Raw genomic sequence first — 118,167 nt, forward strand, 5'->3', positions numbered from 1 at the left:
GAAAGGAGAGGTAGAGAGGGAGGAGAGGTAGAGAGGGAGAAGGGGAAAGGAGAGGTAGAGAGGGAGAAGGGGAAAGGAGAGGTAGAGAGGGAGGAGAGGTAGAGAGGGAGAAGGGGAAAGGAGAGGTAGAGAGGGAGAAGGGGAAAGGAGAGGTAGAGAGGGAGAAGGGGAAAGGAGAGGTGGAGAGAGAGAAGGGGAGAGAAGGGGAGGGAGGAGAGGTGGAGAGAGAGAGGTGGAGAGAGAGAAGGGGAGAGAAGGGGAGGGGAGAGAGGGGAGAGGGAGAAGGGGAGACGAGAGGTGGGGAGAGGGAGAAGGGGAGACGAGAGGTAGAGAGAGAGAGAAGGGGAGACGAGAGGTAGAGAGAGAAGGGGAGACGAGAGGTAGAGAGAGAGAGAAGGGGAGACGAGAGGTAGAGAGAGAGAAGGGGAGGGAGGAGAGGTGGAGAGAGAGAGGTGGAGAGAGAGAAGGGGAGAGAAGGGGAGGGAGGAGAGGTGGAGAGAGAGAGAAGGGGAGAGAAGGGGAGGGAGGAGAGGTGGAGAGAGAGAGGTGGAGAGAGAGAAGGGGAGAGAAGGGGAGGGGAGATAGGGGAGAGGGAGAAGGGGAGAGAGGGGAGAGAGGGAGAAGGGGAGAGGGAGAAGGGGAGACGAGAGGTGGGGAGAGGGAGAAGGGGAGACGAGAGGTAGAGAGAGAGAGAAGGGGAGACGAGAGGTAGAGAGAGAGAGAAGGGGAGACGAGAGGTAGAGAGAGAAGGGGAGACGAGAGGTAGAGAGAGAAGGGGAGACGAGAGGTAGAGAGAGAGAAGGGGAGACGAGAGGGAGAGAGAGAGAGAGAGAGAGAGAGAGAGAGAGAGAGAGAGAGAGAGAGAGAGAGAGAGAGAGAGAGAGAGAGAGAGGAGAGGGAGAGGGAGAGAGAGAGAAGGGGGAAAGGAGAGGTAGAGAGGGAGGAGAGGTAGAGAGGGAGAAGGGGAAAGGAGATGTAGAGAGGGAGAAGGGGAAAGGAGAGGTAGAGAGGGAGAAGGGGAGGGGAGAGGGGAGAGAGGGGAGAGGGGAGGGGAGAGGGAGAAGGGGAGAGGGAGAAGGGGAGAGGGAGAAGGGGAGAGGGAGAGGGAGAGAGAGAGAAGGGGGAAAGGAGAGGTAGAGAGGGAGGAGAGGTAGAGAGGGAGAAGGGGAAAGGAGAGGTAGAGAGGGAGAAGGGGAAAGGAGAGGTAGAGAGGGAGAAGGGGAGGGGAGAGGGGAGAGAGGGGAGAGAGGGGAGAGAGGGGAGAGGGAGAAGGGGAGAGGGAGAAGGGGAGAGAAGAGGTAGAGAAGAGGAGAGGTAGAGAGAGAAGGGGGAAAGGAGAGGTAGAGGGGGAGGAGAGGTAGAGATGGAGAAGGGGAAAGGAGAGGTAGAGATGGAGAAGGGGAAAGGAGAGGTGGAGAGGTAGAGAGGGAGAAGGGGAGAGGAGAGGTAGAGGGGGAGAAGGGGAGAGGAGAGGTAGAGGGGGAGAAGGGGAGAGGAGAGGTAGAGAGGGAGAAGGGGAAAGGAGAGGTAGAGAGGGAGAAGGGGAAAGGAGAGGTAGAGAGGGAGAAGGGGAAAGGAGAGGTAGAGAGAGAGAGGGGAAAGGAGAGGTGGAGAGAGAGAAGGGGAGGGGAGAGAGAGAAGGGGAGGGGAGAGAAGGGGAGGGGAGAGAAGGGGAGGGAGGAGAGGTGGAGAGAGAGAGGTGGAGAGAGAGAAGGGGAGAGAAGGGGAGGGGAGAGAGGGGAGAGGGAGAAGGGGAGAGAGGGAGAAGGGGAGAGGAGAGGTAGAGAAGAGGTAGAGAAGAGGAGAGGTAGAGAGAGAAGGGGGAAAGGAGAGGTAGAGGGGGAGGAGAGGTAGAGATGGAGAAGGGGAAAGGAGAGGTAGAGAGGGAGAAGGGGAGAGGAGAGGTAGAGAGGGAGAAGGGGAGAGGAGAGGTAGAGGGGGAGAAGGGGAGAGGAGAGGTAGAGGGGGAGAAGGGGAAAGGAGAGGTAGAGGTAGAGAGAGAGAGAGAGAGAGAGAGAGAGAGAGAGAGAGAGAGAGAGAGAGAAGGGGGGGGGAGAGAGGAGAGGGAGGGGAGAGGAGAGGTAGAGAAGGGGAGAGGAGAGGTAGAGAGAGAAGGGGAAAGGAGAGGTAGAGAGAGAAGGGGAAAGGAGAGGTAGAGAGGGAGAAGGGGAAAGGAGAGGTAGAGAGGGAGAAGGGGAAAGGAGAGGTAGAGAGGGAGAAGGGGAAAGGAGAGGTAGAGAGAGAGAGGGGAAAGGAGAGGTGGAGAGAGAGAAGGGGAGAGAAGGGGAGGGAGGAGAGGTGGGGAGAGGAGAGGTGGGGAGAGAGAGGGGAAAGGAGAGGTGGAGAGAGAGAAGGGGAGAGAAGGGGAGGGAGGAGAGGTGGAGAGAGAGAGGTGGAGAGAGAGAAGGGGAGAGAAGGGGAGGGGAGATAGGGGAGAGGGAGAAGGGGAGAGAGGGGAGAGGGAGAAGGGGAGAGAGGGGAGAGGGAGAAGGGGAGAGGGGGGAGAGGGAGAAGGGGAGAGGGAGAAGGGGAGAGGGAGAAGGGGAGAGGGGGGAGAGGGAGAAGGGGAGAGGGAGAAGGGGAGAGGGAGAAGGGGAGACGAGAGGTGGGGAGAGGGAGAAGGGGAGACGAGAGAGAGAGAGAGAGAGAGAGAGAGAGAGAGAGAGAGAGAGAGAGAGAGAGAGAGAGAGAGAGAGAGAGAGAGAGAGAAGGGGAAAAGAGAGGGAGGATTTGAAATAAATGTGTCATTAAAATAATAGATGATCACAATTAAGAATTTGATTTATTATTTTTTCCCATATAAAACACTTAGAACAAACCCGTTGGATTCTGAAGTGCATGTCCAAATCAGCCCCTCGGTTAATCTGTTCACCGAACACACCTGAGCAGACGCTCCTCCACCCTCATCAGGATCATCTGACGCAGCACATCAGTCCACAGAGGCCGCACAGCTGAATCAGACGTTACCGTGGTTACTGCCCTCCTCCTCAGGCTGGACCCCAGGCCCCTCAGGCAGGCGAAGGTCAGGTCGGCAGGCCCAGCAGGCAGGGGGCGCCGTTCAGCGTGGGGTGCAAGCTGACCTGCAGTGTTTCTGGGGTGGAGTACTTTACGAACGTTGCACGACTTTCCCGGCTGGACGCTCGAGCAGCAGCCGCGGCCATGATCTGCATTATACTGCACAGAGTCGCCTCACTGCACCAACAAACAAACAAACAAACCTCATTACTATTCATCTGTGTCACATGACCATTTCTTGCAGCTGCCACATTAAAGAAGAAATCCAGCAATATTTCAACCCCTCATTATCAAGTGGTTGAGATGTAAACAAAACCCCAATTAGCCCTCTTTTTAAAGGGGAACTCCATAGATTTTTTTAAAATTCCAGACAGGAGGTGGTGGAGATGAAAATGCTGAGATTTTCGTTGGGAGTGACAAGAATGGACAAGTTTAGAAATGAGCAAATCAGAGGGACAGTGAATGTGGTGCAGTTTGGAGATAAAGCCAGAGAGGCCAGGTTGAGATGGTTTGGTCAAAGAATGTTGGAGCAGCCAGGTAGAAGGAGAAGAGGTAGACCTCAGAAGGTTTATGGATGTAGTGAAGGTGGACATGGAGATGGTTGGTGTGAAGGTGGAGGAGGCAGTGGATAGGGCAAGGAGGAGGCAGATGATCCGCTGTGGCGACCCCTAAAGGGAGCAGCCGAAACCAGAAGAAGAAGAAGAAGATAATTAAGTGGTTAAGTTGTAATCAGAGTGGCTCAGAGTCGTTTGGTGTGAAATGCTCCATTCTGGAGAAACTTACCGAGTCAGAACTGTTCACAGTGGTGGTAATAGGAACCAGATGTCCCCCTCTAAAAGCTCCTCACAGAAAGTTCCTACATGAAATGGTTCTGAGTTCACTGCCTGATGACTGAGACGCTTGCTTATGATAGTTTAGAGAACTTAAACTCCATTCATGGTGGAGGGAGACATGCAGGGTGCTGTGCGGCAAAATCCCCAAAGAAAATTTATTATTCCAGATTTTCCACCATTTTCCATCATCAACATTCCATATAAACTCAGAAGACTCGGGTTTAGAAAGTTAGTTTAGAAAGTGAAATGTTTTCTGTTCTTGTTTGATACAGGATTTCAGCTCATCTTCAGTTCAGGTGGAGAATGTGGTTTTACATCGTCTTGCTGAAATAATCAAGGCCTTCCCTGAAAAAGACGTCTGGACGGCAGCAGATGTTGCTAAAACATGTAAATATTCAGCATTATGGTGCCTTCACAGATGAACACGTCACCCATGCCATGTGCACTAATGCCCCCCTAAACCATCATAAGTGATACTTTTTTTTTCTTTTATCATGAATACTGGCTTTAGAACTTGGAACTTGGTGGAACTTTTAGAATTTGTCATCTTTGTACTATTTTCAATAAAATACAGGATTTAAATTTTTTGCACGTCACTGCATCTCCTTTGGTTTTATTTAAATTTTGCACAGTGGCCCAACCTTTTTGGAAATGGGGTTGTAAATACAGTCTGTGTTGTCATCATGGCGACCCCTGGTTCCCATCACCACCACTGTAAAGACATCTGAACCGTTTCATACCAGACATCCGAAACACTGTTCACTGTGGGGATATACTTTGTGGGGATAAAGGACTCCAACTCAGGTCCTTCTATGGACACGACATCGACTACAGAATGAGATTGTGACTTTTCTCCTGTGACTGCTCTTCGAGACTGACCTGCCTACGTGGATGGTGGAGGCGATGCACCAGGCCGTCTCAGTCTCAGGTGTGGGCGTGTCCTGCAGCAGCCTGCGGGCGAGGCGGAGCGCAGCACCAGCCAGCTGAGCAGGCAAATACACCACACACTGACCCTCCAACAGGGAGAGCTCCAGCAGATACCGCGCCATACACACCACCTGCAAAGACACAGGAACCAGAATCACCGCACACACACACCCACCCACCCACCAACCCAGCTGTGAACTGTAATATGATGTAATATAACATATGAGGCCACAAAGAACGGGTTTGCATTCAAACGTTTTGCAAATGCGCATAAGGAATTCCGCACTTCCACCTACTACAGTTAGACAAAGAATCTTTGGATGATGTAGGCGGCCAAGATCAGGGGCACTAAAAACAACAAGATGGAGAGACTTTATGCTTTTTTACCCTTTATGCTTTAAGAAGAACCATCTTAACAGCCGTTTGCTGACTTATAACTGCAGATCAGAGACGCTGAGCAGGACGAGCAGTGGCCGCCTAATGAAGCTGAAGTCTGTAGTTCATAGTTAGCTAATATAATCTTCAGACACAAAATGTCTTGATTTACTCAAAAAGGGAGGACACCGGGCGCGTGATTTACTCAAAAAGGGAGGACACCGGGCGCGTGATTTACTCAAAAAGGGAGGACACCGGGCGCGTGATTTACTCAAAAAGGGAGGACACCGGGCGCGTGATTTACTCAAAAAGGGAGGACACCGGGCGCGTGATTTACTCAAAAAGGGAGGACACCGGGCGCGTGATTTACTCAAAAAGGGAGGACACCGGGCGCGTGGTGTTCTGAATGCAGCAGTACCTTGTCGCTGCAGTGTGCGATGTAAGCAGACAGCAGCAGGAAGTGAATCGGTGGGCAGTGAAACAGCTCAAACTGAAGACCACCCAGGACCCGCCGCTCCATCCGCAGGAACTGCTTCTTGCTGTACGCGTTTGCCATCAGATAACACAGCTCAGACACCTGCCCACACACAAAGCCCAACACAGCTCAGACACCTGCCCACACGCAAAGCCCAACACAGCCCAGTCAACCACCCGCAAAACGCCAACACGGCTCAGACAACCACCCGCACGCAAACACCAACTTGGCTCAGTTACCCGCACGCAAACCCCAACAGTTGTGTCACCCTCACGCAAACCCCAACACAGCCCAGTGACTCACGCAAACTCGGCTCAGACGCACACCCGCACAGCCCAGTGACTCACGCAAACTCGGCTCAGACGCACACCCGCACAGCCCGACTCGGCTCAGACGCACACCCGCACAGCCCGACTCGGCTCAGACGCCCGCCCGCACGCAAACCCTAAAACGGCTCAGATGCCCGCCCACAAGCTAACCCCAACATGGCTCAGCTGCCCGCACGCAAACTCCAAAACAGCCCAGTCAACCTCACAAAAACGCCAACACAGCTCAGACACCTACCGGCACGCAAACCCCAACCAAGCTCAGACACCTACCCGCACACAAAGCCCAACACAGCCCAGTCACTTGCCCGCACACACGCAAACCCCAACACAGCTCAGACACCCTCATGCAAACACCAACGCAGCTCAGTCACCTACCAGCAAACACAGCTCAGTCACCCTCCTGCACACAAACATCAACTCAGCTTAGTCACCCTCACGCAAACCCCAACACGGCTCAGTGACTCACGCAAACCCCAACACGGCTCAGACACGCCCGCATGCATAGCCCAACTAGGGTCAGAGACCCGCATGCATAGCCCAACTAGGGTCAGAGACCCGCATGCATAGCCCAACTAGGGCCAGAGGCGCGCCCGCCCGCATGCATAACCCTCGTAACCCGCACGCAAAACCCAACACGGCTCAGATGCCCGCACGCAAACCCCAGCACGGCTCAGAGGCGCGCCCGCCCGCATGCATAACCCTCGTAACCCTCATGCAAAACGACCGCCCGCCCGCGCATGTACCCAAACACGGCTCAGACGCCCGCCCGACCGCACCAACACGGCTCAGACGCCCGCCCGTCCGCACGTATAGCCCAACTCTGCACAGACGCCCGTCCGCACGTATAGCCCAACTCTGCACAAACGCCCGCCCACCACAACACACCCACGGATGTACCCCAACACGGCTCAGTAACCCTCACACAAACCCCAACACAACCAAGTCGCCCGCACGGAAACCCCAACACAGCTCAGGCGCCCACCCGCCCGCCCGCACGCGTACCTCACGCGGCTCAGTCGCCCGCACGCGTACCTCACGCGGCTCAGTCGCCCGCACGCGTACCTCACGCGGCTCAGTCGCCCGCACGCGTACCTCACGCGGCTCAGTCGCCCGCACGCGTACCCCAACGCGCCTCGGACGCCCGCCAGCACGCGCCTCGGAAGCCCGCCAGCACGCGCCTCGGAAGCCCGCCAGCACGCGCACCCCAACGCGCCTCGAACGCCCACCAGCACGCGCACCCCACCGCGCCTCGGACGCCCGCCAGCACGCGTACCTCAACGCGCCTCGGACGCCCTCCAGCACGCGTACCCCAACGCGCCTCGGACGCCCGCCAGCACGCGTACCCCAACGCGCCTCGGACGCCCGCCCGCAAACCCCAACGCGCCTCAGACGCCCGCCCTGCACCAATACCAAAACTCGGCTCAGCCACCCTCACACAAACCCAACCACAGCTCAGACACCCGCCCGAACACAAACCCCAACACAGCTCAGTCACACTCACGCAAATCCCCAAAACGGCTCAGTAACCGTCGCCAAACCCCAACACGCCTCAGACGCCTGCCCGCACGCAAACCCCAACACGTCCAAGTCGCCCGCACGGAAACCCCAACTCAGCCACCCACCCGCCCGCCCGCGTACTCTGTGTGTGTGTGTATATGAAAAATAATCACCACCAACACAGCTCAGACAAGACCCAGTGTTTGTTTTAGAGACAGATTTGTAACTTTCACCTCTGGCAGTAAACACTCCTCCTTCTTGGCGGCGATGAAGAGGCAGGTGACGCCCAGCAGCTGCAGGCTGGACACCGAGACTTTAACACACCTGAGAGCTCGGTTCAGCAGGTGAATGGCCAGGTACAGAGTCTCCTCCGAGAAATTAAACACCTCCTGCACAACAAAAACAATTATCTTCAAGCTCCGCAGATCAGCTCTATTAGATTTTATAGCTGCTATGAAGTTTGGAGGTTTCTATTAAAAAGGTCATCTGGAGGTTTCAAATTATATAAATAAGTGAAAAGTGACCCTCAAAACCAAATTTATGTCTCTCCTTGCACACTGTAGAGGGTGATGTAAAAAGATTAATCTGATTTTTTTTAATGATTTATCTTATAAATCATTACAGATCAGTGCAGTCAACTGCACATGGTGTAAATGAGCATAAAAGTTTATGTGGGTGTACAAGGTCTCAGTCTGAACCTCCTCCAGCTGTACGGACGACATCACCACCACAGGCAAACTCATCCCATACTGGATTGAGCATGTCGGGCCTCACTGCACTCATGGGTCTTTCAGGGCCATTTCGGACATCATCCAGTGCTGCGGAACCAACAACGAATGCTCTGAGCTGTTGGAGCTTCACTTCCCATGAAAATCATGTTGCACAGTTATGACGGACTCACTCTTATTGATGTGGAGAACGCAGAATGCATTCTGCTGAGGGGTCACATCTCTCAGACTGAAGGAGATAAGATGCGTTTGTCATTGCACAGTGTACAACGAAATTGAGCAGCAATCCAACGGCACTTCCTACATACAAAAACTATGACCCTCTCTTACAATTGGACTGTGATTGGTTCCTCAGTGCCTCATGCTTGTAAAAATATGAAATCAGATTAATCTTTTTGGAATCACCCTGTAATATATACACCTATAGGTGCATAGAGCACTTTCATCCAATAACAACTGACCCCAAAAACTTGGTTTCAGGGGCAATAAATCCCAGTACTGCAGTGGCCCAGTGGGATTTCAGAATGAATTAGACCAGATATTCAGTAAACATGTCAAGACTAGATTTTGCCCAATCAAAAAGGGGCACCACGCTCAGTGCAGCTCTATTAGAGAGACAGTGAATTATCAGGAGGTGTGTAGTTGAGAGACTCTGCAGTGCCTACATGAACCTGAATGAGCCAGTCCACCAGGATTGCGCGCGTGTTCTCAGAGAATGGCCATGGCAGCTCGGCGCTCGGCAGCGCGCAACGCAGTTGACTCCTCTGAAACAAAACGCACAGATGCATGAGATTTTGGCCCATTCATGCTCTGCTAATAAAACAATTCATTTACACAGGTAAAGCATCCGCCCCAAAAACATCCAATGCTGATGTAATGAATGAATGTAAGCGAAGCATATACCCCACTAATTAGCATGGTGCCAATTCCATAGATGAGAACAGGCATACGACACTTCCCTGTCGTCTGAATGGTCCCTCTTTTGGGTGAAAAAGCTGGTCAGGGTGCTGGTGCCAAACTGGAAATTAGTGGCACCAGGCCTTTTAAAAAAATAAAAATAAAAAAAATATATTTAAAAAAAAAAAAAAAAAAAAAAAAAAACACAACAGTACAAATTTTGCACATCCAACAATAAGACAACCCAGTTTACGGCTTTTTCACCCCAAAGAGCGAAGGAATGCTAAAGGAGAGATGTGAGGCTTCAGGTCACCTGCAGAGCGAAAAAAACCTGGCCAGGTAATATACACATGTAACGAATACTTCACCAGGGGCATTTCTAGATTACTTGCTGAAGTGGGACACAAACAGAACCAATCAATTTCTGCATACAACATGAACATTCAAAAGAACTACACCATATTGCCAAAGGTATTCAATCACCCACCCAAATCATTGAATTCAGGTGTTCCAATCACTTCCATGGTCACAGGTGTATAAAGCCAAGTCCCTAGGCCTGCAGACTGCTTCTACAAACATTAGTGAAAGAATGGATTGCTCTCAGGAGCTCATTGAATTCCAGCATGGTACCATGATTGGATACCACCTGTGCAACAAGTCCAGTCATGAAATTCTCACTACTAAATATTCCACAGTCAACTGTCAGTGGGATTATAAAGTGGAAGCGATTGGGAACGACAGCAACTCTGCCACAAAGTGGTTGGCCGTAAAATGACAGAGCAGGGTCAGCGGATGCTGAGGCGCAGAGTGCGCATGGGTCACCAACTTTCTGCTGAGTCAATCGCTATAGACCTCAAACTTCATGTGGCCTTCAGATAAGCTCAAGAACAGCGTAGAGAGCTTCATGGAATGGGTTTCCATGGCCAAGCAGCTGCATCCAAGCCTTACATCACCAATCGCAATGCAAAGCGTGGAATGCAGTGGTGTAAAGCGCCGCAACTGGACTCTAGAGCAGTGGAGATGTGTTCTTTGGAGTGACCAATCATGCTTCTCAGTCTGGCAATGCAATGGACATGTCTGGGTATGGCGGCTGCCAGGAGAACAGTACTTATCTGACTGCACTGTGTGGAGTGTAAAGTGTGGTGGAGAGGGGGATTATAGCATGGGATTGTTTTTCAGGAGTTGGGCTTGGCCCTTTAGTTTCAGTGAAAAGAGCTCTTAATGCTTCAGCACCAAGAGATTTTGGACAATTTCATGCTCCCAACTTTGTGGGAACAGTTTGGGGATGGCCCCTAACTGCTCCAACATGACAGCGCACCAGTGCACAAAGCAGGTCCATAAAGACATGGATGCACTGAATGCAGCATAAGATCTTGTGGTGCCCCAAGATCTCCCTGTGAACCCACTGATAACCTGAGACCATTTGCTCTAAAGACCTTGGATTTATTGCAAACTCATTCTCAAGCTTCACCAAAAATATCCAACCTGAAACAGAGTTCACTCCTCAGATCAGACAGGTACCTCCACACTCCTGAAGATGGTTCTTCAGGGGTTCTTTAAAGAAAATTGATCTACAGTACACAGCACCAACAAGAATCCTTCTACTGTAACGAAGTCAAGCTTGTTCACAATAACAGAACCCTTTTTGGTATGCATAGAACCATATACATCCTACATCAATCTGAGGATCAATTTCACATTGTAGGAGAACCATTTATTCATCGAAACGGTGAGCGTTTGTCTTGTTAAAGAATGACTGAAGAACCATCTTTAAGAATGTCTAAAACACCAAAAACACCTGCCAAGTTTACACGATGCTTTTTGGATCATCATGTCGGCCTGATCATCCAGACTATTGTGGTGTGAAGATATGAAGTAAAATGGTTTTAAAATGTTCACATATTAAAGTAATTGAAAATCATTGTTTTTTGGAATAACCTGTGGGTACCCCTGCATGGTCACCCATGTCACCCCTGTGGCCGACCCCCAACTGATTCCATCTTCAGCTCGTTCAGGACCTCATAATTCAGAGGAACCAGTGACACGATGGGGAACGTTCCAATACAAATCAGGTTTGGAACATCTACCACAGTGTGAGAAACGTGGTTTCTGTAAACATCACTCGTTCCTCCATCACGGAGACAGGTCTGAAAGCTGGACTGCAGCAGCAGCTCTGGGCTGTTGAGTTACCATCATGTCTGAGAAGACATCCCAGGCGTAGGTCCGATCATAGAGGAGGCCCAGGTTATCCATAGCCACCTCCACCTCTCTGTGCAGTAGGCCAGGCAGCAGCTCCCTGAGAGATGGTGCCACATGCAGGCTGTGAAGGTGGTTTAGCACAGCCTCCTGCTCAAAACTTTCCACTACAGAGGAACAGAGCACAGGGGGTCAGAGGAACAACAGATGCAGAAAACAGAGGAACACAGACACAAAAATGTAGCAAACATGAAAAAACAGCAAAACATGAGTGGAATGGCCCAGAAACAGAGGAAAACTAAAATGTCAGTGAACACAAAAGCATCAGATGGATGCAGTGAAACGAAAGGTTTGCATAACTCTAGGGAAAACTGTGAATCTGATTTTTCAGATTCGGATTGAGATGAGAAACAAGCTGCAAAACGAACCACAAACAGACATGTTTCAGAATCACACCTGCACACCAACACTTCACAGGTGCAGAGGGAGTTCAGTCCTACCTGGACTGACTGAGCTGTTCTGGGAATAATCCAGGAGGACCCCATCATCCTCACATAGCAGCGGCCTCCACACCTGCAGCAGAGACAACTACTGTCACAGCAAGCAAGCAAGCAAGCAAGCAAACAAACCATCACACACCAGAGCAAAGAGAGATACAGAAAATATCAGAAAAGACTAGAAGTAACGTCAAATGAGCAAAATGGATAGGGAATACGGGGAAATAGAGCGATGGAGTTTGGTGTGAAACTGTTCTACATAAACGTACTGAGTCAGAACTGTTCACAGTGGTGGTAATGGGAACCAGACATTCCCCTCTAAAAGCTCCTCACAGAAAGTTCCTACATGAAATGGTTCTGAATTCACTGCCTGATGACAGACGCTGTTTTATGATAGTTTAGAGAACTTGCATTCCATTCATGGTGGAGGGAGACATGCAGGGCTTCTTCTTTCGGCTGCTCCCTTTAGGGGTCACCACAGCGGATCATCTGCCTCCATCTTGCCCTATCCATTGCCTCCTCTACTTTCACACCAACCATCTCCATGTACACCTTCACTACATCCATAAACCTTCTCTGAGGTCTACCTCTTCTCCTTCTACCCGGCAGCTCCATCTCCAACATTCTTTGACCAATATATCCACCATACATCATAGAAGGACGCACTACTGTCTTGTAAACCTTCCCTTTCACTCTTGCTGCTATCCTTCTGTCACACATCAGGTCTGACACCCGTCTACACCCACTCCATCCTGCCAACACCCTCTTCACCTCTTCTCTACACTGTCCATTGCTCTGGATGGTTGACCCAAGATATTTGAAGTCATCCACCTTTACCACCTCTACTCCTTGCATCTTCACCTTTCCACCTGCCTCCCTCTCATTCACACACATGAATTCTGTCTTATCTCTACTGACCTTCATTCCTCTCCTCTCCAGTGCAAACCTCCACCTCTCCAGATTCTCTTCCACCTGCTCTCTACTCTCACCACAGATTACAAGGTCATCTGGAAACATGGTCCATGGAGCCTCCTGCCTGACCTCATCTGCCAACCTGTCCATCACCATTGCAAACAAGAAGGGGCTCAAAGCTGATCCCTGATGTAACCTTACCTTCACTTTGAAACCATTTGTCACTCCAACTGCACACCTCACCACTGTCTCACTATCCTCATACATGTCCTGCACCACCCTAACATACTTTTCAGCTACACCTGACTTCCTCATACACTACCACGGTTCCTCTCTTGGCACCCCATCATATGCCTTCTCTAGATCCACAAAGACACAATGTAGCTCCTTCTGACCTTCTCTGTACTTCTCTACCAACACAACACAAAAATTGCATCTGTGGTACTCTTTCTAGGCATGAAACCAAACTGCTGCTCACTAATCTGAACCTCTCGCCTTAGCCTTGCTTCAACAACTCTTTCCCATACCTTCATGGTGTGGCTCATCAACTTTATACCTCTGTAGTTACAGCAGCTCTGCACATCACCCTTGTTCTTAAAATGGGGACCAATACACGGCTTCTCCACTCATCAGGCATCCCCTCACTCTCCAGGATTTTGTTAAACATGGTTAAAAAGTCCACTGCTTTCTCTCCTAAACATCTCCATACCTCCACAGGTATGTCATCTGGACCAACTGCCTTTCAATTCTTCATCCTTTTTAAAGCTGCCGTCACTTCCACTTTACTAATTCTCTGCACTTCCTGATCCACTCTCTCTCCCCCATTGTACTCCTCTCTCTCGTTTTCCTCATTCATTAGTTCTTCAAATACTCCTTCCATCTACTCAACACTCTCTGTTCACTCACTAGTACATTTCCCTCTCCATCCGTTATCAGCCTAACCTGCTGTACATCCTTTCCAGCTCTATCTCTCTGTTTAGCCAAACGATACAAGTCCTTTACTCCTTCTTTACTGTCCAGCCTCTCATACAGCTCATCATAGGCCTGAGCCTTTGCCTTTGCCACCATTCTTTTTCGCTATGCGACTAGCCTCACAGTACTCCGGCCTACTTCCTTCATCTCTCTGGTTATCCCACCTTTTCTTAGCTGCCTTCTTCTGAATACTCTCCTTGACTTCCTCATTCCACCACCAACTTTCCTTGTCTTCTTTCCTCTGACCAGACGAAACACCCAACACATTTTTGCCAGTTTCTCTCACCACCTTAGCTGTAGTTTCCCAGTCCTCAGGTAGCTCCTCACTGCCCCCAAGGGCCTGCTGCAATTTTTCTCTGAACTGCCTGCAACCATCCTCCTCCTTCAGCTTCCACCATCTAATCTTTGGCTCTGTCTTCACTCTCTTCCTCTTTGTTTCTAACCTCATTCTGCAGACAACCACCCTATGCTGCCTTGCTACACTTTCCCCTGGTACCACTTTACAATCTCCAATCTCCTTTAGGTGGCATCTCCTGCTAAGGATATAATCCACCTGTGTGCACCTCCCTCCACTCTTGTATGTCACCCTGTGTTCTTCCCTCTTCTGAAAATACGTGTTCACCACAGCCATTTCCATTCTCTTTGCAAAATCTACAACCATCTGACCTTCCGCATTTCTGTCTTTCACACCATACATACCCAGCACCTCTTCATCCCCTCTGTTCCCTTCACCAACATGTCTGCAAGCTCTCTGCCTTTACCAGTCATTGTCCCCATGTTCAGAGTCCCTACTCTAACCTCCACACTCCTGCCTTTCTTTCTCTCTTGCTGCCTTCTAACCCACCTTCCTCCTCTTCTCTTTGATGGTCTTCGACCTACAGTAGTCCAATTTCCACCAGCACCCTGCTGGTCAACAGCACCGGAGGCGGTCGTTGTTAACCCGGGCCTCGACTGATCCGGTATGGCAATAATATTTGTGATCCGCATGAGAATGGTGACCCTCACCATTTATCCAGGCTTGGGACCGGCGCCAGAAGTATACAAAGTACACCCCTAATGGCTGGTTTAGGGAGACATGCAGGGCACTGTGCGGCAAAATAGTCCCCAAAGAAAATGTATTATTCCAGATTTTCCACTATTTTCCATCATCAACATTCCATATAAACTCAGAAGACTTGTGTAGGTTCTCTGGTGGTTCTTGGTTGTCATGGCGATGCCTGGTTCCCATCACCACCACTGTAAAGATGTCTGAACCGTTTCACACCAAACCACTCTGAATCACTGTTTACATCTCACACACTGAGTTATGGGGGAACTTTGAATCTGAAAAGGTGTGCAGCATACATTGTCATGGTGATTTGTCACAGTAGAAAGGGTTCAGCAGGCCACTTCCTGGTTTCCCCACCATCAAAAACAGGCCTGCTGAACAGCAGAGGGCGCTTGCTCACGAGTCCTCAATGAATGGGAGTGAATGGAACCCAACGGCTAAAAACGAGAAGTTAAAATAGTTTCTAATCACAGAAATTTCCTTTAGTTTTAGACATAAGGAGGACAAGCTTTACTAAAACAGCAGAGAAAACTCACTTGCGTGTTTATTCTACAGTAAACGGGTTTGGGCAGCAGGAGGCGGGGCTTTACTGCTAGAGTGGGATGATGGGCAAGCAGAGCAGCTCATTGGCTGTTGGCACTCACTGACGTCATGCACGTACATGAGGCACCGTTTTAAAATTCCTGTAACTCTAGTTTAAAAATCTCTTCAATATAACAGTGTTAAAATGTTTTATGCTGTTCAGGACATGTAGGAATTCTTTTACATTATAATATTCCAGTATTTATAAACTATGATTTTGCTCAAAAGGCTCCATATCAACCCATTCATTTTGGACTCACTGGGGAGCCCCCACCCCATAGAGTTTGAGAAAACCAGAAGAGCGACAGTTCTCTCTACAAGAACTCTGAATGACGAGATCCAGCTTCACAAGACCAAACACACACAGATTCTCACCCATCTGCAGTCACTGCTCTGTCGTCTGCGGTCAGTCTGTCTGTCTCTGTGCTGTTGTCTCCACTCATCTCCATCGGGGCAGCTCCGCCGCTCTCTCGCCCCGCAAATGTTCGCCCACATCCTCAGTGGGGGGCGCTCTTCAGCCTGTGTGTAGCAGTTTGGTTACAGGTGTTTAAACAGTAATGAAATGATAGAAGTTTTACTCAAACATTTTTATTGTTTGCAAATTAAAGATCATTTTTCACAGATTCATATAAACAGAAGTTTACAGTAATTTCTACCGAGACTATCATAAAGTGAGTGCCCTAGAATGTGTGTCAGGCTTCAGTCCTCATGGGCCAAACTTCTGCAGACTTCAGCTCACAGCCTCACTAAACACACCTGATTCAGCTCATTAGACCTTCATGAACTGCAATCACAGCGTCATAAATTTAAATAAACTATAAACATATACACGTGTGTAACGTTTGTGTGTGCACACGAGAGTGAGGGCATCTGAGAGTGAGTGTGCGAGCTAACCAAATTCAATTGGCTCCTGGGTTTGGTTTCATTTATGACCCCAGACCTGCTGAATCTGAACATTGCTTAAACAGAACTCTTCTGACAGTGTGAAGCAGTTAGAACCTCTCAAAAAGCAGCACATGATGCCGTGTTCTAAAGAGATTCAAATGCAGAACAAAGTCACTGAAATTTACAAAAGTCTTGAAAGGGTTATAAAGCCATGGCTGAGGCTGTGAGACACCAGAGACCCATAGTGAGAACAGTTATCCACAAATGGAGGAAACTTGGGACAGCGGTGAACCTTCCCTACCAAAATTTCACCAAGAGCACATCAATGACTCATCCAGGAGGTCACAGAATAACCCATATGAACATTTAAAGAGCTGCAGGCCTCAGTAAAGCTCAACGTACATGATTCCACAATAAGAAAGACGCCAGATGAGTATGGCATTAATGAGAAAGCTGCAAGGCACAAACCACCGCTGACCAAAAAGAAAGGCTTTTTGGGACAATATTCCGTGGACTGACAGGTCAAAGATAGAACGTTTTGGAAGAAAAGGGTCACGTGACACCTACTGTAAAGTCAACACTGCCTTCCACCATAAGAACATCGCACCAACAGTGAAACATGGTGGTGGTAGTGTGATTGTCTGGGGCTGCTTGTCATAATCGATGGAACCTGGAGGAGTTTGTCTGCCTATCAGTTTGTGAACTACAGCTCAAGAGCAGTGGGGTTATGGAGCAGGACAATAATCTGAAGTTCACAAGCAAGTCCAGCTCCGAGTGACTCAAAAGGAACAAAATGAAGGTTTTGGAGTGGCCAAAACAAAGTCCTCACCTGAGCCCCATCTCCATAAACATTCATGGTCAAAAACTCTAATGTAGCTGAATTAAAACAATTCTGTAAAGAAGGTTGGTCTGAAATTCCACACACCACCACCACCACCACCACATCAGCGTTACTGCAGTGCTGAAAATGACCCACCACCCAAATAGTACCTGCTCTGTGAGGGTCCATGAGGGTCCTGACCACTGAAGAACAGGGTAAAAGGGGGTAACAAAGTATCAGAGAAACAGATGGACTACAGTGTGTAACTGTAGAACTACAAAGTGCACCTATACAGTAAGTGGAGCTGATAAAATGGACAATGAGCATAGAAACAAGGAGGTGGTCATAAAGTGGAGGCTCAGTGTGGACGAATTTGTCAGGAGACCTGCTGTAAATACCAGCTGTAAAGCATCTCTAACTTGCATTATGCTTTACATTATACTTTAGTTTGCAGCCCTCGCATCACATTTGCACCACTAATTACATTTATTGCTTTAATTGTTTACAAAGCAAAAATCACTAGAATTTGAAGATTTGGAGCACGTTCTGTGAATGGAGCTCATTTTAGACCTCTAACTTCTGATATTAATACTTTGTGTAGATGTTTGAAAAGATTTATCTTCAGACTGTCCAGAATCCATGACACGTTTTCACCATAAAGGACTGAAAATAAGGTCAGGCACAGGTCATGTTCCTCATTAATGTGGCAGAAATACATGAAGTAACCGTTTTAATCGAAATGTTTTCAATAAAGAATTTTAAATAAAAATAACTGAAGGTATACAAAGGGCTTGACCGGCACACGTAGCCTATTAATAAACAGGTATCCTATAAAATATAAACAGGTTCGGTTAAGAGAGCTTCACATCAAATGTGGGACACTTGTTAAAATCACTTCTCATTAAATAAATGAAACGACCATTAAACTCATCAGAAGTGAAGCGAGTAAAGAAATTAAATCCCTAGAAGATTTCAATTAATGTATTTACACAGACAAGTTCAACGTCCGTGTAGAATTTCAGGAACTGCACAAAATCAGCATGACGATCAAATTCCAGTCATTTTATGTGGGACATAATTTTGGCGCTAAAACGTCCTCAGAACTAAACGGAAGTCTGACTGCAGTTCATACTGCTCACCGCCAGGGCTCACACTGGGTTTCTGCGCCTCCACCGGTGGAACTTTTCCTCACAGTCGGTCTAGGAAAGTTTAATGTTGGGAGTTCTGAGGGTTAAACGGCACCGCAGTCGCAGAACCGTCCAACACCAGCACATGAGCTCAATAAAATCCTCACAGCAATGTTCAACATCTATTGCAAAGCCTGCCCAGAAGAGCAGAGGCTGTTACTGCCGCAAAGACTCATTATTAATCCCACCATTCCAGCAGAAACGCTGTGGGACCCTCAAACTGACCTTTCTGGGGTCCAGCAGCGTCCTGGAGTCACATAGTCCGGTTCGGGCCATGATGTACCCGGATCTGCAGCTACCTCAGCGCGAAAACCACAGCGCGGACTTTTAGAAGACCGCACCTGCACGCAGGTTAATTAGGCACGACTAATCAACAGAGATCTGGTGCGCACCGCCACCTGCTGTTCGGGGGTAGAAGTACAGCAGCATGGATGCAATGCGCTCGATTTGAAGGGGAATTCCAGGAGGTACAGCATGCAAACAACATCGGTCCAGGACATGTCAGAGTGGCCCTGATTGGCCCTTAGTCTGCTCCTGATTAAAGTTATTATCCTCACATAAAGTTTCTACATGAAATGGTTCTGAATTCACTGCCTGATGACTGAGACGCTGTTTTATGATAGTTTAGAGAACTTAAACTCCATTCATGGTGGAGGGAGACATGCAGGGAGCTATGCGGCAAAATAGTCCCCAAAGAAAACGTATTATTCCAGATTTTCCACTATTTTCCATCATCAACATTCCATATAAACTCAGAAGATTTGTGTAGGTTCTCTGGTGGTTCTGGATGGTAAAAAAAATGTCTTGTGTTTTAGCCATGGCGACGCCTGGTTCCCATCACCACCACTGTAAAGACGTCTGAACCGCTCCATGGAATTCCCCTTTAACCGGCTAACGGGGCAATAAAAGAGGAAGCGCGTTATTTTAGATAAAGATTTATTACTCGCATAAACAGCAAAAACGCTCTGTAACAATACAAATCAGGCGACTGCAAACAGGCGTTCTGCCCCCCCACCCCAACTTAGCAAAGCCTCCTTTAGTACATCTCAATAGCGCTGTTTGCGATTGTTCATCACATTCAGAGAAAAACAGAACAGAAACCAGTTCCGCAGTCTTTGTGTCTTATTGCATGTTTATGTTTATAAATCCAAACTGCTGTTCATGTTTGATGCAGTTCCTCCGGCAGCCAGAGGAACTGGGGCCTGGCGGATAAACATAAGGGGGGGAGCAAAAAAGGGCAGGGGAGGGGTGGGTTGTTGGAGCCTCACCTTCCTCTTACACACACGCTTGAACACACAGAGCAGAAAAGAAAGGAAAGATGTTCACTATTGTGTGTGTGTGTATGTATATATATATATATATATATATATATATATATATATATATATATATATATATATATGTCTCATCAACACAATTTCAGGGAGTGGGTGAACAAAGGGCGAGCGCACTGATCCAAAAGAGGAGAAGCAAAACAAAAAACTAAATCAGATGCCCGTATAACGAAGCATCTCAAAAAAGGCAAGACAAAAAAAAAGGCAGGTGGACACAGACGCACCATTACACACCCCTGCATCACCATCACCCCAAATCATCATTATTTACTAGAGAGAGAGAGAGAGAGAGAGAGAGAGAGAGAGAGAGAGAGAGAGAGAGAGAGAGAGAGAGAGAGAGAGAGAGAGAGAGTGAGAGAGTGAGACCAGACAGTCTTAAATAAGGGGACATTCAAAATCATCATACTTAAAAAAAATCTTTGTACATCAACACCTCCGATGCTGTACAGATTGACAGGTGAGTGACAGTCGAACACACTGCTGTTTCTGGAGTAGAGAGATTCCTGATAAAGAGCTTCTGATGTTCCTGATGGAAAAGTATCTGATGCACCTCAAAGGTTCTGCTGCAAGACACTCCACCTTCTTCGTGGTGAAGAAGGTTCAAACGGAGAAGTTTTTGTGTTTATGTAAAAATGTATGACATTTATTTTGAAGGTTCTGATGGAGAACTTCCAGGGAGTTTCCCAGACCCAGATTAAGCCTAATCCAAGACTAAAAGGAACTTCCAGAGGTGATTCTCCAACCGCACTTCCATTTAGGCCAAGAATAGAGTTACAACGTGTGGGAAAGTGGTCCCTAATTTCTGAAGGAGATGTCTCCGATGGTTCTAGTGAAGAATGTTATGAGTTCACTAATGAGAAATTCCTGCTGGAGAAGTTCTACAGTTTCAGATGGAGAAGGTGCTCATGGAGACATTCTAAAGTTTCTGATGGAGGTTCTGGTTGAAACGTTCTAGTTTCTGGTGAAGACATTTCCAGGCTGGTGATGAAGGAACTGCAGGTTCGGTTTCTTCCCTTTACACGACTACAGCACCTCCCAAAAACCCTCATTATGCCCATTTTACAAAACCAACACACACTTTAAGATGAAGTTTCAGACAGACACACACACACACACACACACACACACACACAGAGTCAGACTGATGAGGACGTTCCGCGGGCTGAGAACCCGTTTACACCTGCTTGTTTCTTGTGACTTGTATCTGGACTGTAATGTCCATATTACAGCGCCTGCGTCACTTTCAGCTCGTTCTTGCGACCGAATCGCAGCTGCGCAGTTATTCCCTCCAGTGTTCTACCGCCTCACAACAGCTCTGCAAAATTCCGAAAAATAAAACCCTGAACACCGTATCTAACGAACTGTAACATCAGCAAGACTTTCCGCCAAAACAGTACACCCCCTCTGCATTAAACTGTTTGAATATCAGGTTGAACTCAGTTTTTAAGTTTCCAGATGAAACTGTGTGAGTATCAGGTTGAGCTCAGTTTTTAAATGTCCAGAATAAACTGTGTGAATATATGGTTGAGCTCAGTTTTTAAATGTCCAGATTAAACTGTGTGAATATCAAATTGAGCTCAGTTATTAAGTGTTCCCAGATGAAATTGTGTGAATATCAGGTTGAGATCAAATTTTAAGTGTTTCCAGGTGAAACTGTGAATATCAGGTTGAGCTCCATTCTTAAGTGTTTCCAGTTAAAATTGTGCGAATATGAGGTTGATCTCAGTTTTAAGTGTTTCCAGATGAAACGGAATATCAGGTTGAGCTCAGTTTTTAAGTGTTCCCAGAGGAAACCGAATGTGGTTTAGATTCAGTCTGTAAAGTGTTTCACAGCCCATCTTGTTGTGCAGTTTAGTTGTTCGCTTACAGTTGGGAATTTGGAGCAGCACTGCGTTCACTCTCTATCAGACTTTATCCATTTCAGTTTTTATAGTAGCGCTTAGCTGCAGCATAAAGCTAGTCGTGACTCAGCAGATCGATACACATAGTGATAAAAACGTTCTCATATCAATACATTTCAGACTGTGCCATATGACCCGTCATATAAATGGTAGTCAAAAGCGTTGACTGCTTCATGGTGTGTGATATGCAAATCAGCTCATGTACAACAGCCAATTAAATGTGGTGCTGTTTATTTTTCCTGTTCTATTAAAAAGATGGCAAACTTTGCAACTCATTATTATTGCACATCATTAACATCCACAGTGGCTTCATAAGACAATAGCTTTTTAGAATAATTACCCCTCTATATTAGTAATGCTGCACCACAACAAGCATTAAAATGTGACGCATTATAGTGAGGAGGTGAATAAAGACGCGGTGAACTTCAACCGAACTGGACCTTTATTTTAACGAGCTTGGGCTGAATTGGAGGCGGTTCAGTGGGCAGAGTCTTAAACAACTGCAGAACAGCTGGGGGAGGAGTCACAGCACTGGGAGGAGTTTTGGTTGTTGGATGCAGCTCAGAGAGACTTTCATAACATTTGTGTCTCGAAGTGCTTTAAATCTATTTTGGGATCTTTTTAGGGGATTTTAGTCAAATCTGGTTTCTGATCATCTGAAGTCTGAGATAAACAGATTCTCATCGTCTGTCAACAAGACCAACCTCGTCACATCATATTCCACCTTGTACCAGTAAACCAAGTTAGCTCACTGATACTAAACCTGACAAATTCACTGAACAAGGCTAAAAGTTTGATTTCGTTGAATCCTGTTTGCCTTAGATGGCTGCAGTAGTCTTACTGTGCACTCATTAGACAAGGTGGGACACAGGCTCTGCACTGCCTTCTGGTGGAGAAGAGGGTTCACGGTTCTTATAAGAATGTGTAACACTAGAGAAAAGTAGGGCTGAAAGACTACTCATTTTCATATCTACTGCAATTTTCAAATCGCAAGAGCTGCAATTTTTATTAGTCTTTAAAGTGTTATCAAAAACTTTGATAATAAGAACTTGTGAACTGCGTTAAGATGATTTCGACTAATAAGAAGCAAACAAACATCCAAGTGCTGTGACATCACAACCATAAATAACTGGCAGATTGTATTAAGAGTTCAACTCTAAAGCCAGAAAAAGTATACATTGGTCATCTAAGCCAAAAAATCTAAGAAAATTTCCAAGAAAATCAGCCACAGAGAAAAGCTAATTTCAAATGTAAAAATTCCAAATTAAAAATGGCATTTTTAAACTTATGTCTATTTGAAAAGTAGAGACTCTTCCCTACAGCATTTACGCCCGCACTGCTATGCGGCTCTCTATCCAGATACGATACCGACACTGAGGCCTGAATGAAGCGAGCAGGCGTAACAAAGGCTCTCCTCCATCAGCAGCAGGCGTGATGTTCCTGCCCCACCTCCCAGTTCTCTCTCTCCTGTTTCAGAGACAGTTCTGAACACTGCCGGTAACAGCTTGATCCAGAAAGAGCACTTGTAAAAGTCGCAGAGATATGGCTTTGTGTTCTTTTCTCTTTTCCTTTTTTTTTTGAAAAAGAAAACTAACAATCAGAAGTTTAACATTTTCTCTCTCAAAGAGAGGAAAAGAAAGTGGTGCATGTCCACCAGAGGGGTTTCACTCCACGTGTGCTGCTGGTTCTGTTACCATAGCAACGCCTGACAGTAATGATTACAGCAGAGCAGGTGTAGTGTGACTGCAGGCTGGAGGATCAATCAGAAACAGTGCGTGTGTGTTTGGTCGCCAGTAAAACTCCCAAAATAATCAGGCTGGTCTGCTGGTCCGAGTGTGTGTGTGTACGTGTGTGTGATGGGGGGGGTGGGGGTCCAGTTTGCTGGTAGGGTATGTGTGTGCGCGTGTGTGTGTGGGGGGGGTGTCCATCACTCCCGAACGCTGGCAGAGTAAGAGAACTGGGGGAAGTGCGTGCGCGTGTCTGGATCTTCAGCGTCCAAACTGTCATCTGCAGAACAGAGATAAAAATAAAAAAAAAATTTAATCATTCCACCAATCAGAACACAGCAGCATCTGGACAAAATATAGGAAACACTGGAGGGTCCCATTATAGCAAAAACATGACTCCAAAACCCCAGATGGCGCCACAGACTGTCCTAAACGAAATGAGTGAATGGAGCAAAGCAGATAAAAACAAAAAAAAAAAAAGTTTGTGATCATAAACATGGAAACTTCCTTTCAATTTCTGTAGATCATTCAGCGCAGACAGAGCTTTGCAACTAAAAGCTGCCTCGCCATATTCAGACTGTACTGCTGGAACGTCCAGCTGAATACATCAAGAATTATGTTGATTTGAACGCAGACAATTATAAAGGAAGGCAAAAAATAATCGCTTTACAGACAAAAATGATCCAGTGAATTTGTCTTCGTACTGAAAATGAAGACCAACCAACCATTTCATAGAGTTCACAGTGATGAGCCGAGAATCTAGCGCCTGTTTTAAATCCTAATACAGAACGATAAACGATCAGCTTCACAGCTGCGCTGGGCTGATGTACTCACACTGGTCTGGAGGTGTGACAGTGATGGTCTGCAGAGTGAACTCTTCATCAAAGTAACGCGTGTCAGTTTCTGAAGTCACCTGAGGCTTGAACGGTGGGATGAGCTGAAAACAAGTTAAAGACAAATATCTGCTCAGTGCTGAACAAAAAAAAAAAAAAACCAAAAGCTTCTTTTGCTAATTTCTCGTTACACCTAAAACTGCTCATGCAGTGGAGGGTGTGGAACAGGGACTATACCATTCACTCCTCAGGACTCCAACACAATATTATTAAAAAAAGAAATCTTTCAGTAGTGGCTAAACACTCATAACCAAGTACTCATAACCAAGTCTACGTTTTCAAAAGAGGTCACAAAGGAAGTCCTCAACCGTTGAGCTGTGTAAAAGGAAAGGGTTCTTCTTTTTTTCAGCTTTCAGACGGCAGGCAGGTCTCCGGAGATCGACTGCACGAATAGTGCTCGGTCAGCTTATAGACAATTATTTGTGGTGCTATGATGTCACCTCAGGACTTGAGGTTCTATCAGACCCTACTGAAAACCTCCCCCATCACTCGGCTTCTGTTCGTTCACTGTGGACGGTTCTTTTTATTTATTTAAAAAAAAAAAAAAAAAGTTCAGGGTTCTTCGAAGGCTGCTTAGACCCGTGAAGGCTGAACTGAAATGAGAGTGCCCTACGGCATATTTCCTGTTTGAGTCACAGCACCGCTGCACCCACCCTCACCACTGCGCCATGAAATGCTGCTCCTGTCGAGTTCTTTAAAGGTGGTGTCAGAAAGTTTTTTTTTTTCATTTTTAGAGCTGGAGATTTACCGCCGGTTAATGATGAGATTGTTTATTTTAAACATTTGTATCATTAGCTATTCGCTTCAGTTTAAACCCAATACTTATATTTATACATATTTAATTTATATTTAAAAGTGTCACTTCAGCTGCCGTTCTCTTCTCTGTTGAATCCTCTCCGGCACACAATGAACCTCAGGAAATGCTGGCTGGCGAAGGATCGACCTGTTGGCACCTTCGTTGCCATGAAAGAGGACATTTATCAAGCCGCATATGAAGGAGCCTTCGAAATGGGACAGATTAGTAGCGTTGCTGTGACGCAGTCGGCCTTCAGATGCAGCCTCCAAAGGACACAGCCCCTAAATCAGGACAGACTGATAAGGACTCTTATGTGTTCCCTGAGAGTGCACCTGTAAGGTCATCTGCTTTGGAAAGCCCCAGAACAGGCAGAATATGGCCTTATGCATTCTTAGTATATTTGATTACATGTCTAAGCTACTCATTAATTAAGGGTGTATTTATTCAAATTTCCCCATCAGGTGGGCAAAATGACCATGTTGTATAATTACAGTGATAAATTCTATCATGATACTGTTCTGAGTTTATGGTGGGTTTTAATAAGCATTTAAAATGAACAGAATGGGAGAGACATGATTTTACAAACTTCTTGAACTCGCATCAACAACAACAATCATTATACTAATTACAGTATAGTGTAGTATAGGACAGTGTAGGATAGTATAGGATACTATATGATAGTATAGTATTAGGTAGTGTAGCATAGTATAGTATAATGCAGTATAGGATAGTGTAGTAGAGTAGAGGATAGTGTAGTATAGGACAGTGTAATATAATATAGTATAGGATAGTGTAGAATACTATAGTGTAGGATAGTGTAGCATAGTATAAGACAGTGTAGTATAGGATAGGATAGTGTAGGATAATACAGGATAGTGTAGTATAGGATAGTATAGTATAGTGTAGTATAGGATAGTACAGTGTAGGATAGTGTAGTACAGTAGAGGATAGTATAGTATAGGACAGTGTAGTATAGTGTAGGAAAGTATAGTATAGTGTAGTATAGTATGGTATAGGATATTGTAGTATAGAATAGGATAGTGTAGCATAGTATAGTGTAGTATAGGATAATACATTATAGGATAGTGTAGTACAGTAAAGGATAGTGTAGTACAGTAAAGGACAGTATAGTATAGGATAGTGTAGTATAGTGTAGGATATTGTAGTATAGTGTAGGACAGTATAGTGTAGTATAGGATAGTATAGTGTAGTATAGTATAGTGTAGCATAGTATAGTATGGTATAGTGTAGAACAGTAGAGGACAGTGTAGTATGGTATAGGACAGTGTAATATAACAGTATAGGATAGTATAGAATAAGTGTAGTATAGTATAGTGTAGGATAGTACAGTATAGTGTAGGATAGTATAGGATAGCGTAGTATGGTATGGTGTAGTGTAATATACGATAGTGTAGTACAGTAGAGGATAGTGTAGTATACGATAGTGTAGTATAATGTAAGATAGTGTAGTATAGTGTAGGACAGTATAGTGTAGTATAGGATAGTATAGTGTAGTATAGTATAGTGAAGCGTAGTATAGTATGGTATAGTGTAGAACAGTAGAGGACAGTGTAGTATGGTATAGGACAGTGTAATATAACAGTATAGGATAGTATAGAATAAGTGTAGTATAGTATAGTGTAGGATAGTACAGTATAGTGTAGGATAGTATAGGATAGTGTATAGTCTAATATAGGACAGTGTAGTATAGTATAGTGTGGGACAGTAGTATAGTACAGGACGGTGTAGTATACAATAGTGAAGTATAGTATAGGACAGTGTAGTATAGTTATAGTATAGGATAGTGTAGTATAGCATAGGACAGTGTAGTATAGTATAGTATGGTGTAACTTTTTTTTTATACTGAATATTGCAATATTGCTCACCCCTAGTGGAGATTAAACACATTATATCTAAGGTTACATATCTCCATTTCAAAGACTCCCTCTCTCACCTTTTTCTGCAACACGTCTTGCCAGGTGATCGAGACAAAAAACTTGTGGCCCATCACTTCTTTGGCATCATCAGAACTTCCTCCCAGCCTGTCAACAAGAAAACGCCACAATACATATTCAAACTCTTCAATCTAAACAGCCCTTTCAGAAAATTTCAAGCAGAATTTTGTGGGCTACAGTGGGTTCAGATGGAATTTTGTGGGCTAATCAGTTCAGACAGAATTTTGTGGGCTACGGTCGGTTCAAACAGAATGTTGTGGGCTACAGTCGGTTCAGACAGAATGTTGTGGGCTACAGTCGGTTCAGACAGAATGTTGTGGGCTACAGTCGGTTCAGACATAATATTGTAGGTTACAGTCGGTTCAGACAATTCTTTGGGGCTACAGTCGGTTCAGACAGAATTCTTTGGGGCTACAGTCAGTTCAGACAGAATTTTGTGGGGCTACAGTCAGTTCAGATAGAATTCTATGGGGCTACAATCAGTTCAGACAGAATTTTGTGAAACTACAGTCAGATTCCAATTGAATTTTGTGGGGCTACAGTCGGTTCAGACAGAATTCTGTGGGCTACAGTCAGTTCAGACAGAATTCTGTGGGCTACAGTCGAATTCAGAGAGAATTTTGTGGGGCTACAGTCGAATTCAGACAGAATTTTTTGTGGGCTACTTGGGGCTGTGGGTTTGGCCTAGGACAGTAAATGTCCTCCAACTATGTTTGGGTTTGGATGAAATTTCATGCCCGATTAAAGCTGCAGCAGACCCAGCCCTGTTAGCCTCCTCACCTCTGTTTGGGGTCTTTCTTGAGCAAGCCAGCCAGCAGAGACTTGGCATCAGGCGAGAGGCTTCGGGGGAAGCGAATCTCCTCCATCAGGATGAGCTCAAACAGACGCTCATGGTCCTGGTTGTAAAAGGGCAGCCGACCACACATCATCTCATACATCACTACACCCAAACCCCACCAATCCACCGCACGACCATAATCGTTATCCTCCAGCACCTGAGAAAGAGAAAGGAGATAGGGAGGAAAAAACAAACAAACAAAAACAAACATCAGAACCAAGTACAGAAAAATGTCTGCTTGATGCTCCTTTCACTTGTAAACCCTCTGCGTATGGTTATTATTGCAAAAGGCCAGTTTTTAGATGAGAGTGCAGCATTCCTATCCATGTTGAAATGTCAACAGTGATTTATTTGTAGTTTGTCCGACTCTTCACCCTATTAGCAGCAGCTGAAGGTCCACGGTTCAGCAGAAAACATGGTCTGCTCTTCTAAACCAGGTTACGGTAAAGATGACTATGTTAAACATTCAGTTCAAGTACATTTCTGACACCTCCAAAAAGTAAAACTACAGATTACTTTTCCTTCTCATCACTACCTAGCAGTGAAGGGCTATGAGCATTTTCTTATTAAAATTTCTTAGAAATCTCAGACAGCACTGTATCCCCACCTCCGGTGCCAAGTACTCTGGGGTGCCACAAAACGTCTTCATCGTGGCTTCGTTGGTGATGCCCTCCTTACAGAGTCCGAAGTCTGTGATTTTAATATGACCGTCTTTGTCCAGCATTAGATTTTCCAGCTGACGAAATAAAAACAACACAAATGCTATTAATTAAAGTCAAACATGAGATCAATTAAGAGAATCGGGAGCTATGAGGTTGACAAGCACCTAAGAGTATGATTAAAGATACAGCACATTTGTTGCAATTATTTCTACTGTGCTTTACAACATTTAAGAGTAACTCAAACGCTAAAGCTTACACAGATAACAAGTCTACCTTAAGGTCCCTGTATACGACGTCTCTGGAGTGCAGGTATTCCAGCGCGGAAACGATCTCAGCACCGTAAAACCGCGCTCTGTCCTCTGTGAACACGCGCTCTCGTGACAAGTGAAAGAACAGCTGAAGAAAGGAAGAAGGAAAAGGACAAACACTAGGTTAGGATTAGGGGTGCCCAAACGTTTTGCCTTGGTGGGTCAAGCTAACATTATATATTTTGTTTTTGACACTTGGTTCACAAAGAAAGAAATCAGACACACTTGTTACTAAATTACATATAAAACACGTTTTCAGAAGAAATAAGAATTTACTAAGTTTGTTACTCCCTTTACCCTGTTCTTCCGTGATCAAGGTACTTTTCGGGTGGTGGATCATTCTGCGGCACTGCGGCGACACTGACGTGGTGGTGGTGTGTTTGTGTTGCACTGGTACGAGTGGATCAGACACATCAGTGCTGCTGGAGTTTTCAAACACTTGTCCACTCACTGTCCACTCTATTAGACACTCCTACCTTGTCTGTCCACCTTGTAGATGTAAAATCAGAGACGATAGCTCATTTGCTGCTGCACAGTTTGTGTTGGTCATCCTCTAGTCCTTCATCAGTGGTCACAGGACGCTGCCCACAGGATGCTGCCCACAGGACGCTGCCCACAGGACGCTGTTGGCTGGATGTTTCTGGTTGGTGGACTATTCTCAGTCCAGTAATGACACTGAGGTGTTTAAAAACCCCAGCAGCACTGCCGTGTCTGATCCACTCGTACCAGCGCAACACACACAAACACACCACCAGATGAGAGGAGAATGATACACCACCCAAATAGTACCTGCTCTGTGGGGGTCCATGGAGGTCCTGACCACTGAAGAATGGAGTAAACGAGGGTAACAAAGTATCAGGAAAACAGATGGACTCTATAGTGGAGCTTATAAAACTGATGAGGAGCATAGAAACAAGGAGGTGGTTTACTATGCTCAGGGCAGCCCATGGTTTGGTAAAGTTTTACAGTGATGGTTTAATGTACACAATTTCATACACTATATGATATACTGTCGAGTTTCAATCTTACATTACTTGCAACATCAGCCTTTAAAAAAAAAAAAGAAGCAAACCTTAGTCACTAAACATGTCTCAGCAGACTGATTACATTTGGGGTGAAGAGGGAACTAAACTATCGCTATAAGCTTGCATACTGTGTACTGAAGAGAGGGTGAGAAGTTAATACCTCGCCACCATTTGCATACTCCATCACAAAACAAAGGCGGTCGTGTGTCTGGAAGGCATACTTTAGTGTCTGTGGTCAGAAAGAGACTCAAGGTTAAAGTGTGAAATAATTCAGTGCAGTTTAAACACAATAAGACAAATCGGAGGAGCTGAGCGCACCGTGAGGAAGGGATGCCGCGTGTTCTGCAGAACTCTGCTCTCTGTCACTGTATGCGCCACCTCGTCCTGAAACACACATTAAACACACAAAAATATAACACTACAATTCACAGTGACCGATCGAGTCAGTGAGAGGACCGCGTCTCCATGTTGGTGGGTGAGCTGTAGCTCTGAGCTCTGATGGAGCTCATCCCATAATTGTTACTGCAGATACAACCCTGCAGGACGACAAACACCAAAAACACTGACGAGAATGACCACAAACACATGGATAGATATGTGGACGCTTTATTCTAACCATACACTACAAGACTTTGAAAAGACTTTTGAAAGACTGACACCCTCTTGCATTTGAAGACAGTGTCATCCATATATATTGAAGACATTGTGATCCATACAGCGCTGTAGAAGTGCTGACTGTACCCATCCTATTCTCAGAAAAGAGTACCATGACAGAAATCATCGCAATAATTATAGCTTATATCTAAACAAAGAGTTGCCATCACATCCTCACAGCCTGTTAATGCGCACGTTGAGTTACCTTGGCGATGATGACCTCCTTGCGTAGGATCTTCATGGCGTAATGCATGCCGGTGGCTTTTTCTCTCACCAGAATTACCTTCCCAAATGTGCCTTTTCCCAACAGCTTCAGGTAGTCAAAGTCACTCATCGTCTAAAGAGAGAACACAGACACAATCCAATAGTGTCCATAAGAAAATTACTTGAGGGTTTGGATTTGTAAATAACCACATCAAAGCAATCTAAATTCAAACTCGAATCACAACATGAGAAAACAGTGCTGGTCTCTCCTTTTTGTCGTACATCACATTTAGTGGGAGATCTACTCGGACCACGTTTTGGCCACATGGCAGAAAGATCATCAGGAAACTGTAGAACAGATTCTGTTTACAGTCTACAGTTTCTCATTAGGCTGAATGAATAACCGACTGTAAATGTCCGTTCCTGGATCAGGGCCTTGTCGTGGTGGAAGGGCTTGTGTGGTCTAGGGATCTTCAGAGCTAAGTCATCGGGAGTAATATGCTCCTGGTAGGGTCTCCCAGGATGAAGAGGTCTGGAGTGAAGACCCAGACTAACACGATCCAAAAAAAAACCACCATGAAAACCAGACAAACACAATCGTATACCCTGCCCAGGAGAGGGTCACTGGGACCTACCCCTGGAGGCAGGCCTGGGGGTAGTGTCCTCCAGCGAACACCTGGTGGCCGGGCAGCGCATGTAACCTGGCCAGGCTCAGCCTGAAGAGGCAATGTGGGGAGACCACAACCCACAAGGTCCAGCATGGAGGAGCGGTGCAGTGCTGCACAGGCAGTGGGAAATTGCAGGGGGGCCCTTGGTGGCCTAGGCCCCTGCGGCAGAAACTTGCTCTTGGTACGTGGAATGAAACCTCGCTGGGGGGGAAGGAGCCAGAGATTGTATGGGAGGTTGAGAGATACCAACTACATATAGTTGGGATCACTTCCACCCACAGTGTCGGCTCTGGAACCAAACTCCTGGATAGGAGTTGGTCCCTCTCCTACTCATGGGTTGCACAGGGTGAGAGGAGCCAGGCGGGAGTGGGGATAGTCCCCGGCTGGCGGCCATGCAGTTGGAGTTTGTCCCAGTGGATGAGAGGGTCACCTCAATGTGAATTAAAATTGCAGAGAGGAAAACAGTGGAGGTCACTGAGGTAAATTGGCAAGCTCTTCAGTGGCAAGGCACCGGGGGAGGATGAGATTTGTCTGGAGATGCTTAAGGCACTGGATATTGTGGCACTGGATATTAACCTCAGGAAGAGCACCCTTGGACTGGCAGACCAGGACGATGGTCCCCATTTTTAAAAAAAGGGGACTGGAGGGTGTGTGCCAACTATCGGGGTATAACACTGCTCAGCCTCCCTCGGAAAGTCTATGCCAAGGTGCTAGAAAGGAAACTTTGACCGATAGTTGAACCTCAGACTGAGGAGGAACAATATGGATTTCATCCTGGCTGTGGAACAACAGATCAGTTTTTCACCCCCTCGTGGATTGTTGAGGGGGCATGGGAGTTTGCCAACCCAGTCTATATGTGTTTTATGGATTTGTAGAAGGCTCATGACTGTGTTCCCCGAGATATCATGTGGGAGGTCCTCCGGGAGTATGGGATACTACTCCGGGCCATTCGATCTCTGTACTCCCGGAGTGAGGGCTGTGTTCGTATACTCAGCATTAATTCGGACCCTTTCAGGGTTAGTGTTGGGCTCCGGCAGGTTTGTGCCCTGTCTCCACTCCTGTTTGTGATATTCATGGACAGGGTGTCATGGTATAGCCGAGATCAGGAGGGCATTATGTGTGGAGGCTGGAGGCTGGAGGGTGGCGTCCCTGCTATTTGCAGATGATGATGTTCTTTTGGCTGAATCACATGGATGCCTCCAGCACAGAGAGTGAAGCGGTTGGTATGCAGATCAGCCAGATCAGAGTCCATGGTCTTAGTCCAGAAAAGGATGGCATGACCACTCCAGGGAAGGGGAAAGGGCTTGCCCCAGGTGGAGGAGTTTAAGTATCTTGGGGTCTTGTTCACGAGTGATGGGAAGAGGGATCCGGATGCCCCGGGTGACATGGGGGTGTACCAGGCACGGCCTACCGGGATAAGACCTTGGGGTCGTCCTAGGACCCACTGGAGGGATTACATTTTCAAGTTGGCCTGGGAGCAGCTTGGGGTCTCTGGGAATGAGCTGGAGGAAGTTGTGGGGGACATAGCCATTTGGGATTCTCTGCTTACCCCAACTAAATGTAGGTATTGTGATATAAACTGAGTCTATTCTACAGTTTCTCATTAGGCTGAATGAATAACCAACTCTAAATGTAGGTACTGTGATATAAACTACTTTCCTCTCAGAGCCTCATAATCAGGACACTGACCACTTTGGTGCGGGATTTGGTTATAGCCATCTCCATGCCCTCCAGGCTGTTGTCTCCTGGGGAACCAAAGTTGATGTCCATTGGCTCCTCTTCTTCACGAGTCTTCAGCCCATTGGCCACAGCCTGAATTGCCCTAATCCACTCTTCCCTGGAGAGAGAGAGAAGACCAGAGCATCTATTAGAATACATTCATAACAGCAGAATAACACTCCTACCTTTAAACAGACCCCCCACCTCTCTGCATTGGTATCCACGTGGAAGGTGCGTTCAATGACCGTCGTCCACTGAAGGCAGCGAATGACGAAGGTGTTTGGCCGCGGTCTCTCGGTCTTCATCAGCTGGCATTCTGAATGAGAGGAACACCACAAACACGCATGTTCGCTTTAAGCAACAATAACAAAAATTAATAATAATGACGACAAAGATTCACAAGGACACTTTACAGAAAGACAGACACAATCAAACTAAAGCATAAAAGGAATAATTTGTAATAATAAGTCTGATTTTCAGAAACTCTTACATTTGTTAGTCACTACTGTTACCATTAACATCCCATCACCAGCAGAGCACTTTCACCAAACACCTGGTACAAACACCTCAACACCACACTAACGGACCTGCTACAGAGAAGTTGTTAAGCGGAGGCAGGCTGGGGTCGGACATCTCAGGCTTTTCCTTATAGCCGATAAACGAGCCATCGCTCTTCAGGATAAAATAACGAGGCCTCCACGTCTTTATGTATTCACCTGGAGAGAGATTTAAACACAAACAAGAGAAAATAAAGTTATAAACAACGATTTAACCCTTAATCCCAAAACCTTCACCTCTAACTTTAAGCCCCGAAACCTTCACTTCTAACTTTAACCTCCGAAACCTTCACCTCTAACTTTAACCCCTGAAACCTTCACCTCTAACTTTAACCCCCGAAACCTTCACCTCTAACTTTAACCCCTGAAACCTTCACCTCTAACTTTAACCCCTGAAACCTTCACCTCTAACTTTAACCACCGAAACCTTCACCTCTAACTTTAACCCCCGAAACCTTCACCTCTAACGTTAACCTCTGAAACATTCACCTCTAATTTTAACCCCTTAAACCTAAGTTCCTAGCTTTAACCCTTTAAACTTAGACCAAAACCCCTAACTCTAACCCCATGATTTAAGCCCTAAGCCAGACCCAGATAGACCTAAGCCTACACACAGAACTTTACATGATGAAAGACCTTTGTCATTGGAGTTTAATTCCATCTAATTACATTAATTACATTAGCTTCAGATTAGTTATTGAATAATAAGCCTTCAGATGAAAAATCAGATAATAGCCCAACATCATCAGTCTATGACAAACTGAAAATGTCACTGTGACTTAGTTCTAAACAAACTTTGATCTGTGTCTCAGATCCACCAGCTGCAGTGGGGCTCACCTCTCTTATGGAGCCAGCCCTCTCTCACCACGCTAACCTCGTTCATGCTGGGCAGGGTGTGTGTGTGTGTGTGTTTGTGTGTGAGTGTGTAAGGGTGTGTGGGTTTGTGTGGGGCGCAGGGTGGGGTCAGGGAGGCCGGGGAGGGGAGAGCCGGGTCACAGGGTCAGACGATTGTTCACAAACACACAGCTGCACAGCCCCTGGAGTAAACACAGTGAACACATACCAACAGTTGATCACAGCAAAAACAATCAGAAATTAAAGTACAGAATTTCATGAGATCGTTAGCAGCAGGTCCCTGTAAACAACCTCATGTTAAGACACGTGTTCTGCAACATCAGATGTAAAAATACATTTTTCAGCTAAGCACGAGTTGCTGAGTAGTGACTGCCTTTACATTGTAGCTAACCATAACTATTACTGACATTGCATTCACACGGTGGCGGTAAACCAGATACTGGTTTCAGTGGAGCAGTGACGGAAAATTCTGCCACTGCCAACAGTGACGTTCCTCAGACTGCAGCGGTGAGCGGAACAATCTGTGACCTCCTGCGTTTCTCTACCTTCATTAAACCCACACCAATTGGGGCAGTTGTGGCCTGGAGGTTAGAGAACTGGCCCTGTGACCGAAGGTCGCCTGTTCGATCACCAGAGCAGACAGTACATGCTGCGGATAGGGCTGCCCACCGCTCAGGGCAAGTGTGCTCACTGACACCTAGTGTGTATGTGGCATTTCACTGCATGGACGTGTTAAATGTGGAGGTGAAATTTCCCTGTTGTGGGACATATAAGGTTCTCTTAATCTTAATAGCATAGCTAATGGTCAGGCAAACTTGTGCTGTGAGGTGCTGTAACTCAAGTTATCTAGAGCAACACTGGTCCAGTACGCTGCTGTTTGCAAGAAATGTTTATGTTGGACTGTTTTAAGTTCATTTGTACAAGGACTTTTATGTTGAAGAGCCTGAATGCGGGGGGAGCGGTGGGTTTCCGGAGTAGAGCAGAAGGCTGTGTTTTTAGCCGTTGCCGCTGAAGAGGTCGTTTCTTCTGGGGGTTTTTCTGCATTATGGATTATGCATTATACGTTTAGCCAAATATCCGAATCCCAAAGTTAAAAACCAAATACCTACCCAATATATCGGAATAGTTGAATATTCGGTCCAGTATTTTCAGGTCCAGTCCTAATAGAGAATAGGGAGCTATTCGAGATTCACCACAGGCTTCTAATTTAACACAAACAGAAAATGGACGTTAGAGAACATCTATACGATAACATCACAAACAAGCTTTCTAGAACAACTAAAACTAGAACCAGAAACCAACGCTTTACAGACTGACTAGATCTAAACCATATTCAGCTTCATCTGGAAACTCTGAAAAACTGAGCTCAACCTGATATTCACACAGGTAATGGTTCTGTAAATGGAACAGGTGGTTCTACTTTTTTGGGTGGTAGGATCTGCTGACATTAAAGCACTTGACATTTGCTCTTTACTTTGCACAACTGTTGTTTAAGTACAACTGTCCCCGCCTCACCTCGTACCTGTGACAGAGTCACAGCAGGGATGATAGTACGTTATTGCAGATTTCTCTCGTGTCCTATTTCTTTGAAAGAACACTAAGAGAAAGCATAAGTAGTATCGCATCACACCACCTTCAGGAAACCTCAAGTCAAAACAAACAGACCAATCAGCTAACAGCTTGAGACTTGCTGAATGTGTGGCTAGCATTGTCTTCTACAAAAATCTTCTTTTATAGATTAATATATAGATATAGTAAACAGCTAGACATTTAACATCTGAGAAACGTCTTCGCTGGATCTGTTTATGTATGAAGCCTGTACTTCTCTCTACACGGCAGAGGACTCATCCTACTCTGCAGACCAGTGTCAGACTGTCCCCTCCGACGGTGATCATCCCTCTGCACAAATAAAACCAAATTTTCATCAATTGATCAAATCAATCAATCAATGTGCATTTTCTGCTCCCTGAGAAACTGATCTAACAATAATACACAACATTTTATTTTAGGCCAAAAGGAACCAAAAAGAGACAAACAGAACCTAAAACTTCTGTCCCTGAGCTGCTTCTTATTCAAACACTCCAATAGTCAAATACTCCGTACCACCTTAAATGGTGTCACTCTCTGACATGGAACACTCGGAATAAGAAACCAATTATCTTGTACTTCCTTTGCTGACTGATATGGGATGATGGAAGAAATTGAAGTTTTTTTTTTGTTACCACCAGGAGCTCCTGGCAGTGTTTTTGAAACAATGCTCAGCCAATAGGGGCAAACTCAGGACTGTCCAATCAGAGCACACCTTTCTAGCACCCTCACACACACACAAAGAGAGTGAGGTCCAAAGGAGGAAAAACAAACAGGAGTTCAGTCCATTTCAACAACTTAATGATTACTCTCTGTCTGTACTGAGCGCTGAAACTCACCTGGACCTTGTCCTGACGCCCGAAAAACAAAACCTGCACTACGTCCACATGGCTGGGGGTTTAATACAGTACAGGACTATTACATTAATGTATCTAAATACTTTCAAGCCTTTAAACCCTAAAGTAACTCTTTAAACCCCAACGTTTAAATTTAGGCCCTTAACCTCTAATCTTTAACATTAACTTTTTAAAACGATTCTTTCATTTTACCCTTAGATTCCACCCCTTAACTTTAACCTCTTTCAGTCCTAAACACTAACTCTTAAAACCCTAAATCCTATCTTTAACCATCTAAACCTCAAACTCAACCCAGTAAACCTTAACTCATTATCTTTGTGTCAAAACTGCTAAAGAATAGAAGCTGATAATAATAATTAATTAATAATTAATAATTAAGAATAATTAAGCCCCACGATAATCATGAGATTAGATGTGCCGATATCTCATTTCTGATACAATATCCAATATGCAACACCTTAATAACTGATCGTTTTACTTTCTCATGTTTTTAAACAAGTCTTCACTGCAATCAATTCAGATTTCCTCATAAATTAGGCCGCACAGACAAATTTTGTTTATTTGCGAAGTTAAAAGTTGCTGTGATTGTAGCTCAGTTAATGTATACCCAACTGAAAAAAACAGAAAAATAAAAATAGCAGCCGTGGCGCGGGGAGAAATTTGGACACCCATCCTGCTGTAAAATCTCAGAACTTAATTAACCCATTAGGCCTTAATCCACTCCTTAGGACTGGTTAGGCAGGTCAAGAACCGTTAGCTGATGAGAATTCCAGAGTGTAACGAAGTTTAGCCAACACTCAACGACCACGGGCTCCTCAGACCAGCTGGGTGGGATCTGAAAATGGAGGGGAACAGTGGGGGAAAATCGAGGAAAGATCTAGAACACCAAGAACACTCTCAGATAGAACTGCTGGTATGCTGACCGGAAAGGCAAGCAAAATCCCCCATATGACAGCAAAGGTCCTTCAGGAAGGTTTAGCAGACACAGGATCTGCATGGAAGGGCCAACAGAAGGAAACCTCACCTGTAACGTCATAATAAAAGACAATGTTTGGGTAGGAAAACCATCCAGATCAGCCAGAGGCCTTTCGGAAACAAGTGCTGCAGACCGATGAAGCAAAATCGAACTCACAATCACTAAAATGTTTGGAGAAAGAAAGAAGCAACATTTGATGAAAGGAACGGTGCGCTGACTGTTGAGCTGAGGGTGGAGGATCTGTTACACTTCAGAGTCATGTGGCAGCGGCTCAGGAAACACTGCACAGATAGACGGAAAAACGGATTTCACTAAATATCAAGAAGAAAATGTGAGGCAGAAACCGAAACTGAAAACCTGCAGGACATTGGATGTGTTTACATGCAAAGATTTTTGCCAATCCGATTGAATACAATCGAATTACAGATTCAGACTGAAGTGACTGATTTTATATGAAAATCTTTGTTTACATTCTCGCTACAAGCAATCCGATGCAAAATAGAGTAGCGCTTAGAATAAACGTTATCATAACGGCAAACATCACGTGAGTCCAGTCAGAGTGAGATCAGCAGCAGTGAGCAGTGCTTGTGGTTTTAATTACTTTAAAATGACATCAGACTCAGGAAAACGTCCTTCACATGTCCTTATTAAAGAAGGCCAAGAGGAAGACGTCGTGTTCTGAGACACATAAGCTGGACGTCCGTCCCACCACCGTCAGATCAGAGCATAAACTTTGTCTCCTCTGCAGACCAGTTTCTGCTCTGCCGTGTTGAACGGTATAAACTTTCACTATGACGCGACGCACATGCAGAGCAGACTTAAACTTTCTGATAGGGAATGTAATCAGATACAGGCATTTACATGGATATTATTCTTCTATTTAACGGATTATTTACAGGACTACACACCTTGAACAGTCGGATAGAATTGTATTCCGAATGGCCTCAATCGGACTAGACTCTTCCGACTGAGGTGTTTACATGGACGTATTCTAATCCGATTGAGCTATTAGTTGGATTACTAACAGATTATCAGGCTGCATGTAAACGTAGGTAATGATCCAAAACACATCTCAAAACCCAACACTATGTCAAGAAACTCAAGCTTCTCCTGATTTGAACATGATTATATTTACCATCTCTTGGTAGATATTAAACATGCTGTACATGCAAAATTAATCAAGAACATTACTGAATTGGTAGGGTGTCTAAACTGTTGCACATGCCACAAGTCCTATTTTTTAAGTTAATATATATAAATGTAACTGTGCATTAACAATTTGGCTCGGGGTGCCCAAACTTTTGCAGACAACTGCATATGAAGCTACATCGGTGTATAGCTTTAATGTAAATATGTACCTTTTGTTATGTTATTTAATGTAAGTGTTGACATTATTTGATAGGAACTGCCAAAGTCATTTACAACTGCCTGTAAACTAATAATAAAAGTCCTGTTACAGAGCATTTTCTTTTCCATACAGTAGTACCCAAAAAATAGGGCACCAAATTACCAGCTATAATGATCATAAATGTAATTCCAATATTGGACCAATTACAATACTTACATTTCTCTCATGTAAAGAAAAATATCTGTGACCAATTTACAATAAAGTAGAGGAGTCTAAAAAACCATGAGAGCAGTGAATATTCTCACAGAACAGGCACGGGCGATATGATGAATTATGTCCTAATACGCTTTTCTGAGGATACTGTGGATACTGTCAGTGCTTAGACACTCTCCAACTACACGGCTCATTAGAGAGAGAGAATCAGCCTAATCTGTTTGGATTTTGCACAGCACAGAGTTTGAAACACTGAATAAAAATAACTTTTTATTTCTGACAGCTTCTGACACATGGCCACATCAAACAGGATGCAAATTTATTATGTTGGACACTGAAATAGACCAACAGTGATCAACTCGACAGTCCGTGACTGCAGCTCTCATTTGTTTGCACAACAAATTGTTTGCGTGGCTGGTGCAGTGTGGCGGGTAACACCTCTGCCTTCTACGCTGCAGACTGGAGAAACATCTGCAGATGCATAACACAAATACAAAACGTATGGCGCTTATTCACAAGCACACTATAGATAAGGGTGGGCGATATGGGAAAAATACAATATCACAATATCTCAAGAGCTTTCCCCGACATGTGAAAAGCAACTATATTTCGTTTTTCTGGGATCTGGTAAGCTGAAAAACACAAATAAGTGTTTCCAGAAGTGCCACATTTTAAGAAGTTCTATCAAAAACTCACATTGTGCCCTGCACAGAATCTAATGTAGGGAAGATACACTCAGAGTAGCATACTGTGACTTTCTGATGTGGAACCGTTCATGACATTAATGGACCAGAACACAGAGGGGGTGTGTTATCCTGAAATAACATCACAGCTGTGATTTGGTGGCCATTGATCATCACAGCCGTGGTGTTATTAGTGATAACACACTCTTTGAGTGCTCTGCTGTTTTAATACAGCAGTTAAATAAATACAATAAGAAATGAATAAATTGGGCCGTGAATGCGGCGCTTAACGTTTAAATGTTCAGTTCCTTTCTCCACATTATAGTTCCTTAATGAGCAGCTTGTTGCTACGTCAGAGTAACAAGCTCTGTCCACTCGCTGCACAGCAGGCAGTTCGTTCTCCAGCTCCTTACACTAAATTCCCAAACTGTCGTCACCACTGACCGGCTTTTCGGTCGGCAGCTGTGACAGGAGAACAGCTAAACAACCTGGAACAACCCCCGTGTTCTGTGTTTGTCCTGATGGACTGACATCGCTGTGTAAAGGCCTATAATAGTTTAACAGAACTGATTCTGGGTACATGTGATAGTTTCCTAATGGGATCTAAAGTGTCGTACAGTAAGTGAGTGGTCTCTAATGGTAACCATTAAACCAATTCCCATTAGAAAGCAAAACCTTCAGGCTTTGATCCTAATGGGTATAATAGTGTTTCTTCAGCACAGTAATCCAAACCTGAACGTGAACTTGGATGGAGAGGCACTACAGGAGACCTTCAGAGGCCTTAAAGGGCAGTTCCACCAATTTTTCAAAATGCCTGTATTATTAAATGATTAAGATGTAAACGGTACGGTTCTGAGCGGTTTGGTGTTTTTCATGAGAAACTCAGCGAGTCACAACCGTTCACAGTGGTGGTGACGGGAACCAGACTGCCCCCTCTAAAAGCTCCTCATTGAAAGTTCCTACATGAAATGATTCTGAATTCACTGCCTGATGACTGAGACGCTGTTTTATGATAGTTTAGAGAACTTAAACTCCATTCATGGAGGGAGACATGCAGGGCGCTGTGCGGCAAAATAGTCCCCAAAGAAAACTGATTATTCCAGATTTTCCACTATTTTCCATCATCAACATTCCATATAAACTCAGAAGACTCGTGTAAGTTCTCTGGTGGTTCTGGATGGTAAATAAAATGTCTATATCTGTGTTGTAGTCATGGCGACGCCTGGTTCCTATCACCACCACTGTAAAGACGCCTGAACCCCTCGGAATCTCTGTTTACACCTCAAACGTCCAAAAGCGGGTTGATCAGCCCTTCAGCCGGAGCGCGACTCCGTGAAGCGCCGCTGCTCCGCGGAGGAAAACTCGGCGTTAGCGCGGAGCCTCGGCGAGCTAAGGCTAAGGCTAGCGAGCTAACGAGCTACCTAGCTACAGCCCCCGGCTCAGCCGCGACTCCAGCTGAGCTCACCGTCCATTTAACGCACAGTGTGCACAAATTAAGCGTCTAACCGCGACAGATAACCGCGACCAGCCGCTCCGGGCGGCGCGGCGCTGCTAGCTTAGGGGGGCGCTAGGCTAGCGCTGCTTAACGCGCTGAGCGCAGGGGACGCTCATGCTAATGCTAACGCCAGCGCTTCGCTTCGCTCGGCCCGCGGCTCCAAGCGCTGAGAGCCGGCGGCCGCGGACCGGCGACGGACTTGCGCGGAGTAAACATCTCCCCGACGGCGTCACAATACAGCACTAATAATTATTATTAATAATAATATTCCCGCTCATAGACCGCGCGCTGCTCCACTTACCGAGCGGCTCTTCACACGGCCACAAACAGGAAGTGACGTCTGCCCGGGCCCCGGACAAAACAATAATAAAAACATGGGGTTCGCTCGAGCCGCGAGGACGACCGGCACCGGCACCGACACCGGGCTCGCGTCTGCGGAGATTATTATACTCAGATTAATATACTGAGGCCACGAAATAATATATTAAGGCCACGAGTAAAGTATCTCTAAAGGTCCTTAGTTTTAGTGATTAACCGCCTCAGGATAGAGACTTATGTCCTTAATATATTCATTTCTATGCACATTTGTACCCTCGATATAACAGTTTGTGGCCTCATTAATGGCCTCGTGTGTATTAATTTTTGGCCTCAGTATAGTAACTTGTGGCCTTGATATATTAATTTGTGGCACCAGAATATTATTTTGTGGCCTTAATATTATAATTCACGTCCTCAATGTAGTAACTTGCAGCCTCAATAATGGCCTCGATGTATTAATTTGTGGCTTTACTATAGTAATATGTGGACTCAGTATAGTAGCTTGTGGCCTTGATATATTATTTTGTGGCCTTAATATTATAATTCATGGTCTCAGTGTAATACATATACTGAGGCTGCAAATTATTTTTGTCCTCAATATGGCAAATTGTGGCCTTAATATTGCAATCTGTGGCTGTGATTTTTAATCTGTGGCCTAATGAGCACGTGACCTGAAGGACTTTGTACTTCTCTGGTCTCAGGTTTAAAGCTCGTTTTTGTCTTTCTTGCATGAAAATTAATAAACTAAGTTCTATAACAGAAAATTCCACACCTGCTCCCAGAACGTTCTCCTTAAAAGACGGATAAGGTTTTCTAAAAGCATCATGGTGTATCAGTATCTGCGGCGCTGACAGCATCTGCACAACATCTGGATCTTACAGGTAAAACGTTTAACCTCATAGGAACAATATTTAAAGCAAAGAACAGACTCTGAACTGGCCTCAAATATTAGATTAAAATATTTCTTTTAGCCAAAGTGGTGAGACGTTCCTTGCTATCTGGGGTACAACTGGCTTTATTTGGGATATGTACAAAATATATATGCTGTAGAAATTCATCATCATCATCATCATAATCATCGGTGTACCAGGCACGGCCTACCAGGACAAGACCCCAGGATCAGATGCCCGAACCACCTCAGCTGGCTCCTCTCAGTGTGGAGGAGTAGTGGTTCTACTCTGAGCTCCTCCCGGATGACCGAGCTCCTCACCCTGTCAGTAGAGTGTAGTCGCCACCAAAACACTAAGCAGAAAGCCAGTGGGCCGCCAGCGAGTCAACAGTGGCCCACTATCCTCTTACTACCTGGGTCCACACTGTCTGTGTACTAATTGTGCCCATAAGCAGTGAGTAGAATGAACAACATTCATTCCTCCAGAACACCAACACTGCAAAAACAGGGTCTTGTCAAATAAAATGATCTTAAATGTAGTCAATAAATCCAATATTTCTCTGGTTGAGATTGTTGTAAACTTAATCTAAGAGATTAAAGTGATTTAAGTAAAATCCTCTCACTATGCTGGCAGATGGTTTCGCTTGTAAGAAATGAGCGTGAAAGCAGCAGCGTTATCTGCCAGTATAGTGAGATAAATTTACACTAAAATCACAGAAAACAAGTGAAACATAAGCAGATTTTATTAGTGCACAACCATCTAGGAAATATTGAATATATTTGCAGCAGATGAGATCACTGCGCTTGACGAGAGCCCATGTTTTACAGCGAAAGAGACGTGGAAGAACATTCCGCTCCAGACTTGAGCTCCAGTTCACCATCAGAGCTCCATCATGCACTATCAACACGATTTCATTCATTCATCACAAGCTTCTGTCAAAGCAGCTGCATCATGGTAACTGATCTTAGATTAAAACCCCAGTAAATCAGGGTTATTATAAGAAACCCTGACTGTTAGTCGATGTGTAGCAGCAATGTTCCCAAACGAGTGCGCTCTTGGTTAATGTGAGAGGCACACAGAGCGCTGGGGTTCTGAAACGGCTGGTGTAGTTTAGGAGCTGCCGGCGGTCAGTTTGGGCCTATTTTACAGGAGATCTGAACTCGAGCACAAAAAAGCTCACTTTACCGTTTATTACATTCATACAGTTTCTCTTCTGTCCTCCACTGAGACCAAAACAGAGCTGATGTCACAAATTTGAGGCGCCCGACTTCACCATCCGTCTCAGAGGGATGTTTAGGTGGTGCTTCCTGGTAGGAAAAATGTCTTTCCAATGAAACCGAGACCACCTAAAACCTGTGCCAGTGTTTCCACATTACTCCATGACTCGGTTTGAGAAATAGAAAAATAAATCTTGAAAATCACAAAACTAATCAAAATAATACAATTACACAAATAATAAAAAAACTAAATTGCTGATATCATGGTCCTGCTCAGGTCCTTGCTTCTCCTCCTCTCTCACCGACACTGTGACAGGCTGGAGCGTCTTCATTCAGGCAGGACTCAGTCAGATCTCCACAAGCTTCAGATGACCAGACCGTCCACCATCTCCAATCCAGCTCACACCCCCCTCTAAATTAAAGGACCCGTCCACCCTAAACCCGTGTAATGTGCCCTTTGTCGTGCAATATTCTGCGTTGCTCGGCCTCATCCATCTTACAGCGTTCACCACTTTAAATTCTGACCGTGGGTTTGGACCACAGCTGGACCTGAGCTGGGACAGAACTCTGAGCAGCTGGGGAGGAGGTCTGGGATCTTTGCTGATGTGCAGCTGGTTCCCCAGTAAAGCAGCATTTAAAACATGTTTTATGGCAGTTTTTATGGCTGTTGTGAGAACAGAACTGTGAAACTATATTTTCATTATTGTATCTTTCTAATCTCTTATACTAGATACACATCCACCCCATAATCTGGTTCAGATGATTATTACGTATTATAAGGTATGGTTTAAATGATTTTTTACTAATATAGTAATAATAATATCCTTTATTAGTCCCACAACGGGGAAATTTCACCTCCGCATTTTATGACCCGTGCAGTGAAACACCACATACACACAGTGGGCAGCTCTATCCGCAGCGCCTGGGGGAGCAGTTGAGGGTTAGGTATGACCACGGGACAGTTCAAAAGATCTGGTACGAACATGGGACAGTTCAAAAGATCTGGTACGTCCACGGGACAGTTCAAAAGATCTGGTACGACCACGGGATAGTTCAGAAGACCTGGTACGACCACGGGACAGTTCAGAAGACCTGGTACGAACACGATATAGTTCAGAAGATCTGGTTCGACTACAGGACAGTTCAGAAGATCTGGTACGAACTCACGACAGTTCAGAAGATCTGGTACGAACACACGACAGTTCAGAAGACCTGGTATGACCACAGGACAGGTGCTGATATGACACTGTTCTGTAAAGTTAGTATGAATACATCATGGTAAAAAAGATCTGGCACTAATATGGCACAGTTATGAAGATTTGGTGTGAACACAATACACTTCTTAGGAACTGGTACGAACATGACCAGCCAAATATGCCAAACTGTTTAGCCGAAGTGTTCGATGAATTTGAGAGAGAAAAAAACACTTTTTTTTTATTTGTGCTCAGAGAAACAATGAAACAATGACGTAACTTGTCACTGATGGAAAAGAGGCAGAAGAGCTGAGGCAGTGATGTGGCTGAAGGTGTGAGAACTCTGTAATCCCAATAAACACACGGCACACAGTCTCAGCAGCAGCAGCTGTATTTCACTATAAAGGCATTTCTAATCCAGTGTCGCTATGCACATTTCTTTATAGTTCAGTGTAAAAAGCCTATAATATTCTATAGAAAACAGAAAACCCAAAAAACATCATAAATCACAAACAAAAGCCATTCACCAGTCATCTTAATTAAAATAGAAAAGTTCTCAAATCTTCTAACGTATTCCCTCAAAAAAGTTATATATATATATATATATATATAGGTATTTTCCAAGGCAGTTTGGCATGTCCACAATAGAAACATGATTACGGCCATTCTGCTTTTCATCTGTTTCATTAGAAAACGCTTCAGATAATGACAAATGCTAATTAAAGCGACGGTTTGGGATAGTGGTGGGCAGAGGATGGTGTACAGACACATATGCACACGTTATCTGGTGGATCATGTTTTCCTCTTTAAAGTAATAGTTTCACCAAAAAAGTTAACGTTGCTGACAATGAATGGAAGTGAATGGTCACCAGAGTGAATGATACCATGCTGGCTGATGTCCACTCACCACAATAGTGGTGATGCACCAATACTTGATGTTTACATATCTGCCGTTACCGAGGATCAACAGCGTGGCTAGCTCTAACTAAACTAACTAATAGATAGGTGCCAATAAATCCTGATATTTATACCCTTCCATGATTTTGGTCACCAATAAACCTTACTGAACTGGATCATTTCACATCTGAAAGGTTTTAGATCTATGAAAAGTCACTGTGCACTTTGGCATGGTTTTCTTTAAAGCTGCACTATGTAGGATTTGGGGATTTGGAGCTCTCTCTGATGGAAATGTGTAACTGCACACAATGCAGAAGAACATATTGTAGCACCAGTTGAGCTTCGAACCTTCACAAAAGGATGAATCGGTACTTTTCTGAGTGTGTTTAAAGAGAATCAGAGAGAAGAGTGATGACAGAAAGAGAACCAGAGAGAACTGAGTCTAAACTCCGTGACGCGTCTCTGAGGACGTGAGTGAATCTACTATCATCGTCATCTTCATCAGTGATGCTGATTCTGAGATCATCTGAGGCAGAAACATTGAGCCGAAGCTTCTTTTAGAGTCTATGTGTGACGTTAATACGTAAAGACGTGCGACGTGGTGTGAAAAACTCGACGCCTCTGGGATTAAATGATTGTTTCAGGCTTTACAGGTGACTCACAGCAGCAGCACCACTCACCTGTTTATATCCTCCTCACTCAGTAACGACACTTCATTCAGGCTTAAATTAAAATATTACACAGTTGCAACTTTAAATGCTTTGTTGACTCTTATGTACTGATAACCCGCCTCCCTCCAGATTCCGTCGGAGTATTTTAACTACTGCTCGTCTCATGAACAAACCCCACACCGCCGGCGAGTTCTGCTCTGCTTGCCCTGGTCTTGCTAGACGTGATCTCGTAACAAGAATATATGGGACAGCTTCATGCTGTGTTAACAAGGACATACCCCCTGTAAACTCCACCCACAACATCCTCTAGTCTGGCTCATAACATGTCATAACATCTGGATTACAACTAGTAACACAAGCCCTACAAGCTAACTTACGCCACATCAATGTACTAACGGTGGGCCTGCTGACGAGCGCTCCAGCACCCTCCACTGTGACCTCTGCCTTCATAAACCATCGGATACGTTTCGAAGTTTCACCATTGGTTTGTTTCCACCCAAATAAATCTACGCTCACCCACATGTTGTCCAAATTGTCAGGCTTGACCCCAGACGTTCCTGTCACAGGATGACATCTGGTGCATACCGTCCACTGGCAGCACCGGCGCTGATACGATGCGGTATCAGTGCAGCACTAATGGTGAGCTACGTTAGCATGTCTGGTCAATCTATTCCTCTAGACTCCACAGCTCTGAGATTGGGCTCTGGACATGTTATGTAGTGGATGTTAGCTCCTGTCCTGCTGCTGCCCCTGCAGGCTGGCAGTGTGACAGCAGGCGAATGAAAGGATGAATACAACTATACAAACGACATGAAATTTTCCGTAGTTATTAATCACTGAGACCTTCAGAGGTTGTGTCATCATTATGTAATTCATTATTAGCGTCCGGGCGAGTCCGGAGTCTAAGCCGTTTATCTCACTGGGAATACTCCCCACGGGGCACTGGATCCTTTGATTTGTCTGTATACCTGCTAAGAGGAAGCTACGACTCCTGCGCACTGAAAAGAGCCTGATATCATAATTACTCACCATTATTGGTCCAAAAAGTGGTTACATTTTCTACTGTGAATGCGACGCACAATTAACACTTGAATTGCTTCGATTACATATGATTATCATTCTTTCCCCTCCTCTGAATATCACTGGATCCTTTGATCCTTAAGAGATGAAATGCTAATGCTAAAGCAAGCTGCATATTCTCTGAAATTTACTTTAAAATGAGCTATAATATTAACACATCGCAAAAAATGGTATCTAAGCAAGTGGAAACATCTTGAACATAGTCAATATATGTAAGATTTCTCATCAGGAGACTTGTAGGAATATTATAAGACACCCAAATCTAGACACACTCACACATTTTCTAAGCCGCTTCACCCTCAGGGTCACAGGGGGGTGCTGGAGCCTATCCCAGCAGTCATTGGGTGGAAGGCAGGATACACCCTGGACAGTCCATCGCAGAGCAGACAGACATACACTGTCACACACACACACACTCACACCTAGGGGCAATGTAGCATGTCCACTTGGCCTGACTGCATGTCTTTAGACTGTGGAAGGAAACCGGAGAACCCGGAGAAAACCCACACAGACACGGAGAGAACATGCAAACTCCACACAGAGAGGACACCGGTCGCCCGGCTGGGGAATCAAACCCAGGCCCTCCGTGCTGTGAGGCGACAGTGCTACCCACTGCACAACCATGCCGCCCCCAATTCTAGACATTTTCACTTAAATTTATAACTTAATTTATAAGCCTTTTGATCTCAATGAAAATATTGTTCCACTGGCAGATCATTTTAGCTGTTCTGAGAAACAGACACTTGCTTTAAACAAACTGATCCACCAACACTTTCTCCAGATAAACTGAGACAGACTGTAGTCATATAATATTCAACTTCAAAATGAGAAATATTACACACATTGTCTCGATTTAAGATGCTTAGATATCTTTATTTGCTGTAAACACTGTTTTACACCAACACCAGCTGTTCAAACTGACAAAGCGCCTCTAAACGACCACACTGGACAGAGTGTGCTGGTTTAGTGTCGGGTATTTCGGTGAGGTCAGTCTTCAGTGTGCAGGAGCCTTACAGTGCGCGTCCACTTGCAGCTTCGCCGCACTGCATCCGGCTCAGTTCAACACTCTGTCAGATCTGGCGCAAGACGGTTGCAGCAAAACAATTCAGAAGATTTGTGCTTTATGCAAATGAGTCTGGCTGCAGCACTGTGTTCAGCCAATCAGGTGAAAGTAGATGGGTCTTCGCATTGAATGGCCCACATTAAACTGTCCCTGAAGCAAAAAACCCCACAGTTCCTCTCGTCTCCCCTGAATTTTACCGTCTGTTTTATACAGAACTGCAGGGATTTGGAAGAAAGACTTTGGATAAAGTCTGCATCGTTACATTCTCGTATGTCACTCGCCAGTGAGATATTGTAGCTTGTGTGGATGACAGATGCATTCTGCAAGGTATAAAATCATAACTGAAATTAAAGAATTGGCCACAAGTGGCGGAATACGGCAGGACAAAGTGCACGTGGACGCGTACAGCAACTCTGACCACAGAGGGAATTTTCAAAAACGGCCATAGAGATAAACTGCTCAGACCCGGACGCCCTTATATGGTCACGAGGGCGACTACAGAATGATAAACAATCTTTAAACACTCGCAATTACCTGTTTATATACTGAGAGAGAGAGAGAGAGAGGGAGAGAGAGAGAGATAGAGAGAGAGAGAGAGAGAGAGAGAGAGAGAGAGAGAGAGAGAGAGAGAGAGAGAGAGAGAGAGAGAGAGAGGGAGAGGGAGAGTGATGGGTGCAATTTAATGAGAAGAGGAAACAACAAATGGAGGCCGAAGCAGAATAAAAGACTATAATGACTAAAATGATCCTCAGAGTGGAGTTGCTGACAGAGGAAGTCCCTGCGTTCGTATCAGTGTGTGAGTGAGTGATCCCTGGGCTGCTAACTGGAGGAGTGTGTCCCACGCTGGGGCTTTATGTAGAGCCCCTCTTCTGTAACTCCTGAATAAACGCTGGGGAGAGAAAACAAAATAGGTTAAATAATCACAGCCAACGACCCACAGCTACCGACCCACAGCCAACGACCCACAGCTACCAACCCACAGCCAACGACCCACAGCTACCGACCCACAGCTACCGACCCACAGCCTGAGACCCACGGCCAATGACCCACAGCTACCGACCCACAGCTACCGACCCACAGCTACCGACCCACAGCTACCGACCCACAGCCTGAGACCCACGGCCAATGACCCAAGGGCAACGACCCACATCTACCGACCCACAGCTACTGGCCCACAGCTACCGACCCACAGCTACCGACCCACAGCCAGAGATCCACGGCCAATGACCCACGGCCAACAACCCCACAGCTACCGACCCACAGCCAACAACCCAACAGCTACCAACCAACCAGCCCACGACCCACAGCTACTGACCCACAGCCAATGACCCACAGCTACCAACCCACAGCCAACAACCCCACAGTTACCGACCCACAGCCAACAACCCCACAGATACCAACTCGCAGCCACCGACCCACAGCCAACGACCCACAGCTACCAAACCACAGCCAACAACCCCACAGCCAATAACCCCACAGCTACCAACTAAACTCCATTCATGGTGGAGGGATACATGCAGGACACTGTGCGGCAAAATAGTCCCCAAAAAAACTATTATTCCAAATTTTCCTCTATTTTCCATCATCAACATTCCATATAAACTCAGAAGATTTGTGTACGTTCTCTGGTTGTTCTGGATAGTAAATAAAATGTCTATATCTGTGTTGTAGTCATGGAGGCACCTGGTTCCTATCACCACCATTGTAAAGACGTCTGAATCATTTCACACCAAACCCCTCTGAACCTCTGATTACATCTCACTCGCTCAGTTACTAAATGGCTGGGTTTGAGTTTTACCTCCAATGATTTCCTCCTTAACCTTCTGCAGCTCCTTCCTGACCTCCTCCAGCAGCTCCTGCACACATACACACAGAGTGGTGAGTAAAATAACGACATATTTCAGGGACATTTCAGCTTAATGTACAGCGGCACTGATCATATTCTCACCTGTTTGATTCTTTCCAACTCAGACTCCTCTCCGCTCTCCGTTTCGTTGGTGGTCACTGCAGCTTTCAGCCTGAAGGAGAGAGTGAAGAAGGTAAATGGACAAAATAACGGAAACAGGAGGGAACAACAAAAAGAGAAAAAAGGATCTGGATTAAACTGGCAGCTTCCCCTTGTCAGCCAAACCCTTCAGTGAACATGCCGAGAGCATTAACCAAACTCAACAGATCGACCCGTATCAAAGTCTTCACAGGCGCCCGGGCAACGGAGCTCTTCAGCCCCACTCCTCTTACAGATTTACACTTGAATATAAAGAGTGGGAGTAAGCGTGAGCGTTTGATCCCCTCCTTTAATTCCAGTGACACTTCGGTTTCCAGTGGAAAAAGTGTGAGCACAAGTCGTATTTGTTATGTAATTTTATCAACATCCTGTAAAAAAACTGATTATGTCACCAAAGTGTGGACTTGAAGGAGGACCGCCGGGCCTAGGACTCCCTTTAGGGACATGGTTCTATGTGTGTGCCTGCTGAAAACTGTATTTCTCCCCTCTGCCCCTTTATGAGTGGTCAGTGAGAGCATACAAACCAGTCCCGAAACAGAGAGCTGGTGCATTTCGTGTGTCTGAGGTTTGTGACCAACAGACCTTTGAGACGGGTTTATCTGCAGAGGTTAACCTGAAACATCAGAAAGTGCACCACAGCTCCCCCCTGTGGAGAGAGTAAGTAACATTCATTCAAAGCACAAAAACCCAATCAGGAACAGAGACGAGTCAGAAGATACAAAACTACTTAGTCTAAACAAATCAGCTTAGCTCAGAGACGAACGGGGAATGAAACGTGTTAGTCAGCAGAGGCTCAGACGGACCGCCGGAGATCCACCCAGCTGCATATGTACCTGGGGCTCATGGTGCTGAAGGAGGGGGAGTCCAGCCCTCTGGGAACAGAATTATTCCTGTATGAAACACATACTGCTCATTCACTCCACCTATTGACCAGGAGTTCATCCCCAACCAAAACACTGACCGTCAAAGGGCCCATATACGCACACAGCTTCCACAGTTTCTGACTGCCTGTACAAACATGCCACATAGCTTCAACAGGAATGGGCGGGGTTAAACTGCTGTAGGCTGAATAGGCGGGGCTAAATGTCAGTAGGCTGAATTGGCGGGGCTAAATGTCAGAAGGCTGAATTGGCGGGGCTAAATGTCAGAAGGCTGAATTGGCGGGGCTAAACGGCTGTAGGTTGAATGGGCGGGGCTAAACGGCTGTAGGCTGAATGGTTAGGCATGTGCAAATGTGTTCATGGCAGTCACATCACAAACACGAATTCAAAACAGTTTTTTCAAAACAGTTTTTTATATATATATATATATATATATATATATATATATATTTTACGTTTATATGTATTGTAGTACTTTGGCAATAAAATTATCAATCAATAAAAACTCTTTCATTTGGAATGATATGGGCCGTTTAAGGGATGTTGCCCTAAACAGTGATTTGGTTTTTTGGAGATCTCTTTGTCCAGAGAAAGTTGTAAGGTCTGCAAAAATACACCCCGAACAATTAAAAAGGTCACAGAAAAGGCAGAGGCATGCTGGGAGTTTTACCTGGGCATGGTGGCAGATTTCTCCCACGGCCTCCTCAGCGTATCTGCATAGAACCAACAGCAAATCCACCGTAAACAAAACAAAAACAAACTAACACTCATGGTTTACATGCTGAGGGTCGAGCACACAAAACACTGCTGTAACTGATCTTACCAGTTTGGCCCTGAGCGTCAGAATCGTCCTGCCGAAGGACAAACAGAACCACAACAAGAACAGAAAAACAGGTTAATAACACTGATAAACGGATCAACACAGCAGCACAGGGACATTTACTACAGAGCACATTAAAAACAACACGTACAACACAAACCTGACAGTACAAAAACAGAAATGCATGGAAAAAAGGGTTTAAAAACAAAAACATGAATCGTAGAAAAGATCCTTCACACAAAATGTGGCACAAAACTCACAGACAATCAGAACAAACAGGTCTTCAAACAGGTCTTAAACTACAAAAATGTCCTTACAGACAATAACAAGCTGTGTTAAAAGTAATGGACCCCTCTGCATTTCAGCTTTGGCCACTTCAATCTCAATAAACACTTTACAAGGTTTACAAAACATGGATTATGTAAGGGGCACCATTTGTAACTGTAATAAGCAAATCATAAGCAATGCATAACCATTTCTTATGTTCTTCATAAGCACATCACAAGTGCTTCTTAAGTGCTTTAAAAGAACTGTATACATTTTTCGTAAGGGGTTCCTGCATGTTTAATAAGCAATGGGCAAACACTTTATTACTTTATTATTTAGTTTCAAAGGAACTTTATAACCATTTCATAAGTATGTCGCAAGAACATCTTAAGGGCTTCAAATGCACTGCATAACCATTTCATACACACTTTATAAGAACTTTATAAGCATTTCCTAAGCACTTCATAGGAACGATGTGAACTTCTGTAATAAATCAGTGCTGCACAAAAAGCACTTACGTTACTGGGTTCTTCTGTTTTCGGAGCTGGAGGAACTTTCTCTCCTTTATCTGCTGCTTTCCGCCTGAAAACACACACTAGCCATGATTAAATGCAGCCTAATAACCCGTTAATAATCCGACTGATCGCTCAATCGGAATAGAATACGTCCATGTAAACAAATCATTCGGAACAGACTAATCCGATTGAAGCCATAGAGGAATACAGTTTCTATCTGACTGATTGAGATGGGTAATCATGTAAATAATCTGTTAAATAGAAGAATAATATCCGTGTAAATGCCTGTATCCGATTACATTCCCTATCGGAAAGTTTAAGTCCGTTCTGCATGTGTGTCGCGTCATAGTGAGAGTTTATACCGTTCAACACGGCAGAGCAGAAACTGGTCTGCAGAGGAGATTAAGTTTATGCTCTGATCTTTAAAAGATGGAGGTGGGACAGACGTCCAGCTTATGTGTCTCAGAACACGACGTCTTCTTTAATAAGGACATGTGAAGGATGTTTTCCTGAGTCTGACATCATTTTAAAGCAGTTAAAAACACAAGCACTGCTCACTGCTGCTCATCTCACTCTGACTGGACTCACATGATGCTGGTTGTCATGGTAACGTTTACACTAAGTGGTTCTGCAAACATGCACATCATTTTCCATCTGATTACTTGTTGTGAGCATGTAAAAATGATTTTCATCAGATTGTTGAATAGAGTGAGAATAAACACCTCAGTCTGAATCTGTAATCTGATTGTATTCAATTGGACTGGCAAACATCTTTGCATGGAAACGCAGCCACTGTGAAAGAGTATACAAAAAGTATACAAAACCCACCAGCAGAACAACAACAGACACTTTAGAGGAAAGATTTAAGGAGAAACCGGTAAATTAGGGCTTGAAAGGCTGAAAATGTTGTTTAGGAACAATCCTGTATCCGTTTAAAGATGCAATGTGTAAGATTTAGTGGCATCTAGTGGTGAGTCTGCAGACTGCCGTCATCTGTCTGTCTGTTCTCTGGCGGTGAGGATTCACCCGCTCTCGCTTTTTCTTGTGCTAAATAATAAATCTGATCGTCCTTTTGTCAAAATTTGGGTTCTCAAACTTCTCACAACACAAACTGGTCAGCAGGTCCAGCAACAACCACTGATTCTTCTTCTTTCTACGTCTTCTAACCGGAGCTGCAGCGCCACCCAATTCAAGCTACCGCTGCAGCATAAAAGGCGCCCTCTAGAGTTAGTGTTTAGTTTGTCCAATCTGGGCTACTGTAAAAACATGGAAAACACAACAACTCATACTGATTATACACAAATAAGAACGTGGTTTTCTTTACTGTTTTCCACTTCCTCTAAATCTTACATACCACACCTTTAAAAACACAAAACAAACCTGGAGCCACATTTCAGCAGCAGCTCTATGACCAGGCCTGTCGTAGTTATTATATCAGCGTCTGACAAGAATTATTTAAGCACCCAGTGTGAGCATATTTTCAGCATGTACACCATCAGAACTAGTGTTCGTTACTTATACTGTCACTCAAGACGTGATTAATTCTAGTGCATTATTTCATGACAGCATAACTAATTATTTATAAGACATATGTCCACTGAAATGTCATGAGTATACAGCTCTGCTCCTCCAGTATTAAAATAAAGTATGAAAATGAGTGAAACACTTGAATGAGGTGTAGTTCTCACCGTCTGGCCAGGATGGCACTCATTTCCCCCATCAGACCCCCCCCGCTGGGCACGCCGCTGGTGCGGTTGGCATCTGGTTTAGGAGGCGTAGCAGCAGGAGCTGCAGCAGCAGGAAGAGGAGGTGCAGTACCACCTTCATCCGGCTGGGGGCAGCACAGAGACGCAGTACAGGGAATACAGGAGTGACAGAATTTCAGTGGAGAACATAGAACATGAGCTGACACAGTACAATCAGCGAGATGAACACTATATACGCTATAACACCTAATGAGTGTAGCGCTGACTGCTCTTCCTGAAAAACACACGGCTCATCTAATGAACGTTAAAGAGGTTTGGAAATGGTTAAACAAACACTCACATCAAGAAACTCACTATTTATGTATGTATATATATATATATATATATATATATATATATATATATATATATATATATACACATACATACATACACATATATATATACATATATACATATATACATATATATATATATATATATATATATATATATATATATATATATATATATCGTTTGTCAGAGGCAGAAGCGATAAGTAACAACAGTACAAGTACTCTGTTAGTGTACTTAAACTCTGTTACTGTACTTAAATTCAAGTATCTGTACTTGAAGATTTCTGTCACTTAATACGTTTTACTTTTACTTAATGAATTTCAAAATAAATATTCTGTACTTTCTACTTTGCCTCACCTTGGCTACTTTGCGCAATTTGGCTCCTGCGAGTGCTGCTGCCAGACCGCCGCCCCCCGGACCACCACCCCCACCCCCACCAGAGGGAGCAGGTAGTGGAGGAGCAGGTGGCGGAGCGCCCCCTGAGGGTGGAGGACCCGGGGGAGGTGGGGGCCCAGGGGGGGGTGGGGGCCCAGGAGGAGCCGGAGGGGTCCCAGGGGCCAAAGGCGGCGCAGGAGGAATGACCACTATAAACAAACACAGAGAGTGAAGCTCTACTACTTTCTCTCTTTCTGTTATTAAATACGTTTTAAAGAATTAATTTTACACAATTTTTTACCCTTTAGAACTAGTAGTCTGTTTACTACTGTACAGCTGATATATGTAAATGAGCTGAATGGGTCAGGATAAACTACTGCAAGATGAATGAGTGGAGCTAAACTACTGTAAAATTAATGGGCGGGGTTAAACTGCTGTAGGCTGAATGAGCAGGCTAATCTGCTGTAGGATGAATGGGCGGGGCTAGTCTGCTGTAGGCTGAATGGGTGTGACTAATCTGCTGTAGGCTGAATGGGTGGGGCTAATATGCTGTAGGCTGAATGGGCAGGGCTAGTCTGCTGTAGGCTGAATGGGTGTGACTAATCTGCTGTAGGCTGAATGGGTGGGGCTAATATGCTGTAGGCTGAATGGGCTGGCCTAATCTGTTGTTGGCTCCATGGGTGGAGCTAAACTGCTGTAGGCTATATGGGTGGGGCTAAACTAAACCATTTTAGTCTAGACCATTTAATGCATGGTCATATGTCAATGTGTTCATGGTTGTGACATCACAATCATGCCGATTCTCCTCAGTGTAGTTTCCATGTTTGGACGAGAGACTGAAAGGAAATAGAGTGTACCTTTACATCAGACTATTTTATTCCTATAACATGGGCCACTGAAGTGTTTGGTGCTGACCTGAAGCAGCCTGTCGCTCTCTCTCCAGTCTTTCTCTCTCTAGCCGCTCTCTTTCCTGCCTTTCTCTCTCCTGCTGCTCGAGTCTCTGCTGTTCCAGTCTGAGGAGGTAATGTGTACAGATTAGCTCACAGTGCACACACGACTGACTCCTGAAAAATGATCTGAAACGACCCTGAAAAAAGCTGATGAAGGAGCTGCTCGCTGAGTGAAACATTTCAGAAATGTTTAATCATGCTGAGACATGAATCAGCTCCACCTACGGACGCTTATCAGCGCAGCCAAAACAAACACCACCAGGATCCTGGATCTGCAGCTTAACCCCAAAGCGCCTGCAGCGCAGCGAGGGCACAGCGCTGCTGTTCTGATTAACTCCACATGGACTCTGAATGCACAAACTTAAAGGCAATAAGTAACTACTACATTTTTTATTACTTTATAATTAATTATTTTATAATTATAATTAATCATTTTATATTTAACTAATACACTTTATTTATTTCATAATTAGTGTGTAATTATACCTTTACCTACTATACACCTATACCCACTCTACCCACTCCACCCACTATACAACTATACCCACTCCACCCACTATACACCTATACCCACTACACACCTATACCCACTCCACCCACTATGCATCTATACCCACTATACTCAATATACACCTATACCCCCTCCACCCACTATACACCTATACTCAATATACACCTATACCCACTCCACCCACTATACACCTATAACCACTCCACCCACTATACACCAATACCCACTATAATCAATAAACACCTATACCCACTCCACCCACTATACACCTATACCCACTCCACACATTATACACCTATAACAACTCCACCCACTATACACCAATACCCATTATACTCAACATAAACCTATATAACCACTATATCCACTATACAATATATGCCTTTACCCACTCCACCTATACCCACTACACACCTATAACAACTCCACCCACTATACACCAATACTCACTATACACCTATACCCACTCCACTCACTATACACCTATACTCACTATTCACCTATACCCAATCCACCCACTATACACCTATAACAACTCCACCGACTATACACGAATACCCACTATAATCAATATACACCTATACCCACTCCACCCACTATACACCTATACCTGCTATACACCAAATACCCACTATACACCTATAACCATGCCACCCAGCATACACCTATAACCACTCCACCCACTATACACCTATACCCACTCCACCGACTACACACCTATAAGCACTCCACCCACTATACACCTATAACTACTCCACTCACTATACACCTATTCTCACTATACACCTATAACCACTCCACCCACTATACACCTATACCCAATCCACCCACTATACACCTATACCCACTCCACCCACTATACACCTATACCCACTCCACCTATACCCACTACACCCACTATACACCTATAACTACTCCACCCACTATACACCAATACCCACAATACTCAATATACACCTATACCCACTAAACATCTATACCCACTCCACCCACTACACACCTATACCCACTACACCCACTACACACCTATACCCACTATACACCTATACCCACTACACCCACTATACACCTATACCCACTCCACCCACTACACACCTATACCCACTCCACCCACTACACACCTATACCCACTATACACCTATAACCACTCCACCCATTATACACCTATACCCACTCCACCCACTATATACCTATACCCACTATACACAATATACGCCTATACCCACTCCACCTATACCCACTACACCCACTATACACCTATAACCACTCCACCCACTATACACCAATACCCACAATACTCAATATACACCTATACCCACTATACACCAATACCCACTCCACCCACTATACACCTATACCCACTCCACCCACTATACACCTATACCCACTATACACAATATACGCCTATACCCACTCCACCTATACCCACTACACCCACTATACACCTATAACCACTCCACCCACTATACACCAATACCCACAATACTCAATATACACCTATACCCACTATACACCAATACCCACTCCACCCACTATACACCTATACCCACTATACACCTATACCCACTACACACCAATAACAACTCCACCCACTATACACCAATACCCACTATACTCAATATACACCTATACCCACTAAACATCTATACCCACTCCACCCACTACACACCTATACCCACTCCACCCACTACACACCTATACCCACTATACACAATATACGCCTATACCCACTCCACCTATACCCACTACACCCACTATACACCTATAACCACTCCACCCACTATACACCAATACCCACAATACTCAATATACATCTATACCCACTATACACCAATACCCACTCCACCTATACCCACTACACACCTATAACAACTCCACCCACTTTACACCAATACTCACTATACACCTATACTCAATCCACCCACTATACACCTATAACAACTCCACCGACTATACACGAATACCCACTATAATCAATATACACCTATACCCACTCCACCCACTATACACCTATACCCACTCCACCCAATATACACCTATACCTGCTATACACCAAATACCCACTATACACCTATAACCATGCCACCCAGCATACACCTATAACCACTCCACCCACTATACACCTATACCCACTCCACCGACTACACACCTATAAGCACTCCACCCACTATACACCTATAACTACTCCACTCACTATACACCTATACTCACTATACACCTATAACCACTCCACCCACTATACACCTATACCCAATCCACCCACTATACACCTATACCCACTCAACCCACTATACACCTATACCCACTCCACCTATACCCACTACACCCACTATACACCTATAACCACTCCACCCACTATACACCAATAACCACAATACTCAATATACACCTATACCCACTATACACCTATACCCACTCCACCCACTATACACCTATACCCACTCCACCCACTATACACCTATACCCACTCCACCTATGCCCACTACACCCACTATACACCTATAACTACTCCATCCACTATATACCAATACCCACTATACTCAATATACACCTATACCCACTAAACATCTATACCCACTCCACCCACTACACACCTATACCCACTACACCCACTACACACCCATACCCACTATTACACCTATACCCACTCCACCCACTACACACCTATACCCACTCCACCCACTACACACCTATACCCACTCCACCCACTACACACCTATACCCACTATACACCTATAACCACTCCACCCATTATACACCTATACCCACTCCACCCACTATATACCTATACCCACTATACACAATATACGCCTATACCCACTCCACCTATACCCACTACACCCACTATACACCTATAACCACTCCACCCACTATACACCAATACCCACAATACTCTACACCTATACCCACTATACACCAATACCCACTCCACCCACTATACACCTATACCCACTCCACCCACTATACACCTATACCCACTATACACCTATACCCACTACACACCAATAACAACTCCACCCACTATACACCAATACCCACTATACTCAATATACACCTATACCCACTAAACATCTATACCCACTCTACCCACTACACACCTATACCCACTCCACCCACTACACACCTATACCCACTATACACAATATACGCCTATACCCACTCCACCTATACCCACTACACCCACTATACACCTATAACCACTCCACCCACTATACACCAATACCCACAATACTCAATATACACCTATACCCACTATACACCAATACCCACTCCACCTATACCCACTACACCCACTATACACCTATACCCACTCCACCCACTATACACCTATACCCACTCCACCCACTATACACCTATACCCACTCCACCCACTACACATCTATACCCACTCCACCAACTACACACCTATACCCACTATACACCTATACCCACTCCACCCACTATGTAGCTATACCCACTACACACCAATACCCACTATACATCTATACCCACTATACACCTATATCCACTCCACCCACTATGTAGCTATACCCACTCCACCCACTATACACCTATACCCACTATACACCAATACCCACTATATTCAATATACACAAGTACACACTATACACCCATACCCACTATACTCAATATACACCAATACCAACTATACCCACTACACACCTATACCCACTATGCATATTGTTTCCATTGTTACTCTACACTTACATTCATTGTTACGCTACACCAGTTTCTATAGTAAGGCTACATCTGTTTCCATGGTTCCACTAGACTTACATTCATGGTATGCTGTGTTATACTTTCACTCACTGTCCACCTCAAACTCAGCCTCTCAGCTGATTGGGGGTCAGGAATTATGACGCTGCTGCAGTTATGAATCTTCGATAGGCTGGATTGTTTGGAGCTAGCTGCCGAGAGAAGGTCCTCTGCGAATCGCCGCTGTTAACTGGCTAAAAGTTTACAGCTTAAGGTTTCGGGTGGAACTTGTGCTTGTGAAGTTTGGTTCTGAATTACATTCCTCAATCTTTGCACAGGCCTCGTATTCTCTGTGCGACTGCATGACCCGAACCGTATCAGCCGTACTGTGATGGTCCGGGATGGCAATGTACCATTGCGGCTCTAATGGTTACACTATGCTCATTTACCTGTTACTGTAGTAGAAATGAGCTGTGAGAAGACTCACCCCATTACTGGAAAATGCTTTTACAGTGAAGATGAAGAGCCAAAGAAATGTGTTTAAAGAAGCCATTCAGTCTGATCACAGTGACCGACCCGCTGTGAAAACTAATTTACCGTCTCTGCTGCTCCAGCTCCTCTGGCGATGGTCCATTGGAAACTGGACGAGGGAGAGTGGAGTATCCTGCAGGAGGAGCACAGACACAAGATCATTCACTCAGGCTTTTCAGTGAGTTCCACAGAAAATCTACAAAGCCTGTCACTCGTACCGCAAACACACTCCAGCAGCCAAGACGTGCTTGGTGTCTGAATTTTTTTTGTTCCACCATAAATGGTGCAGCAGTTACATTCTGGGCCCTCAAGTGCCACAATGTAAGTGCTGCACCATTTAAGGTGGAACAGCTGATCACGTTGATTTGGACACTGTGACACATTGCTACCTACAAACATGGACTGAAGCACAGACTAAGCACACTTCAAGACTTCAAGGTGCTGCTAATGTTCCTAGTGATGCTGACATACTTTCAGAGAACTTCATTAGACCGACTGCATTTGCTAAAACTGCATATCTGAGATTTTCATAAATGAATCCTTTTAATGTTTGTTTGTTTGTACCTGAGTCAGGCATCGAGCTGAGCACATCCAGCGCATGGAGCATGCCGTTAGCGAACAGCACAGCATCCTCCTTACTTCCAAAGTTCAAACCCCAAACCTGCCGTGCATCCCTCCACTGGTGGAAATTGGGCGTGGCTTGATTATACTTCAGCCCTTTTGTGATTGGACAGTTCATCACCACCTAAAAACAACAAAAATACACAGTGAAGTGGATTAATATTCAAAATAACACGACAGCACAGGCTTTTCACCTGCTGCATTACTGAATATGTACAGACTTCAGCTGCATCCAGCAAAGTTTCAATGAAAGAAACAAGATGATAAAATAATAAAACATCGCTAAAAACTACTCATCAGAACAAGCTGAGTCTAAGCATCAGCTTTTGCTCTGTGGTCAGCATTCCCTTGGTTGTTCATTTTCGCTCGGTTGTTAGCTTTCACTCGGTTGTTAGCTTTCGCTCTGTGGTCAGCTTTCTCTCTGTGGTCAGCTTTCTGGCCAGGTTAATCCAAAGGAGGAGATTATTCACAGGACATACTTCATACAGGTACACTGTGCAGCCACAAAAGCCAGATTAATCTAGGTTTATTCAGGTTCTCTGGCACTTTCATTAATCTACATCATCTAATTTTCAAGCATTGAAAGGACAAATTAAATTTTTATATTACATTACATTATATTATTTACATGTTCCAATATTTTTTTTTTGCTGAGATAAGACCGTTGAGAGTGAAAGAGCAAGAAAAAAAGACAGCATGCTGTGTGAAATATGCTGACAGATCAGTTCTGTTAATTACACCCCCCCCCCCCCCCCCCCCCCCCCCCCCGCCCCTCTGGCTTTATCTCCAAACTGCTCCACCTTCACTGTCCCTCTGATCTGCTCATTTCTAATCTTGTCCATCCTTGTCACTCCCAACGAAAATCTCAGCATCTTCATCTCCGCCACCTCCAGCTCAGCCTCCTGTCTTTTAGACAGAGCCACAGTCTCCAAACCATACATCTTAGCAGGACGCACTACTGTCTTCTAAACCTTCCCTTTCTCTCTTGCTGCTATCCTTCTGTCACACATCAGCCCTGATACCCGTCTCCACCCACTCCATCCTACCTGCACCCTCTTCTTCACCTCTTTTCTGCACTGTCCATTGCTCTGGATGGTTGACCCAAGATATTTGAAGTCATCCACCTTTACCACCTCTACTCAAAGAGGACAAGGAAATATAAAGAGAGAAAAAAAGAGAGAGAGAGAGAGAGAGAGAGAGAGAGAGAGAGAGAGAGAGAGACACAGAGAGAGTGAGAGACAGACAGACACAGAGAGTGAGAAAGAGAGACAGACAGAGACAGAGAGAGAGAGAGTTAGAGAGAGACAGACAGAAAGAGAGACAGAGACGGAGTGACAAAGAAACAGAGAGAGAGAGAGAGAGAGAGAGAGAGAGAGAGAGAGAGAGAGAGACAGCGAGAGACAGAGACAGAGAGAGAGACAGAGAGAGAGAGTGAGAGACAGACAGACAGAGTGAGAGAGAGAGAGAGAGAGACAGAGAGAGCAAGAGACAGAGAGAGAGAGAGAAGAGAGAGAGACAGAGAGAGAGAGAGAGACATTAACAGCGCACTAAAGTGAATGAGATGTGAAGAAAAAATGGACACGATTCCCTCAGTGACACAGGAAGTAACACAGGAATTGAGTGTAGTGGTGCTCATTAAACAGTGGAGTGGACACAGAGGACACTGGGAATGGCACGAGTCTCCCATAAACAGATGGAAGTATTTAAGTATTTAAACGGGATGTATTTAATAATAATAAAGCCCCCAGAGCCTCTTTACTCTGCCCCAGTCTTACAGTGCGCTCAGACAGACCCTGGCAACTGAAGACAGAAAACCTGGAATGATTACCAGCTGTTCGTGTTCATCTATAGTTCATCTTCCCCGACTTTTCCCTTCGACCACAACAGTAGAATAAACCAAATGTTGATTTTTTTTGGGATCTGTAGATGCAGAACATCTCGTTGTTTAATTTCAGATTAACTCAGTTTTATACAACAAATAAAAGAGTGCGGAGCGCCTCCTACCTTTACCCACCCTTGATCAACTCTACACCGATCAATCTCTCAGCCAATTCATTTAAACCAGAGCCACGGTCACGAACGCAGCTTAAATGACAGAGGTGGGAGCGGCTATTCGATTTATGTACCGCCTTCACTCCAGAGAAGGTGTACCACCTTCACTCTGTTCACCCTAACCATCCACCTGGCTGTCAGGAGTGAATGCAGTGCCCCATTAGCATCACCTTCAGCTAAGGAATTCACCGTAAACAGCCAACTTAAAAAAAACTTAAAATTAAACTTTCTGTCTGTAAACTCTACATTCTGAGTTGGACGCGAGGTGAGAAAAATCAACAAACACTACTTAAGAAACTTGTAACAGCATTTTTACCAAATTTACACAGATTAATATAAAATGAGTTATGTCTATGGCTCAATAGATGGAAAGTAAAAGATGGCAGAAATTACTAAATTTGATAAAAATGACATATAGCACATTCAGACGGGACCAAAATCACGGAAAAACACCTGTAAAATTCTGTTACCCACATCCCCATATAATACTAATCCCACCCAAATAGGGCTATTCAGGACTAAAAAAGGCCCATTAACACTGCACAGATACAATCAGTTAAAATAATCTACAATCAGCTCTGTCAGTTCCAGGCTGCATTTTGAGCAGCTGTGTTGGTATAAAACACTGTTAATGTTTAATAATAGACTCTGTTTCATATGACGCCATTTCAGTGGTCAGGACTGTTTGCTTGAAGTATTTTTCATTTTTTAACTCCTAAATGACGTCATAATTCAGACAAGCTGGTGAAATGCAGGAGAAAAACATTGAACATTTTTGTTCATCCCAAAGCGCTACAGCAGCAATTTCGGAAAAAACTGAGAAAACCCAGATTTCCTAATATGGGCATGAAACAGATCACAAGGCCGAAAATTAATAGGAATGATTAGTGATTGACCATTGAAACGCACCTGTTGGTCAGTCTGCATCTTGCGGCCGACCACTCTGAAGGCGTTGCTGCTGGGGTTGTGGTAGATCTGAACTCTGCTGAAGACCTGTGGGCCGGTACCTGCCGGAATCCACTTTTTATTCGCATCATCGTAGGTCATTACCGTAGCACGAGCCTGACAGATGCTGGACTCGCTGAGAAAAAGAGAGAAAAACACAAGAGGGATCAGGATTGATCTGCACTTCAGAGACAAAACTTTTCCAGCAGCAAAAACAATGACAGAAGTGTTCCTGTATTCCATCGACAGGAGAGACAACACAAACACACACAGAGTAACGACTAAATGTCATATCTGTCTCACAAACCCCTCAAATGTGTGTTCAATCTCATAAGGGATGGATCCTTTGTCATCTGCAGATTAGCCCTCGAGTAGTCTCAGTTCTGTCTTACTAGGAGGCGATGAACGTATTAATATTATCCTCACCTCTGGTACTCAGGGAGTGCCTCAGGATTCCGTCCTTGTACCCCTTTAACTCATAACTTATTCATATTTTTCTACTCAGTCCAATCATTTGACAACTGCACAACTGCACACCATCTAACTGTGATGCAGTGTTGATCAGTAACGGCTAACAGTGATGGAGTGACGATCAGTAACGGCTAACAGTGATGCAGTGTCGATCAATAACGGCTAACAGTTATGCAGTGTCAATCAGTAACAGCTAACAGTGATGCAGTGTCAATCAGTAACGGCTAACAGTGATGCAGCGTCGATCAATAACGGCTAACAGTGATGCAACGTCGATCAATAACGGCTAACAGTGATGCAGCGTCGATCAGTAATGGCTAACAGTGATGGAGCGTCGATCAGTAACGGCTAACAGTGAGGCAGTGTTGATCAGTAATGGCTAACAGTGATTCAGTGTCGATCAGACTGACAGACAAACTCTGCTGGACATCGCAAAAGACAACATGCACGGATTTAGCGGCTTTATTCCACCGGAGCTACAACCCATTTTCCGCTCCCGCAGCCACCACCACCACCACCAGGAAGACCCAGACCTACCGACCGCGAGTGAGCACGCTGATCCGAGGAGAGCGCTCCAGAGGCGGCGACGCAAGCGAGGCAAGAGGGGAGGGCTGCATGCTAGGCTAAAGGCTCACGCTAGCCGACCACCAGTGCCTAGCCTCTTGCTAGCTAACGTGCGGTCACTGGAGAACAAGCTGGACGAGCTGAGAGCTAGGATAACATCTCAGCGGGAAACAAGAGAGTGCTGGGCTCTAATTTTTACTGAAACCTGGCTCTCAGACAGAGTACCGGACAGTGCTATCCAGCTAGAGACTCACTCTGTGCATCGCGGAGATCGCACGGCAGCCTCCGGTAAGGCTAAGGGTGGCGGTGTGTATGTGTTTGTAAACAACGCGTGGTGTAGAGACATACGGACCGTTTATAAGCACTGCTCACCAGATCTGGAGTTCCTGCTGTTAAAATGTCGTCCCTATTATTTACCAAGGGAATTCTGTGCTGTATTTTTAACATCTGTATATATTAATCCGCGGGCTAACTCTGCGGCAGCGCTCGGCAAACTCCATGACGTCATCAGCGCGTTAGAGACGGCTCACCCTGATGCCGTGTTTATCATTGCCGGTGACTTCAACCAGTGCAACTTATGGACTGTATTTCCGAAATACTTCCAACACATGGACGTTCCAACTCATGACAAAAACATCCTGGATCACGTGTACAGTAATGTACGCGGTGCATACAGGGCTGCACCCCGCCCCCACTTTGGACTCTCTGACCACATCTCCTTGTTCATGTACCCGGCTTACAGACAAAGGCTGAAACAATCACATCCGGTTACCAAAACAGTTCAAGTATGGTCTCCGGAGACTGAGAGCATACTGCAGGACTGTTTTGCTACAACAGACTGGGATGTGTTTAAAGCTGCAGCCACTACGGAGGACTCTTCTGTCAGCATTCAGGAATATGCTGAACACGTGTCTGGTTACATCAGCACGTGTGTGGATAACATCGTGCCCACCACACAAGTGAAGAGGTTCCCCAACCAGAAGCCCTGGATTAACAGTCAGGTACGACACATGCTCCGTGCTCGCTCTCTTGCATACAGATCAGGCAATGAGACAGAGTACAAAGCTGCGAAGTACAGACTGAGGAAAGTCATCACAGCAGCCAAGAGGCAGTACAGGGAGAAACTGGATGGCTTCTACTCCACTGCTGACTCCAGGCAGATGTGGCAAGGCCTACAACACATCACAGAATACAGGACCATCACCAGCAACATCAGCTCCACAGACAGCCTACCGGACGACCTCATCACCTTCTACACCCGCTTCGAAACCTCCAGCACTAGCACCGAGAGGCTCACACACACACAGCCCACACAACCCCTGTCCCCCCCTCTGTCAGTATCAACAGGCCAGGTTTGCAGAACTCTGAGAAAGATCAACCCCCGCAAGGCACCAGGACCAGACAAGATTCCTGGGCGGGCCCTCAGAGCATGTGCGAACGAGCTGGCTAATGTACTGACCTCCATTTTCAATCTCTCTCTCAGCCAGAGCATTGTTCCCACCTGCTACAAAAGGACAGTCATTGTCCCCATCCCTAAGAAGAGCCCCCCCACCAGCCTGAATGACTACAGACCAGTAGCACTCACTCCAATCATTATGAAGTGCTTTGAGAGAGTGGTGCTGGCCCACATACAAGACAGCATACCGGACACAACAGATGCAGTACGCCTACCGCCACAACAGATCCACCTCGGACGCAGTCGCTGCTGCCCTTCACTACTCCCTCTCCCACCTGGAAAACAAAGACTCCTACATCAGGATGCTCTTTGTTGACTACAGCTCAGCCTTCAATACGGTCATCCCACACAAACTCACCCACAAACTCTCCACACTCGGCCTGCACCCCACCCTCTGTGACTGGCTTTTGGACTTTCTGACTGGCAGGCCCCAGTCTGTCAGGATCAGCAACAGGACTTCAGCCAGCATCACCACCTACATCGGCACTCCACAGGGCTGCGTCCTCAGCCCTATTCTCTACACCCTGTTCACCCATGACTGTGTCGCCTCCCACAAGGACAACATCATCCTGAAGTTTGCTGACGACACAGCAGTGATAGGACGTATCACTGGTGGAGATGAAGCAGCCTACAGAAGGGAGGTGACCAGACTGGTGTCATGGTGTGATGACAACAACCTCATCCTCAACACGGACAAGACAAAGGAGCTGATAGTGGACATGAGGAAGGAGAGGAGACCTCATCGGCCACTTTTCATCCGGGAGCTCGAGGTGGAAAGGGTGAGCAGCTTTAAATACCTGGGTGTCCACATCAGTGAAGACCTCACATGGTCACTGAACACCAAGCAGCTAGTCAGAAAGGCTCAACAGCGGCTGTACTTCCTGAGGAGGCTGAGGAGGTTTGGGATGTCTCCGGTGATCCTCAGCAACTTCTACAACTGCGTCATTGAGAGCCTCCTGACCAGCTGCATCACCGTGTGGTACGGCAGCTTGACCGTGATGGATCGTAAATGCCTACAGAGAGTGGTGAAGACTGCAGAGAAGATCACCAATTCTCCACTGCACTCTCTGCAGAACATTTACAACCATAGAGTCCAAAGGAAAGCTGCCTCCATCATCAAAGACCCCACCCACCCCCAGCACGGTCTGTTCAAACCTCTGCCCTCAGGCCGGAGGTATAGGAGCACGATGTGCAAGACCTCCAGACTAAAGAACTTCTTCTTCCCCACCGCAATCAGAGTTCTGAACCAGAAATAACTATTCACACTTCGGTCTGCCAGACTTAGGTACAGACGTGTGATGTGTATCCCACTGGTAAAGAACACTTTCCTCAGGAATAACCTGCAACTACTGTCACTTTAACTGTAGCACATGTTTACAATTGCACTATTGCACTTTACCACTCATTTCTGCTGCAGATAATCATGTTCCCGGCAAGGCACAGCACTATCCATCCATACCACTGTAATTTATACATTGCACTGTTTCTTGATTAATATATATGGTTGTATATATACTCTTTTGTATTTTTAATGTTATATCTGGCATTCTTAGCGAGGAGCAAAGTAAGCTTTTCATTGTATATAAGGAAACCTAGCCGTAACGGCTAACAGTGATGCAGTGTCGATCAATAACTGCTAACAGTGATGCAGTGTTGATCAGTAACGGCTAACAGTGATGCAGTGTCAATCAATAACTGCTAACAGTGATGCAGTGTCAATCAGTAATGGCTAACAGTGATGCAGTGTCAATCTGTAACGGCTACCAATGATGCACTGGCAGGCAGTAACAGCTAACAGTGATGCAGTGTCGATCAATAACTGCTAACAGTGATGTAGTGTCAATCAGTAACAGCTAACAGTGATGCACTGTCGATTAATAATGGCTAACAGTGATGCAGTGTCGATCAGTAACGGCTAACAGTGATGCAGTGTCGATCAGTAACAGCTAACAGTGATGCACTGTCGATTAATAATGGCTAACAGTGATGCAGTGTCGATCAGTAACAGCTAACGGCGATGCACTGTCGATTAATAATGGCTAACAGTGATGCAGTATCGATCGGTAACAGCTAACAGTGATGCAGTGTCGATCAGTAACAGCTAACAGTGATGCAGTGGCAATCAGGAACGGTTAACAGTGATGCAGTGTTGATCAGTAACGGCTAACAGTGATGCAGTGTCGATCAGTAACGGCTAACGGTGATGCAGTGGCAATCAGGAACGGCTAACAGTGATGCAGTGTCGATCAGTAACAGCTAACAGTGATGCACTGTCGATTAATAATAGCTAACAGTGATGCAGTGTCGATCAGTAACGGCTAATGGTGATTCAGTGTTGATCAGTAATGGTTTACAGCGATGCAGTATCGATCGGTAACAGCTAACAGTGATGCAGTGTCGATCAGTAACAGCTAACAGTGATGCAGTGGCAATCAGGAACGGTTAACAGTGATGCAGTGTCGATCAGTAACGGCTAACAGTGATGCAGTGTCGATCAGTAACGGCTAACGGTGATGCAGTGGCAATCAGGAACGGCTAACAGTGATGCAGTGTCGATCAGTAACGGCTACCAATGACGCAGTCGCAGTCAGTAACGGCTAACAGTGATGCAGTGGTGACCAATAACGGTTAACAATTATGTACTGTCGTTCAGTAACGGCTAACAGTGATGTAGTGTTGATCAGTAATGGCTAAGGGTGATGCAGTGTTGATCAGTAATTGTTTACAGTCATGCAGGGTTGATCAGTAATTGTTTACAGTCATGCAGTGTTGATCAGTAATGGTTTACTGTGATGCAGTGTCAATCAGTAATGGTTTACAGTGATGCTGTGTCGATCAGTAATGGCTAACAGTGATGCAGTGTTGATCAGTAATGGTTTACTGTGATGCAGTGTTGCAGACTAATAAAGACTAATAACATTTAATAATACTCAGTAATGACCAATAGCGATGCAGTGATGACCAGTAATGATGAGTAGTTTTGCAGTAAAGACCACTCATTAGTGGTCAAATAACACTGCAGTAATGACCGATAATGATGCAGTGATGATGCACAATTCTAAATAGCATTTTAGCAATTATTGATTATGACCAACATTGTAATACAATAATATGAATAACTAAATAGAGTCTCTTATTATCTATAGAATGACTACTAATATGAATCTGTCAGTGACACAGAGAGTCAGACCGGCTGAACTGCACTGTAAATGTTTACATTTCTGCAGGTCTGCAGGGCTTCAGCCTCACACTCCCACCCTCATTCCTTCATTCTCTCTCTCTCTCTCCCAAAACAGTGATAACATCTCTTACTTCCTGTGACATCATTTTGTGGCTGCAGCACACTTCCTGTTTCCAGTAATACCCAATAAGGCCTGTCAGTACAGGGAGCAGAGCATAAAGACATACGGCACTTCAGCGCCTTCAGTCCAGCTGAGTGACCAGAGAGCTTAATTCAGTCAGATGGAAGAAAACAGCATCACATAAACATCCTAATTAGACTAAACCTCCTAAATCCTGTACTAACTTTATGATGAACCCCAACAGGGTCCTAACTTATGTTTATGGTCAGTATATTCTGAGTACACTGTGGATATGTTCTCTGTACTGACACCCAGGTGGTGGAACGAACTCCCACTGGCATTCCGTACAGCAGAGTCTCTTACTGTCTTCAAACGCAGACTGAAGCCTCTTTATACAGCTGACTTAAGTATTGATTGTAATGTACTATACAGCTTTTGTGTATTATATTGTATTGCTCTCTGTGTTCAACTCTGTTCCTTTTTCTCTCTGTATCAACAGTGACATTTTGTGTCTAGCAGTATCTGAGCTCAGGACCGACGTTCTCTCTAACCTACTGGTAACTAGCAAAGATACTTTCTCTAGATAGACAAAGCACTTCTTGTAAGTTGCTCTGGATAAGAGCGTCTGCTAAATGCTGTAAATGTAACATGTAAAGAATACACAGTATACTCCGAATACACTGACCATATCCACAGTATACTCCGAATACACTGACCATATCCACAGTATGCTCAGAATACACTGACCATATCCACAATATACTCTGAATACACTGACCATTATCCACAGTATGCTCCGAATACACTGACCACATCCACAGTATACTCAGAATACACTGACCACATCCACAGTATACTCCGAATATACTGGCCATATCCACAGTATACTCCGAATATACTGGGGAGTTATATTAACCCATAAAAACAAACTTAATTCTCAAGTATGAAATATATGAAAGTGATCAGCCATCTAGAGGAAAGGATACACACACACACACACACACACACACACACACACACACACACACACACACACACACATTTTCTAAGCCGCTTCTCCCTCAGGGTTGTGGAGAGAAAAGGATACTGTGACAAAATTGATTAGTATAGTGATAAAATACTACCATAATGCCCACCCCTAATTATTATTTGTTGTTGTTGTTATTAGTTCTGTCAAGTTGGTTCAAACTCCTTCTTGGTGCCCTCAGTGCCCATTAATCCCACCCCCAAACCTCTCCACCACACACAGTTATCAAGCAGAGGCTGATTGTTTAAGATGTTTTTACACACAGGCTCCAAAAACCAACATCAGAGCTCCAGGACCGAGGAGCTTGAAGGAGTCCAGCTCAGACAAACGGGCCTGAGATCCCTTACAAACAATAACAGGAGATCTGAGAGTCACACAGCCTGAACACCTTATTCATACGGATATCTTTCTACTCCGAGGAGTAGCAGTAGAGGATGAAGAGGAAGGGATGAAGAGGAGGAGCGCAGAAGGAAGTGATGCAGTTTTAATGAACACAGAAAGCTGGGAAACAGAGTGAAGAGTGAATTATTAATACAAATAAAGCAGCACTGAGCTTATAGCGCACTCAACCAGCAGAGCCACACAGCTCCACATGGTTCTTCAAGGGTTCTTTAGTGAGGAGCGTGGCTCTTAATGGAAACATGAACACTCAAAGAACCATCAACATGATTAAAGTGTTCTCTCAAAAGGGTTCATCTACTGTAACAATAGAACAATCCTTTTGGATGCCATATAGAACCCTTTTCAAAAAATACCTAGATACATAGTTATAAAAATACATAGTTATACATAGAAACATCTACAGCACATGCTTAAGAACACTATCATGATGAAGGGTTCTTTGAGTGTTCAAAGAACCATCTTTTTTTTAAGAGCATAGAACCATGAACACTCAAAGAACGATTTGCATGTTTAAAACGGTTCTCTGCATGGTGAAATGGTTCTTCAGCTTGATGGAGAATGTGCTGTATTTGGTTCTATTCACAATTTGTTTGAAGTGGGATCCACTATTGTTATGATGTCAAGCTTGTTTACAATGGTGCTATTTAGAACCACATACAACACATTCTCCATCAATCTGAAGAACCATTTCACCATGCAGAGAACCCATTCAAGCATGTAAAGGGTTCTCTGAATGCTTGTGGTTCCATACAGAACCACTGTCTTTACCTTAAAGGTCTTTGTTAAGAGTGTAATCTAACACAGAGAATGCGGCTCAATCACAGTGACATATAACACAGACAGGTAATGTAGTTAAACAGGTTCCAGTAGAACGTGCTCTAGATCATTTTCTTCTATCGCCATAGAAACGTTATCAACATTATCTGTGAATGTTGTTAGCTGGTCAGTCAGACGTTTCTCCGGATCCTCCCTGATGACGTATTTGGACCACAGATTAGGACCACCGATTAGGACTACCAATTAGGACTACCAATTAGGACTACCAATTAGGACCACGGATTAGGACCACGGATTAGGACTATAGATAAGGACGACAGATTAGGACTATCGATTAGGACTACAGATTAGGACTGAGGTGTTTATTCTCACTCCACTCAGCACTCTGATCAAAATCTCTGTTTACATTCACACTATAACTAAACAGAGGCCGGATTCACAGGAGAGTCTGACGGCACATTGGTTTTTCTAGTACCTGTCAAAGTGCTTTACAAGTGATGAAACACAAAGATAACGTTACGATGATTAGAACTTGTTTTAAAAGCCACACAAACAGATTTAAGTGCAGTTTCTGTCTCTGAGCCATCAGAGCTCTACATTCCACCAACACAGATAGCTGAAAACACTGGATATGAGCACTACTGACGCCTGTTATTAGGAACATCACTTCTTATTCCTTTAATCATTTGATATTATCATTATTATTATTATTAATATTATCATATTATTATTATTTATATGCTTATATGTAAAGGCTTTCTATTCTATTTAAACACTACATTTGAAAGAGGAGACAGAAATGTTAAATCAACCCGTGTGTGCTGTTCAGGTCTGTGAGACTCATTTTCAGTGTTTACCAAAAGAGAAAATGATGTGGTTTATTATTATTTCAGCATCAGACTCTTGGTCTGTGCTCATTTTCTGTGAAGAACATGTAAAACAACCCATTTTCAGTGCAACACTCTGTTCACCCCCAACACATTTATATTACACATGGTGTTGGGCTGAACCTGCAGGGAGTAAAAGTGAGGAGGTGCTGTGTCCTTCACTCTGTTCTCCTCCTACATGGCCTGCTGTTAGTGTGTATGTGTGTGAGTGTATTTGTATGTATGTGTGTGTGTGTGTGTGTGTGTGTGTGTGTGTGTGTGTGTATGTGTGTCTGAGGGCAAGTGTGTGTGTGTGTGTGTGTGTGTGTGTGTGTGTGAGTGAGAGAGAGAGAGAATATGTGTGTGTGAGTGTATTTGTGTGTGTGTGCGCATGTGTGTCTGTATGTGTGTGAGAGTGTGTGTGTGTGTCTCTATGTGTGTCTGTGTGTGTGAGTGTATGTGTCTGTGTGAGAGTGTGTGTGTGTGTGTGTGTGAGAATGTGTGTTTGTGTGTGTGTGTGTGAATGTGTGTGGGGGTATGTGTCTGTGTGAGTGTATTTGTGTGTGAGTGTGTAACGGAGTGTATTTGTGTGTGTGTATGTGTGTCTGTGTGTGTGACAGAGTGTATGTGTGTGTGTGTGACAGAGTGTATGTGTGTGTGTGAGAGAGAGAGTGTATATTTGTGTGTGTGAGTGTGTGTGTATGTGTGTCTGTGTGTGTGAGTCAGTGTGTGTGTGTGTGTGAGGGTGGACAGCATGGACAGGCTGCTGATTGGCTACAGCTGCTAAAGGAGAACCCTATGTTGGACATGGATATTTTAAACATCTGGTATTTTTACAGAAATGATTACGGTGGTACTGATATAAAAGCAGTAATGTGGTGGGTCCAGCAGACCACTGATGAGAAAAGTGCAGCGCTAGAGGAGAGAAGAGCAGCTGAGCTGACGGTGTTTAAACTGAGCTGAAAGCTGCTCAGACAGGATTGTTTTCAGGCTGGTTTAAAGTGTCCAGTGTTAGCTCTTCTAACGCTCTCTGCCCACTGTGTACATTTAAGTTAAGATTAAGAGATACTTTTTTGATCCCACAACCGGGGAAATTCCACCTCCGCATTTAACCCATCCATGAAGTGAAACACCACATACACACTAGTGAACACACACACACACTAGGGGGCAGTGAGCACAGTTGCCCGGAGCGGTGGGCAGCCCTATCCACGGCGCCCGGGGAACAGTTGGGGGTTAGGTGTCTTGCTCAAGGACACCTCAGTCATGAGTCCCTGGGGATCGAACCGGCAACCTTCCGGTCACAGGGCCAGATCCCTAACCTCCAGCCCACGACTGCCCCAAAGAGCACCAAGTTCTGTCCCATCCGGTTAGTGATGAACTCAGACACTTACAGAGTGAGTGGAGATGACCACAGCTGATTGGGGAGAGGGCCGAGTAGATCTGAGGACCATCTGCACAGCAGGGCTTAAATGTGTCACATCTTATTAAATGTGTGGTTTTTAACTTCATTCTTAAGAAAAAAGCGATTCTTCAAAGAACTTATGAAGAATTCTCTTTATTCTTAACTCTTATTATGAATAATTTAAAGAACAAGTGGTATTGCTGACAACAGTGGGCCTCCATGTCCAGCGCCCAGCGTGCGCTAGAGGGGTATAAAGCCCCCCAGCACTGGGATGTGGAGCAGTGGAACTGTGTTCTCTGGAGTGATGGAGCTATATCCAGTACCTCTGGGATGAGCTGGAGTGACCCAGAACCGACCATCCAACATCAACACCTGACCTCACTAACGCTCAATCAGATCCTCACAGCAATGTTCAACATCTAGAAGATTTCCCAGAAGAGTAGAGGCTGTTACTGCAGCACCAACTCACTAAAAACACCTTCATTTCAGAGGAAACTCTGGAGTTGTGTCTGAGTCTGGCAGTCTCCCCATAGGAATTCACTTTAGTCAAGGTTTAGTCTTAATCCAGGTCACTAATCTGGTCTGGACTGTGCATGAATGTGTTGAGGTGGAGTTCAGTGTCTCTGTGCTGGTCAATGAGGAGTTAACAGGAAGTGGATGCTCCTGCTGGGGAAAATGACTGTAAAAGGCTCGAGTCTTAGCGCTGCAAGTTCAGTCAGGCCCATAATCCCCTCCTCCTCCTCCATTCCTCCCTCTCTCTCCCCCTATCTCTCTCGCTCTCTCTCTCTCCCTCCCTATCCATCTCCCTCTCCCTCCCCCATCTCTCTCCCTCATTTTCTCTGTCCCTTCCTCCCTCTCTTGTGTCTTACTTCTTGTTGCTCTCTCTCTCTCTCTCTCTCTCTCTCTCTCTCTCTCTCTCTCTCTCTCTCTCTCCAGTCAGTCTCCCTCCCCATCTCTCTCCCTCATTTTCTCTCAGTCCCTTCCTCCCTCTCTCATCTCTTACTTTTTATTGTTTTTTTTCTCTCTCTCTCTCTCTCTCTCTCTCTCTCTCTCTCCTCAGTCTCCCTCCCCCATCTCTCTCCCTCATTTTCTCTGTCCCTTCTACCCTCTCTCGTCTCTTACTTTTTATTGCTGTCTCTCTCTCTCTCTCTCTCTCTCTCTCACACACGCTCACATTTCTTTCTCACTTCTTTCTTTCATTCTCTCCCTCTTTCTTTTCTTTCCCTCTCTATCACTTTTTTCCCATTCTTTGTCACTTTATTATCTCTCCCTCTATTATTCTCTTGCACACTCCCTCTCTCTTCTCTCTTTCTATCTCACTTTCCCTCACACACTTATCTTTTTTCTCTCTTTCTTTCTTCCTCACTTCCCAGTCACACTATTAGAATTTCTCCCATTTCTCTCTCTCTCCTTTCTTTCCCTCTCACACTTTCTCTATCCATTCTACTCTTTTATGTCATTTCTCTGCATTACAGGCTGAATTCAGTTAGGAACTGTTCATTACTGCGTCTATTCAGTAATGAGAAGATCCTAACCGAATCGGCTGAGTAATGAACAGTTCCTAACCGAATCGTCACAGTAATGAACAGTTCCTAACCGAATCGTCACAGTAATGAACAGTTCCTAACCGAATCGTCACAGTAATGAACAGTTCCTAACCGAACCGGCTCAGTAATGAACAGTTCCTAACTGAATCAGCTCCGCTGCACTGAAACACGGCTTCCTTCACTTTTAATGGAGGAAATTATTTTAAAGAGAAAAAAACATTAATCAGCAAAAAATGACAAACTAGTTAACTAGCATCAGTGAAAGTTCCGGTCAGCGAGACGCCTCAATAAGATTCACTTTAAGTGCTAAATTAGTGTAATGAACCTGCAGCTGCCCATTCAGTCTGACCGCACGATCAGTATTCAGTCCAGTTCAGAGGAAACAGGCTAACCTGCTTAGCATTAGTGCCTCACTGCCTTCAGTCAGACAGTAAATCCAGTAAAAACACACACTGACTGTAAAACTACACAAACTGATATATATTATAATGATTATATAATGTTTAACAGCGAACACCACCAACTTGTTCCGGGCAACTGTGCTCACTGCCCCCTAGTGTGTGTGTTCACTAGTGTGTATGTGGTGTTTCACTTCACGGATGGGTTAAATGCAGAGGTGGAATTTCCCCGGTTGTGGGATCAAAAAAGTATTACTTAACTTAACTTAACTTAGATAACACTAATAGTACTAATAATACTACTACTACTAATAATAATGATAATTCTAATAATAATAATAATAATAATAATAATAATAATAATAATAATAAAGCTCACAGAGCAGCACTCAGAGAGGAGACAGCTAATCATTAACAGTCATAATTCTATTAATATTAATCCAAACTAAATAATTACTAAAACTAAAAAACATTATAAACCACATTTTCAAATTAAGGTTTCAGTCCAAGACACACTTTCAGTTTCATTTGTCCAAAATATATTTTCTGTTTTAGGTTTTTGTTCCTTTTTCAGCTTCAAATAAAGACACACTTAGAACTTCTTCAGTAAAACACGTCCAATATATATATATATATATATATATATATATATATATATATATATATATATATATGTATATATATATATATATATATATATATTTATACACACACACACACACACACACACACACACACACACACACACACACAATACCTTACACTGATTCACATTGCAGAATCAAATCTGATCTTAATTTACAAATCTGATCTCACAGCCTCTGATCTCCAGTTAGGAGATCTTAACCTACTCAACCAGAGTAGTCAATGAGCTGTCTGTCTGTTTCCTAGCAACCGTCCAAACACACACACACACAGTTGAAATGTAAACACGTAATCAGAATAGTGTTCAAATGTGAGTTAGGCTGCTTTTACTGGTGTAAAAAAAACTCAAACAGAACTAGAGTCATAAACTGTAAGTAATGAAGCTCATCAGAGCGCCACCTGCTGTTTATCAGAGTCGCCCGTCGCCGCTACCCAGTTTCAGTTTCTATTTCCCAAACGCTTTAGCTGAGCACACTAACGTTCCTCCTCCTAATAAACAGACATATGTTCAGCTCCGTCTCCTCATTATTCACTACCATCACTGTAATATTACATCATCAACATTAACACATGAAGGTGATCAGAGGGGCAGTGGAGTTTGAGTCAGCAGCGTATGAGATTTTTAAAATGCAGAGTTAGAAAAGAAAAACATCTCCCAGTGAAAGCTGCGTTTTACAGCAGAAATAAATGGATCTCATTTTGCTGGTAGTGAACTACGCTGCCTGACACAGCTGCCAAAAAAACATAGAAACGGACCTTAAACAGAGGTTAGGACCCTGTTGTGGTTCATCCTAAAGTTAGGACAGGATTTAGGAGGTTTAGTCTGGTTAGCATGTTTGTGTGATGCTGTTTTCTGATCTGGAGTTAATGATGAGATTATGAAGGGAGGAGCTGTTATTTTGGAATAGCTACTGAACTAAACTCAGTCCGGACTGAAGTCGTCACAGAGACTAAACAGATCTTTGAACTACAGGGATTAGTAGTGTGTTGATACTGAAACATGCATCATTCAAAAATGACTTCAGTATAAAAGCAACTCAACTGGTTAAACATACAGTAGTTCAGGCTTTAAAACGCTGAATCTTCTGACGACTAAACAGAGAAACGCAGATCTGCAGCAATGAGCTCTGAGCGGCCTGTGATCAACTCTGACTGTTCTTACTGCATTTTCACTGAACTATTTTTAATTCCTGGAAATCCTTAAACTCCACTCTGCTCCCAGACTGCTTAAAGTCCCCAAGTGACGATCTGCACCGACAGTTTGAGGATTAAGCACAAACTCCCTGAGATACACAACAGCACACAGAACGACACAGTCACAATAATCAAACCTTAAAACGGCCTTTTCAGGGTATACTTCAACAGCCTTATTGGGTATGAACTCATTAGCTTTACTGTAGATATTGAAATATTCATAATAAATACTGAACAATTCATAGTAAATACTGAACTATTCATAGTAAATACTGAACTATTCATAGTAAATACTGAACTATTCAAAGTAGATACGGAATAATTAATAGGAGTTGCTGAATACTTCACAGTGGAAACTGAACAGGCCCATGGTATAATAACTGAATAATAAGCCTGTTTAAGAAGTTTTATTATTTAAATGACGTGTTTCAGTGGCAGATCCGGCCACAAAGCCACTTCACTAAAATCCTGAATTACGACAGGGAAGAAATCCTGAGAGGAAGTGATTCACAGAAAAGCAGAACCTCCTCCAATGCTGAATACTGACTGGTCAGCAGAGCATCCAGATCAAATTTAAAAGGGTGGGGGGACAAGTGGAGCATCAGGGACATCCGTCTGACCACTTCACTGATCAACTCAGATGTCTTTACAGTGGTGGTTATAGGAACCAGGCGTCGCCATGACTACAACACAGATATAGACATTTTATTTACCATCCAGAACCACCAGAGAACCTACACGAGTCTTCTGAGTTTATATGGAATGTTGATGATGGAAAATAGTGGAAAATCTGGAATAATAAGTTTGGAATAATAACTTTGTTTTATAGCCTTGATAGAAAGTCTGCTGAGGCGACACTGACTAAGTCATTGTTAACATCTCATTTCTTTTTATTTTGAAAATAGTAAGGGTGCTTTTGTAACGTTGTGCATGTTGCTATTTATTCAAGCAGTTTAAAGAGATGTTAGATATATTTCCATTTAGACATCCCAGAAAAATGTCCGCACCAGTGTCACGTCCAGACAAAGACACATTATTTTAACATTTATATATCACTTCTCATATCGTCATCATGAGCTTTATCAAACATCGCATTCTAGGTCAATAATGTGCAGCTCTACTATGTAGGCCAGCCAATCAGAAGAGAGCTCAATTACATACACTCTTAAAGACACAGTAATGAAAGCAACCTGTGTAACAGTGAGAGATCAAGAGAGGTTGGAAATTGAATGATGACTGTTTTTGGAACACAAATCCACATGATGGTTGTAAGAGGACCTTGGGGGGGCTAATCTGAGAGAAATGTGGAATATGGGCTCTTTAATGACCGTCTGAAGTCAGTCAGGCCTCGAATGAAAGACATTAAAGAAGGTAATAAGAGCCAATCGATACGCTTTCAGCCTTTAATGGCGTTAATGTTTCAGAAGTGACGCGTCTGTTTCAGCAGCCACATTAAAACGGCCTGACGAGAAGAAACGTGTAGCAGCAGGAAGAGAAACAATTACACAAGCTGAACAAGCGGGGAGGCGAACGACACAGCGCAGGAATCCCACAAACACCCTCAGAGTGGAATTCCACAGGAACGCTGAGAGAACGAGCAACTCACAGACGGCAGTCTACAGAACTCGGATCACAGATACACTACACGTCTGATTCATCACGGTCCTCACATTATACCATAGAAACTTGGTCTGTAAACGTTTGCCCATTTTCAGACAAACTGAGGTCTATTAAGAGCCAGATTACCAACATAGAAAAAACACGGTGCTAAATATTCGATTATATTTGCAAATGATTCAGATTAACTGACTAATAATCAATTAATCAGCTTAAATGCAGCCTGTAAATGTTCACAGCTGTAACAATAAATAAAAAAATGGGTGGTAACGTGCTGACCAATTGAGGCTCACCAAGACCTAAATTACCAACATTACAAACAAAACAGAAAGAAAAACAAAACACAGTGCTGGATATTCGATTATCTGTGAAATTAAACAACTAATAATCGATTAATCAGCTTTAACCGTGATCTGTAAATGTTCAGAGCTGTAACGATAAAATGTTTGGCAATATTCTTACCAACTGAGATCCTAAACTACCACCATAGAAAAAACACGGTGCTAGATATTCGATTATTTGTTCAAATTAACTGACTAATAATTATCGTATCAAGATGGAATAAATATATAAACTGGAATCAACCTGAGATCAACAAAACACAGTTTGACAGGGCTCAAGATCATGATCACGACATATTAGCTGATGGTTAATTACCATATACATAAATATATATAAATCAGCTGTGAAACAAACTAGTGACACATCCATACCATTTTTCAGACATATTTTAGAACTCACTGACACTGAATCTGATTCCATAACTATTTCCTATAAATCACCATAATGTAGTGGATTTTAAATGAAGCGCATTCGCTAACTAACCTACATTTGTAAAGAGATTCAGAGCAGTTAGGTGTGAAACAGTCCAGTTGTCTTTACAGTGGTGGTGATGGGAACCAGGCGTCCTCATGACTACAACACAGATACAGACATTTTATTTACCATCCATAACCACCAGAGGACCTACACAAGTCTTCTGAGTTTATATGGAATGTTGATGACGGAAAATACTGGAAAATCTGTAATAATACGTTTTCTTTGGGGACTATTTGCTGCACAGCGCCCTGCATGTCTCCCTCCACCATGAATGAAGTTCTCTAAACTATCATAAAACAGCGTCTCAGTCATCAGGCAGTGAATTAAGAACCATTTCATGTAGGAACTTTCTGTGAGGAGCTTTTAGAGGGGGCAGTCTGGTTCCTTTCACCACCACTATGAACAGTTCTGACTCGGTAAGCGTTTCACACCAAACAGCTCTGTTTATGTTTTGCCAGTTAAATTAAGAACTAATAAAAAATGTAACAGTGTTACACGCTCTCATTAGCAAGGGTGCTGGCACTGCTCATTTTTAAACACATGAAATGCCCAACACTTCCCTCCTTCAAACCGCAGCTGGTGGACAGTCCATGGGTGACCAGAGCAAGGCCTGGAGCGGCATCCAGCAGAGGAAGTGGTTAGTGGGCGGTCCCAGCAGGGCCTGAGCAGATAACACCACTGAATCACTCCAACACCGTTAATCAGACATGAAACATTTCCTGAGTGACACACAGAGCGGAGGAATGACTGGACTTATTACAGACCGCAGGCTGGACCTCAGCGCTGATAGCAGACTGTAACGTGGCTCATGAAGCTTCATCAGGCTGGAGTTTTAAAAGAACATGCCCCACTGCATGTTCGATTACGAGGAGTCCAGTTTAACTGGACTGATGTTGGAATTTATGACAGACTTTGTCTGTGCTAAATTACCAGACACCAGAAAAAATAAATACTGTGATTTTATTGTATATTGTGAGGAATTGTGCTAGAATATTTATGCCATAGTGTCCAGCTCAACAGTGAACTACTCAGTTTCTGGAACTAGAAATGTGATTATACTTTTGCCACATCACCACAACTATTATGCTCACATCTCACCTGGCCTTGCGTGCGTGAGCCTTTTACAGTAAAAAATACAGATGTGGATTTTTAAAAGTTCAGCTTTCTGTCTTTCAAAGTCACTTGAAGCTCTTGTCTGCTAGTAAATTGTATCCTGGCGTCTTAACTGACACAAAACAGTTGCCGAACCCCAGATACCCTCAGCAATACAGCAGCTTCTGTTGCACCGCCTGCTCCAAACATCATGCAAAAAGACAGCTGGTGATTGGTCAGCTGTCACATCAGTCAATTTTCTCTTAAAGAAGGTGGTTCTCTGTCACGTTCAGTGCCAAAATCCAGCCCTTCACCTTCCAAGACGCAGAAGTCTGGCTTAGTAACTTTGTTTAGACCCATAAACCCATAAACACGCATGAAAAAATAGCTGCTTAAAAGTTTCTTTAACTTTACATGATTCAAATTGCCATGCTGACTCAGGACTCTTCTGTGGACGTTCTTCATTAACCGACTTTATTCAGGCTGGTGTGAGGAGCGGTGTAAACATCTGAATCAGGTCAACAGAACTTTTTAAGTGTGTTTGGTTCTGAAGTTGTCACGCCTGTATTATGAACTACAGGTCTGAGCTGTTTGTCTTCATCAGCTGTTTAAAAAAAATCAACAGAAAACAAACACGATTCAAATGTGACACCTGAGCACATATTCACCTGAACGCCACTGGATCCTCTGAACTACTGAGTCATTAAAGATGTCAACTATAGAACGACAACATGACATCAGGGTCTTTCAGGGCTTTCAGAGGTACAGAAGAAAAACACAGAAAACCTTTGACTGACTGCAGCACCACAGTCACCCATGATAGGACAACAGTGTCCCCACCACTGAGGTCATTTCTAAAGCCTTTGGGATCCCAAGGCCCAGGGGGCTTACATGCTTTGGACAGTCCACTGCAGATATAAACAAAATGAGTAGCCCTTCCATTTGTATAAAAGACTAATAAACAGAATACAGAATAAGTGAAGAACGTCGTCTGTTCACAGGCCCATTTTATTTTTCCGAGTATTCCGTTATTCCCGACTCAGATCACACAGTTGCTGCCGCTCAGATGAGATTCTAGCATCTCTGTTCTTTTGTGTAAGACTGTTTCTGCATTACGACTAAGAAAAAGAGAAACTAATTTGCAAAGTGTAAATGCAACAGTATATATCGCATCAATAAGGTTCTAAACCAAAAATAACACTTTTTAAATCATTAATATTGCATAACTGTCCATGTTCCTCTGCTGGTGGAGATGACCAGTGAAGTGTGGCTGGTGTTCACTTATTCAGTAATTGCTGTGGACACTTTGAAATCCCGTCACTGTAATTCAGTCAAAGTTGTTGCAGTTTCAGTGGAAATCTTTGGATCTTTAGATCAGCTCTGCTTGCACAAACTCCCACTGCGACCGCCTGATACAGCCCCTCCTCAGAGCAGCACTCAGCGCTCAGTGCTCAGTGCTAAACTGTGGCACAGCAGAAGGGGGAGCAGACAGAACTCTACATCCCTCAGAAACTCAGCTGGAAACTCATCTCGAACAGCACTGAGAAGGAAGACACGCTCGAGCTCATGAAAACATTGGGGGTGTATCCGGATAGTCATTCATTGGGTGGGGATTAAGCTCCTAACCTTTTTTTTGGCAAAATGTATCCCGTCGATAAACGCAAATTGCAAAACACTGTACCGTTTGGGTTCTCACAAGAAACTCAAGGTTTCAGTCTAAATGCAGCTTCAAATGCAGAGAAGAAGCACAGCCCTCTGCTCTACTCCGTTCAACACAGAAGTCCTTATACGAATGAACCTAAAACAGCCCAACATCAACATTTCTTCTCTTTAAAAAACTGAACTGAAAACGGCTGTTTGAGTGAACATTTTAGGCTTTATCGACCGCAAACAACTAACATGAAGACAAAAAACACAAATATTTATATGACAATTAATCATCAGCTACGATTTCATAACCACGTCGCCCAAAAACACCACAATATCCAGAACAAGCTTCGTTGTCAAAGGTCCACGTGTATAGGATTAGAGTTAGCTTGATGCTAACATATAATGGACATTCTCATATAGAAATTAGCATGGCTGCTATGGGAGTGTTTTGATTAGCAGAAGCTGCTGATGATTTTCAAATTATGGTTCTAATGTGTGACACTAACGATAAAAACCTGATACAGTGGTGGCACATTAAAGTTTCTAGTAGTTTGTTCTACAACCCCAATTCCAATGAAGTTGAGATGTTGTGTAAAACATAAATAAAAACTGAATACGATGATTTGCAAATCCTTTTCAATTGTACCTATATTCAATTGAATACACTACAAAGACAAGCTATTTAATGTTCAAATGAAAAAACTTAGTTTTTTGCAAATATTCACTCATTTTGAATTTGATCCCTGCAACACATTCCAAAGAGGTTGGGACAGGGGCAACAGAAGACTGGGAAAGTAGAGGATTGCTCAAAAAACACCTGTTTGTAACATTCCACAGGTGAACAGGTTAATTGGAAACAGGTGAGTGTCATGATTGGGTATAAATGGAGCATCCCTGGAAGGCTCAGTTGTTCACAAGCACTTTGTGAAGAACTGCATGAACAAGTAGTCCAACAGTTTAAGAACGTTTCTCAACGTGCAATTGCTAGGAATTTGGGAATTTCATCATCTACAGTCCATAACATCATCAAAAGATTCAGAGAATCTGGAGAAATCTCTGCAAGTAAGCAGCAAGGCAGAAAACCAACATTGAATGCCTGTGACCTTTGATCCCTCAGGTGGCACTGCATTAAAAACCAACATCATTCTGTAACGGATATTACCACATGGGCTCAGGAACACTTCAGAAAACCATTGTCAGTGAACACAGTTCGTCGCTCCATCTACAAGTGCAAGTTAAAACTCTGCCATGCAAAGCGAAAGCCATAGATCAACAACACCCAGAAACGCCACCAGCTTCTCTGCCCAAGCTCATCTGAGATGGACTGGCGCAAAGTGTAAAAGTGTCCTGTGGTCTGTCGAGTCCACATTTCAAATTGTTTTTGGAAATCATGGACATTGTGTCCTCTGGGCCAAAGAGCACCATTAATGCTGAAAGGTACATACAGGTTTTGGAGCAACATATGCTGCCATCCAAGCAACGTCTTTTTCAGGGACGTCCCTGCTTATTTCAGCAAGACAATGCCAAGCCACATTCTGCACATGTTAAAACAGTGTGGCTTCGTAGTAAAAGAGTGCGGGTACTAGACTGGCCTGCCTGCCTGTCTCCCATTGAAAATGTGTGGCGCATTATAAATCGCAAAATACGACAACAGAGACCCCGGACTGTTGAGCAACTATACATCAAGCAAGAATGGGAAAAAATTCCACCTACAAAGCCTCAACAATTAGTGTCCTCATTTCCCAAACGCTTATTGAGTGTTGTTAAAAGGAAAGGTGATGTAAAACAGTGGTAAACATGCCCCTGTCCCAACTTCTTTGGAATGTGTTGTAGGCATCAAATTCAAAATGAGTGAATATTGGCAAAAAAGAATAAAGTTTATCCGTTTGGAAATTAAATATCTTGTCTTTGTAGTGTATTCAATTGAATAGAAGTTGAAAAGGATTTGCAAATCATCGTATTCTGTTTTTATTTATGTTTTACACAATGCACCAACTTCATTGGAATTGGGGTTGTAAGCGGAATTTCATGTTGGTGAAGATCTCGGACCTTGGAAGATCTTGGTGGCGTGGTGGGTAGCGCTGTCGCCTCACAGTGAGGAGGGCCTGGGTTCGATTCCCTGGCCGGGTGACCGGGGTCCTCTCTGTGTGGAGTTTGCATGTTCTCCCCGTGTCTGCGTGGGTTTTCTCTGGGTTCTCCGGTGTCCGCCCAAAGACAAGCAGTCAGGCCAATTGAACATGCTAAATTGCCCCTAGGTGTGAGTGTGTGAGTGACTGTCTGTGTCTGTCTGTCTGCCCTGCGATGGACTGTCGACCTGTCCAGGGTGTATCCTGCCTTTCGCCCGAAGACAGCATCCCCCCTCGACCCTGACGGAGAAGCGGCTTGGAAAATGGAATGGATGGATGGATGAAGATCTCGGATGTCAGCACCAAATCCAGCAGCTAATCTGACAGCGATGTGCAGTGGGCTTTTTATTTTGCTAGTTATTCTGTAGTTTTTTTCTCTCATTCTCACTCAGTTATTGGTGTTTATGCTGTAACACTGAGCTGCGCTTTATTATAAGAACTGCTACATGAATAACGTTAGTCAATTATAATGATCACTTTATTGTAAATATCATAAAAATACATCTCTGTGACCTTTAGAACATGTTTCTCATTTTATTTTAACACAATTCTGTAAACTGTGATGAGACTTAGAGTTAGCTTGATGCTAACATACAATGGAAAATCTCATGTACACGCTAGCAGAAATTAGCATTAGACAGTTTTTTTGGTTTTATTTCTAAAAGTAATATTCATTTTTATTTAGATTGACTTTATTTTGTTATTCCATTGTTTTTCTCTTCATTGTTACTTGTTTGTTTGTATTTAGACACACTTTGAGCTGCATTTGTATGAAATTTGCTACATGAATAAAAGTTATTACACTATTTTATTGTGAATACTGCTTACATACATTTCTATTTAACACGACTACATGACTGTATCTGTGACGTTCAGACCACATTTTATTTTATTAGTACGATATCATAAACTGTGACAAAAGGCGATGCTGTTAAAAGGTTTACATGCACAGCCTTTCAGCAATGAGGCCTCTGGCGTTCTCTGATAAGGAACTCAGGTCGGTTCTGGCTGCTTTCAACCACATTATATAAGAACCACAGCACAAAAACAACAGCCTCTGTGTTTTACGCTCATATTTACATCCGTACTGAATGCATTTCTATAGCATAGGCTGGAAGTGAAGTGAGGGCAGGAATGATCCCAGCCCAGGCCTGAACAGGCCGGGACAGGGTGAGGAATGCCGCTCCATTCACTTCCGGGTTCTTTGGCCAACTCCCAGAGGAGGATCCAAACAGGGCTGCCGATGTGGGTGAGTGAGTGAGAGAGAGAGAGAGGGAAGAAAGAAGGAGAAGGAAGGAAAAAAAGGTTCCTCATGTACCTGAATAGCCCAGTCATCCTCAGTGAGTGGAGATCAATAGACTTTGATGGGCTGAATGTGAATAAAATAAAATAAAATAAAAGAATATAAAGTGTGAAAGAAATGGAACCTGAAGTGGAAACCCTGATCAGAAAGCTCAAGATCAGATCTATAAAGGAGGGATCACAAAATAAACAAGAGGAATAGCCTAGGAAAACAAAACAATATGCTGCTTTTTGGAAGTTACATTACAGCAGTTACATTCAGGCGCATTCTGGTGCACCAACCGCTGCACCATTTAAGGTGGAACGGGAAAAATCCAAAAACAGTGGGGGGGGGGGGGGGGGGTTAGAAAACTGGAGAAGACTTGTCCAAAAGCCTGTCAGATGAGCAGCCACATGAGCCCACCCTAGACAAGACCTCCTCTAAAGCCATCAAAAGCACCCGTTCACTCTGCTGCCCAAACTAACCTGCTAAACTACTACTAAACACAGCCTGACCTCCTGACCTGAAGCCTATTCACACTGCAGGCCAATCAAAGAGGCAGAACACACTCAGAAAGTTTCCTTTGTGCTGGAGCTTTTTATTCCAGGCGCTTTTGTGCTGCTGTCCCGCAGAGAGACGCGCACATAAGCGCAAAAAGGATCAAACCTGCCTTTTTCAAATCTGCTCTCACCTCATGGCTGGACCTCAGGTTCTCCACCGCTCCACAGGCTTGGCTTCTTCACAGATCAGAGCCAAAACAGACAGAACAAGCGGTCAAACGCGGACGAGACGGTCATGAATCCGCCCTCAGAGGGAAGCGAGCAGCAGCTCAGCGATGATTTCCTGGTTTGGGAAGGGACAAAAAAAAGTGGGAGGGAGAGTGAGAAGCAGGCAGCATGTCAACTCCGGGGTCCAACCGTCCGCTCCAAACCCTTCAAACTCATCCTCCACTCGTCCCTCCTCTCTATCTCTCCCTTCCCGTCCCAAATATTAGGCTGTCCGAATCGAGCGTCCACCGAAATTCCTTCTACCGCGTCCTCCTCCGCTTCAGCTCGTCCATAAACTCTCAGTGGGCCAAACAGACTCGGCCGGTACGCGCTGTTATTTCATTTCCCACCCGCATTCGGGAAAAGCCCCGCCGTCTGCTGCTGGGATTGGGCAGTAGCAGCTGTGGTAGGAAGCTGATTGGCTGAGCCGCACTGGGTCAAACGTAAACAACAAAATAGAAACGTATCTTTTATATTAACCTACTGATTTACGAATATATTCTAAATCACACACACACACACGCACACACACACATACACACACAGTTAAAGAATATTTAAAACATTATTTTGACAAGTTAGTATTTAAAGACAATAAGTCATTATTTCAAGATATTAAGTCAACAGTGCAAGAAAATGAAGTCATAATGTTTGAGACATTAAGTGAATTTTTGTAATGAAAACAAAAAAAAGCAAATAAAAACAACCGACAGTGGAACCCAAAGAACCATGGGAATGGATTAATGGTTCTCTGGATCTTTATATCTTATTTGATTCTTTACAGAAACCTTTAAAAATGCTTCTGTAGAGCAGCAGAAGTGGTTCCAATCTTGTGAAGGAAAGATCAGAGCACCATGGTTCTGTACAGAACCCTTTTAGCTAAGATACAAAACTAGTGTAGAACACCAAATGCTGATAAGATCAAAGCATTAATATTTACATTTTAATATAAATGTAAATAAATTCTGCTCATACAGAGCCTCACTTAGAACTGCACACTTAAACAAGAGGGTTCTTCAAAGGTTCTTTAGCAAAGACAGTGGTGCTGCATGGAACCATGAACACTGTGAACCCTCTGCATGGTGAAATGGTTCTTCAGAATGAAAGAGTACATCACCAAAAAGGGTTCTGCTGTTGATATGATGTCAAGTTTGCAATAAAAGAACCCAACCCTACATAGAACCCTTTTCAAAAAGGCTCTATATAGAATCATGTACAGCATTTCTTTCATCAATTTGAAGAACCGTTTCACCATACAGAGAACCTTTGAGTATCAGTAGGTTCTATAGAAAACTGTAAATAGAACCACTGCCTTAAAGAACCCTTGAAGAACCATATTTTTAAAGAGTGTAAAATAAAGAAAAATAAATAAACAATGTGTGGAGATTTATTAATAACCTTTACTGTTTAATACCCAGGAATCTCAGGTTTGTGTATTTGTATTTATTCTAATATTTTACAGCGTTTTTTACCTTGAAGTCTTTAAGGGTTCTGTGGTAAAGACATCAATTATAAACAGAACCAAAGAACCATTTAAATGCATACAGGGTTCTTCGTTCAGGTAAATAACGTTGTTTATGTCTTTATGATGAAAATCACGGCATTAATATTTGTATTTTTTTATATAAATGTAAATGAAATTCTGCCCATCCAGACAGACGGACCGAGCGTCAGACAACTAGCCAATCACAGCGAAGGAGGTGGGACACCAGTAGCCAATCACAGCGCAGGATTGAGATTTGCCCGAAAACAAGTGGGAAATGAAAACTCCGCCCCTCGACCGCCATAATCCCATTCCGAGTTTAAAAGAGCGGCACTGAGAGGACCAACATTTCAAAGGGAAACAGAAAAAAGCACAATCCTTACATATTTACATACATACATACACAATTACATACATTTACGCACATCCATACATAATTACACATATTTACACACATCCATAAACACACATGTACACACACACACAAAATTACAGAAATTTACACACATCCATACATAATTACACACATTTACACACATCCACAAACACTTACATACATTTATACACATACATACATAATCACACACATTTACACACATCAATTCAGAATTACACACATATATACACAATTACACACATTTACACACATCCACAAACACTTACATACATTTATACACATACATACATAATCACACACATTTACACACATCAATTCAGAATTACACACATATATACACAATTACACACATTTACGCACATCCATACACTCTTACACACATATACACACATCCATACACACACAATTACATACATTTGTAAACATCCATACATAATTACACACATTTACACACATCCACAAACACTTACATACATTTATACACATACATACATAATCACACACATTTACACACATCAATTCAGAATTACACACATATATACACAATTACACATTTACGCACATCCATACACTCTTACACACATTTACGCACATCCATACACACTTATACATCCATACATACATAATAACACATTTACACACATACATACATAATTATGTATGCATTAATTATGCACATTTACACACACACAATCACACACATTTACACACATCCATAAACACTTACACACATTTACACACATACATAGACTTACATATATTTACACACATACATACATAATTACACACATTTACACATATCCATACAACATTACATACATCCATTCACACACATTTACACATATCCATACAGAATTACACACATTTACAACATATATACACAATTACACACATTTACGCACATCCATACACACTTATACATCCATACACACATACATACATAATTATGCACATTTCCACACATCCATACACACACGCATTTCCACACATACATACACAATCATGCACATTTACACACATCCATACACACACACACACATACACAATCACACACATTTACACACATTTGCGAGAGGCTCGGAGTAGAGCCACTGCTCCTCCACATTGAGAGAAGCCAGTTGAGGTGGTTCGGGCATCTGGCAAGGATGGCCTCTGGATGCCTCCCTAGGGAGGTGTTCCAGACATGTCAGACGGGGAGGAGACCCTGGGGAAGACCCTGGACACGTTGGAGGGATTATATCTCTCGACTGTCTTGGGAACGCCTTGGTATCCCTCCGGAAGAGGATACCTGGAGGAGGTGGTGGGGTAGAGGAAGGCCTGGGCCTCTTTGCTTAGGCTGCTGCCCCTGCGACCCAGACCCGGATAAGCGGTTGAGGATGGATGGATGGATGGCATACACAATTACACACATTTTACACAATCACACATATCTACAAACAATACATACACAATTACACACATTTACACCCATCCATACACATACATTTACACACATGTATACACAATTACATACATTTACACACATACATACACAACCACACACATTTACTCACATCCATTCACAATTACACATATCCATACACACTCACATTTACACACACATTTACACACACATTTACACACACCATTACACACATTTACACACATCCATACACACTTACATACATTTCCATACAAACATACACAATCACGCACATTTACACCCATCCATACACACACATTTACACACATGTATACACAATTACATACATTTATACACATCCATACACAATTACATACATTTACACACAAATTCACATACATTTATACACATCCATACACACATACATTTACACACATACATACACAATCACACATATCTACAAACAATACATACACAATTACACACATTTACACCCATCCATACACATACATTTACACACATGTATACACAATTACATACATTTACACACATACATACACAACCACACACATTTACTCACATCCATTCACAATTACACAGATCCATACACACACACATTTACACATATACATACACCATTACACACATTTACTCTCGCATACATACATAATTACACACATCCATACACACATGCATTTACACACATCCTTACACACTTACATATATTTCCATACATACATACTAGGGGTGTACCATATCGTATCGTTCGCGATAATAGCGGTATAACTTTCTAAACGATAAAAAAATCCATATCGTGATAACAGCCATACTCTGACTTGTTGACGTAATGACGTCATGCGCATGGCGTACGTTCGTTGCGTGAGTCATTCTGGAATAGAAAGAAGTATGGCGCAAAGCAGCTCAGTGGTGGAGTTTCTCCCAAAAAGGCGAGCAACTTGAGTAGAGTGGAGGTGGTTTAGTTATAAAATCTCGGATGTACAACAGATCACAGTAATATGCAAGATATGCGAGAAGCCCGTAACAACAAAAAGGGGGAAACATAACTAATGTTTCACCACCTCAAGCACAAGCGCTCAGTGGAGTATGAGGAAAAACAAAAATGACTGTTTACGCGCAAAGACTTTTGCCAATCCGATTGAAAACAATCGGAATACAGATTCAGATTCAGGTTCAACAATCTGATGAAAATCTTCATTTACATACTTGCTACAAGTAATCCGATGCAAAATGACGTGCATGCGTGGAGCAGTGCTTGGAGTAAACGTTACTATGACAGCGGACGTCACGTGAGGTCCAGTCAGCGTGAGATGAGTTTCCAGTTGGCGCTCTTGTGTTTTTAATTGTTTTAAACTGATGAAGACGTCGTGAACCGAGACACAAACTGGACGTCCGTCCCACCACCATCTTTTAAAGCTCAGAATCTAAACGTCGTCTCCTCTGCAGACCAGTTTGTGCCCCGCCATGTCGAGCGGTATAAACCTTTCGCTATGCGGATTAGTCTATTCCGATTCAGGTGTTTACATGGACGTATGCCATTCCATACTCTATTAAACATGCATCCTAATAATCTGTTAATATGTTAATAATCTGACTAATATCTCAATCGGAATCAGTTTTTTTGTGTCTACTGAATATTTGAAACATTTATTTATACAAAATAAAACGTTAACATTTTTGTTGCAATAGCATGTTTTTGAAATTAATAAAATGTTATTGTCATATCGCCAAAAATATCGTTATCGCAAAAATACCCTGAAATATCGTGATATTATTTTAGAGCCATATCGCCCGCCACTAATACATACACAACCACGCACATTTACACACATTTATACACACACATTTACACACATCTATACACAATTACATACATTTACACTTATCCATACACAATTACATACATCCATACACACACATTTACACACATCCATACACACACATGTACACATATCCATACACATTTACACACATCCATACACACTTACGTACATTTACACACATACATAATTACACACATTTACACACATATACACACAATCACACACATTTACACATATACATACACCATTACACACATATATACATAATTACACACATTTACACACACCCATACACATTTACACACTTCCATATATTTACACACATCCTTACATACATTCACACACACACACACACACACACACACACACACACACACACACACACACATATATATGTATATATATATATATATATATATATATATATATATATATATATATATATATATATATACACACACATTTACACACATCCATGCAAAATTACACACACCATTACACACATTTACACACGTCGGTTTAGCCTGTCTGTCTGTGGCCTGGTCCAGGCTCTGGACTGTACACAGCTGTTTACACTACTCTGCTGACTAACTAAAAGACTATAAGCTATGCTGCAAGAAGGTAAGGCAGCACCCTCCCGCATGGGGTGGACAGCATCCCTACCTATAAGACCATGCTTGCCCTTGAAATGCAACCAATTTTTTTTTATCAATTCTTTGATCAATTCTTTATTATGTTTAACAAAAGCAGTAACCAGTACCGCAAAAACACATAACACTCTCAAATATACCCATACACCAGAGATACCAACACAAGCACAGATAGAACAAAGGACATAACAAGACCATAAAATAAAATAAAAAAGGAAAAAAAGGGGGGTGGAGGAGTTTTTGCAACATATTTTTCAGTGTTTCAATTGCATCATACCAAATATTAATATTAGCTTCATTAGCACCATTAACTCGGGCAGTGGAGAGTTCCATGTACATTATGTCCAAGAAAGAAAAAATCCAGGCTGTAATTGAGAGGGAATGAGGAGGTTGCCAATGAACTGCGATCATTTTCTTAGTCTGAGTCCAGCCAGAATAATACGTTTTTCACTTTTGGATATAGAGATTTCCGAAAAGTCATTAAACAGTAGAGTAGGTATGATGGTGGGTATCTCCAGCAAAACAAGATTTGAAAGCCTAGAAGCAACCTTGTCCATCACAAAATGATGTTACAGGAGGGCATTCCCAATACATGTGAAGAAAAGTACCGTAAGCCTTTGTAGAACACAGTGTGCACGTAGGGTTATTAAGAATATTCATAAAGGAAAGTTTGCGAGGAGTGAGGTAGGTTCTGTGTATGTAGTTCCAATGAATTAACTGGTGATCAGGGTTCCAGGAAGCCTCTAGAATATTAGACCAGACCACTGCCCAATCAAAGTTATCACCTAAATCAGAGCAGTCCTGTTTCCAGAGTGTGTATGAGGTGAGAGGTAGATAGGATGTTTCCAATAGAAACTGATAAAGCCTAGATACCAATCCCCTAGTCTTATCTGAATTACCAAATATGTTGTAAATGGGGTGGGTAGATAACCGATGCTGCAATGATATGCCATTTGCTCTAAGGACAGACCTCAGTGTCACGGTTGGCCCCTCCTAGTCCTGTCCATGTGCTCCTTTGTTTTGGTTTCAGTCCTGCCCCCTGTTTGGTTACTCCGCCCCTGATTGTATTCATTTGTCCCTCATTGTTACGTGTATTTAAGCCCTGTGTTTGCCCCTTGCGTTTGCCAGTCATTGTATCATTGTATCTTTGTACCTGGACTTTGTTTGTGTTTGTTCTGGTCTCTGTTATGTCATACCCTAAATCTGTACGTTTCGGCTCATTGACCCTGGACTGTTATGACCACGACCCTGGATTTGCCCATAATAAACCTTGCTTATCTCAGCGTGTGCGTCCGCCTCCTCACTCCCCCTTACACTCAGCTGTAAATAAAAATAAAAGGAAGACATGGGTAAGTTGAAACTAGACTGAATATCCTTCAACGATCGTAAGCCATTATCATCAAAAATGTTTCCCAGATGAGAAATACCCCTATCGGCCCAAAGAGATGCGGTAATAGGCCTTCCTTCAATTAACAGGCCTCCGTTATTAAAAATTGGAGAATCTTCATGCCACTTACAAGATATTTTAGCTAGCTTTTCCATGTCCTGCCATATCTGGATGAGATATGAGATAATTGGCCCAAACCGTAGCTGGCATTGTTTAGTACTAACGTTTGCAGACAGAATATCCTCCAGTTTCCAAGGATGTACAGCATTTTGCTCAATTGAGCGCCAGGAAACACTCATTTTTGGGTCCAGCCAGGTGAGTACTGGCCTCAGTACAAAAGAACAATGGTATAACTTAAAATTAGGAACCGCTAAACCACCCTCCTCCCTCCGGCTTTGTAAGGTGGACAATTTAAGACGAGGCCGCTTCTTTCTCCAAATAATATCAGACATGATAGAATTAAGTTTTTTCCAATAATCAGAGGGGGGAAGAAGGGGAATCATTGAACTGATAAAATGAATTCTGGGAAGAACATTCATTTTTACAATCAATACCCGGGCCTGCAATGAGAGAGGAAGACTTGTCCATCTTTCCAAATCATCACACACTTTGCTGAGTATAGAAGAGTAATTATACTTGACATTGTGATTAATGGAGGGGAAAATTTCCACACCTAAATACTTAAAATTCTGAACCACTGGGATATTGGCCACAAAAGGTGTAGTGGTAGCCAATTCATTTAGAGGTAGCAGAGCAAACTTGGACCAGTTAATTTTGAAACCAGAGATAGAGCCATATTCATCACAGATAACCAGAAGATGAGGAATAGACTGCGACGGTTATCTCATGAAAACTAAGACATCATCAGCATACAAGGCTACATGATGTTGAGTATTGTGAATAGAGACGGGGATCAACTCAGAGGACTGGCGAATTGTTTGTGCTAGGGGTTCAAGGGAAAGGGCAAAAAGCAAGGGACTAAGTGGACAGCCCTGTCGTGACGATCTTGATACAGGGAAAAGAGAAGAAAAAATACGTCCTGTTAATACTGAAGCAGAGGGGTTAGCATATAAAACCTTAATCATATGAATAAACCCGTCTCCAAACCCCAAAAATGTGAGTGTTGACCAAGAAAGACCACTCTAGCCTATCAAAGGCTTTCATAGCGTCTAAAACAGCCACAGGGGTTTTGATCTCAGTTGCTTCATCAACTATATGAAGGAGACATCTCACATTGTCAGATGCGAGCCTAGATTTAATGAAACCCGTTTGATCAGGATTGACAAGAGATGCAATATGTGGTTGGAGATGACAAGCAATTAATTTAGCGTAAATTTTCAAGTCCGAATTTAGTAGGCTAAGGGGATGATAACTTGCACAGTCAACAGGGTCTTTGTCCTTTTTCAAGAGCAAAGAAATTAAAGCTGTATTGAGATCCCTGGGAAAACACCCCTTTTCCATAGAATATTCAATCATCCTTAAAAAAAGGGACTAATATGTTTCCAAAAAGTGACATAAAATTCAGGTGGGATCCCATCTAGCCCCGGTGATTTGCCCCTCTGCATGTCAAATGGATTTTCCAATTCAGTAGAATCTAAATTGGATAAACGAGGAAGGTCAAGCTTCCGTAAAAATTCATCACATCTATCCTGATCTGTAATTATTTTGGTTTTATAAAGGTTGGAGTAGAAATGTTTAAAGGTATCATTAATTTTTTGAGGGTCTGTGGTAATATTACCATTTAGTGTTCTAATAACTGGAATATCCGCAAATTGTTCACTTGATCTGATTTTCATGGCTAGGAGGTGGCTGAGCCTGGCACCCTGAAAATAGTACCGCTGTCTGGTGCTGTGTATTTGAAATTCAGAGCGCTGCTTAAGAAGATTATTTCTTTCTTAATCAAATCACGATTTAATGTCACCTGTTCTGAGAATTTACATTGTAGTTCCACGTCCAGTCTCTGAAATTCACCTTCAAGAACTTAGATAGATCTGACTTTACAAAGATTAGAAGAGAATCGTATAGTGAAGCTCCTAATGAACCCTTTTATAGCATTCCATAAAATCCGATGATCCTCCACAGACCTGTCATTAAACGCAATAAATTCCTCAAACTCTGCAATGAACTGTGATATGAAATCCTAATTTTTCAGTAAGGAGGAATTAAACCTCCATCTGACTGCCCGTTTAGCCCCGTAGCTGACAGAAGCTGAGCAAAGGACTCCTTTATGATCAGATAATGCTATCGGCACTAATTTAGTCTGGTTAACATTATGGAAAAGACTCGGAGAGGTGAAGAGGTAATCAATTCTAGAAAAAGATTGATGCCGAGCAGAATAAAAAGAGAAATCTTGTACCGTAGGATTAATCGATCGCCAAATGTCCACCAGACCCAAGCTATTGGCCCAAGTCTGCAGTGCTGCTGTGGCAAGACACTGATCTCTAGATCTTGATACATTTGAGCTATCCAATTTAGGGTACCATACAGCATTAAAGTCCCCTCCCACCACAAAGTCATAATCCACCAAGTCAAGCATTTGTTGCGTAAGTAAATTAAAAAAACATTTAGCAAACATATTGGGGGCATACACAGAGAGGAAGGCAATTTTCTTGTTATAAATTTCAGCCCTGGCAAGCGTAATTCTACCTGACTCATCTGCCCACATGCCTAATAACTTAAGCTTCAGACTGCGTCTGACAACAATAGCCACCCCTTTAGTTTTGCTATCAGAAGCAGAGAATGCAATTGTGTGATACCATTTGTCAGCCAAGTATCTAATATCAGATTTTAGATGTGTCTCCTGTAATAGCGCAATATCTATACATTTTTGATGTAATAAATTAAGAGAGCTGACTCGTTTATGGGGAGCATTTAATCCCTCGCAGTTCCAAACAAAAAAATTGACTCATTACAGGTAGTACAAAAAAAATTACCGATGGTATGCACGCATCTGACCCACCAAACCACATAAAATGAACAAAAATTTGGAAATACAGTACTCCCAATCACATGCCATAAGATACTGGTGCTCGGACCATAGAGCAATCCCTCATCGAAATAAATCACCCATATAGAAACAGAATAAAAATTGGACATACACAACACGGACATACAAGAAAAACATTAAAGCATCCCCCTAATTGGTACAAATTATATAAAAACAAGGACACGAGTTTAACAAGTAACCACCGATGGTCTATGTCCAAATTTGAATATGGGGCAGCAAAAGTGATTCCAGCTCGACAAAACTTGTAAAGTATCCATCCATCCATCCATCCATCCATCCATTTTCTAATCCGCTTCTCCGTCAGGGTCGGTCTCCGTCAGGTAAAGTAACCAGAAAAGAGAAATTCCCATCAGGACGTAAGGGCACTATGTTAACAAGATTAGCTACAACTCCGGGATAGTATACCCCATACCCTTGTTATTAATTTAGCTATACACAATGAGTTGCTATAAGCAGTAAGAAAACATCATTGAAAAGTCAGCAATGTAAAATATATGCACAAGAGTATGGTATTGCCAATGCCTCGGCTATTAATTGTATTAACTGTAATAAGCTCACATGAGATCAAGAGATCAACCTGGCCGAATCAAAACTGAAATTTAAATAGCTTGACAAAATTAGGCAAGGTCAAATAACAGGGCTAAGCAAGTCTTCGAACACAACACAAAACCCTGCTGGAGATACCCCGCAGGTAAACTGACTCCATTTACCGGGGTGTAGCATTGAAAAGGATAGACAGTAGCTACTGGCTAGTTAAGACAAGTTAACTTTGAGAGGCCTTGGTGTTACTCAGTATGTGAAGCCGAGGGGGAAGCAGCCGCGGAGGGATCGGATATTGTATTCAGAAAGTCCTCAGCTTCCTTAGAAGAAGTGAAGGAGCGAAAATGAGCAACTTCAACGTAGCTGGGTAGAGTAGGAAGATACCCCTGGCTCGGGCTGTAGACATGGCAAGAGAAAAGGCCCGCTGTCGCATCACTGTATGGTTGCTGATGTCCGGTGCGAAGCGGATGGTGTGGCCGTTCAGCGTGAGAGGCACCTTTTTAGCGGTCCTTCTCTATCGAGGACCGGGTTAATGACGGGAACCACTGCGGGAGTGAGCGCGTGAGGAACTGGGTAGCGTTATCACCTTCAGTGCCTTCTTTCAGGCCGATGATTCGGACGTTGCACCTCCTGTTGCGGTCCTCAAAATCCGCTAGCTTGAGTTCCATCGCTTGAAGTGTTTTTTGATGACTCTTAATGGTGCTCAAGTTGGATTCCACTGCAGACTCCATCGCATTCACCTTGGAGTTTATTGTTTCAATGCTAGCCGTTAACACATCCAGCTTAGTCTGAATCACAGTTAACTTAGCGTCTGTGTCCCCTCCCAACTGCTGAATCTGTGCGAGCCGTGGTTCCGGAAAGTTCCGCTGTTTGTCGAGTAACTTTTCCAACACAGACTCGGTTATTGCCTCAATGTCGGAGCGAGAACTTTGCCATATCGCCTCAGAAAGACTAGACCAGTACTTGAGCGTAACCAAATATCCTCTGACAGGAGAAAAACAACAATTTGGTGTGCCGAGCCGGGAGCAAAAAACCTAAGCCGCCACCATGTTCAGTCAGTCACGTGACTCTTCGAAATGCAACCAATTGTCTATAAAGCCCACTTGATTTTCGGAACACCACTTGGACATCCAGCAGTTTAACGCCGAAAGCCTGCTGCAGGTTTCAGTGCCACACCACATGGATGGGATAGGGCCAGAGCAAATTATGGCATCGGATATTGTCTGGGCATGTTTAATCACCTCTCTAATATTACCCTTAGTTATCTCAGGCTGCTGCAGACGGATATCGTTGGCCCCTACATGAATGACTATCCTCGAATATCTCTTATCTGCTAACAGTCTAAGGTTGCCACTAATGTCCGGCGCTCTGGCTGCTGATAAACAACTAACTGTTATTGCTGGCGTCCCTAAAGGAGTAGCTAATTTCACATGTCGAACAATCGAGTCTCCCATAACCAGAGTACTTATAACAGGCTCCACAGTGGGTGTTTCACTGAGAGGAGCATACCTGTTTGACACACAAATCAGAAGAGCTGATTCCGGTGGGCTAGCTTTGGCCTCAGCATTAGCATTAGCCTTCTGGCTAGACCGCTGAGTCATCACCCATTCACCCTGCTGTAAGGGCTCTAATGCCGGAGTCGAGGGGGTGATAACTCTCCCTAGGGCACCCGGAGCTGCTAACACTGAATCTTGCTGTGTGTCCTTTAATAACCCCCGGATGCGCACCTCTAGCTGGTCCACTTTCTCCACCAGAGAACTAACTAGCTGGCACTTAGCACAAACAGAGCCACTATCATTATCACTAGAGGTGGAAAAGGGGGTTAAACTAAACATGCCACACTCCAAGCAGACAAAACAACCAGCAGAAGCTACATACATACACAATTATATACGTTTACACACATCTATACACAATTACACACATTTACACACATCCATACACATTTACACACATTTATACACATGCATACATAATCACACACATTTACACACATCCATACACACTTACCTGCATATACACACGTCCATGCACACTTACATACATTTCCATACATACATACACAATCACACACATTTACACACATCCATACACACTCACATTTACACACATATATACACAATCACACACATTTACACACATACACATTTACATACATTTACACACATCCATACACAATTACACACATTTACACACATCCATGTACACTTATACACATTTACACACATACAGACTTACATACATTTACACACATACATATACAATTACACACATTTACACACATACATGCACACTTACACACATTTAAACATATCCATACAAATTTACACACATTTACCCATATCCATACACACTTACCTGCATATACACATGTCCATACACACTTACATACATTTCCATACACACATACACAATCACACACATTTACACACATCCATACACACTCACATTTACACACCTCCATGTACACTTACACACATACAGACTTACATACATTTACACACATCCATACACAATTACACACATTTACACACATCCATGTACACTTATACACATTTACACACATACAGACTTACATACATTTACTCACATACATATACAATTACACACATTTACACACATACATGCACACTTACACACATTTAAACATATCCATACAAATTTACACACATTTACACCCACATCCATACACACTTACATAAACCAACCATTAGGGGTGTACTTTGTATACTTCTGGTGCCGGTCCCAAGCCCAGAAAAATGGTGAGGGTTGCATCAGGAAGGGCATCCGGCGTAAAACTTGTGCCAAGACTATCATGCGGATCACAAATATGATTGCCATACCGGATCGGTCGAGGCCAGGGTTAACAACGACCACCTCCGGTGCTGTTGACCAGCAGGGTGCCGGTGGAAATTGGACTACTGTAGGTCAAAGACCATCAAAGAGGAGAGGAGGAAGGCGGGTTAGAAGGCAGCGAGAGAGAAGGAAAGGCAGGAGTGTGGAGGTTAGATTAGGGATTCTGAACTGACATGATGGAGAGAAGGAAGGTAGATATTCTGTGTGTCCAGGAGACCAGATGGAAAGGAAGCAAGGCCAGGAACATTGGAGGTGGATTCAAACTGTTCTATCATGGTGTAGAGAGGAAGAGAAATTGAGTAGGGATAATCCTAAAGGAACAGCTTGGGAAAAGTGTTCTGGATGTAAAGAGAGTGTCAGACAGGATAATGAGCCTGAAGTTGGAGGTTGATGGTGTAATTTTGAGTGTGGTCAGTTCATGTGCACCACAGGTTGGTTGTCAATTAGAGGAGAAAGAGGAATTTTGGAGTAAGATGGATGAAGTGGTAGATGGTGTCCCTAGAGAGGAGTGATTGGTGCAGACTTCAATGGACATGTTGGTGAAGGGAACAGAGGGGATGAAGAGGTGCTGGGTATGTATGGTGTGAAAGAAAGAAATGCAGAAGGTCAGATGGTTGTAGATTTTGCAAAGAGAATGGAAATGGCTGTGGTGAACATGTATTTTCAGAAGAGGGAAGAACACAGGGTGACATACAAGAGTGGAGGGAGGTGCACACAGGTGGATTATATCCTTAGCAGGAGATGCCACCTAAAGGAGATTGGAGATTGTAAAGTGGTACCAGGGGAAAGTGTAGCAAGGCAGCATAGGGTGGTTGTCTGTAGAATGAGATTAGAAACAAAGAAGAGGAAGAGAGTGAAGAGCCAAAGATTAGATCCCTAGGTCCCCCTGTCCCCCTGATTGACCAGACTGATGGAAGTTTCTGGAACGCAGCTTCTCCACTACAGATCACATCCAAATCTATATGAACTCTAATTGTTTCCACTGTTGATTATACACACCTGAATATATTAGAACTGCGTGGATGTAAAATTGACTTTTCAATGTTTAACTTATAAGTTGTCTGACCAGTGGTAGGATGGTCCCCCCTTTAGATGTGAGTCTTGGTCCTCCCGAGGTTTCTTCCTCCTCCAGCTCTGAGGGAGTTTTTCCTTGCCTCAGCGCTCACGGGGGTTCTGTATATTCTGTATATTATGTTCAGTGTTTTGTCTGATTCTCTGTGCTGTGATTCCCATTTTTGTAAAGCTGCTTTGTGACAACATCAGTTGTAAAAAGCGCTATATAAATAAATTTGATTTGATTTGATTTGATTAGATGGTGGAAGCTGAAGGAGGAGGATGGTTGCAGGCAGTTCAGGGAAAAATTGCAACAGGCCCTTGGGGGCAGTGAGGAGCTACCTGAGGACTGGGAAACTACAGCTAAGGTGGTGAGAGAAACTGGCAAAAATGTGTTGGGTGTTTCGTCTGGTCAGAGGAAAGAAGACAAAGAAAGTTGGTGGTGGAATGAGGAAGTCCAGGAGAGTATTCAGAAGAAGAAGGCAGCTAAGAAAAAGTGGATAACCAGAGAGATGAAGGAAGTAGGCAGGAGTACTGTGAGGCTAGTCGCATAGCGAAAAGAATGGTGGCAAAGGCAAAGGCTCAGGCCTATGATGAGCTGTATGAGAGGCTGGACAGTAAAGAAGGAGTAAAGGACTTGTATTGTTTTGCTAAACAGAGAGATAGAGCTGGAAAGGCTGTACAGCAGGTTAGGCTGATAAAGGATAGAGAGGGAAATGTACTAATGAGTGAACAGAGAGTGTTGAGTAGATGGAAGGAGTACTTTGAAGAACTAATGAATGAGGAAAACGAGAGAGAGAGAGGAGGACAATGGGGGGAGAGACAGTGGATCAGGAAGTGCAGAGAATTGGTAAGGTGTAAGTGAGGGCAGCTTTAAAAAGGATGAAGAATGGAAAAGCAGTTGGTCCAGATAACATACCTGTGGAGGTATGGAGATGTTTAGGAGAGAAGGCAGTGGACTTTTTAACTAGGTTGTTTAACAAAATCCTGGAGAGTGAGAGGATGCCTGATGAGTGGAGAAGTAGTGTACTGGTCCCCATTTTTAAGAACAAGGGTGATGTGCAGAGCTGCAGTAACTACTGAGAGAAATTAAGCTTCTGAGGATGGTCAGCTCCCTCTATTGTTTGTCCTATCTGCTGATCTGAGGTGGTCAACTCCCTGCATTGTTGTTATGGCCCTTTGATTGCTGACCATAAGGTCACACAATAACCCTCCAGGGTGGCAACCATCAAGGAGTGTTCCTTGCAGGGAGTCGGCACCTTTGTCCTTTTGATAAGGTAATCATCATCCCCCTGCTTAACCCTCTCTTTTTCATCACCCTCATCCCCATCGCTTACCCCCCCTAAAACTTCTCTTCCTCGCCTTTATCCTCCTCCCACAATTTCCAGTGTATATAAGGTACTCCTAAAATATTCCTAATCAGACTGGCTGTGATAGACTGGCTGCGATCAACTAAGCTGTACCCACATTTCCTGTGTGTCAATAAAGTCAAGTCTACGCTGAAGGTCTCCTGACTTCTGAATCCTGAAAGCTGAATTTCTAACAACTTGGTGCCGTGAGACCCGGATGGCATACTGAAACCTACTTGGTGATTAAACGCCATTTCGAACCAAAGAGAAATTCTGGTTTTATAACACGGAGAAGTCAGTAAAGTTTAGCCTCTCTGAAACGAGGGAAGTTTACTTGACACTGATAAAGAAACCCAGTGTTTTTTGTGTCTGTTATCCCCTTTGTTTTAAGGGAAGTTTACTTGTTGTCACTTATAAAGAAACCTAGTGTTTTTTGTGGCTGTTACCCTTTGTAAAAAGAGGGAAATTCATTGTTTGTTACTGAAGCTGTAAGTGTTACCGTTTTGCCACTGGTAGAAACTTAATGTTTTTGTGACTGTTTTCCGAAGTCTTCTTTTTGTCACCTGATATTAATCTTAAACTGTTTGTCATTGGTAGAAGCCTAGTGTTTTCTGTTTCCTGAAATCTGTGTTTAGTCACTGCTAAACAGTATTAGAGAAGTTTTTTGTTTGTTTATTTGATTGTCTTGTCACTAGTCACCTCACCATGATTTCCAAAGGCCAAAATGCTCAGAAAAATGTTAAAGATTCCTGGAAACCTCTTAACTATAAAAAGAGCACAGTAGTTAGTAGTGGGACTGAAATGCTGCAGTGGGCTGACTCTGAATTTGAAATGGTAATGGACAACATAGTCAAAAAACATGTTAATAAGCAAAAAAGGTCAGAGTACTTTTCTTCCAAAGGTTTTCCTACTGATAGAGTGTGATCTCTTACAGAATGCAAAACAGCTTTGGGCTATGGTATTAAGCATGATTCTGTGAAGGAATGTCTTTTTGTGCTAGAACAATACTGGGGGTATAAACTTAGGCATATGGAGGATAAGGTAGCAGAGGCTGAGGGGAAAATCCTAGAGTTAACCACTGAAAGTAAAATGCACAAAACAGCTTCATTGAATGCCCAAAGAACGTGTAAAAAGCTCCAACAATCACTGACTGAGGTTGAACAGTTACATGCTAACTGCAAACCTAAGCGCCAATTTCAACCTCCAGCTGTAGCTCCTCCTCCAGGTCAGCCATGCTACACAGAGGATGAAAATCCTCCAATGTTGCATAGGCTGTACCCGGACATGGACGCATTCTACTCACTGCTTCTACTGAATCTACTCAGAGTAAAGTATTTCAAATGAGACCTGTAACAATCAGATCTGCTGAGGTCCTCAATAAGGGTGGTGAAGTCAAGGAAACAAGGGTACAGATTGGCCACATTCCTTTGGATGCCGCCACATTGGATAGACTGTCCAAGGAATTTAAACATCCAAGGGTAATGGGCCTTGACTTCATTGACCTTATTGAGAAAAAGAAAAACCTTTATTCATTGCATCCTAATGACGCTGTAGCAATAGCAAGCCAAGTTCTTAACATTACTGATAGCAGGAAGCTTGCCAATAAAGTGCTAGATGGTTTGGGTGATAAACGTCTCCGTCTGCCCCAGCTTTAAACTAATTTGCCCAGCCGCTTCTGCCCATCTGTGTGCCATCAGTAGAGTTTTAGAGAATCACCTTTTTGTTGATGTACAAATTAGGGGACAGGATTTTTCATTTCTTGTAGACACAGGGGCTCAGGCTACTACACTTTCTGACATTGTTTGTGGATCTTTAGGAGTATCGTTAACACACAGACACATCACTGCTGAGGGACTGGGTAATGCCGGAATGTCCTTAACTTTATCTACACCCACAGATGTTAATCTAGGACCTAAAACCATTTCATGGCAATTTTGGGTGGGAACGGTTGAGAATATTCTTGGGATGGATTTTCTGAGAAAATTGAACTGTTCTTTGTCTATTAATCCTGATTCATGTGTTTGGAACATTGCCTATTTGATTCAATCTGATTTGGCTAATCACCCTATTTGGTCAGATGATAAGGATGACAGTGGCCTTCTAGAAATGGAACCAGTTGTTCTCACTGGTTGTCAACCTCCTTGTACTAAACAGTATTCTATCAACAAAGAGGCCTTGCAGGGTATTAGACCAATCATAGATCAGCTTGAGAAAAGAGGTATCTTGGTCAAAACACATAGGGTATCCAACAGTCCTGTATGGCCAGTTCGCAAAGCTAATGGAACTTGGCGGCTAACAGTAGATTATAGGGTAGCTAATCAGCATATTGACAAGCTAACTCCATTGGTTGCTGACCCACCCACCATCTTTGACGGTATCCCTACAACACACAGTGTTTTTCTGTGGTTGATATGGCCAATGGTTTTTGGTCTGTTCCATTAGCATCACAAAGCCAGCCTTGGCTTGCTTTCACAGTGGGGGATGTGCAATACCAATGGACATGGCTGCCTCAGGGTTTTTATAAAAGTCCAACTATTTACCATCAAGCACTCAGAAAACACCTCTCCCAGGCTGAGCACATTTTGCAGTCCTCTGTTGTTATTCAGTATGTTGATGATGTCTTGTTGAGTAGTGAGAATGAGGAAACGTATGACAAAGACTTGAAGGCGCTTCTTGAATTTTTGGTTAGCAAGGGACACAAGGCCAGTCGTGACAAAGCTCAGTTGTGTTGTCCTGGTGTACAAGTTCTAGAGGAATTTTGCCTGCTAGAAGCTCAGCAATTAATGCACTGTCGTGGCCAACCACAGGGTGGTGCAGGACATGTATGAGGATAGTGAGACAGTGGGGAGATGTGCAGTTGGAGTGACAAATGGTTTCAAGGTGAAGGTAGGGTTACATCAGGGATCGGGTTTGCACTGGAGAGGAGAGGAATGAAGGTCAGTAGAGACAAGACAGAATACATGTGTGTGAATGAGAGAGAGGCAAGTGGAAAGGTGAAGATGCGAGGAGTAGAGGTCGTAAAGGTGGATGACGTCAAATATCTTGGGTCAACCATCTAGAGCAATGAACAGTGTAGAAAAGAGGTGAAGAAGAGGGTGCAGGCAGGATGGAGTGGGTGGAGACGGGTGTCAGGGCTGATGTGTGACAGAAGGATAGCAGCAAGAGTGAAAGGGAAGGTTTACAAGACAGTAGTGCGTCCTGCTATGATGTATGGTTTGGAGACCGTGGCTCTGTCTAAAAGACAGGAGGCTGAGCTGGAGGTGGCGGAGATGAAGATGCTGAGTTTTTCGTTGGGAGTGACAAAGATGGACAAGATTAGATATGAGCAGATCAGAGGGACAGTGAAGGTGGAGCAGTTTGGAGATAAAGCCAGAGAGGACAGGTTAAAATGGTTAGGACATGTGTTGAGGAGGAATAGTGGATATATTGGCCAAAGAATGTTGGAGATGGAGCTGCCGGGTAGAAGGAAAAGAGGTAGACCTCAGAGAAGGTTTATGGATGTAGAGAAGGTGGACATGGAGATGGTTGGTGTAAAAGTAGAGGAGGCAGTGGATAGGGCAAGATGGAGGCAGATGATCCGCTGTGGCGACCCCTAAAGGGAGCAGCCAAAAAAAGAAGAAGATGATAAATGCTTACATACTTTTACACTCATCCATGTGCACTTACATAATCACGCACATTTACACACATACATACACAATTACACACATTTACACACATCCATACACACATGCATTTACACACATCCTTATGCACTTACATACATTTACACATTTACATACACAATTACACACATTAACACACATCCATACAAACATATATACATACACAATTACACATATTTCCACACATCCAGACACACTTATATACATTTACAATCATCCATGTGCACTTACATATATTTACACACATACATAGACAATTACATTTACACACCTCCATACACACATACATTTACACACATCCTTACGCACTTACCAACACACATACAAGCATAATTATCCTTAAGTAAAACATGAGCCAGGTGTTGGGTAACAATTGACAGAGATGGATATGTCAGGACAAGGCTTGGGTGGTATACATTTTTTCATAGCGCGGTGTACTCTTGACTGCCGGTATTTACGTTTACCATGACTGTCTTATGTTGCAGAATGGCATACTTTGAGGTGAGAGTGCAATATCGACGTATTGCCATCTCTAACACAGCCTTTTTTGTAACAGGATACAGCTACGGTCTCCTGAATAGGAGTGCTAGATGTCCTAATATTTACTCTAAATAATCAGTGAGATAATATAAATATAATTCTATGAAGATAATTCTATGTTTTTTGCGTGGGTGTGATGCCAACGGCTCCCATATTTATACACGAGACAGATAGTTGACACTTAACCGAGATAGCTAGCTTGCTAACGTTAGCACAACCGATTTTGCCTGAGTAACAATGGGAATATGGCTAGTATGCGAGCTAGCGAGCTAGCACGTCAGGACTTCAAATTGCATATTGTTTCAAATGAACGTGAGATTGAAATGTTCATTTTAAGTGACACTAGTTATGTTGTCTAGCAAGGGGACATTTTATTGAGATGGCGATTTATCCATTTAAAAGCATTACCATGGCGATCGCTAGCGTTTTAGTTACCTTACAATCAGACGGCTGAACATCTCTCTGTGCTCTACGGGACGCTTGAATTTCCCTACGGGGATGAATAAAGTACTATCTTATCTGACTTCTTTCTTTCTGGGTTTCAATTAACTTAAAAGAAAGTTAAAAGCTCCAAAGTCTCCGCTCAAATAAGGGTTGGAAACGCATTGGGGAGATGGTGTAAATTCCTACGAATTCCCTATTCCTGCAGTAATTCCCCGTTACATTTAGATGCTATCCTGTGTGACTCTCACGTGAATCAGGCTGCATTTTCTCGGAGACACTGCGGTTTACCCAAATAACCACCAGGCAAATAAAATATACATGTACAAATGTAAAAATAAAATATATCGCCGGTATTTTGTCATACCGTGGTACAAGGCATTTTCTCCATATCGCCCAAGCCTAGTCATGAATGATTAATAAGAAAATAAACTTACTTTGATGTCCTGCAGCAGGTCATCAGCTGTTGCATGTCCCAGGAATTCTGAGCCAAAATATCTTGACCTGACACAGCCATCCTCCAAAAAACGAATATGTATATCCATCTGTTTTTTTTTGAGGATTGGTTGAGGCTCTCGTCAAACATTAGAACGAACGGCCCAGCTTTGTTTATGGTCTTCACCAGTTGCTTCCTGAAACATGGCGCAATACCAAATTTGATAAAGTAAGCAGTTTTATCCTTGCTGGAGTCTGGAAACATATTGCGAAAAGGCTCTCCAATGCCTTCGTTAGAATTGAAAGAGTGGTGTTTCGTTGCAAGGTCCAAACACCACAGCACTTCATCTCACAATGTAGCGGCAGTGGTGACGGGGCATTGGGTCTGCTACTGTCTGGCATCTGAGCACCTGTTGACGATGCTATCGTTTGGAAAACTGCTAGCAGTAGTCTGGGTAGGGAGAGCAGTTGACGGCAAAGCAGTGGCGGTTGACGTCGGCGATGTACCGCAGAACATTGAAATTGGAAGCTGCTCCCCACGCCTGTGCTTCCTCCTTTGGTGGTTAGCGGACTCCATATGCGATTTAACCGCATTCAACCCCATACAGAGTATGTTGATGATCTTCTTGCAAACGTGGCAAAAAGCCTCTCGGTTGTTGCTAACCACTGTCCTAAGCCAGTCTTTAAATCTTGGGTCGTCAAGCCAGATGTCGGAAAACTTGCACTTTCCCATAGTGTTTCGCTAACAGGTTTGGCGGCAAGCCAGCCGGGTATTTAGGTGACTGGCGCGTGCGCGAACAAACATCAGGTCACGTCACGTCATATCACTGCTAGCAACATAAAAATAAATCTAATTTAAAGAATTTTAGGAGAAAGGCCTGCACTTAACACAAATTCAAAAACGTCTAGGCAGTTGGATGAGGGTTCGAAAATTTAATACCTCGTCAGATGAAGCTTATTACTTTTTAATACTTTTTAATGGCCTTAATTTTGGCCAACTGAATTTACTACCTTTTAATACTTTTTACAACCCCGCGGACACCGTGGAGAGGGGGAGAGGGGATAGAGTGGGATAGAGAGAGTGTGGGGGAGAGAGAGAGAGGTAGAGGGAGAGAGAGCGAGAGAGAGAGGGAGAGAGAGAGAGGGAGAGAGGGAGTGGGAGAGAGAGAGCGAGAGAGAGAGAGGGAGAAAGGGAGCGGGAGAGAGAGAGCGAGAGAGAGAGAGGGGGAGAGAGGATAGAGAGAGAGAGGGAGGGAGGTTGAGAGAGCAGGGGAGAAAGGATAGAGAGGGATAGAGAGAGAGGGAGAGAGAGGTAGAGGGAGAGAAAGAGAGAGGGAGAAAGGGAGCGGGAGAGGGAGAGAGAGTGAGAGAGGGAGACAGTGAGGTTGAGAGAGAGTGGGGGAGAGAGGATAGAGAGGGATAGAGAGAGAGGGAGTGAGATAAGGGGAGAGAGAGGGAGAAGGAGAGAGGGAGGGAGAGAGAGAGGGAGAGAGAGCGGGGGACAGAGGATAGGGAGAGGGAGGGAGAGAGCAGGGGAGAGAGGATAGAGAAAGAGGGAGAGAAAAAGAGAAAGAGAGAGAGAGGTAAGGACAGGGAGAAAGAGAGTGGTAGAGGGAGAGAGAGAGAGGAAGAGAGAGAGGGAGAAAAAGAGAGAGAGGGAGAGAAAAAGAGAGAGAGAAGGAGGTAGGTAGAGGGAGAGAGTAGAGGGAGAGGGTGGAGCTAATCTGCTGTAGGGTGAGCAGCAGAGAGAGAGGGAGACCGAGGGAGAGAGAGGATGAGAAGAGAGGTATAGGGAGAAGGAGAGAGAGAGAGTGACAGAGGGAGAGGGAGAAAGAGAGAGGGAGAGAGGAGATGGATGTGGGAGGGGGAGAGAGAGAGAGAGAGAGAGAGAGAGAGAGAGAGAGAGACGAGAGAGAGACTTTGACTTTTGATGGTTCATTGAAACAGTCATCCATCACATTGTCGTCTTAAGTTGTACTGAAATTAATTAATAATAATAAATTAACTGAATAAATAAAAATAAGACAAACACTTTATAAACAGGTAAAAAAACCAAAAAGACACAAACTAAACCCAGTCCGGCTCATCTGAGCTCAGCAAAGTAGAGTTCACCCTCACACACCGAGCACACGGCCCCACCGCAGCACCATATCACCTCAAAGGCCTCCACATCACACATGCTCTTAAAATAATTAAAATCAATTAAAATCCTGGACCAGCCTAGAGAGAATCCTGGTGGCCTCGCAGTCAGTACCATGTGCAGCCTTGTTCTTACGACTGATGTATACGGCCATTTTTGCCTGCCCAAGGATGAAGTTGATCCGTTGGCATTTGGATTTCTCTCTCTTGATGTACTTAAAACCAAGGATAAAAGTCTGCAATGTAAAAGTCACATTAAGAGACATAAAAACATGCTTTAAGACTTCAAACAAAGAGCAAAGCCTAAAACAGTGCATAAAAGCATGAAACACAGTTTCTCTCTGAGGACAAAAACGGGCACTGTGGTAAAATCTCAGGGTTTAAAACAGAAATGAAAGTAAAGTGTTGACTGAGACGATACTGTGTGAAATCCTCCACTGCAGGTCAGCCACTTTTTTAGTCAATGGTGGTTTATACAGTGCTCTCCACTCTGGCTTTACATCATCACTCAGGTTAAAAACATCACGCCATGGTGTGTCGGTTCTGCTGTGTGGTCTTTTCTTATTCAGAACCTTCACACAGGCTCTGTACAGCAGCTCACCAGACATTGTCCCCAAGCTCATTACAGACTCCCCCACACACTCCAGAAGGGGGCCTTCACAGTCCTGTAAGTCCGACGTGATATAGATGTCGGGGAATGGGTCATGCTCCAAAGGACTGACCACCCCTGCACTGTAGTCCCTCACCTGCTTCCGTTCCTCAGGAGAGAAGGCTGTCCTCCAGCCCTCGAGCAGCTGAGCCACAACACACAGAGATCTCATCCCCAGTCTCGCAGCCACGTCCTCCACTTGAGCAAGATCTGGTCCTGCGACGTCCAACAGCTGGCAGAGGGTTGTGACTCCTGAGGACAACAAGACTCTGGTCAGTGCAGGGGTGATCGTTCCCTCCAAGTCCAGTCGTGTGCCATGGAAAAGAGGCTCCTTCAAGAGCCAGTGCAAAGAAGAGCCAGCCTGTCTACTTACAATAAAAAAGTCCCAGATTTTAAAAAGTCCTCAATAAAAAGCAGGCAATCCATCAATGTCCAGTGCTTTAGTGCTCATTAAAAACAATGCTCTGTCCAACCCAAGACCACCTACTGTGTGCAATATCTGGCATGACACTGCCCTCCGAACCAGCCCCCTGGGGCCAGCGAGGAGTCTCCTGATGAACTGGAGTCAGAAGGCAGTGGTCCTGCTAGCCAAGTGGACAAGTCCTTGCTCCCCTTCCTCTTTTGGCAGATGTAGAACTCCCTGTGGAAGCTAGTGCAGTCAATCCCAGAAAAAGTCCACTGGCACTGCCTGCAGGGTCGCCAGCAGATTCGGTGGGGGGTCCACACATGCCAGTTTATGCCAAAGAGATGATGCAGCAAGGTTGTTGATAACAAGCATCCTTCCCTGATAGGACATCTGGGGGACTAACCATTTCCACTTACTCCTTTAACCTTTTCAACCACGCCATCCCAGTTCTGTGTACTACAGGTACTGTCCCACAAATACACCCCCAGATATGTAAAACCACCCCTTCTCCACATCAATCCATCTGGAAGTGTGGGTTCCCCGCCATCCCAAACGCAAAACTAAAACTGCTTCACTCTTAGTCCAGTTGAATTTTGCAGACGATAAAACCCTAAAATCGTTTAAAATTCCAACTAAAACTTCCACATCAGTCTGTCCCTCCCTCTCTCTCTCTTTCTCTCTCTCTCTCCCACTCCCTCTCTCTCTCCCTCTTTCTCTCCCACTCCCTCTCTCCCTCTCCCACTCCCACTTTCACTCCCTTTCTCCCTCTCTCTCTCTCTCTCCCTCTCCCACTCCCTCTCGCTCTCTCTCCCTCTCTCCCTCTCCCACTCTACCTCTCCCCCTCTCCCACTCTCCAACTCCCTCTCGCTCTCTCTCTCCCTCTCCCACTCTCCCTCTCTCTCTCTCCCACTCTCCCTCTCTCTCTCCCTCTCTCTCACTACCTCTCTCCGTCTCCCACTCCCTCTCTGCCTCCCTCTCTCCCTCTCCCTCTCTGCCTCCCTCTCTCCCTCTCCCACTCCCTCTCCCTCTCTCCCCCTCTGCCCCTCTCCCAATCCTTCTCTCTCTCCCTCTCCCACTCCCTCTCTCCCACTCTCCCTCGTTCTCTCCCACTCTCTCCCTCTCCCTCTCTCCCACTCCCTCACTCTCCCTCTCTCCCACTCCCTCTCTCCCTCTCTCCCAATCCCCCTCTCTCTCTCTCCCACTCCCCCTCTCTCTCCCACTCTCTCCCTCTCCCACTCTCTCCCACTCTCTCTCTCCCTCTCCCACTCCCTCTCTCCCTCTCCCCCTCTCCCAGTCCCTCTCTCTCTCCCTCTCCCACTCCCTCTCTCACACTCTCCCAATCCCCCTCTCTCTCTCTCCCACTCCCCCTCTCTCTCCCACTCTCTCCCTCTCCCACTCTCCTTCTCCCTCTCTGCCTCCCTCTGCCTCTCTGCCTCCCTCTCTCCCTCTCCCACTCCCTCTCTCCCTCTCTGCCTCTCGCTCTCTCCCTCTCCCTCTCCCACTCTCTCCCTCTTTTTCTCTCCCTCCCTCTCCCACTCCCTCTCTCTCCCTCCCTCTCCCTCCCTCTCTCCCTCTCTTTTTCTCTCCCTCCCTCTCCCACTCCCTCTCTCTCTTTCTCTCCCTCCCTCTCCCACTGCCTCTCTCCCTCTCCCCCTCCCTCTCGCTCTCTCTCCCTCTCTTTTTCTCTCCCTCCCTCTCCCACTCCCTCTCTCTCTCTTTTTCTCTCCCTCCCTCTCCCACTCCCTCTCTCACTCCCTCTCTCTTTTTCTCTCCCTCCCTCTCCCACTCCCTCTCTCACTCCCTCTCTCTTTTTCTCTCCCTCCCTCTCCCACTGCCTCTCTCCCTCCCCCCCTCCCTCTCGCTCTCTCTCTCCCTCTCTCCCTCTCCCCCTCTCTCTCTCCCTCTCCCACTCTCTCCCTCTCTTTTTCTCTCCCTCCCTCTCCCACTCCCTCTCTCTTTTTCTCTCCCTCCCTCTCCCACTGCCTCTCTCCCTCTCTCTCTCCCTCTCTCCCTCTCTCTCTCCCTCTCCCCCTCTCTCTCTCCCTCTCCCACTCTCTCCCTCTCTTTTTCTCTCCCTCCCTCTCCCACTCCCTCTCTCTCTCTCTCCCTCCCTCTCTCCCTCTCTCCCTCTCCCCCTCTCTCTCTCCCTCTCCCACTCTCTCCCTCTCTTTTTCTCTCCCTCCCTCTCCCACTCCCTCTCTCCCTTTTTCTCTCCCTCCCTCTCCCTCTCCCTCTCTCTTTTTCTCTCCCTCCCTCTCCCACTGCCTCTCTCCCTCCCCCCTCCCTCTCGCTCTCTCTCTCCCTCTCTCCCTCTCCCACTCCCTCTCTCTCCCTCCCTCTCTCCCTCTCTTTTTCTCTCCCTCCCTCTCCCACTCCCTCTCCCTCTCCCACTGTTTTTCTCTCCCTCCCTCTCCCACCCTCTCTCACCCTCTCTCTCCCTCTCCCACTCTCTCCCTCTTTTTCTCTCCCTCCCTCTCCCACTCCCTCTCTCTTTTTCTCTCCCTCCCTCTCCCACTGCCTCTCTCCCTCCCCCCTCCCTCTCGCTCTCTCTCTCCCTCTCTTTTTCTCTCCCTCCCTCTCCCACTCCCTCTGTCCCTCTCTCCCTCTTTTTTCTCTCCCTCCCTCTCCCACTCTCTCTCTCCCTCTCCCTCTCTCTCCCTCTCTTTTTCTCTCCCTCCCTCTCCCACTCCCTCTCTCTCTCTCTCTTTTTCTCTCCCTCCCTCTCCATCTCCCTCTCCCACTGTTTTTCTCACCCTCCCTCTCCCACTCTCTCCCTCTCTTTTTCTCTCCCTCATTCTACCACTCCCTCTCTCACTCCCTCTCTCTCTCCCTCTCCCTCTCTTTTTCTCTCCCTCCCTCTCCCACTGTTTTTCTCTCCCTCCCTCTCCCACTCTCTCTCTCCCTCTCCCACTCTCTCCCTCTCTTTTTCTCTCCATCCCTCTCCCACTCCCTCTCTCACTCCCTCTCTCACTCCCTCTCCCTCCCTCTCCCACTCCCTCTCTCACTCCCTCTCTCTTTTTCTCTCCCTCCCTCTCCCTCTCCCTCTCCCACTGTTTTTCTCTCCCTCCATCTCCCACCCTCTCTCTCCCTCTCCCACTCTCTCCCTCTCTTTTTCTCTCCCTCCCTCTCCCACTCCCTCTCTCTTTTTCTCTCCCTCCTTCTCCCACTGCCTCTCTCCCTCCCCCCCTCCCTCTCGCTCTCTCTCTCCCTCTCTCCCCCTCTCTCTCTCCCTCTCTTTTTCTCTCCCTCCCTCTCCCACTCCCTCTCTCTCCCTCCCTCTCTTTTTCTCTCCCTCCCTCTCCCACTCCCTCTCCCTCTCCCACTATTTTTCTCTCCCTCCCTCTCCCACCCTCTCTCTCCCTCTCCCACTCTCTCCCTCTCTTTTTCTCTCCCTCCCTCTCCCACTCCCTCTCTCTTTTTCTCTCCCTCCCCCCCTCCCTCTCGCTCTCTCTCCCTCTCCCCCTCTCTCCCTCCCTCTCCCACTCCCTCTCTCTTTTTCTCTCCCTCCCTCTCCCACTGCCTCTCTCCCTCTCTCTCTCCCTCTCTCCCTCTCTCTCTCCCTCTCCCCCTCTCTCTCTCCCTCTCCCCCTCTCTCTCTCCCTCTCCCACTCTCTCCCTCTCTTTTTCTCTCCCTCCCTCTCCCACTCCCTCTCTCTCTCTCTCCCTCCCTCTCTCCCTCTCTCCCTCTCTCTCTCCCTCTCCCACTCTCTCCCTCTCTTTTTCTCTCCCTCCCTCTCCCACTCCCTCTCTCTTTTTCTCTCCCTCCCTCTCCCACTGCCTCTCTCTTTTTCTCTCCCTCCCTCTCCCACTGCCTCTCCCCCACCCCCTCCCTCTCGCTCTCTCTCTCCCTCTCTCCCTCTCCCACTCCCTCTCTCTCCCTCCCTCTCTCCCTCTCTTTTTCTCTCCCTCCCTCTCCCACTCCCTCTCCCTCTCCCACTGTTTTTCTCTCCCTCCCTCTCCCACCCTCTCTCACCCTCTCTCTCCCTCTCCCACTCTCTCCCTCTTTTTCTCTCCCTCCCTCTCCCACTCCCTCTCTCTTTTTCTCTCCCTCCCTCTCCCACTGCCTCTCTCCCTCCCCCCTCCCTCTCGCTCTCTCTCTCCCTCTCTTTTTCTCTCCCTCCCTCTCCCACTCCCTCTGTCCCTCTCTCCCTCTTTTTTTCTCTCCCTCCCTCTCCCACTCTCTCTCTCCCTCTCCCTCTCTCTCCCTCTCTTTTTCTCTCCCTCCCTCTCCCACTCCCTCTCTCTCTCTCTCTTTTTCTCTCCCTCCCTCTCCATCTCCCTCTCCCACTGTTTTTCTCACCCTCCCTCTCCCACTCTCTCCCTCTCTTTTTCTCTCCCTCATTCTACCACTCCCTCTCTCTCTCCCTCTCCTTCTCTTTTTCTCTCCCTCCCTCTCCCACTGTTTTTCTCTCCCTCCCTCTCCCACTCTCTCTCTCCCTCTCCCACTCTCTCCCTCTCTTTTTCTCTCCATCCCTCTCCCACTCCCTCTCTCACTCCCTCTCTCACTCCCTCTCCCTCCCTCTCCCACTCCCTCTCTCACTCCCTCTCTCTTTTTCTCTCCCTCCCTCTCCCTCTCCCACTGTTTTTCTCTCCCTCCATCTCCCACCCTCTCTCTCCCTCTCCCACTCTCTCCCTCTCTTTTTTCTCCCTCCCTCTCCCACTCCCTCTCTCTTTTTCTCTCCCTCCTTCTCCCACTGCCTCTCTCCCTCCCCCCCTCCCTCTCGCTCTCTCTCTCCCTCTCTCCCCCTCTCTCTCTCCCTCTCTTTTTCTCTCCCTCCCTCTCCCACTCCCTCTCTCTCCCTCCCTCTCTTTTTCTCTCCCTCCCTCTCCCACTCCCTCTCCCTCTCCCACTGTTTTTCTCTCCCTCCCTCTCCCACCCTCTCTCTCCCTCTCCCACTCTCTCCCTCTCTTTTTTCTCCCTCCCTCTCCCACTCCCTCTCTCTTTTTCTCTCCCTCCCCCCCTCCCTCTCGCTCTCTCTCCCTCTCCCCCTCTCTCTCTCCCTCTCCCACTCTCTCCCTCTCTTTTTCTCTCCCTCCCTCTCTCACTCCCTCTCTCTCTCTTTTCTCTCCCTCCCTCTCCCACTCCCTCTCCCTCTCCAACTGTTTTTCTCTCCCTCCCTCTCTCTCCCTCTCCCACTTTCTCCCTCTCTTTTTCTCTCCCTCCCTCTCCCACTCCCTCTCTCTTTTTCTCTCCCTCCCTCTCCCACTCCCTCTCTCACTCCCTCTCTCACTCCCTCTCCCACTCCCTCTCCCTCTCCAACTGTTTTTCTCTCCCTCCCTCTCTCTCCCTCTCCCACTTTCTCCCTCTCTTTTTCTCTCCCTCCCTCTCCCACTCCCTCTCTCTTTTTTCTCTCCCTCCCTCTCTCTCTCTTTTTCTCTCCCTCCCTCTCCCACTCTCTCTCTCCCTCTCCCACTCTCTCCCTCTTTTTCTCTCCATCCCTCTCCCACTCCCTCTCTCCCTCCCTCTCCCACTCCCTCTCTCTTTTTCTCTCCCTCCCTCTCCCACTCCCTCTCTCTCTCTTTTTCTCTCCCTCTCTCCCTCTCTCTCTC

The 118,167-nt window shown here is 44.5% G+C and overlaps 3 protein-coding genes across 10 annotated transcripts; all 3 read right to left on the reverse strand.

The window, feature by feature from the left end:
* Positions 1-2,758: 2,758 nt before the first annotated feature.
* On the reverse strand, positions 2,759-18,559 carry ccnp (cyclin P). 3 transcript variants are annotated; one of them, XM_017686304.1, is made up of 10 exons: positions 18,401-18,558; positions 17,159-17,191; positions 15,659-15,802; positions 11,773-11,845; positions 11,267-11,439; positions 8,845-8,943; positions 7,685-7,840; positions 5,569-5,727; positions 4,728-4,906; positions 2,759-3,192 (listed from the first exon to the last, which is right to left on the reverse strand). In XM_017686304.1, exons 1-10 carry the CDS (start codon positions 18,449-18,451, stop codon positions 3,024-3,026), a joined length of 1,236 nt encoding a protein of 411 aa, XP_017541793.1. In that variant the 5' UTR covers positions 18,452-18,558; the 3' UTR covers positions 2,759-3,023. The 3 variants fall into 3 exon arrangements, with proteins under 3 accessions (XP_017541793.1, XP_017541795.1, XP_017541794.1); XM_017686306.1 differs by lacking the exon at positions 18,401-18,558 and adding an exon at positions 18,128-18,322; XM_017686305.1 differs by lacking the exon at positions 17,159-17,191 and having other exon boundaries at positions 18,401-18,559.
* Positions 18,560-21,624: 3,065 nt separating this feature from the next.
* akt2 (v-akt murine thymoma viral oncogene homolog 2) lies at positions 21,625-41,841 on the reverse strand. Of its 5 annotated transcripts, none has more exons than XM_017686307.2 (15): positions 41,732-41,841; positions 35,381-35,473; positions 34,254-34,453; positions 33,447-33,575; positions 33,064-33,175; positions 32,830-32,977; positions 30,474-30,605; positions 29,933-29,998; positions 29,775-29,843; positions 28,555-28,677; positions 28,227-28,355; positions 27,562-27,776; positions 26,781-26,868; positions 23,972-24,074; positions 21,625-23,417 (listed from the first exon to the last, which is right to left on the reverse strand). In XM_017686307.2, exons 3-15 carry the CDS (start codon positions 34,297-34,299, stop codon positions 23,338-23,340), a joined length of 1,440 nt encoding a protein of 479 aa, XP_017541796.1. In that variant the 5' UTR covers positions 34,300-34,453; positions 35,381-35,473; positions 41,732-41,841; the 3' UTR covers positions 21,625-23,337. The 5 variants fall into 5 exon arrangements, with proteins under 5 accessions (XP_017541796.1, XP_017541798.1, XP_017541799.1 ...); XM_017686309.2 differs by lacking the exon at positions 41,732-41,841 and adding an exon at positions 36,094-37,385; XM_017686310.2 differs by lacking the exon at positions 35,381-35,473 and having other exon boundaries at positions 41,732-41,748.
* Positions 41,842-48,544: 6,703 nt separating this feature from the next.
* vaspb (vasodilator stimulated phosphoprotein b) lies at positions 48,545-88,693 on the reverse strand. Of its 2 annotated transcripts, XM_017686311.2 has the most exons (14): positions 88,302-88,693; positions 64,935-65,106; positions 61,917-62,097; positions 61,419-61,485; positions 56,580-56,677; positions 55,647-55,873; positions 54,936-55,078; positions 53,251-53,314; positions 52,469-52,496; positions 52,316-52,358; positions 51,598-51,654; positions 50,708-50,777; positions 50,558-50,615; positions 48,545-49,648 (listed from the first exon to the last, which is right to left on the reverse strand). In XM_017686311.2, exons 1-14 carry the CDS (start codon positions 88,304-88,306, stop codon positions 49,611-49,613), a joined length of 1,251 nt encoding a protein of 416 aa, XP_017541800.1. In that variant the 5' UTR covers positions 88,307-88,693; the 3' UTR covers positions 48,545-49,610. The 2 variants fall into 2 exon arrangements, with proteins under 2 accessions (XP_017541800.1, XP_017541801.1); XM_017686312.2 differs by lacking the exon at positions 51,598-51,654.
* Between the last annotated feature and the right edge of the window lie 29,474 nt (positions 88,694-118,167).

This window comes from Pygocentrus nattereri, chromosome 7, assembly GCF_015220715.1.
Source record: "Pygocentrus nattereri isolate fPygNat1 chromosome 7, fPygNat1.pri, whole genome shotgun sequence".
In the NCBI taxonomy this organism is placed as follows: Eukaryota; Metazoa; Chordata; class Actinopteri; order Characiformes; family Serrasalmidae; genus Pygocentrus; species Pygocentrus nattereri.

Excerpts from the sequence above, each read along its gene's own strand:
- ccnp (XM_017686304.1), bottom strand. The coding sequence starts at position 18,451 with ATGGCCCGAACCGGACTATGTGACTCCAGGACGCTGCTGGACCCCAGA. Across the intron at positions 4,907-5,568 it reads TCGCACACTGCAGCGACAAG|GTGGTGTGTATGGCGCGGTA; the intron begins GTACTGCTGCAT and ends GTGTCTTTGCAG. Across the intron at positions 3,193-4,727 it reads TCCACCATCCACGTAGGCAG|TGAGGCGACTCTGTGCAGTA; the intron begins GTCAGTCTCGAA and ends TTGTTGGTGCAG.
- akt2 (XM_017686307.2), bottom strand. The coding sequence starts at position 34,299 with ATGAACGAGGTTAGCGTGGTGAGAGAGGGCTGGCTCCATAAGAGAG. Across the intron at positions 33,176-33,446 it reads TAACAACTTCTCTGTAGCAG|AATGCCAGCTGATGAAGACC; the intron begins GTCCGTTAGTGT and ends CCTCTCATTCAG. Across the intron at positions 23,418-23,971 it reads TGTCACACCTCCAGACCAGT|ATGACAGTTTGGACGCTGAA; the intron begins GTGAGTACATCA and ends TCTGTTCTGCAG.
- vaspb (XM_017686311.2), bottom strand. Across the intron at positions 56,678-61,418 it reads GAGCTGGAGCAGCAGAGACG|ACTGGAACAGCAGAGACTCG; the intron begins GTAAATTAGTTT and ends TTACCTCCTCAG. Across the intron at positions 50,616-50,707 it reads AGTTGGAAAGAATCAAACAG|GAGCTGCTGGAGGAGGTCAG; the intron begins GTGAGAATATGA and ends GTATGTGTGCAG.